Source organism: Macaca nemestrina, chromosome 2 (genome assembly GCF_043159975.1).
Source record: "Macaca nemestrina isolate mMacNem1 chromosome 2, mMacNem.hap1, whole genome shotgun sequence".
NCBI lineage: Eukaryota > Metazoa > Chordata > Mammalia > Primates > Cercopithecidae > Macaca > Macaca nemestrina.
Window position 1 is genome coordinate 72824161 of NC_092126.1, and position 144179 is coordinate 72968339.

Consider the following 144179-nt stretch of genomic DNA (forward strand, 5'->3'; position numbering starts at 1 on the left):
GGATCCCTTTGAAGACTATAGGGCCAAAGGAAATATCCTCCGATAACAATGAGAGAGAAGCTTTCTGAGAAACTTCTTTGTGTTCTGTGAAATCATCTCAAGGAGTTACAACTTTCTCCTCAAGAAGCCTTTCACTAAGACAGTTCTTGTGGAATTGGCAAAGTGATATTTGGAAGCCCATAGAGGGCTATGGTGAAAAAGGAAATATCCTCAGATGAAATCTGGAAAGAAGATTTCTGAGAAACTGCTTAGAGTCCTGTTAATTCATCTCACAGAGTTACATCTGTATTTCGTGGATCTCTTTGCTAGCCTTATTTCTGTGGAATCTGAGAACAGATACTTCAGATCCCTTTGAAGACTAAAGGGCCAAAGGAAATATCCTCCGATAACAAAGAGAAAGAAGCTTTCTGAGAAACTTCTTTGTGTTCTGTGAAATCATCCCACAGAGTTACAGCTTTCACCTCCAGATGCCTTTCGCTAAGACAGTTCTTGTGGAATTGGCAAAGTGATATTTGGAAGCCCTTAGAGGGCAATGGTGAAAAAGGAAATATTCTCAGATGAAATCTGGAAAGAAGCTTTCTGAGAAACTGCTTAGTGTTCTGTGATTTCATCTCACAGAGTTACATGTGTATTTCGTGGATCTCTTTGCTAGCCTTATTTCTGTGGAATCTGAGAACAGATATTTCGGATCCCTTTGAAGACTATAGGGCCAAAGGAAATATCCTCCGATAACAATGAGAGAGAAGGTTTCTGAGAAACTTCTTTGTGTTCTGTGAAATCATCTCACAGAGTTACAGCTTTCTCCTCAAGAAGCCTTCCACTAAGACAGTTCTTGTGGAATTGGCAAAGTTATATTTGGAAGCCCATACAGGGGTAGAGTGAAAAAGGAAATATCCTCAGATGAAATATGGAAAGAAGCTTTCTGAGAAACTGCTCGGTGATGTGTGATTTCCAATCACAGAGTTACATGTGTATTTCGTGGATCTCTTTGCTAGTCTTATTTCTGTGGAATCTGAGAACAGATATTTCGGATCTGTTTGAAGAATATAGGGCCAAAGGAAATATCCTCCGATAACAAAGAGAAAGAAGCTTTCTGAGAAACTTCTTTGTGTTCCATGAAATCATCTCACAGAGTTACAGCTTTCCCCTCAGGAAGCCTTTCGCTAAGACAGTTCTTGTGGAATTGGCAAAGTGATATTTGGAAGCCCATAGAGGGCTATAGTGAAAAAGGAAATATCCTCAGATGAAATCTGGAAAGAAGCTTTCTGAGAAACTGCTTAGTGTTCTGTTAATTCATCTCACAGAGTTACATCTGTATTTCGTGGATCTCTTTGTAGCCTTATTTCTGTGGTATCTGAGAACAGATATTTCGGATCCCTTTGAAGACTATAGGGCCAAAGGAAATATCATCCGATAACAAAGAGAAAGAGGCTTTCTGAGAATCCTCTTTGTGTTCTGTGAAATCATCTCACAGAGTTACAGCTTTCCCCTCCAGAAGTCTTTCGATAAGACAGTTCTTGTGGAATTGGCAAAGTGATATTTGGAAGCCCATAGAATGCAATGGTGAAAAAGGAAATATCCTCAGATGAAATCTGGAAAGAAGCTTTCTGAGGAACTGCTTAGTGTTCTGTTATTTCATCTCACAGAGTTACATCTGTATTTCGTGGATCTCTTTGCTAGCCATATTTCTGTGGAATCTGAGAAGAGATATTTCGGTCCTTTTGAAGACTATAGGGCCAAAGGAAATATCATCCGATAACAAAGGGAAAGAAGATTTCTGAGAAACTTCTTTGTGTTCTGTGAAATCATCTCACAGAGTTACAGCTTTCCCCTCAAGAAGCCTTTCGCTAAGACAGTTCTTGTGGAATTGGCAAAGTGATACTTGGAAGCAAATAGCGGGCTATGGTGAAAAAGGAAATATCCACAGATGAAATCTGGAAAGAAGCTTTCTGAGAAACGGCTTAGTGTTCTCTTAATTCATCTAACAGAGTTACATCTGTATTTCGTGGATCTCTTTGCTAGCGGTATTTCTGTGTAATCTGAGAAGGGATATTTAGGATCCCTTCGAAGACTATAGGGCCAAAGGAAATATCCTCCGATAACAAAGAGAAAGAAACTTTCTGAGAAAATTCTTTGTGTTCTGTGAAATCATCTCACAGAGTTTCAGCTTTTCCCTCAAGAAGCCTTTCGCTAAGACAGTTCTTGTGGAATTGGCAAAGTGATATTTGGAAGCCCATAGAGGGCTATTGTGAGAAAGGAAATATCCTCAGATGAAATCTGGAAAGAAGCTTTCTGAGAAACTGCTCTGTGATGAGTGACATCCACTCCCAGAGTTACATGGGTATTTCGTGGATCTCTTTGCTAGCCTTATTTCTGTGGAATCTGAGAACAGATATTTCGGATCTGTTTGAAGAATATAGGGCCAAAGGAAATATCCTCCGATAACAAAGAGAAAGAAGCTTTCTGATAAACTTCTTTGTGTTCCGTGAAATCATCTCACAGAGTTACAGCTTTCCCCTCAGAAAGCCTTTCGCTAAGACAGTTCTTGTGGAATTGGCAAAGTGATATTTGGAAGCCCATAGAGGGCAATGGTGAAAAAGGAAATATCCTCAGATGAAATCTGGAAAGAAGCTTTCTGAGAAACTGCTTAGTGTTCTCTTAATTCATCTCACAGAGTTACATGTGTATTTGGTGGATCTCTTTGCTAGCCTTATTTCTGTGGAATCTGAGAACAGATATTTCGGATCCCTTTGAAGACTATAGGGCCAAAGGAAATATCCTCCGATAACAAAGAGAAAGAAGCTTTCTGAGAAATTACTTTGTGTTCCGTGAAATCATCTCACAGAGTTACAGCTTTCCCCTCAAGAAGCCTTTCGCTAAGACAGTTTTTGTGGAATTGGCAAAGTGATATTTGGAAGCCCATAGAGGGCTAAGGTGAGAAAGGAAATATCCTCAGATGAAACCTGGAAAGAAGCTTTCTGAGAAACTGCTCTGTGATGTGTGACTTCCACTACCAGAGTTACATCTGTATTTCGTGGATCTCTTTGCTAGCCTTATTTCTGTGGTATCTGAGAACAGATATTTCGGATCCCTTTGAAGACTGTAGGGCCAAAGGAAATATCCTCCGATAACAAAGAGAAAGAAGCTTTCTGAGAAACTTCTTTGTGTTCTGTGAAATCATCTCACAGAGTTACAACTTTCCCCTCAAGAAGTCTTTCACTAAGACAGTTCTTGTGGAATTGGCAAAGTGATATTTGGAAGCCCATGGAGGGCTATGGTGAAAAAGGAAATATCCTCAGATGAAATCTGGAAGGAAGCTTTCTGAGAAACTGCTTAGAGTCCTGTTAATTCATCTCACAGAGTTACATCTGTATTTCGTGGATCTCTTTGCTAGCCTTATTTCTGTGGAATCTGAGAACAGATATTTCGGATCCCTTTGAAGTCTAAAGGGCCAAAGGAAATATCCTCCGATAACAAAGAGAAAGAAGCTTTCTGAGAAACTTCTGTCTTCTGTGAAATCATCCCACAGAGTTACAGCTTTTCCCTCCAGATGCCTTTCGCTAAGACAGTTTTTGTGGAATTGGCAAAGTGATATTTGGAAGCCCATAGAGGGCAATGGTGAAAAAGGAAATATCCTCAGATGAAATCTGGAGAGAAGCTTTCTTGGAAACGGCTTAGTGTTCTCTTAGTTCATCTAACAGTGTTACATCTGTATTTCGCGATTCTCTTTGCTAGCCTTATTTCTGTGTAATCTGAGAACAGGTATTTCGGATCCCTTTGAAGACTATAGGGCCAAAGGAAATATCCTCCGATAACAAAGAGAAAGAAGCTTTCTGAGAAACTTCTTTGTATTCTATGAAATCATCCCACAGAGTTACAGCTTTCCCCTCCAGAAGCCTTTCGCTAAGACAGTTCTTGTGGAATCGGCAAAGTGATATTTGGAAGACCTTAGAGGGCTATGGTGAAAAAGTAAATATCCTCAGATGAAATCTTTAAAGAAGCTTTCTGAGAAACTGCTCTGTGATGTGTGACTTCCACTCACAGAGTTACATCTCTATTTCGTGGATCACTTTGCTAGCCTTCTTTCTGTGGAATCTGAGAACAGATATTTCGGATCCCTTTGAAGACTCTAGGGCCAAAGGAAATATCCTCCGATAACAAAGAGAAAGAAGCTTTCTGAGAAACTTCTTTGTGTTCTGTGAAATCATCTCACATAGTTACAGCTTTCCTCTCAAGAAGCCTTTCCCTAAGACAATCCTTGTGGAATCGGCAAAGTGATATTTGCAAGCCCTAAGAGGGCTACGACGAAAAAGGAATTATCCTCAGATGAAATCTGGAAAGAAGCTTTCTGAGAAACTGCTCTGTGATGTGTTCTTCCACTCACAGAGTTACATCGTTATTTCGAGGGTCTCTTTGTTAGCCTTATTTCTGTGGAATCTGAATACAGATATTTCGGATCCCTTTGAAGACTACAGGGTCAGAGGAAATATCCTCCGATGACAAAGAGAAAGAAACTTTCTGAGAAACTTCTTTATGTTTTGAGAAATCATCTCACAGAGTTACAGCTTTCCCCTCAAGAAGCCTTTCGCAAAGACATTTCTTCTGGAATTGGCAGAGTGATATTTGGAAGCCCATAGAGGGCTATGGTGAAAAAGGAAATATCCTCAGAAGAAATCTGGAAAGAAGTTTTCTGAGAAACTGCTCTGTGATGTTGACTTCCACTCACAGAGTTACATGTGTATTTCGTGGATCTCTTTGCTAGCATTATTTCTGTGGAATCTGAGAACAGATATTTCGGATCCCTATGAAGACTATAGGGCCAAAGGAAATATCCTCCGATAACAAAGAGAAAGAAGGTTTCTGAGAAACTTCTTTGTGTTCTCTGAAATCATCTCAAAGAGTTACAGCTTTCCCCTCAAGAAGCCTTTTGCTAGACAATTCTTGTGGAATCGGCAAAGTGATAATTGGAAGCCCATAGAGGGGTATTGTGAAAAAGGAAATATCCTCAGATGAAATCTGGAAAGAAGCTTTCTGAGAAACTGCTCTGTGATGTGTGACTTCCACTCACAGAGTTACATCTGTATTTCGTGGATCTCTTTGCTACCCTTATCTCTGTGGAATCTGAGAACAGATATTTCGGATCCCTTTGAAGACTATAGTGCCAAAGGAAATATGCTCCGATAACAAAGAGAAAGAAGCTTTCTGAAAAACTTCTTTGTGTTCTGTGAAATCATCTCACAGAGTTACAGCTTTCCCCTAAGGGAACCTTTCGCTAAGACAGTTCTTGTGGAATTGGCAAAGTGATATTTGGAAGCCCATAGAGGACTATGGAGAAATAGGAAATATCCTCAGATGAAATCTGGAAAGAAGCTTTCTGAGAAACTGCTTAGTGTTCTGCTAATTCATCTCACAGAGTTACATCTGTATTCCATGGATCTCTTTGCTAGGCTTATTTCTGTGGAATCTGAGAACAGATATTTCGGATCCCTTTGAAGTCTATAGGGCCAAAGCAAATATCCTCCGATAACAAAGAGAAAGAAGCTTTCTGAGAAACTTCTTTGTGTTCTGTGAAATCATCTCACAGAGTTACAGCTTTCGCCTCAAGAATCCATTCGCTAAGACAATTCTTGTGGAATCGGCAAAGTGATATTTGGAAGCCCATAGAGGGCTATGGTGAAAAAGGAAATATCCTCAGATGAAATCTGGAAAGAAGCTTTCTGAGAAACTCCTCTGTGATATGTTACTTCCACTCACAGAGTTACATCTGTATTTCGTGGATCTCTTTGTTAGCCTTATTTCTGTGGAATCTGAGAACAGATATTTCGGATCCCTTTGAAGTCTATAGGGCCAAAGGAAATATCCTCCGATAACAAAGAGAAAGAAGATTTCTGAGAAACGTCTTTGTGTTCTGTGAAATCATCTCACTGAGTTACAGCTTTCCCCTCAAGAAGCCTTTCGCTAAGACAGTTCTTTTGGAATTGGCAAAGTGATATTTGGAAGTCCATAGAGGGTTATGGTGAAAAAGGAATTATCCTCAGATGAAATCTGGAAAGAAGCTTTCTGAGAAACTGCTTAGTGTTCTGTTAATTCATCTCACAGAGTTACATCTGTATTCCGTGGATCTCTTTGCTAGCCTTATTTCTGTTGAATCTGAGAACAGATATTTCGGATCCCTTTGAAGACTATAGGGCCAAAGAAAATATCCTCCGATAACAAAGAGAAAGAAGCTTTCTGAGAAACTTCTTTGTGTTCTGTGAAATCATCTCACAGAGTTACTGCTTTCCCCTCAAGAAGCCTTTCGCTAACAAAATTCTTGTGGAATCGGCAAAGAGATATTTGGAAGCCCTTAGAGGTCTACGGTGAAAAAGGAAATATCCTCAGATGAAATCTGGAAAGAAGCTATCTGAGAAACTGCACTGTGATGTGTGACTTCCACTCACAGAGTTACATCCGTATTACGTGGATCTCTTTGCTAGCCTTATTTCTGTGGAATCTGAGAACAGATATTTCGGATCCCTTTGAAGACTATAGGGCCAAAGGAAATATCCTCCGATAACAAAGAGAAAGAAGCTTTCTGAGAAAAGTCTTTGTGTTCTGTGAAATCATCTCACAGAGTTACAGCTTTCCCCTCAAGAAGCCTTTCGCTACGACAGTTCTTGTGAAGTTGACAAAGTGATATTTGGAAGCCCATAGAGGGCTATGGTGAAATAGGAATTATCCTCAGATGGAATCTGGAAAGAAGCTTTCTGAGAAACTGCTCTGTGTGTTTTTAATTCCACTCACTGAGTTACATCTCTACCTCCTGGATCTCTTTGCTAGTCTTATTTCTGTGGATACTGAGAATAGATATTTCAGATACCTTTGAAGACTATAGGGCCAAAGGAAATATCCTCCGATAACAAAGAGAAAGAAGCTTTCTGAGAAACTTCTTTGTGTTCTGTGAAATTATCTCACAGAGTTACAGCTTTCCCCTCAGGAAGCCTTTCGGTAAGACAGTTCTTGTGGAATTGGCAAAGTGATATTTGGAAGCCCTTAGAGGGCTATGGAGAAAAAGGAAATATCCTCAGATGAAATCTGGAAAGAAGATTTCTGAGAAACTGCTTAGTGTTCTGTTAATTCATCTCACAGATTTACATCTGTATTTCGTGGATCTCTTTGCTGGCCTTATTTCTGTGGAATCTGAGAACAGATATTTCAGATCCCTTATAAGACTATAGGGCCAAAGGAAATATCCACCGATAACAAAGAGAAAGAAGCTTTCTGAGAAACTTCTTTGTGTTCTGTGAAATCATCTCACAGAGTTACAGCTTTCCCCTCAAGAAGCCTTTCGCTAAGACAATTCTTGTGGAATCGGCAAAGTGATATTTGGAAGCCCTTAGAGGGCTACGGTGAAAAAGGAAATATCCTCAGATGAAATCTGGAAAGAAGCTTTCTTAGAAACTGCTCTGTGATGTGTTACTTCCACTCACAGAGTTACATCTGTATTTCGTGGATCTCTTTGCTAGCCTTATTTCTGTGGAATCTGAGAACAGATATTTCGGATCCCTTTGAAGACTATAGGGCCAAAGGAAATATCCTCCGATAACAAAGAGAACGAAGCTTTCTGAGAAACTTCTTTGTGTTCTGTGAAATCATCTCACAGAGTTACAGCTTTCCCCTCAGGAAGCCTTTCACTAAGACAGTTCTTTTGGAATCGGCAAAGTGATATTTGGAAGCCCTTATAGGGCTCCGGTGAAAAAGGAAATATCCTCAGATGAAATCTGGAAAGAAGCTTTCTGAGAAACTGCTCTTTGATGTGTGACTTCCACTCACAGAATTACATCGGTATTTCGAGGGTCTCTTTGTTAGCCTTCTTTCTGTGGAATCTGAGTACAGATATTTCGGATCCCTTTGAAGCCTTCAGTGCCAGAGGAAATATCCTCCGATAACAAAGAGAAAGAAACTTTCTGAGAAACTTCTTTGTGTTTTTAGAAATCATCTCACAGAGTTACAGCTTTCCCCTCAAGAAGCCTTTCGCTAAGACAGTTCTTGTGGAATTGGCAAAGTGATATTTGGAAGCCCATAGAGGGCTATGGTGAAAAAGGAAATATCCTCTGAAGAAATATGGAAAGAAGTTTTCTGAGAAACTGCTCTGTGATGTGTGACTTCCACTCACAGAGTTACATGTGTATTTCGTGGATCTCTTTGCTAGCCTTATTTCTGTGGAATCTGAGAGCAGATATTTCGGATCCCTTGGAAGACTACAGGGCCAAAGGAAATATCCTCCGATAACAAAGAGAAAGAAGCTTTCTGAGAAAATTCTTTGTGTTCTGTGAAATCATCTCACAGAGTTACAGCTTTCCCCTCAGGAAGCCTTTCACTAAGACAGTTCTTGTGGAATCGGCAAAGTGATATTTGGAAGCCCTTAGAGGGCTACGGTGAAAAAGGAAATATCCTCAGGTGAAATCTGTAAGGAAGCTTTCGGAGAAACTGCTCTGTGATGCGTGACTTCCAATCACAGAGTTACATCTGTATTTCGTGGATCTCATTGCTGGCATTATTTCTGTGGAATCTGAGAAGAGATATTTCGGATCCCTTTGAAGACTACAGGGCCAAAGGAAATATCCTCTGATAACAAAGACAAAGAAGGTTTCTGAGAAACTTCTTTGTGTTCTATGAAGTCATCTCACAGAGTTACAGCTTTCCCCTCAAGAAGCCTTTCGCTAAGACAGTTCTTGTGGAATTGGCAAAGTGATATTTGGAAGCCCATAGAGGGCTATGGTGAAAAAGGAAATATCCTCAGATGAAATCTGTAAAGAAGGTTCCTGAGAAACTGCTCTGTGATGTGTGATTTCCACTCACACAGTTAAATGTGGATTTCGTGGGTCTCTTTGCTAGCCTTATTTCTGTGGAATCTGAGAACAGATATTTCGGATCCCTTTGAAGACTAGAGGGCCAAAGGAAATATCCTCCGATAACAAAGAGAAAGAAGCTTTCTGAGAAACTCCTTTGTGTTCTGTGAAATCATCTCACAGAGTTACAGCATTCCCCTCATGAAGCCTTTCGCTAAGACAATTCTTGTGGAATCGGCAAAGTGATATTTGGAACCCATAGGGGGCTACGGTGAAAAAGGAAATATCCTTAGATGAAATCTGGAAAGAAGCTTTCTGAGAAACTGCTCTGTGATGTGATTTCCACTCACACAGTTACATGTGTATTTTGTGGATCTCTTTGCTAGCCTTATTTCTGTGTAATCTGAGAACAGATATTTCGGATCCCTTTGAAGGCCATAGGGCCAAAGGAAATATCCTCCGATAACAAAGAGAAAGAAGCTTTCTGAGAAACTTCTTTTGGTTCTGTGAAATCATCTCACAGAGTTACAGCTTTCCCCTCAGGAAGCCTTTCGCTAAGACAGTTCTTGTGGAATTGGCAAAGTCATATTTGGAAGCCCATAGAGGGCTATGGAGAAAAAGGAAATATCCTCAGATGAAATCTGGAAAGAAGCTTTCTGAGAAACTGTTTAGTGTTCTGTTAATTCATCTCACAGAGTTACATCTGTATTTCGTGGATCTCTTTGCTGGCCTTATTTCTACGGAATCTGAGAACAGATATTTCGGATCCCTTTGAAGACTACAGGGCCAAAGGAAATATCCTCTGATAACAAAGAGAAAGAAGGTTTCTGAGAAACTTCTTTGTTTTCTCTGAAGTCATCTCACAGAGTTACAGCTTTCCCCTCAAGAAGCCTTTCGCTAAGACAATTCTTGTGGAATTGGCCAAGTAATATGTGGAAACCCATAGAGGGGTATGATGAAAAAGGAAATATCCTCTGATGAAATCTGGAAAGAAGCTTTCTGAGAAACTGCTTATTGTTCTCTTAATTCATCTCACAGAGTTACATCTGTATTTCGTGGATCACTTTGCTAGCCTTATTTGTGTGGAATCTGAGAGCAGATATTTCGGATCCCTTTGAAGACTATAGGGCCAAAGGAAATATCCTCCGATAACAAAGAGATAGAAGCTTTCTGAAAAACTTCTTTGTGTTCTGTGTAATTATCTCACACAGTTACAGCTGTCCCCTCAGGGAACCTTTGGCTAAGACAGTTCTTGTGGAATTGGCAACGTGATATTTGGAAGCCCATAGAGGACTATGGAGAAAAAGGAAATATCCTCAGACGAAATCTGGAAAGAAGCTTTCTGAGAAACTGCTCTGTGATATATTACTTCCACTCACAGAGTTACATCTGTATTTCGTGGATTTCTTTGTTAGCCTTATTTCTGTGGAATCTGAGAACAGATATTTCGTATCCCTTTGAAGACTATAGGGCCAAAGGAAATATCCTCCGATAACAAAGAGAAAGAAGATTTCTGAGAAACGTCTTTGTGTTCTGTGAAATCATCTCACAGAGTTACAGTTTTCCCCTCAAGAAGCCTTTCGCTAAGACAGTTCTTGTGGAATTGGCAAAGTGATATTTGGAAGCCCATAGAGGGCTATGGTGAAAAAGGCAATATCCTCAGATGAAATCTGGAAAGAAGCTTTCTGAGAAACTGCTCTGTGATGTGTTACTTCCACTCAATGGGTTACATCTGTACTTCGTGGATCTCTTTGCTAGACTTATTTCTGTGGAATCTCAGAACAGATATTTCGGATCCCTTTGAAGACTATAGGGCCAAAGGAAATATCCTCCGATAACAAAGAGAAAGAAGCTTTCAGAGAAACTTCTTTGTGTTCTGTGAAATCATCTCACAGAGTTACAGCTTTCCCCTCAGGAAGCCTTTCACTAAGACAGTTCTTGTGGAATCGGCAAAGTGATATTTGGAAGCCCTTAGAGTGCTACGGTGAAAAAGGAAATATCCTCAGGTGAAATCTGGAAGGAAGCTTTCGGAGAAACTGCTCTGTGATGTTTGACTTCCACTCACAGAGTTACATCTGTATTTCGTGGATCTCATTGCTGGCATTATTTCTGTGGAATCTGAGAACAGATATTTCGGATCCCTTTGAAGACTACAGGGCCAAAGTAATTATCCTCTGATAACAAAGAGAAAGAAGGTTTCTGAGAAACTTCTTTGTGTTCTATGAAGTCATCTCACAGAGTTACAGCTTTCCCCTCAAGAAGCCTTTCGCTAAGACAATTCTTGTGGAATTGGCCAAGTGATATGTGGAAGCCCTTAGAGGGGTATGGTGAAAAAGGAAATATCCTCAGATGAAATCTGGAAAGAAGCTTTCTGAGAAACTGCTTATTGTTCTCTTAATTCATCTCACAGAGTTACATCTGTATTTCGTGGATCACATTGCTAGGCTTATTTCTGTGGAATCTGAGAACAGATATTTCGGATCCCTTTGAAGAATATAGGGCCAAAGGAAATATCCTCCGATAACAAAGAGAAAGAAGCTTTCTGAGAAACTTCTTTGTGTTCTATGAAATCATCTCACAGAGTTACAGCTTCCCCCTCAAGAAGCCTTTCGCTAAGACAATTATTGTGGAACTGGTAAAGTGATATTTGGAAGCCCATAGAGGGCTATGGTGAAAAAGGAAATATCCTCAGATGAAATCTGGAAAGAAGGTTCCTGAGAAACTGCTCTGTGATGTGTGATTTCCACTCACACAGTTACATGTGTATTTCGTGGGTCTCTTTGCTAGCCTTATTTCTGTGGAATCTGAGAACAGATATTTCGGATCCCTTTGAAGACTAGAGGTCCAAAGGAAATATCCTCCGATAACAAAGAGAAAGAAGCTTTCTGAGAAACTTCTTTGTGTTCTGTGAAATCATCTCACAGAGTTACAGCATTCCCCTCAAGAAGACTTTCACTAAGACAATTCTTGTGGAATCGGCAAAGTGATATTTGGAACCCATTGGGGGCTACGGTGAAAAAGGAAATATCCTCAGATGAAATCTGGAAAGAAGCTTTCTGAGAAACTGCTCTGTGATGTGATTTCCACTCACACAGTTACATGTGTATTTTGTGGATCTCTTTGCTAGCCTTATTTCTGTGTAATCTGAGAACAGATATTTCGGATCCCTTTGAAGGCCATAGGGCCAAAGGAAATATCCTCCGATAACAAAGAGAAAGAAGCTTTCTGAGAAACTTCTTTTGGTTCTGTAAAATCATCTCACAGAGTTACAGCTTTCCCCTCAGGAAGCCTTTCGCTAAGACAGTTCTTGTGGAATTGGCAAAGTGATATTTGGAAGCCCATAGAGGGCTACGGAGAAAAAGAAAATATCCTCAGATGAAATTTGGAAAGAAGCTTTCTGAGAAACTGTTTAGTGTTCTGTTAATTCATCTCACAGAGTTACATCTGTATTTCGTGGATCTCTTTTCTGGCCTTATTTCTACGGAATCTGAGAACAGATATTTCGGATCCCTTTGAAGACTACAGGGCCAAAGGAAATATCCTCCGATAACAAAGAGAAAGAAGCTTTCCGAGAAACTTCTTTGTGTTTTATAAAATCATCTCACAGAGTTACAGCTTCCCCCTCAAGAAGTCTTTCGCTAAGACAATTATTGTGGAATTGGCAAAGCGATATTTGGATGCCCATAGAGGGCTATGGTAAAAAGGAAATATCCTCAGATGAAATCTGGAAAGAATCTTTCTGAGAAACTGCTCTGTGATGTGTGACTTCCACTCACAGAGTTATATCTGTATATCGGGGATCTCTTTGCTGGCCTTATTTCTGTGGAATCTGAGAACAGATATTTCAGATCCCTTTGAAGACTATAGGGCCAAAGGAAATATCCTCCGTAAACAAAGAGAAAGAAGGTTTCTGAGAAACTTCTTTCTGTTCTGTGAAATCATCTCACAGAGTTACAGCTTTTCCCTCGAGAAGCCTTTCGCTAAGACAGTTCTTGTGGAATTGGCAAAGTAATATTTGGAAGCCCATAGAGGGCTATGGTGAAAAAGGAAATATCCTCAGATGTAATCTGGAAGGAAGGTTCCTGAGAAACTGCTCTGTGATGTGTGATTTCCACTCACACAGTTACATGTGTATTTCGTGGGTCTCTTTGCTAGCCTTATTTCTGTGGAATCTGAGAACAGATATTTCGGATCCCTTTGAAGACTATAGGGCCAAAGGAAATGTCCTCCGATAACAAAGAGAAAGAAGCTTTCTGAGACACTTCTTTGTGTTCTGTGAAATCATCTCACAGAGTTACAGCTTTCCCCTGAAGAAGCCTTTCGCTAAGACAGTTCTTGGGAAATTGGCAAAGTGACATTTGGAAGCCCATAGAGGGCTATGGTGAAAAAGGAAATATCCTCAAATGAAATCTGGAAAGAAGATTTCTGAGAAACTGCTTAGTGTTCTGTTAATTCATCACACAGAGTTACATCTGTATTTCGTGGATGTCTTTGCTAGCCTTATTTCTGAGGAATCTGAGAACAGATATTTCGGATCCCTTTGAAGACTATAGGGCCAAAGGAAATATCCTCCGATAACAAAGAGAAAGAAGCTTTCTGAGAAACTTCTTTGTGTTCTGTGAAATCATCTCACAGAGTTACAGCTTTCCCCTCAAGAAGCCTTTCACTAACACAATTCTTGTGGAATCGGCAAAGTGATATTTGGAAGCCCTTAGAGGGCTACGGTGAAAAAGGAAATATCCTCAGATGAAATCTGGAAAGAAGCATTCTGAGAAACTGCAGTGTGTTGTGCGACTTCCACTCACAGAGTTACATCTGTATTTCCTGGATCTCTTTGTTAGCCTTTTTTCTGTGGAATCTGAGAACATATATTTCGGATCCCTTTGAAGACTATAGGGCCAAAGGAAATATCCTCCGATAACAAAGAGAAAGTAGCTTTCTGAGAAACTTCTTTGTGTTCTTTGAAATCATCTCACAGAGTTACAGCTTTCCCTTCAGGAAGGCTTTCGCTAAGACAGTTTTTGTGGAATTGGCAAAGTGATGTTTGGAAGCCCATAGAGGGCTATGGTGAAAAAGGAAATATCCTCAAATGAAATCTGGAAGGAAGCTTTCTTAGAAACTGCTTAGTGTTCTGTTAATTCATCTCACAGAGTTACATCTGTATTTCGTGGATCTCTTTGCTAGCCTTATTTCTGTGGAATTTGAGAACAGATATTTCGGATCCCTTTGAAGAGCACAGGGCCAAAGGAAATATCTTCCGATAACAAAGAGAAAGAAGCTTTCTGAGAAACTTCTTTGTGTTCTGTGAAGTCATCTCGCAGAATTGCAGCTTTCCCCTCAAGAAGCCTTTCGCTAAGACAGTTCTTGTGGAATTGGTAAAGTGATATTTGGAAGCCCATAGAGGGCTATGGTGAATAAGGAAATATCCTCAGATGTAATCTAGAAAGAAGCTTTCTGAGAAACTGCTCTGTGATGTGCGATTTCCACTCACACAGTTACATGTGTATTTCGTGGATCTCTTTGCTACCCTTATTTCTGTGGAATCTGAGAACAGATATTTCGGATCCCTTTGAAGACTATAGGGCCAAAGGAAATATCCTGCGGTAACAAAGAGAAAGAAACTTACTGAGAAACTTCTTTGTGTTCTGTGATATCATCTCACAGAGTTCCAACTTTCCGCTCAGGAAGCCTTTCGCTAAGACAGTTCTTGTGGAATTGGCAAGTGATATTTGGAAGCCCATAGAGGGGTATGGAGAAAAAGGAAATATCCTCCGATGAAATCTGGAAAGAAGCTTTCTGAGAAACTGCTTAGTGTTCTGTTAGTTCATCTCACAGAGTTACATCTGTATTTCGTGGATCTCTTTGCTAGCCTTATTTCTGTGGAATCTCAGAACAGATATTTCGGATCCCTTTGAAGACTATAGGGCCAAAGGAAATATCGTCCGATAACAAAGAGAAAGAAGCTTTCTGAGAAACTTCTTTGTGTTCTGTGAAATCATCTCACAGAATTACAGCTTTCCCCTCAAGAAGCCTTTCGCTAAGACAATTCTTGTGGAATCGGCAAAGTGATATTTGGAACCCATAGAGGGCTACGGTGAAAAAGGAAATATACTCAGATGAAATCTGGAAAGAAGCTTTCTGAGAAACTGCTCTGTGATGTGTGACTTCCACTCACAGAGTTACATCGGTATTTCGTGGATCTCTTTGTTAGCCTTATTTCTGTGGAATCTGAGAACAGATATTTCGGATCCCTTTGAAGACTATAGGGCCAAGGAAATATCCTCCGATAACAAAGAGAAAGAAACTTTCTGAGAAACTTCTTTGTGTTCTGAGAAATCATCTCACAGAATTACAGCTTTCCCCTCAAGAAGCCTTTCGCTAAGACAGTTCTTGTGGAATTGACAAAGTGATATTTGGAAGTCCATAGAGGGCTATGGTGAAAAAGGAAATATCCTCAGATGAAATCTGGAAAGAAGCTTTCGGAGAAATTGCTCTGTGATGTGTGACTTCCACTCCCAGAGTTACATGTGTATTTCGTGGATCTCTTTGCTAGCCTTATTTCTGTGGAATCTGAGAACAGATATTTCGGATCCCTTTGAAGACTATAGGGCCAAAGGAAATATCCTCCGATAACAAAGAGAAAGAAGCTTTCTGAGACACTTCTTTGTGTTCTGTGAAATCATCTCACAGAGTTACAGCTTTCCCCTGAAGAAGCCTTTCGCTAAGACAGTTCTTGGGAAATTGGCAAAGTGACATTTGGAAGCCCATAGAGGGCTATGGTGAAAAAGGAAATATCCTCAAATGAAATCTGGAAAGAAGATTTCTGAGAAACTGCTTACTGTTCTGTTAATTCATCACACAGAGTTACATCTGTATTTCGTGGATGTCTTTGCTAGCCTTATTTCTGAGGAATCTGAGAACAGATATTTCGGATCCCTTTGAAGACTATAGGGCCAAAGGAAATATCCTCCGATAACAAAGAGAAAGAAGCTTTCTGAGAAACTTCTTTGTGTTCTGTGAAATCATCTCACAGAGTTACAGCTTTCCCCTCAAGAAGCCTTTCACTAACACAATTCTTGTGGAATCGGCAAAGTGATATTTGGAAGCCCTTAGAGGGCTATGGTGAAAAAGGAAATATCCTCAGATGAAATCTGGAAAGAAGCATTCTGAGAAACTGCAGTGTGTTGTGCGACTTCCACTCACAGAGTTACATCTGTATTTCGTGGATCTCTTTGCTACTCTTATTTCTGTGGAATCTGAGAACAGATATTTCGGATCCCTTAGAAGACTATAGGGCCAAAGGAAATATCCTCCGATGAAAAAGAGAAATAAGCTTTCTGAGAAACTTCTTTGTGTTCTGTGAAATCATCTCACAGAGTTACAGCTTTCCTCTCAAGAAGCCTTTCGCTAATACAATTCTTGTGGAATCGGCAAAGTGATATTTGGAAGCCCTTAGAGGGCTAAGGTGAAAAAGGAAATATCCTCAGATGAAATCTGGAAAGCAGCTTTCTGAGAAACTGCTCTGTGATGTGTTACTTCCACTCACTGAGTTACATCTGTACTTCGTGGATCTCTTTGCTAGCCTTATGTCTGTGGAATCTGAGAACAGATATTTCGGATCCCTTTGAAGACTATAGGGCCCAAGGGAATATCCTCCGATAACAAAGAGAAAGAAGCTTTCTGAGAAACTTCTTTGTGTTCTGTGAAATTACTTCACAGAATTACAGCTTTCTCCTCAAGAAGCCTTTTGCTAAGACAGTTCTTGTGGAATTGGCCAAGTGATATTTGGAAGCCCATACATGGCTATGGTGAAAAAGGAAATATCCTCAGATGAAATCTGAAAAGAAGCTTTCAGAGACTGCTCTGTGATGTGTGACTTCCACTCACAGAGTTACATCTGTATTCCGTGGATCTCTTTGCTAGCCTTATTTCTGTGGACTCTGAGAACAGATATTTCGGATCCCTTTGAAGTCTATAGGGCCAAAGGAAATATCCTCCGATAACAAAGAGAAAGAAGCTTTCTGAGAAACTTCTTTGTGTTTTGTGAAATCATCTCAAGGAGTTACAGCTTTCCCCTCAAGAAGCCTTTCACTAAGACAGTTCTTGTGGAATTGGCAAAGTGATATTTGGAAGCCCATACATGGCTATGGTGAAAAAGGAAATATCCTCAGATGAAATCTGGAAAGAAGCTTTCAGAGACTGCTCTGTGATGTGTGACTTCCACTCACAGAGTTACATCTGTATTCCGTGGATCTCTTTGCTAGCCTTATTTCTGTGGACTCTGAGAACAGATATTTCGGATCCCTTTGAAGACTATAGGGCCAAAGGAAGTATCCTCCGATAACAAAGAGAAGCAAGCTTTCTGAGAAACTTCTTTGTGTTCTGTGAAATCATCTGACAGAGTTACAACTTTTCCCTCAAGAAGCCTTTCGCTAAGACAGTTCTTGAGGAATAGACAAAGTGATATTTGGAAGCCCATAGAGGGCTATGGTAAAAAAGGAAATATCCTCAGATGAAATCTGGAAAGAAGCTTTCTGAGAAACTGCTTAGTGTTCTGTTAATTCATCTCACAGAGTCACATCGGTATTTCGTGGATCTCTTTGTTAGCCTTATTTCTGTGGAATCTGAGTACAGATATTTCGGATCCCTTTGAAGACTACAGGGCCAGAGGAAATATCCTCCGATAACAAAGAGAAAGAAACTTTATGAGAAACTACTTTGTGTTCTGAGAAATCATCTCACAGAGTTACGGCTTTCCCCTCAAGAAGCTTTTCGCTAAGACAGTTCTTGTGGAATTGGCAAAGTGATATTTGGAAGCCCATAGAGGGCTATGGTGAAAAAGGAAATATCCTCAGATGAAATCTGGAAAGAAGCTTTCGGAGAAACTGCTCTGTGATGTGTGACTTCCACTCACAGAGTTACATCTGTATTTCTTGGATCTCTTTGCTAGCCTTATTTATGTGGAATCTGAGAACAGATATTTCGGATCCCTTTGAAGACTATAGGGCCAAAGGAAATATCCTCCGATAACAAAGAGAAAGAAGCTTTCTGAGAAACTTCTTTGTGTTCTGTGAAATCATCTCACAGACTTACAGATTTCCCCTCAAGAAGCCTTTTGCTAAGACAATTCTTGTGGAATCGGCAAAGTGATATTTGGAAGCCCATAGAGGGCTATGGTGAAAAAGGAAATATCCTCAGATGAAATCTGGAAAGAAGCTTTCTGAGAAACTGCTCTGTGATGTGTGACTTTCACTCACAGAGTTACATCTGTATTACGTGGATCTCTTTGCTAGCCTTATTTCTATGGAATCTGAGAACAGATATTTGGGATGCCTTTGAAGACTACAGGGCCAAAGGAAATGTCCTCCGATAACAAGGAGAAAGAAGCTTTCTGAGAAACTTCTTTGTGTTCTGAGAAATCATTTCACAGAGTTACAGCTTTCCCTCAAGAAGCCTTTCGCTAAGACACTTCTTGTGGAATGGGCAAAGTGATATTTGGAAGCCCCAAAGGGCTATGGTGAAAAAGGAAATATCCTCAATGAAATCTGGAAAGAAGCTTTCTGAGAAACTGCTTAGTGTTCTGTTAATTCATCTCACAGAGTTGCAACTGTATTTCGTGGATCTCTTTGCTAGCCTTATTTCCGTGGAATCTGAGAACAGATATTTCGGACCCCTTTGAAGACTATAGGGCCAAAGGAAATATCCTCCGATAACAAAGAGAAAGAAGCTTTCTGAGAAACTTCTTTGTGTTCTGTGAAATCATCTCACAGAGTTACAGCTTTCCCCTCAAGAAGCCTTTCGCTAAGACAATTCTTCTGGAATCGGCAAAGTGATATTTGCAAGCCCATAGAGGGCTACGGTGAAAAAGGAAATATCCTCAGATGTATTCTGGAAAGAAGCTTTCTGAGAAACTGCTCTGTGATGTGTGATTTCCACTCACACAGTTACATGTGTATTTCATGGATCTCTTTGCTAGCCTTATTTCTGTGGAATCTGAGAACAGATATTTCGGATCCCTTTGAAGACTATAGGGCCTAAGGAAATATCCTCCGATAACAAAGAGAAAGAAGCTTTCTGAGAAACTTCTTTGTGTTCTGTGAAATCATCTCACAGAGTTACAGCTTTCCCCTCAAGAAGCCTTTCGCTAAGACAATTCTTGTGGAATCGGCAAAGTGATATTTGCAAGCCCATAGAGGGCTACGGTGAAAAAGGAAATATCCTCAGATGTATTCTGGAAAGAAGCTTTCGGAGAAACTGCTCTGTGATGTGTGACTTCCACTCACAGAGTTACTTCTGTATTTCGTGGATCTCTTTCCTAGCCTTATTTCTGTGGAAATGAGAACAGATATTTCGGATCCCTTTGAAGACTATAGGGCCAAAGGAAATAACCTCTGATAACAAAGAGAAAGAAGCTTTCTGAGAAACTTCTTTTGGTTCTGTGAAATCATCTCACAGAGTTACAGCTTTCCCCTCAGGAAGCCTTCCGCTAACACAGTTCTTGTGGAATTGGCAAAGTGATATTTGGAAGCCCATAGAGGGGTATGGTGAAAAAGGAAATATCCTCAGATGAAATCTGGAAAGAAGCCTTCTGAGAAACTGCTTAGTGTTCTGTTAATTCATCTCACAGAGTTACATCTGTATTTCGTGGATCTCTTTGTTAGCCTTATTTCTGTGGAAACTGAGAACAGATATTTCGGATCGCTTTGAAGACTACAGGGCCAGAGGAAATATCCTCCGATAACAAAGAGAAAGAAACTTTCTGAGAAACTTCCTTGTGTTCTGAGAAATCATCTCACAGAATTACAGCTTTCCCCTCAAGAAGCCTTTCACTAAGACAGTTCTTGTGGAATTGACAAAGTGATATTTGGAAGCCCATAGAGGGCTATGGTGAAAAAGGAAATATCCTCAGATGAAATCTGGAAAGAAGCTTTCGGAGAAACTGCTCTGTGATGTGTGACTTCCACTCACAGAGTTACATGTGTATTTCATGGATCTCTTTGCTAGCCTTATTTCTGTGGAATCTGAGAACAGATATTTCAGATCCCTTTGAAGACTACAGGGCCAAAGGAAATAACCTCCGATAACAAAGAGAAAGAAGCTTTCTGAGAAACTTCTTTGTGTTCTGTGAAATCATCTCACAGAATTACAGCTTTCCCCTGGAGAAGCTTTTCGCTAAGACAGTTCTTGTGGAATTGGTTAAGTGATATTTGGAAGCCTATAGAGGGCTATGGTGAAAAAGGAAATATCCTCAGATGTAATCTGGAAAGAAGCCTTCTGAGAAACTGCTCTGTGATGTGTGATTTCCACTCACACAGTTACATGTGTATTTCGTGGATCTCTTTTCTGGCCTTATTTCTGTGGAATCAGAGAACAGATATTTCGAATCCCTTTGAAGACTATAGGGCCAAAGGAAATATCCTCCGATAACAAAGACAAAGAAGCTTTCTGAGAAACTTCTTTGTGTTCTGTGAAATCATCTCACAGAGTTACTGCTTTCCCCTCAAGAAGCCTTTCGCTAAGACAGTTCTTGTGGAATTGGCAAAGTGATATTTGGAAGCCCATAGAGGGCTATAGAGAAAAAGGAAATATCCTCAGATGAATTCTGGAAAGAAGCTCTCTGAGAAACTGCTTAGTGTTCTGTTAATTCATCTCACAGAGTTACATCCGTATTTCGTGGATCTCTTTTCTAGCCTTATTTCTGTGGAATCTGAGAACAAATATTTCGGATCCCTTTGAAGACTATAGGGCCAAAGCAAATATCCTCCGATAACAAAGAGAAAGAAGCTTTCTGAGAAACGTCTTTGTGTTCTGCGAAATCATCTTACAGAGTTACAGCTTTCCCCTCCAGAAGACTTTCGCTAAGACAATTCTTGTGGAATTGGCCAAGTGATATTTGGAAGCCCCTAGAGGGCTATGGTGAAAAAGGAAATATCCTCAGATGAAATCCGGAAAGAAGTTTCTGGGAAACTGCACTGTGATGAGTGACTTCCACTCACAGACTTACATCTGTATTTCGTGGATATCTTTGTTAGCCTTTTTTCTGTGGAACCAGAGAACAGATATTTCTGATCCCTTTGAAGACTATAGGGCCAAAGGAAATATCCTCCGATAACAAAGAGAACGAAGCTTTCTGAGAAACTTCTTTGTGTTCTGTGTAATCATCTCACAGAGTTACAGCTTTCCCCTCAAGAAACCTTTTGCTAAGACAATTCTTGTGGAATCGGCAATGTGATATTTGGAAGCCCATAGAGGGCTATGGTGAAAAAGGAAATATCCTCCGATGAAATCTGGAAAGAAGCTTTCTGAGAAACTGCTTAGTGTTCTGTTAATTCATCTCACAGAGTTACATCTGTATTTCGTGGATCTCTTTGCTAGCCTTATTTCTGTGGAATCTGAGAACAGATATTTCGGATCCCTTTGAAGACTATAGGGCCAAAGGAAATATCCTCCGATAACAAAGAGAAAGAAGCTTTCTGAGAAACTTCTTTGTGTTCTGTGAAATCATCTCACAGAGTTACGGCTTTCCCCTCAAGAAGGCTTTCGCTAACACAATTCTTGTGTTTTCGGCAAAGTGATATTTGGAAGCCCTTAGAGGTCTACGGTGAAAAAGGAAATATCCTCAGATGAAATCTGGAAAGAAGCTTTCTGAGAAACTGCACTGTGATGTGTGACTTCCACTCACAGAGTTACATCTGTATTTCGTGGATCTCTTTGCTAGCCTTATTTCTGTGGAATCTGAGAGCAGATATTTCGGATCCCTTTGAAGACTATAGGGCCAAAGGAAATATCCTCCGATAACAAAGAGAAAGAAGCTTTCTGAGAAACTTCTTTGTGTTCTGTGAAATCATCTCACAGAGTTACAGCTTTCCCCTCAGGAAGCCTTTCGCTAAGACAGTTCTTGTGGAATTGGCAAAGTGATATTTGGAAGCCATTAGAGGGCTATGGAGAAAAAGGAAATATCCTCAGATGAAATCTGGAAAGAAGCTTTCTGAGAAACAGTTTAGTGTTCTGTTAATTCACCTCACAGAGTTACATCTGTATTTCTTGGATCTCTTTGCTAGCCTTATTTCTGTGGAATCTGAGAACAGATATTTCGGATCCCTTTGAAGACTATAGGGCCAAAGGAAATATCCTCCGATAACAAAGAGAAAGAAGCTTTCTGAGAAACGCCTTTGTGTTTGGTGAAATCATCTCACAGAGTTACAGCTTTCCCCTCCAGAAGCCTTTCGCTAAGACTATTCTTGTGGAATTGGCCAAGTGATATTTGGAAGCCCATAGAGGGCTATGGTGAAAAAGGAAATATCCTCAGATGAAATCTGGAAAGAAGCTTTCTGGGAAACTGCACTGTGATGAGTGACTTCCACTCACAGAGTTACATCTGTATTTCGTGGATATCTTTGTTAGCCTTTTTTCTGTGGAACCTGAGAACAGATATTTCGGATCCCTTTGAAGACTATAGGGCCAAAGGAAATGTCCTCCGATAACAAAGAGAAAGAAGGTTTCTGAGAAACTTCTTTGTGTTCTGTGAAATCATCTCACAGAGTTACAGCTTTCCCCTCACGAAGCCTTTCGCTAAGACAATTCTTGTGGAATTGCAAGGTGATATTTGGAAGCCCATAGAGGGCTACCGTGAAAAAGGATATATCCACAGATGAAATCTGCAAAGAAGCTTTCTGAGAAACTGCTCTGTGATGTGTGACTTCCACTCACAGAGTTACATCGGTATTTCGTGGATCTCTTTGCTAGCCTTATTTCTGTGGAATCTGAGAGCAGATATTTCGGATCCCTTTGAAGACTATAGGGCCAAAGGAAATATCCTCCGATAACAAAGAGAAAGAAGCTTTCTGAGAAACTTCTTTGTGTTCTGTGAAATCATCTCACAGAGTTACAGCTTTCCCCTCAGGAAGCCTTTCGCTAAGACAGTTCTTGTGGAATTGGCAAAGTGATATTTGGAAGCCATTAGAGGGCTATGGAGAAAAAGGAAATATCCTCAGATGAAATCTGGAAAGAAGCTTTCTGAGAAACTGCTCTGTGATGTGTGACTTCCACTCACAGAGTTACATCTGTATTTCGTGGATCTCTTTGCTAGCCTTATTTCTGTGGAATCTGAGAACAGATATTTCGGATCCCTTTGAAGAATATATGGCCAAAGGAAATATGCTCCGATAACAAAGAGAAAGAAGCTTTCTGAGAAACTTCTTTTTGTCCTGGAAATCATCTCACAGAGTTACAGCTTTCCCCTCAAGAAGCCTTTCGCTAACACAGTTCTTTTGGAATTGACAAAGTGATATTTGGAAGCCCATAGAGGGCTATGGTGAAAAAGGAAATATCCTCAGATGAAATCTGGAAAGAAGCTTTCGGAGAAACTGCTCTGTGATGTGTGACTTCCACTCCCAGAGTTACATGTGTATTTCATGGATCTCTTTGCTAGCCTTATTTCTGTGGAATCTGAGAACAGATATTTCAGATCCCTTTGAAGACTACAGGGCCAAAGGAAATAACCTCCGATAACAAAGAGAAAGAAGCTTTCTGAGAAACTTCTTTGTGTTCTGTGAAATCATCTCACAGAATTACAGCTTTCCCCTGAAGAAGCTTTTCGCTAAGACAGTTCTTGGGAAATTGGCAAAGTGATATTTGGAAGCCCATAGAGGGCTCTGGTGAAAAAGGAAATATCCTCAAATGAAATCTGGAAAGAAGATTTCTGAGAAACTGCTTAGTGTTTTGTTAATTCATCTCACAGAGTTACATCTGTATTTCGTCGATCTCTTTGCTAGCCTTATTTCTGTGGAATCTGAGAACAGATATTTCTTATCCCTTTGAAGACCATAGGGCCAAAGGAAACAACTTCCGAAAACAAAGAGAAAGAAGCTTTCTGAGAAACTTCTTTGTGTTCTGTGAAATCATCTCACAGAATTACAGCTTTTCCCTCAAGAAGCCTTTCGCTAAGACAGTTCTTGTGGAATTGGTTAAGTGATATTTGGAAGCCTATAGAGGGCTATGGTGAAAAAGGAAATATCCTCAGATGTAATCTGGAAAGAAGCCTTCTGAGAAACTGCTCTGTGATGTGTGATTTCCACTCACACAGTTACATGTGTATTTCGTGGATCTCTTTTCTAGCCTTATTTCTGTGGAATCAGAGAACAGATATTTCGGATCCCTTTGAAGACTATAGGGCCAAAGGAAATATCCTCCGATAACAAAGACAAAGAAGCTTTCTGAGAAACTTCTTTGTGTTCTGTGAAATCATCTCACAGAGTTACTGCTTTCCCCTCAAGAAGCCTTTCGCTAAGACAGTTCTTGTGGAATTGGCAAAGTGATATTTGGAAGCCCATAGAGGGCTATAGAGAAAAAGGAAATATCCTCAGATGAATTCTGGAAAGAAGCTCTCTGAGAAACTGCTTAGTGTTCTGTTAATTCATCTCACAGAGTTACATCCGTATTTCGTGGATCTCTTTTCTAGCCTTATTTCTGTGGAATCTGAGAACAAATATTTCGGATCCCTTTGAAGACTATAGGGCCAAAGCAAATATCCTCCGATAACAAAGAGAAAGAAGCTTTCTGAGAAACGTCTTTGTGTTCTGCGAAATCATCTTACAGAGTTACAGCTTTCCCCTCCAGAAGACTTTCGCCAAGACAATTCTTGTGGAATTGGCCAAGTGATATTTGGAAGCCCCTAGAGGGCTATGGTGAAAAACGAAATATCCTCAGATGAAATCTGGAAAGAAGTTTCTGGGAAACTGCACTGTGATGAGTGACTTTCACTCACAGACTTACATCTGTATTTCGTGGATATCTTTGTTAGCCTTTTTTCTGTGGAACCAGAGAACAGATATTTCTGATCCCTTTGAAGACTATAGGGCCAAAGGAAATATCCTCCGATAACAAAGAGAACGAAGCTTTCTGAGAAACTTCTTTGTGTTCTGTGTAATCATCTCACAGAGTTACAGCTTTCCCCTCAAGAAACCTTTTGCTAAGACAATTCTTGTGGAATCGGCAATGTGATATTTGGAAGCCCATAGAGGGCTATGGTGAAAAAGGAAATATCCTCCGATGAAATCTGGAAAGAAGCTTTCTGAGAAACTGCTTAGTGTTCTGTTAATTCATCTCACAGAGTTACATCTGTATTTCGTGGATCTCTTTGCTAGCCTTATTTCTGTGGAATCTGAGAACAGATATTTCGGATCCCTTTGAAGACTATAGGGCCAAAGGAAATATCCTCCGATAACAAAGAGAAAGAAGCTTTCTGAGAAACTTCTTTGTGTTCTGTGAAATCATCTCACAGAGTTACGGCTTTCCCCTCAAGAAGGCTTTCGCTAACACAATTCTTGTGTTTTCGGCAAAGTGATATTTGGAAGCCCTTAGAGGTCTACGGTGAAAAAGGAAATATCCTCAGATGAAATCTGGAAAGAAGCTTTCTGAGAAACTGCACTGTGATGTGTGACTTCCACTCACAGAGTTACATCTGTATTTCGTGGATCTCTTTGCTAGCCTTATTTCTGTGGAATCTGAGAGCAGATATTTCGGATCCCTTTGAAGACTATAGGGCCAAAGGAAATATCCTCCGATAACAAAGAGAAAGAAGCTTTCTGAGAAACTTCTTTGTGTTCTGTGAAATCATCTCACAGAGTTACAGCTTTCCCCTCAGGAAGCCTTTCGCTAAGACAGTTCTTGTGGAATTGGCAAAGTGATATTTGGAAGCCATTAGAGGGCTATGGAGAAAAAGGAAATATCCTCAGATGAAATCTGGAAAGAAGCTTTCTGAGAAACAGTTTAGTGTTCTGTTAATTCACCTCACAGAGTTACATCTGTATTTCTTGGATCTCTTTGCTAGCCTTATTTCTGTGGAATCTGAGAACAGATATTTCCGATCCCTTTGAAGACTATAGGGCCAAAGGAAATATCCTCCGATAACAAAGAGAAAGAAGCTTTCTGAGAAACTTCTTTTTGTCCTGGAAATCATCTCACAGAGTTACAGCTTTCCCCTCAAGAAGCCTTTCGCTAACACAGATCTTTTGGAATCGGCAAAGTGATATTTGGAAGCCCATAGAGGGATACGGTGAAAAAGGAAATATCCTCAGATGAAATCTGGAAAGAAGATTTCTGAGAAACTGCTCTGTGATGTGTGACTTCCACTCACAGAGTTACGTCCGTATTTCGTGTATCTCTTTGTTAGCCTTATTTCTGTGGAATCTGAGAACAGATATTTCAGATCGCTTTGAAGACTACAGGGCCAGAGGAAATATCCTCCGATAACAAAGAGAAAGAAACTTTCTGAGAAACTTCTTTGTGTTCTGAGAAATTATCTCACAGAGTTACAGCTTTCCCCTCAAGAAGCCTTTCGCTAAGACAGTTCTTGTGGAATTGGCAAAGTGATATTTGGAAGCCCATAGAGGGCTATGGTGAAATAGGAAATATCCTCAGATGAAATCTGGAAAGAAGCCTTCGGAGAAACTGCTCTGTGATGTGTGACTTCCACTCACAGAGTTACATCTGTATTTCGTGGATCTCTTTGCTAGCCTTATTTCTGTGGAATCTGAGAACAGATGTTTCGGATCCCTTTGAAGACTATAGGGCCAAAGGAAATATCCTCCGATAACAAAGAGTTAGAAGCTTTCTGAGAAACTTCTATGTGTTCTGAGAAATCATCTCACAGAGTTACAGCTTTCCCCTAGAAGCCTTTCGCTAAGACAGTTCTTGTAGAATTGGCTAAGTGATATTTGGAAGCCCATAGAGGGCTAGGGTGAAAAAGGAAATATCCTCAGATGAAATCTGGAAAGAAGCTTTCTGAGAAACTGCTCTGTGATGTGTGACATCCACTCACAGAGTTACATCTGTATTTCGTGGATCTCTTTGCTAGCCTTATTTCTGTGGAATCTGAGAACAGATATTTCGGATCCCTTTGAAGACTATAGGGCCAAAGGAAATATCCTCCGATAACAAAGACAAAGAAGCTTTCTGAGAAACTTCTTTGTGTTCTGTGAAATCATCTCACAGAGTTACTGCTTTCCCCTCAAGAAGCCTTTCGCTAAGACAGTTCTTGTGGAATTGGCAAAGTGATATTTGGAAGCCCATAGAGGGCTATAGAGAAAAAGGAAATATCCTCAGATGAATTCTGGAAAGAAGCTCTCTGAGAAACTGCTTAGTGTTCTGTTAATTCATCTCACAGAGTTACATCCGTATTTCGTGGATCTCTTTTCTAGCCTTATTTCTGTGGAATCTGAGAACAAATATTTCGGATCCCTTTGAAGACTATAGGGCCAAAGCAAATATCCTCCGATAACAAAGAGAAAGAAGCTTTCTGAGAAACGTCTTTGTGTTCTGCGAAATCATCTTACAGAGTTACAGCTTTCCCCTCCAGAAGACTTTCGCCAAGACAATTCTTGTGGAATTGGCCAAGTGATATTTGGAAGCCCCTAGAGGGCTATGGTGAAAAACGAAATATCCTCAGATGAAATCTGGAAAGAAGTTTCTGGGAAACTGCACTGTGATGAGTGACTTTCACTCACAGACTTACATCTGTATTTCGTGGATATCTTTGTTAGCCTTTTTTCTGTGGAACCAGAGAACAGATATTTCTGATCCCTTTGAAGACTATAGGGCCAAAGGAAATATCCTCCGATAACAAAGAGAACGAAGCTTTCTGAGAAACTTCTTTGTGTTCTGTGTAATCATCTCACAGAGTTACAGCTTTCCCCTCAAGAAACCTTTTGCTAAGACAATTCTTGTGGAATCGGCAATGTGATATTTGGAAGCCCATAGAGGGCTATGGTGAAAAAGGAAATATCCTCCGATGAAATCTGGAAAGAAGCTTTCTGAGAAACTGCTTAGTGTTCTGTTAATTCATCTCACAGAGTTACATCTGTATTTCGTGGATCTCTTTGCTAGCCTTATTTCTGTGGAATCTGAGAACAGATATTTCGGATCCCTTTGAAGACTATAGGGCCAAAGGAAATATCCTCCGATAACAAAGAGAAAGAAGCTTTCTGAGAAACTTCTTTGTGTTCTGTGAAATCATCTCACAGAGTTACGGCTTTCCCCTCAAGAAGGCTTTCGCTAACACAATTCTTGTGTTTTCGGCAAAGTGATATTTGGAAGCCCTTAGAGGTCTACGGTGAAAAAGGAAATATCCTCAGATGAAATCTGGAAAGAAGCTTTCTGAGAAACTGCACTGTGATGTGTGACTTCCACTCACAGAGTTACATCTGTATTTCGTGGATCTCTTTGCTAGCCTTATTTCTGTGGAATCTGAGAGCAGATATTTCGGATCCCTTTGAAGACTATAGGGCCAAAGGAAATATCCTCCGATAACAAAGAGAAAGAAGCTTTCTGAGAAACTTCTTTGTGTTCTGTGAAATCATCTCACAGAGTTACAGCTTTCCCCTCAGGAAGCCTTTCGCTAAGACAGTTCTTGTGGAATTGGCAAAGTGATATTTGGAAGCCATTAGAGGGCTATGGAGAAAAAGGAAATATCCTCAGATGAAATCTGGAAAGAAGCTTTCTGAGAAACAGTTTAGTGTTCTGTTAATTCACCTCACAGAGTTACATCTGTATTTCTTGGATCTCTTTGCTAGCCTTATTTCTGTGGAATCTGAGAACAGATATTTCCGATCCCTTTGAAGACTATAGGGCCAAAGGAAATATCCTCCGATAACAAAGAGAAAGAAGCTTTCTGAGAAACTTCTTTTTGTCCTGGAAATCATCTCACAGAGTTACAGCTTTCCCCTCAAGAAGCCTTTCGCTAACACAGATCTTTTGGAATCGGCAAAGTGATATTTGGAAGCCCATAGAGGGATACGGTGAAAAAGGAAATATCCTCAGATGAAATCTGGAAAGAAGATTTCTGAGAAACTGCTCTGTGATGTGTGACTTCCACTCACAGAGTTACGTCCGTATTTCGTGTATCTCTTTGTTAGCCTTATTTCTGTGGAATCTGAGAACAGATATTTCAGATCGCTTTGAAGACTACAGGGCCAGAGGAAATATCCTCCGATAACAAAGAGAAAGAAACTTTCTGAGAAACTTCTTTGTGTTCTGAGAAATTATCTCACAGAGTTACAGCTTTCCCCTCAAGAAGCCTTTCGCTAAGACAGTTCTTGTGGAATTGGCAAAGTGATATTTGGAAGCCCATAGAGGGCTATGGTGAAATAGGAAATATCCTCAGATGAAATCTGGAAAGAAGCCTTCGGAGAAACTGCTCTGTGATGTGTGACTTCCACTCACAGAGTTACATCTGTATTTCGTGGATCTCTTTGCTAGCCTTATTTCTGTGGAATCTGAGAACAGATGTTTCGGATCCCTTTGAAGACTATAGGGCCAAAGGAAATATCCTCCGATAACAAAGAGTTAGAAGCTTTCTGAGAAACTTCTATGTGTTCTGAGAAATCATCTCACAGAGTTACAGCTTTCCCCTAGAAGCCTTTCGCTAAGACAGTTCTTGTAGAATTGGCTAAGTGATATTTGGAAGCCCATAGAGGGCTAGGGTGAAAAAGGAAATATCCTCAGATGAAATCTGGAAAGAAGCTTTCTGAGAAACTGCTCTGTGATGTGTGACATCCACTCACAGAGTTACATCTGTATTTCGTGGATCTCTTTGCTAGCCTTATTTCTGTGGAATCTGAGAACAGATATTTCGGATCCCTTTGAAGACTATAGGGCCAAAGGAAATATCCTCCGATAACAAAGAGAAAGAAGCTTTCTGAGAAACTTCTTTGTGTTCTGTGAAATCATCTCACAGAGTTGCAGCTTTCCCCTCAAGAAGCCTTTCGCTAACACAGTTCTTGTGGAATTGGCAAAGTGATATTTGGAAGCCCATAGAGGGCTACGGTGAAAAAGGAAATATCCTCAGATGAAATCTGGAAAGAAGCTTTCTGAGAAACTGCTCTGTGATGTGTGACTTCCACTCCCAGAGTTACATCGGTATTTCGTGGATCTCTTTGTTAGCCTTATTTCTGTGGAATCTGAGAACAGATATTTCGGATCGCTTTGAAGACTACAGGGCCAGAGGAAATATCCTCCGATAACAAAGAGAAAGAAACTTTCTGAGAAACTTCTTTGTGCTCTGAGAAATCATCTCACAGAGTTACAGCTTTCCCCTCAAGACGCCTTTCGCTAAGATAGTTCTTGTGGAATCGGCAAAGTGATATTTGGAAGCCCCTAGAGGGCTATGGTGAAAAAGGAAATATCCTCAGATGAAATCTGGAAAGAAGCCTTCGGAGAAATTGTTCTGTGATGTGTGACTTCCACTCACAGAGTTACATCTCTACTTCATGGATCTCTTTGCTAGCCTTATCTCTGTGGATACTGAGAATAGACATTTCGGATCCCTTTGAAGACTATAGGGCCAAAGGAAATATCCTCCGATAACAAAGAGAAAGAAGCTTTCTGAGAAACTTCTTTGTGTTCTGTGAAATCATCTCACAGAGTTACAGCTTTCCCCTCAGGAAGCCTTTGCCTAAGACAGTTCTTCTGGAATTGGCAAAGTGATAATTGGAAGCCCATAGAGGGATATGGAGAAAAAGGAAATATCCTCAGATGAAATCTGGAAAGAAGCTTTCTGAGAAACAGTTTAGTGTTCTGTTAATTCATCTCACAGAGTTACATCTGTATTTCGAGGATATCTTTGCTAGCCTTATTTCTGTGGAATCTGAGAACAGATATTTCGGATCCCTTTGAAGACTATAGGGCCAAAGGAAATATCCTCCGATAACAAAGAGAAAGAAGCTTTCTGAGAAACGTCTTTGTGTTTGGTGAAATCATCTCACAGAGTTACAGCTTTCCCCTCAAGAAGCCTTTCGCTAAGACAATTATTGTGGAATTGGCCAAGTGATATTTGGAAGCCCATAGAGGGGTATGGTGAAAAAGGAAATATCCTTAGATGAAATCTGGAAAGAAGCTTTCTGGGAAACTGCACTGTGATGAGTGACTTCCACTCACAGAGTTACATCTGTATTTCATGGATATCTTTGTTAGCCTTTTTTCTGTGGAACCTGAGAACAGATATTTCGGATCCCTTTGAAGACTATAGGGCCAAAGGAAATATCCTCCGATAACAAAGAGAAAGAAGGTTTCTGAGAATCTTCTTTGTGTTCTGTGAAATCAACTCACAGACTTACAGCTTTCCCCTAAAGAAGCCTTTCGCTAAGACAGTTCTTGTGTAATTGGCAAAGTGATATTTGGAAGCCATAGAGGGCTATGGTGAAAAAGGAAATATCCTCAGATGAAATCTGGAAAGAAGCTTTCTGAGAAACTGCTCTGTGATGTGTGACTTCCACTCACAGAGTTACATCTGTATTTCGTGGATCTCTTTGCTAGCCTTATTTCTGTGGAATCTGAGAACAGATATTTCGGATCCCTTTGAAGACTATAGGGCCAAAGGAAATATGCTCCGATAACAAAGAGAAAGAAGCTTTCTGAGAAACTTCTTTTTGTCCTGGAAATCATCTCACAGAGTTACAGCTTTCCCCTCAAGAAGCCTTTCGCTAACACAGTTCTTTTGGAATCGGCAAAGTGATATTTGGAAGCCCATAGAGGGATACGGTGAAAAAGGAAATATCCTCAGATGAAATCTGGAAAGAAGATTTCTGAGAAACTGCTCTGTGATGTGTGACTTCCACTCACAGAGTTACGTCCGTATTTCGTGTATCTCTTTGTTAGCCTTATTTCTGTGGAATCTGAGAACAGATATTTCAGATCGCTTTGAAGACTACAGGGCCAGAGGAAATATCCTCCGATAACAAAGAGAAAGAAACTTTCTGAGAAACTTCTTTGTGTTCTGAGAAATTATCTCACAGAGTTACAGCTTTCCCCTCAAGAAGCCTTTCGCTAAGACAGTTCTTGTGGAATTGGCAAAGTGATATTTGGAAGCCCATAGAGGGCTATGGTGAAATAGGAAATATCCTCAGATGAAATCTGGAAAGAAGCCTTCGGAGAAACTGCTCTGTGATGTGTGACTTCCACTCACAGAGTTACATCTGTATTTCGTGGATCTCTTTGCTAGCCTTATTTCTGTGGAATCTGAGAACAGATGTTTCGGATCCCTTTGAAGACTATAGGGCCAAAGGAAATATCCTCCGATAACAAAGAGTTAGAAGCTTTCTGAGAAACTTCTATGTGTTCTGAGAAATCATCTCACAGAGTTACAGCTTTCCCCTAGAAGCCTTTCGCTAAGACAGTTCTTGTAGAATTGGCTAAGTGATATTTGGAAGCCCATAGAGGGCTAGGGTGAAAAAGGAAATATCCTCAGATGAAATCTGGAAAGAAGCTTTCTGAGAAACTGCTCTGTGATGTGTGACATCCACTCACAGAGTTACATCTGTATTTCGTGGATCTCTTTGCTAGCCTTATTTCTGTGGAATCTGAGAACAGATATTTCGGATCCCTTTGAAGACTATAGGGCCAAAGGAAATATCCTCCGATAACAAAGAGAAAGAAGCTTTCTGAGAAACTTCTTTGTGTTCTGTGAAATCATCTCACAGAGTTGCAGCTTTCCCCTCAAGAAGCCTTTCGCTAACACAGTTCTTGTGGAATTGGCAAAGTGATATTTGGAAGCCCATAGAGGGCTACGGTGAAAAAGGAAATATCCTCAGATGAAATCTGGAAAGAAGCATTCTGAGAAACTGCTCTGTGATGTGTGACTTCCACTCCCAGAGTTACATCGGTATTTCGTGGATCTCTTTGTTAGCCTTATTTCTGTGGAATCTGAGAACAGATATTTCGGATCGCTTTGAAGACTACAGGGCCAGAGGAAATATCCTCCGATAACAAAGAGAAAGAAACTTTCTGAGAAACTTCTTTGTGCTCTGAGAAATCATCTCACAGAGTTACAGCTTTCCCCTCAAGACGCCTTTCGCTAAGATAGTTCTTGTGGAATCGGCAAAGTGATATTTGGAAGCCCCTAGAGGGCCATGGAGAAAAAGGAAATATCCTCAGATGAAATCTGGAAAGAAGCTTTCTGAGAAACAGTTTAGTGTTCTGTTAATTCATCTCACAGAGTTACATCTGTATTTCGAGGATATCTTTGCTAGCCTTATTTCTGTGGAATCTGAGAACAGATATTTCGGATCCCTTTGAAGACTATAGGGCCAAAGGAAATATCCTCCGATAACAAAGAGAAAGAAGCTTTCTGAGAAACGTCTTTGTGTTTGGTGAAATCATCTCACAGAGTTACAGCTTTCCCCTCAAGAAGCCTTTCGCTAAGACAATTATTGTGGAATTGGCCAAGTGATATTTGGAAGCCCATAGAGGGGTATGGTGAAAAAGGAAATATCCTTAGATGAAATCTGGAAAGAAGCTTTCTGGGAAACTGCACTGTGATGAGTGACTTCCACTCACAGAGTTACATCTGTATTTCATGGATATCTTTGTTAGCCTTTTTTCTGTGGAACCTGAGAACAGATATTTCGGATCCCTTTGAAGACTATAGGGCCAAAGGAAATATCCTCCGATAACAAAGAGAAAGAAGGTTTCTGAGAATCTTCTTTGTGTTCTGTGAAATCAACTCACAGACTTACAGCTTTCCCCTAAAGAAGCCTTTCGCTAAGACAGTTCTTGTGTAATTGGCAAAGTGATATTTGGAAGCCCATAGAGGGCTATGGTGAAAAAGGAAATATCCTCAGATGAAATCTGGAAAGAAGCTTTCGGAGAAACTGCTCTGTGATGTGTGACTTCCACTCACAGAGTTACATCTGTATTTCATGGATCTCTTTGCTAGCCTTATTTCTGTGGAATCTGAGAACAGATATTTCGGATCCCTTTGAAGACTATAGGGCCAAAGGAAATATCCTCCGATAACAAAGAGGAAGAAGCTTTCTCAGAAACTTCTTTGTTTTTGTGAAATCATCTCACAGAGTTACAGCTTTCCCCTCGGGAAGCCTTTCGCTAAGACAGTTCTTGTGGAATTGGTAAAGTGATATTTGGAAGCCCATAGAGGGCTAGGGTGAAAAAGGAAATATCCTCAGATGAAATCTGGAAAGAAGATTTCTGAGAAACTGCTCTGTGATGTGTGACTTCCACTCAAAGAGTTACATCGGTATTTCGTGTATCTCTTTGTTAGCCTTATTTCTGTGGAATCTGAGAACAGATATTTCAGATCGCTTTGAAGACTACAGGGCCAGAGGAAATATCCTCCGATAACAAAGAGAAAGAAACTTTCTGAGAAACTTCTTTGTGTTCTGAGAAATCATCTCACAGAGTTACAGCTTTCCCCTCAAGAAGCCTTTCGCTAAGACAGTTCTTGTGGAATTGGCAAAGTGATATTTGGAAGCCCATAGAGGGCTATGGTGAAATAGGAAATATCCTCAGATGAAATCTGGAAAGAAGCCTTCGGAGAAACTGCTCTGTGATGTGTGACTTCCACTCACAGAGTTACATCTGTATTTCGTGGATCTCTTTGCTAGCCTTATTTCTGTGGAATCTGAGAACAGATATTTCGGATCACTTTGAAGACCATAGGGAAAAAAGAAATATCTTCCGATAACAAAGAGAAAGAAGCTTTCTGAGAAACGTCTTTGTGTTCTGTGAAATCATCTCACAGAGTTACAGCTTTCCACTCCAGAAGCCTTTCGCTAAGACAATTCTTGTGGAATTGGCCAAGTGATATTTGGAAGCCCATAGAGGGGTATGGTGAAAAAGGAAATATCCTCAGATGAAAGCTGGAAAGAAGTTTCTGGGAAACTGCACTGTGATGAGTGACTTCCACTCACAGAGTTACATCTATATTTCGTGGATATCTTTGTTAGCCTTTTTTCTGTGGAACCTGAGAACAGATATTTCGGATCCCTTTGAAGTCTATAGGGCCAAAGGAAATATCCTCCGATAACAAAGAGAAAGAAGCTTTCTGAGAAACTTCTTTGTGTTCTGTGAAATCATCTCACAGAGTTACAGCTTTCCTCTCAAGAAACCTTTCGCTAAGACAATTCTTGTGGAATCGGCAAAGTGATATTTGGAAGCCCATGGAGGGCTAGGGTGAAAAAGGAAATATCCTCAGATGAAATCTGGAAAGAAGCTTTCTGAGAAACTGCTCTGTGATGTGTGACTTCCACTCACAGAGTTACATCTGTATTTCGTGGATCTCTTTGCTAGCCTTATTTCTTTGGAATCTGAGAACAGATATTTCGGATCCCTTTGAAGTCTATAGGGCCAAAGGAAATATCCTCCGATAACAAAGAGAAAGAAGCTTTCTGAGAAACTTTTTTGTGTTCTGTTAAATCATCTCACAGAGTTACGGCTTTCCCCTCAAGAAGCCTTTCGCTAACACAATTCTTGTGAAATCGGCAAAGTGATATTTGGAAGCCCTTAGAGGTCTACGGTGAAAAAGGAAATATCCTCAGATGAAATCTGGAAAGAAGCTTTCTGAGAAAGTGCACTGTGATGTGTGACTTCCACTCACAGAGTTACATCTGTATTTCGTGGATCTCTTTGCTAGCCTTATTTCTGTTGAATCTGAGAACAGATATTTCGGATCCCTTTGAAGACTATAGGGCCAAAGGAAATATCCTCCGATAACAGAGAGAAAGAAGCTTTCTGAGAAACTTCTTTGTGCTCTGTGAAATCATCTCACAGAGTTACAGCTTTCCCCTCAAGAAGCCTTTCGCTAAGACAGTTCCTGTGGAGTCGGCAAAGTGATATTTGGAAGCCCATAGAGGGCAATGGTGAAAAAGGAAATATCCTCAGATGAAATCTGGAAAGAAGCTTTCTGAGAAACTGCTCTTTGTGTGTTACTTCCACTCACTGAATTACATCTGTACTTCGTGGATCTCTTTGCTAGCCTTATCTCTGTGGATACTGAGAATAGATATTTCGGATCCCTTTGAAGACTATAGGGTAAAAGGAAATATCCTCCGATAACAAAGAGAAAGAAGCTTTCTGAGAAACTTCTTTGTGTTCTGTGAAATCATCTCACAGAGTTACAGCTTTTCCCTCAGGAAGCCTTTCGCTAAGACAGTTCTTGTGGAATTGGCAAAGTGATATTTGGAAGCCCTTAGAGGCCTATGGAGAAAAAGGAAATATCCTCAGATGAAATCTGGAAAGAATCTTTCTGAGAAACAGTTAAGTGTTCTGTTAATTCACTTCACAGAGTTATATCTGTATTTCTTGTATCTCTTTGCTAGCCTTATTTCTGTGGAATCGGAGGACAGATATTTCGGATCCCTTTGAAGAATATAGGGCCAAAGGAAATATCCTCCGATAACAAAGAGAAAGAAGCTTTCTGAGAAACGTCTTTGTGTTTGGTGAAATCATCTCACAGAGTTACAGCTTTCCCCTCCAGAAGCCTTTCGCTAAGACAATTCTTGTGGAATTGGCCAAGTGATATTTGGAAGCCCATAGAGGGGTATGGTGAAAAAGGCAATATCCTTAGATGAAATCTGGAAAGAAGCTTTCTGGGAAACTGCACTGTGATGAGAGACCTCCACTCACATAGTTACATCTGTATTTCGTGGATATCTTTGTTAGCCTTTTTTCTGTGGAACCTGAGAACAGATATTTCGGATCCCTTTGAAGACTAGAGGGCCAAATTAAATATCCTCCGATAACAAAGAGAAAGAAGCTTTCTGAGAAACTTCTTTGTGTTCTGTGAAATCATCTCACAGAGTTACAGCTTTCCCCTCAAGAAGCCTTTCGCTAAGACAATTCTTGTGGAATTGCAAGGTGATATTTGGAAGCCCATAGAGGGCTACGGTGAAAAAGGAAATATCCTCAGATGAAATCTGGAAAGAAGCTTTCTGAGAAACTGCTCTGTGATGTGTGATTTCCACTCACTGAGTTACATCTGTATTTCGTGGATCTCTTTGCTAGCCTTATTTCTGTGGAATCTGAGAACAGATATTTCGGATCACTTTGAAGACCATAGGGAAAAAAGAAATATCTTCCGATAACAAAGAGAAAGAAGCTTTCTGAGAAACTTCTTTGTGTTCTGTGAAATCATCTCACAGAATTACACCTTTCCCCTCAAGAAGCCTTTCGCTAAGACAGTTCTTGTGGAATTGGTAAAGTGATATTTGGAAGCCCATAGAGGGATAGGGTGAGAAAGGAAATATCCTCAGATTAAAACTGGAAAGAAGCTTTCTGAGAAACTGCTTAGGGTTCTCTTAATTCATCTCACAGAGTTACATCTGTATTTCGTGGATCTCTTTGCTAGCCTTATTTCTGTGGAATCTGAGAACAGATATTTCGGATCCCTTTGAACACTATAGGGCCGAAGGAAATATCCTCCGGTAACAAAGAGAAAGAAGCTTTCTGAGAAACTTCTTTGTGTTCTGTGAAATCATCTTACAGAGTTACAGCTTTACCCTCAAGAAGCCTTTCGCTAAGACAGTACTTGTGGAATTGGCAAAGAGATATTTGGAAGCCCATAGAGGGCTATGGTGAGAAAGAAAATATCCTCAGATGAAATCTGGAAAGAAGATTTCTGAGAAACTGCTCTGGGTTGTGTGACTTCCACTCACAGAGTTACATCTGTATTTCGTGGATCTCTTTGCTAGCTTTATTTCTGTGGAATCTGAGAACAGATATTTCGGATCCCTTTGAAGACTATAGGGCCAAAGGAAATATCCTCCAATAACAAAGAGAAAGAAGCTTTCTGAGAAACTTCTTTGTGTTCTGTGAAATCATCTCACAGAGTTACAGCTTTCCCCTCAAGAAGCCTTTCGCTAAGAAAATTCTTGTGGAATTGCAAGGTGATATTTGGAAGCCCATAGAGGGCTACGGTGAAAAAGGAAATATCCTCAGATGAAATCTGGAAAGAAGCTTTCTGAGAAACTGTTCTGTGATGTGTGACTTCCACTCACAGAGTTACATCGCTATTTCTTGGATCTCTTTGCCAGCCTTATTTCTGTGGAATCTGAGAACAGATATTTCGGATCCCTTTGAAGACTATAGGGCCAAAGGAAATATCCTCCGATAACAAAGAGGAAGAAGCTTTCTCAGAAACTTCTTTGTTTTTGTGAAATCATCTCACAGAGTTACAGCTTTCCCCTCGGGAAGCCTTTCGCTAAGACAGTTCTTGTGGAATTGGCAAAGTGATATTTGGAAACCCATAGAGAGCTAGGGTGAAAAAGGAAATATCCTCAGATGAAATCTGGAAAGAAGCTTTCTGAGAAACTGCTCTGTGATGTGTGACTTCCACTCACAGAGTTACATCTGTATTTCGTGGATCTCTTTGCTAGCCTTATTTCTGTGGAATCTGAGAACAGATATTTCGGATCCCTTTGAAGACTATAGGGCCAAAGGAAATATCCTCCAATAACAAAGAAAAAGAAGCTATCTGAGAAACTTCTTTGTGTTCTGTGAAATCATCTCACAGATTTACAGATTTCCCCTCAAGAAGCCTTTCGCTAAGACAGTTCTTGTGGAATTGGCAAAGGGATATTTGGAAGCCCATAGAGGGCTATGGTAAAAAAGGAAATATCCTCAAATGAAATCTGGAAAGAAGATTTCTGAGAAAGTGTTTAGTGTTCTGTTAATTCATCTCTCAGAGTTACATCTGTATTTCGTGGATCTCTTTGCTAGCCTTATTTCTGTGGAATCTGAGAACAGATATTTCGGATCACTTTGAAGACCATAGGGAAAAAAGAAATATCTTCCGATAACAAAGAGAAAGAAGCTTTCTGAGAAACTTCTTTGTGTACTGTGAAATCATCTCACAGAATTACAGCTTTCCCCTCAAGAAGCCTTTCGCTAAGACAGTTCTTGTGGAATTGGTAAAGTGATATTTGGAAGCCCATAGAGGGCTAGGGTGAAAAAGGAAATATCCTCAGAAGAAATCTGGAAAGAAGATTTTTGAGTAACTGCTCTGTGATGTGTGACTTCCACTCACAGAGTTACATCGGTATTTCGTGGATCTCTTTGTTAGCCTTATTTCTGTGGAATCTGAGAACAGATATTTCGGATCGCTTTGAAGACTACAGGGCCAGAGGAAATATCCTCCGATAACAAAGAGAAAGAAGCTTTCTGAGAAACTTCTTTGTGTTCTGTGAAATCATCTCACAGAGTTACAGCTTTCCCCTCAAGAAGTCTTTCGCTAAGACAATTCTTGTGGAATCGGCAAAGTGATATTTGGAAGCCCATAGAGGGGTATGGTGAAAAAGGAAATATCCTCAGATGAAATCTGGAAAGAAGCTTTCTGAGAAACTGCTTAGTGTTCTGAAAATTCAACTCACAGAGTAACATCTGTATTTCGTGGATCTCTTTGCTAGCCTTATTTCTGTGGAATCTGAGAACAGATATGTCGGATCCCTTTGAAGACTACAGGGCCAAAGGAAATATCCTCCGATAACAAAGAGAAAGAAGCTTTCTGAGAAACTTCTTTGTGTTCTGTGAAATCATCTCACAGAATTACACCTTTCCCCTCAAGAAGCCTTTCGCTAAGACAGTTCTTGTGGAATTGGTAAAGTGATATTTGGAAGCCCATAGAGGGCTAGGGTGAAAAAGGAAATATCCTCAGATGAAATCTGGAAAGAAGCTTTCTGAGAAACTGCTCTGTGATGTGTGACTTCCACTCACAGAGTTACATCTGTATTTCGTGGATCTCTTTGCTAGCCTTATTTCTGTGGAATCTGAGAACAGATATTTCGGATCCCTTTGAAGACTATAGGGCCAAAGGAAATATGCTCCGATAACAAAGAGAAAGAAGCTTTCTGAGAAACTTCTTTGTGTTCTGTGAAATCATCTCACAGAATTACAGCTTTCCCCTCAAGAAGCCTTTCGCTAACACAGTTCTTGTGGAATCGGCAAAGTGATATTTGGAAGCCCATAGAGGGCTACGGTGAAAAAGGAAATATCCTCAGAAGAAATCTGGAAAGAAGATTTCTGAATAACTGCTCTGTGATGTGTGACTTCCACTCACAGAGTTACATGGGTATTTCGTGGATCTCTTTGTTAGCCTTATTTCTGTGGAATCTGAGAACAGATATTTCAGATCGCTTTGAAGACTACAGGGTCAGAGGAAATATCCTCCGATAACAAAGAGAAAGAAGCTTTCTGAGAAACTTCTTTGTGTTCTGTGAAATCATCTCACAGAGTTACAGCTTTCCCCTCAAGAAGCCTTTCGCTAAGACAATTCTTGTGGAATCGGCAAAGTGATATTTGGAAGCCCATAGAGGGGTATGGTGAAGAAGGAAATATCCTCAGATGAAATCTGGAAAGAAGCTTTCTGAGAAACTGCTTAGTGTTCTCTTAATTCATCTCACAGAGTTACATCTGTATTTCATAGGTCTCTTTGCTAGCCTTATTTCTGTGGAATCTGAGAACAGATATTTCGGATCCCTTTGAAGACTATAGGGCCAAAGTAAATATCCTCCGATAACAAAGAGAAAGAAGCTTTCTGAGAAACTTCTTTGTGTTCTGTGAAATCATCTCACAGAGTTACAGCTTCCATTCAAGAAGCCTTTCGCTAAGACAGTTCTTGTGGAATTGGCAAAGTGATATTGGAAGCCCATAGAGGGCTATGGTGAATAAGGAAATATCCTCAGATGAAATCTGGAAAGAAGCTTTCTGAGAAACTGCTTAGTGTTCTGTTAATTCATCTCACAGAGTTACATCTGTATCTCGTGTATCTCTTTGCTAGCCTTATTTCTGTGGAATCTGAGAACAGATATTTCGGATCCCTTTCAAGTCTATAGGGCCAAGGGAAATATCCTCAGATAACAAAGAGAAAGAAGCTTTCTGAGAAACTTGTTTGTGTTCTGTGAAATCATCTCACAGAGTTACAGCTTTCCCCTCAAGAAGCCTTTCGCTAAGACAGTTCTTGTGGAATTGGCCAAGTGATATTTGGAAGCCCATAGAGGGCTATGTAGAAAAAGGAAATATCCTCAGATGAAATCTGGAAAGAAGCTTTCTGAGAAACTGCTCTGTGATGTGTGATTTCCACTCACAGAGCTACATGTGTATTTCGTGGATCTCTTTGCTAGCCTTAATTCTGTGGAATCTGAGAACAGATATTTCGGATCCCTTTGAAGACTAGAGGGCCAAGGGAAATATCCTCCGATAACAAAGAGAAAGAAGGTTTCTGAGAAACTTCTTTGTGTTCTATGAAGTCATCTCCCAGAGTTACAGCTTTCCCCTCAAGAAGCCTTTCGCTAAGACAATTCTTGTGGAATTGGCCAAGTGATATTTGGAAGCCCATAGAGGGGTATGGTGAAAAAGGAAATATCCTCAGATGATATCTGGAAAGAAGCTTTCTGAGAAACTGCTTAGTGTTCTGTTAATTCATCTCACAGAGTTACATCTGTATTTCGTGGACCTCTTTGCTAGCCTTATTTCTGTGGAATCTGAGAACAGATATTTCTGATCCCTTTGAAGACTATAGGGCCAAAGGAAATATCCTCCGATAACAAAGAGAAAGAAGCTTTCTGAGAAACTGCTTTGTGTTCTGTGAAATCATCTCACAGAGTTACAGCTGTCCTCTCAAGAAGCCTTTCGCTAACACAGTTCTTATGGAATTGGCAAAGTGATATTTGGAAGCCCTTAGAGGGCTATGGTGAAAAAGGAAATATCCTCAGATGAAATCTGGAAAGAAGCTTTCTGAGAAACTGCTTAGTGTTCTGTTAATTCATCTCACAGAGTTACATCTGTATTTCGTGGTTCTCTTTGCTAGCCTTATTTCTGTGGAATCTGAGAACAGATATTTCGGATTCTTTGAAGACTATAGGGCCAAAGGAAATATCCTCTGATAACAAAGAGAAAGAAGCTTTCTGAGAAACTTCTTTGTGTTCTGTGAAATCATCTCACAGAGTTACAGCATTCCCCTCAAGAAGCCTTTCGCTAGGACAGTTCTTGTGGAATTGGCAAAGTGATATTTGGAAGCCCATAGAGGGCTGTGTTGAAAAAGGAAATATCCTCAGAAGAAATCTGGAAAGAAGCTTTCTGAGAAACTGCTTAGTGTTCTGTTAATTCATCTCACAGAGTTACCTCTGTATTTCATGTATCTCTTTGCTAGCCTTATTTCTGTGGAATCTGAGAACAGGTATTTCGGATCCCTTTGAAGTCTATAGGGCCAAAGGAAATATCCTCCGATAACAAAGAGAAAGAAGCTTCCTGAGAAACTTCTTTGTGTTCTGTGAAATCATCTCACAGAGTTACAGCTTTCCCCTCAAGAAGCCTTTCGCTAAGACAGTTCTTGTGGAATTGGCAAAGTGATATTTGGAATCCCATAGAGGGCTATGGTGAAAAAGGAAATATCCTGAGATGAAATCTGGAAAGAAGCTTTCTGAGAAAGTGCTCTGTGATGTGTGACTTCCACTCACAGAGTTACATCTGTATTTCGTGGATCTCTTTGCTAGCCTTATTTCTGTGGAATCTGAGAACAGATGTTTCGGATCCCTTTGAAGACTATAGGGCCAAAGGAAATATCCTCCGATAACAAAGAGTTAGAAGCTTTCTGAGAAACTTCTATGTGTTCTGAGAAATCATCTCACAGAGTTACAGCTTTCCCCTCAAGAAGCCTTTCGCTAAGACAGTTCTTGTAGAATTGGCTAAGTGATATTTGGAAGCCCATAGAGGGCTAGGGTGAAAAAGGAAATATCCTCAGATGAAATCTGGAAAGAAGCTTTCTGAGAAACTGCTCTGTGATGTGTGACATCCACTCACAGAGTTACATCTGTATTTCGTGGATCTCTTTGCTAGCCTTTTTTCTGTGGAATCTGAGAACAGATATTTCGGATCCCTTTGAAGACTATAGGGCCAAAGGAAATATCCTCCGATAACAAAGAGAAAGAAGCTTTCTGAGAAACTTCTTTGTGTTCTGTGAAATCATCTCACAGAGTTGCAGCTTTCCCCTCAAGAAGCCTTTCGCTAACACAGTTCTTGTGGAATTGGCAAAGTGATATTTGGAAGCCCATAGAGGGCTACGGTGAAAAAGGAAATATCCTCAGATGAAATCTGGAAAGAAGCTTTCTGAGAAACTGCTCTGTGATGTGTGACTTCCACTCCCAGAGTTACATCGGTATTTCGTGGATCTCTTTGTTAGCCTTATTTCTGTGGAATCTGAGAACAGATATTTCGGATCGCTTTGAAGACTACAGGGCCAGAGGAAATATCCTCCGATAACAAAGAGAAAGAAACTTTCTGAGAAACTTCTTTGTGCTCTGAGAAATCATCTCACAGAGTTACAGCTTTCCCCTCAAGACGCCTTTCGCTAAGATAGTTCTTGTGGAATCGGCAAAGTGATATTTGGAAGCCCCTAGAGGGCTATGGTGAAAAAGGAAATATCCTCAGATGAAATCTGGAAAGAAGCCTTCGGAGAAACTGCTCTGTTATGTGTGACTTCCACTCACAGAGTTACATCTCTACTTCATGGATCTCTTTGCTAGCCTTATCTCAGTGGATACTGAGAATAGACATTTCGGATCCCTTTGAAGACTATAGGGCCAAAGGAAATATCCTCCGATAACAAAGAGAAAGAAGCTTTCTGAGAAACTTCTTTGTGTTCTGTGAAATCATCTCACAGAGTTACAGCTTTCCCCTCAGGAAGCCTTTGCCTAAGACAGTTCTTCTGGAATTGGCAAAGTGATATTTGGAAGCCAATAGAGGGCTATGGAGAAAAAGGAAATATCCTCAGATGAAATCTGGAAAGAAGCTTTCTGAGAAACAGTTTAGTGTTCTGTTAATTCATCTCACAGAGTTACATCTGTATTTCGAGGATATCTTTGCTAGCCTTATTTCTGTGGAATCTGAGAACAGATATTTCGGATCCCTTTGAAGACTATAGGGCCAAAGGAAATATCCTCCGATAACAAAGAGAAAGAAGCTTTCTGAGAAACGTCTTTGTGTTTGGTGAAATCATCTCACAGAGTTACAGCTTTCCCCTCCAGAAGCCTTTCGCTAAGACAATTATTGTGGAATTGGCCAATGATATTTGGAAGCCCATAGAGGGGTATGGTGAAAAAGGCAATATCCTTAGATGAAATCTGGAAAGAAGCTTTCTGGGAAACTGCACTGTGATGAGAGACCTCCACTCACAGAGTTACATCTGTATTTCGTGGATATCTTTGTTAGCCTTTTTTCTGTGGAACCTGAGAACAGATATTTCGGATCACTTTGAAGACTAGAGGGCCAAAGGAAATATCCTCCGATAACAAAGAGAAAGAAGCTTTCTGAGAAACTTCTTTGTGTTCTGTGAAATCATCTCACAGAGTTACAGCTTTCCCCTCAAGAAGCCTTTCGCTAAGACAATTCTTGTGGAATTGCAAGGTGATATTTGGAAGCCCATAGAGGGCTACGGTGAAAAAGGAAATATCCTCAGATGAAATCTGGAAAGAAGCTTTCTGAGAAACTGCTCTGTGATGTGTGACTTCCACTCACTGAGTTACATCTGTATTTCGTGGATCTCTTTGCTAGCCTTATTTCTGTGGAATCTAAGAACAGATATTTCGGATCCCTTTGAAAACTATAGGGCCAAAGGAAATATCCTCCAATAACAAAGAAAAAGAAGCTATCTGAGAAACTTCTTTGTGTTCTGTGAAATCATCTCACAGATTTACAGATTTCCCCTCAAGAAGCCTATCGGTAAGACAGTTCTCGTGGAATTGGCAAAGTGATATTTGGAAGCCCATAGAGGGCTATGGTGAAAAAGGAAATATCCTCAAATGAAATCTGGAAAGAAGATTTCTGAGAAACTGCTTAGTGTTCTGTTAATTCATCTCACAGAGTTACATCTGTATTTCGTGGATCTCTTTGCTCGCCTTATTTCTGTGGAATCTGAGAACAGATATTTCGGATCACTTTGAAGACCATAGGGAAAAAAGAAATATCTTCCGATAACAAAGAGAAAGAAGCTTTCTGAGAAACTTCTTTGTGTTCTGTGAAATCATCTCACAGAATTACACCTTTCCCCTCAAGAAGCCTTTCGCTAAGACAGTTCTTGTGGAATTGGTAAAGTGATATTTGGAAGCCCATAGAGGGATAGGGTGAGAAAGGAAATATCCTCAGATTAAAACTGGAAAGAAGCTTTCTGAGAAACTGCTTAGGGTTCTCTTAATTCATCTCACAGAGTTACATCTGTATTTCGTGGATCTCTTTGCTAGCCTTATTTCTGTGGAATCTGAGAACAGATATTTCGGATCCCTTTGAACACTATAGGGCCGAAGGAAATATCCTCCGGTAACAAAGAGAAAGAAGCTTTCTGAGAAACTTCTTTGTGTTCTGTGAAATCATCTTACAGAGTTACAGCTTTACCCTCAAGAAGCCTTTCGCTAAGACAGTACTTGTGGAATTGGCAAAGTGATATTTGGAAGCCCATAGAGGGCTATGGTGAGAAAGAAAATATCCTCAGATGAAATCTGGAAAGAAGATTTCTGAGAAACTGCTCTGGGTTGTGTGACTTCCACTCACAGAGTTACATCTGTATTTCGTGGATCTCTTTGCTAGCTTTATTTCTGTGGAATCTGAGAACAGATATTTCGGATCCCTTTGAAGACTATAGGGCCAAAGGAAATATCCTCCAATAACAAAGAGAAAGAAGCTTTCTGAGAAACTTCTTTGTGTTCTGTGAAATCATCTCACAGAGTTACAGCTTTCCCCTCAAGAAGCCTTTCGCTAAGAAAATTCTTGTGGAATTGCAAGGTGATATTTGGAAGCCCATAGAGGGCTACGGTGAAAAAGGAAATATCCTCAGATGAAATCTGGAAAGAAGCTTTCTGAGAAACTGTTCTGTGATGTGTGACTTCCACTCACAGAGTTACATCGCTATTTCTTGGATCTCTTTGCCAGCCTTATTTCTGTGGAATCTGAGAACAGATATTTCGGATCCCTTTGAAGACTATAGGGCCAAAGGAAATATCCTCCGATAACAAAGAGGAAGAAGCTTTCTCAGAAACTTCTTTGTTTTTGTGAAATCATCTCACAGAGTTACAGCTTTCCCCTCGGGAAGCCTTTCGCTAAGACAGTTCTTGTGGAATTGGCAAAGTGATATTTGGAAGCCCATAGAGAGCTAGGGTGAAAAAGGAAATATCCTCAGATGAAATCTGGAAAGAAGCTTTCTGAGAAACTGCTCTGTGATGTGTGACTTCCACTCACAGAGTTACATCTGTATTTCGTGGATCTCTTTGCTAGCGTTATTTCTGTGGAATCTGAGAACAGATATTTCGGATCCCTTTGAAGACTATAGGGCCAAAGGAAATATCCTCCAATAACAAAGAAAAAGAAGCTATCTGAGAAACTTCTTTGTGTTCTGTGAAATCATCTCACAGATTTACAGATTTCCCCTCAAGAAGCCTTTCGCTAAGACAGTTCTTGTGGAATTGGCAAAGGGATATTTGGAAGCCCATAGAGGGCTATGGTAAAAAAGGAAATATCCTCAAATGAAATCTGGAAAGAAGATTTCTGAGAAAGTGTTTAGTGTTCTGTTAATTCATCTCTCAGAGTTACATCTGTATTTCGTGGATCTCTTTGCTAGCCTTATTTCTGTGGAGTCTGAGAACAGATATTTCGGATCACTTTGAAGACCATAGGGAAAAAAGAAATATCTTCCGATAACAAAGAGAAAGAAGCTTTCTGAGAAACTTCTTTGTGTACTGTGAAATCATCTCACAGAATTACAGCTTTCCCCTCAAGAAGCCTTTCGCTAAGACAGTTCTTGTGGAATTGGTAAAGTGATATTTGGAAGCCCATAGAGGGCTAGGGTGAAAAAGGAAATATCCTCAGAAGAAATCTGGAAAGAAGATTTCTGAATAACTGCTCTGTGATGTGTGACTTCCACTCACAGAGTTACATGGGTATTTCGTGGATCTCTTTGTTAGCCTTATTTCTGTGGAATCTGAGAACAGATATTTCAGATCGCTTTGAAGACTACAGGGTCAGAGGAAATATCCTCCGATAACAAAGAGAAAGAAGCTTTCTGAGAAACTTCTTTGTGTTCTGTGAAATCAACTCACAGAGTTACAGCTTTCCCCTCAAGAAGCCTTTCGCTAAGACAATTCTTGTGGAATCGGCAAAGTGATATTTGGAAGCCCATAGAGGGGTATGGTGAAGAAGGAAATATCCTCAGATGAAATCTGGAAAGAAGCTTTCTGAGAAACTGCTTAGTGTTCTCTTAATTCATCTCACAGAGTTACATCTGTATTTCATAGGTCTCTTTGCTAGCCTTATTTCTGTGGAATCTGAGAACAGATATTTCGGATCCCTTTGAAGACTATAGTGCCAAAGTAAATATCCTCCGATAACAAAGAGAAAGAAGCTTTCTGAGAAACTTCTTTGTGTTCTGTGAAATCATCTCACAGAGTTACAGCTTCCATTCAAGAAGCCTTTCGCTAAGACAGTTCTTGTGGAATTGGCAAAGTGATATTGGAAGCCCATGGAGGGCTATGGTGAATAAGGAAATATCCTCAGATGAAATCTGGAAAGAAGCTTTCTGAGAAACTGCTTAGTGTTCTGTTAATTCATCTCACAGAGTTACATCTGTATCTCGTGTATCTCTTTGCTAGCCTTATTTCTGTGGAATCTGAGAACAGATATTTCGGATCCCTTTCAAGTCTATAGGGCCAAGGGAAATATCCTCAGATAACAAAGAGAAAGAAGCTTTCTGAGAAACTTGTTTGTGTTCTGTGAAATCATCTCACAGAGTTACAGCTTTCCCCTCAAGAAGCCTTTCGCTAAGACAGTTCTTGTGGAATTGGCCAAGTGATATTTGGAAGCCCATAGAGGGCTATGTAGAAAAAGGAAATATCCTCATATGAAATCTAGAAAGAAGCTTTCTGAGAAACTGCTCTGTGATGTGTGATTTCCACTCACTGAGTTACATGTGTATTTCATGGATCTCTTTGCTAACCTTATTTCTGTGGAATCTGAGAACAGATATTTCGGATCCCTTTGAAGACTAAAGGGCCAAAGGAAATATCCTCCGATAACTAAGAGAAATAAGCTTTCTGAGAAACTTCTTTGTGTTCCGTGAAATCATCTCACAGAGTTACAGCTTTCGTCTCAAGAAGCCTTTCGCTAAGACAGTTCTTGTGGAATTGACAAAGTGATATTTGGAAGCCCATAGAGGGTTATGGTGAAAAAGGAAATATCCTCAGATGAAATCTGGAAAGAAGCTTTCTGAGAAACTGCTTAGTGTTCTGTTAATTCATCTCACAGAGTTACATCTGTATTTCGTGGATCTCTTTGCCTGCCTTATTTCTGTGGAATCTGAGAACAGATATTTCGGATCCCTTTGAAGACTATAGGGCGAAAGGAAATATCTTCCGATAACAAAGAGAAAGAAGCTTTCTGAGAAACTTCTTTGTGTTCTGTGAAATCATCTCACAGAGTTACAGCTTTCCCCTCAAGAAGTCTTTCGATAAGACAGTTCTTGTGTAATTGGCAGTGATATTTGGAAGCCCATAGGGGGCTATGGTGAAAAAGGAAATATCCTCAGATGAAATCTGGAAAGAAGCTTTCTGAGAAACTACTCTGTGATGTGTGACTTCCACTCACAGAGTTACATCTGTATTTCGTGGTTCTCTTTGCTAGCCTTATTTCTGTGGAATCTGAGAACAGATATTTTGCATCCCTTTGAAGACTATAGGGCCAAGGGAAATATCCTCCGATAACAAAGTGAAAGAAGCTTTCAGAGAAACTTCTTGGTGTTCTGTGAAATCATCTCACAGAGTTACAGCTTTCCCCTCAAGAAGCCTTTGGCAAAGACATTTCTTGTGGAATTGGCAAAGTGATATTTGAAAGCCCTTAGAGGGCTATGGAGAAAAAGGAAATATCCACAAATGAAATCTGGAAAGAAGCTTTCTGAGAAACTGCTCTGTGATGTGTGATTTCCACTCACAGAGCTACATGTGTATTTCGTGGATCTCTTTGCTAGCCTTAATTCTGTGGAATCTGAGAACAGATATTTCGGATCCCTTTGAAGACTAGAGGGCCAAGGGAAATATCCTCCGATAACAAGGAGAAAGAAGGTTTCTGAGAAACTTCTTTGTGTTCTATGAAGTCATCTCACAGAGTTACAGCTTTCCCCTCAAGAAGCCTTTCGCTAAGACAATTCTTGTGGAATTGGCCAAGTGATATTTGGAAGCCCATAGAGGGGTATGGTGAAAAAGGAAATATCCTCAGATGATATCTGGAAAGAAGCTTTCTGAGAAACTGCTTAGTGTTCTGTTAATTCATCTCACAGAGTTACATCTGTATTTCGTGGATCTCTTTGCTAGCCTTATTTCTGTGGAATCTGAGAACAGATATTTCGGATCCCTTTGAAGACTATAGGGCCAAAGGAAATATCCTCCGATAACAAAGAGAAAGAAGCTTTCTGAGAAACTGCTTTGTGTTCTGTGAAATCATCTCACAGAGTTACAGCTGTCCTCTCAAGAAGCCTTTCGCTAACACAGTTCTTATGGAATTGGCAAAGTGATATTTGGAAGCCCTTAGAGGGCTATGGTGAAAAAGGAAATATCCTCAGATGAAATCTGGAAAGAAGCTTTCTGAGAAACTGCTTAGTGTTCTGTTAATTCATCTCACAGAGTTACATCTGTATTTCGTGGTTCTCTTTGCTAGCCTTATTTCTGTGGAATCTGAGAACAGATATTTCGGATTCTTTGAAGACTATAGGGCCAAAGGAAATATCCTCTGATAACAAAGAGAAAGAAGCTTTCTGAGAAACTTCTTTGTGTTCTGTGAAATCATCTCACAGAGTTACAGCATTCCCCTCAAGAAGCCTTTCGCTAGGACAGTTCTTGTGGAATTGGCAAAGTGATATTTGGAAGCCCATAGAGGGCTGTGTTGAAAAAGGAAATATCCTCAGAAGAAATCTGGAAAGAAGCTTTCTGAGAAACTGCTTAGTGTTCTGTTAATTCATCTCACAGAGTTACCTCTGTATTTCATGTATCTCTTTGCTAGCCTTATTTCTGTGGAATCTGAGAACAGGTATTTCGGATCCCTTTGAAGTCTATAGGGCCAAAGGAAATATCCTCCGATAACAAAGAGAAAGAAGCTTTCTGAGAAACTTCTTTGTGTTCTGTGAAATCATCTCACAGAGTTACAGCTTTCCCCTCAAGAAGCCTTTCGCTAAGACAGGTCTTGTGGAATTGGCAAAGTGATATTTGGAATCCCATAGAGGGCTATGGTGAAAAAGGAAATATCCTGAGATGAAATCTGGAAAGAAGCTTTCTGAGAAAGTGCTCTGTGATGTGTGACTTCCACTCACAGAGTTATATCTGTATTTCGTGGATCTCTTTGCTAGCCTTATTTCCCTGGAATCTGAGAACAGATATTTCGGATCCCTTTGAAGAAAATAGGGCCAAAGGAAATATCCCCCGATAACAAAGAGAAAGAAGCTTTCTGAGAAACTTCTTTGTGTTTTGTGAAATCATCTCACAGAGTTACAGCTTCCACTCAAGAAGCCTTTCGCTAAGACAGTTCTAGTGGAATTGGCAAAGTGATATTTGGAAGTCCATAGAGGGCTATGCTGAATAAGGAAATATCCTGAGATGAAATCTGGAAAGAAGCTTTCTGAGAAACTGCTTAGTGTTCTGAAAATTCAACTCACAGAGTAACATCTGTATTTCGTGGATCTCATTGTTAGCCTTATTTCTGTGGAATCTGAGAACAGATATGTCGGATCCCTTTGAAGACTACAGGGCCAAAGGAAATATCCTCCGATAACAAAGAGAAAGAAGCTTTCTGAGAAACTTCTTTGTGTTCTGTGAAATCATCTCACAGAGTTACAGCTTTCCCCTCAAGGAGCCTTTCGCTAAGACAGTTCTTGTGGAATTGGCAAAGTGATATTTGGAAGCCCATAGAGGGCTATGGTGAAAAAGGAAATACCCTCAGATGAAATCTGGAAAGAAGCTTTCTGAGAAACTGCTTAGTGTTCTGTTAATTCATCTCACAGAGTTACATCTGTATTTCGTGGATCTCTTTGCTAGCCTTATTTCTGTGGAATCTGAGAAAAGATATTTCGGATCCCTTTGAAGTCTATAGGGCCAAAGGAAATATCCTCCGATAACAAAGAGAAAGAAGCTTTCCGGGAAACTTCTTTGTGTTCTGTGAAATCATCTCACAGAGTTACAGCTTTCCCAGAAGAAGCCTTTCGCTAAGACACTTCTTGTGGAATTGGCAAAGTGATATTTGGAAGCCCATAGAGGGCTATGGTGAAAAAGGAAATATTTTCAGTTGAAATCTGGAAAGAAGTTTTCTGAGAAAGTGCTCTGTGATGTGTGACTTCCACTCACAGAGTTACATCTGTATTTCGTGGATATCTTTGCTAGCCTTATTTCTGTGGAATCTCAGAACAGATATTTCGGATCCCTTTGAAGACTATATGGCCAAAGGAAATATTCTCCGATAAAAAAGAGAAAGAAGCTTTCTGAGAAACTTCTTTGTGTTCTGTGAAATCATCTCACAGAGGTACAGCTTTCCCTTCAAGAAGCCTTTCGCTAAGACAGTTCTTGTAAAATTGGCAAAGTGGTATTTGGAAGCCCATAGAGGGCTTTGGTGAAAAAGGAAATATCCTCAGATGAAATCTGGAAAGAAGCTTTCTGAGAAAGTGCTCTGTGATGTGTGACTTCCACTCACAGTGTTACATCTGTATTTCGTGGATCTCTTTGCTACCTTATTTCTGTGGAATCTGAGAACAGATATTTCGGATCCCTTTGAAGACTATAGGGCCAAAGGAAATATCCTCCGATAACAAAGAGAAAGAAGCTTTCTGAGAAACTTCTTTGTGTTCTGTGAAATCATCTCACAGAGTTACAGCTTTCCCCTCAGGAAGCCTTTCGCTAAGACAGTTCTTGGGGAATTGGCAAAGTGATATTTGGAAGCCCTAGAGTACTATGGTGAAAAAGCAAATATCCTCAGATGAAATCTGGAAAGAAGCTTTCTGAGAAACTGCTTAGTGTTCTTTTAATTCCTCTCACAGAGTTACATCTGTATTTCTTGGATCTCTTTGCTAGCCTTATTTCTGTGGAAAGGGAGAACAGATATTTCCGTTCCGTTTGAAGACTATATGGCCAAAGGAAATATCCTCCGATAACAAAGAGAAAGAAGCTTTCTGAGAAACTTCTTTGTGTTCTGTGAAATCATCTCACAGAGTTACAGCTTTCCCCTCCAGATGCCTTTCGCTAAGGTATTTCTTGTAGAATTGGTAGAGTGATATTTGGAAGCCCATAGAGGGCTATGGTGAAAAAGGAAATATCCTCAGATAAAATCTGGAAAGAAGCTTTCTGAGAAGCTGCTTAGTGTTCTCTTAAATCATCTCACAGAGTTACATCTGTATTTCGTGGATCTCTTTGCTAGCCTTATTTCTGTGGAATCTGAGAACAGATATTTCGGATCCCTTTGAAGACTATAGGGCCAAAGGAAATATCCTCCGATAACAAAGAGAAAGAAGCTTTCTGAGAAACTTCTTTGTGTTCTGTGAAATCATCTCACAGAGTTACATCTTTCCCCTCAAGAAGCCTTTCGCTAAGACAATTCTTGTGGAATTGGCAAAGTGATATTTGGAAGCCCATAGAGGGCTATGGTGAAAAAGGAAATATCCTCAGATGAAATCTGGATAGAAGCTTTCTGAGAAACTGCTTAGTGTTCTGTTAATTCATCTCACAGAGTTACATCTGTATTTCGTGGATCTCTTTGCGAGCCTTATTCCTGTGGAATCTGAGAACAGTTATTTCGGATCCCTTTGAAGACTATAGGGCCAAAGGAAATATCCTCCGATAACAAGGAGAAAGAAACTTTCTGAGAAACTTCTTTGTGTTCTGTGAAATCATCTCACAGAGTTACAGCTTTCTCCTCAAGAAGCCTTTCGCTAGAACAGTTCTGTGGAATTGGCAAAGTGATATTTCGAAGCCGATAGAGGGCTATGGTGAAAAAGGAAATATCCTCAGATGAAATCTGGAAAGAAGCTTTCTGAGAAACTGCTTAGTGTTCTGTTAATTCATCTCACAGAGTTACATCTGTATTTCGTGGATCTCTTTGCTAACCTTATTTCTGTGGAATCTGAGAACAGATATTTCGGATCCCTTTGAAGACTATAGGGCCAAAGGAAATATCCTCCGATAGCAAAGAGAAAGAAGCTTTCTGAGAAACTTCTTTGTGTTCTGTGAAATCATCTCACAAAGTTACAGCTTTTCCCTCAAGAAGCCTTTCGCTAAGACAGTTCTTGTGGAATTGGCAAAGTGATATTTCCAAGCTCATAGAGGGCTACGTTGAAAAAGGAAATATCCTCAGATGAAATCTGGAAAGAAGCTCTCTGAGAAACTGCTTAGTGTTCTGTTAATTCATCTCACAGAGTTACATCTGTATTTCGTGGATCTCTTTGTTAGCCTTATTTCTGTGAAATCAGAGAACAGATATTTCGGATCCCTTTGAAAACTATAGGGCCAAAGGAAATATCCTCCGATAACAAAGAGAAAGAAGCCTTCTGAGAAACTTCTTTGTGTTCTGTGAAATCATCTCACAGAGTTACAGCTTTCCCCTCAAGAAGCCTTTCGCTAAGACAGTTCTTGTGGAATGGGCCAAGTGATATTTTGAAGCCCATGGAGGGGTATGGTGAAAAAGGAAATAACCTCAGATGAAATCTGGAAAGAAGCTTTCTGAGAAACTGCTCTGTGATGTGTGATTTACACTCACAGAGTTACATGTGTATTTCGTGGATCTCTTTGGTAGCCTTATTTCTGTGGAATCTGAGAACAGATATTTCGGATCCCTTTGAAGACTATAGGGCCAAAGGAAATATCCTCCGATAACAAAGAGAAAGAAGCTTTCTGAGAAACTTCTTTGTGTTCTGTGAAATCATCTCATAGAGTTACAGCTTTCCCCTCAAGAAGCCTTTCGCTAAGACAGTTCTTGTGGAATTGGCAAAGTGATATTTGGAAGCCCATAGAGGGGTATGGTGAAAAAGGAAATATCCTCAGATGAAATCTGCAAAGAAGCTTTCTGAGAAACGGCTTAGTGTTCTGTTAATTCATCTCAAAGAGTTACATCTGTATTTCGTGTATCTCGTTGCTAGCCTTATTTCTGTGGAATCTGAGAACAGATATTTCGGATCCCTTTGAAGTCTATAGGGCCAAAGGAAATATCCTCCGATAACAAAGAGAAAGAAGCTTTCTGAGAAACTTCTTGGTGTTCTGTGAAATCATCTCACAGAGTTACAGCTTTCCCCTCAAAAAGCCTTTCGGTAAGACAGTTCTTTTGGAATTGGCAAAGTGATATTTGGAAGCCCATAGAGGGCTATGGTGAAAAAGGAAATATCCTCAGATGAAATCTGGAAAGAAGCTTTCTGAGAAACTGCTTAGTGTTCTTTTAATTCCTCTCACAGAGTTACATCTGTATTTCTTGGATCTCTTTGCAAGCCTTATTTCTGTGGAAAGGGAGAACAGATATTTTCGTTCCGTTTGAAGACTATATGGCCAAAGGAAATATCCTCCGATAACAAAGAGAAAGAAGCTTTCTGAGAAACTTCTTTGTGTTCTGTGAAATCATCTCACAGAGTTACAACTTTCCCCTCCAGATGCCTTTCGCTAAGGTGTTTCTTGTAGAATTGGTAGAGTGATATTTGGAAGCCCATAGAGGGCTATGGTGAAAAAGGAAATATCCTCAGGTAAAATTTGGAAAGAAGCTTTCTGAGAAGCTGCTTAGTGTTCTCTTAATTCATCTCACAGAGTTACATCTGTATTTCGTGGATCTCTTTGCTAGCCTTATTTCTGTGGAATCTGAGAACAGATATTTCGGATCCCTTTGAAGACTATACGGCCAAAGGAAATATCCTCCGATAACAAAGAGAAAGAAGCTTTCTGAGAAACTTCTTTGTGTTCTGTGAAATCATCTCACAGAGTTACATCTTTCCCCTCAAGAAGCCTTTCGCTAAGACAATTCTTGTGGAATTGGCAAAGTGATATTTGGAAGCCCATAGAGGGCTATGGTGAATAAGGAAATATCCTCAGATGAAATCTGGATAGAAGCTTTCTGAGAAACTGCTTAGTGTTCTGTTAATTCATCTCACAGAGTTACATCTGTATTTCGTGGATCTCTTTGCGAGCCTTATTCCTGTGGAATCTGAGAACAGTTATTTCGGATCCCTTTGAAGACTATAGGGCCAAAGGAAATATCCTCCGATAACAAGGAGAAAGAAGCTTTCTGAGAAACTTCTTGGTGTTCTGTGAAATCATCTCACAGAGTTACAGCTTTCCCCTCAAAAAGCCTTTCGGTAAGACAGTTCTTTTGGAATTGGCAAAGTGATATTTGGAAGCCCATAGAGGGCTATGGTGAAAAAGGAAATATCCTCAGATGAAATCTGGTAAGAAGCTTTCTGAGAAACTGCTTAGTGTTCTGTTAATTCATCTCACAGAGTTACATCTGTATTTCGTGGATCTCTTTGCTAGCCTTATTTCTGTGGAATCTGAGAACAGATATTTCGGATCCCTTTGAAGACTATAGGGCCAAAGGAAATATCCTCCGATAACAAAGAGAAAGAAGCTTTCTGAGAAACTTCTTTGTGTTCTGTGAAATCATCTCACAGAGTTACAGCTTTCCCCTCAAGAAGCCTTTCGCTAAGACAGTTCTTGTGGAATTGGCAAGGTGATATTTCCAAGCTCATAGAGGGCTATGTTGAAAAAGGAAATATCCTCAGATGAAATCTGGAAAGAAGCTCTCTGAGAAACTGCTTAGTGTTCTGTTAATTCATCTCACAGAGTTACATCTGTATATCGTGGATCTCTTTGTTAGCCTTATTTCTGTGAAATCAGAGAACAGATATTTCGGATCCCTTTGAAAACTATAGGGCCAAAGGAAATATCCTCCGATAACAAAGAGAAAGAAGCTTTCTGAGAAACTTCTTCGTGTTCTGTGAAATCATCTCACAGAGTTACAGCTTTCCCCACAAGAAGCCTTTCGCTAAGACAGTTCTTGTGGAATTGGCAAAGTGATATTTGGAAGCCCATAGAGGGCTATGGTGAAAAAGGAAATATCCTCAGATGAAATCTGGAAAGAAGCTTTCTGAGAAAGTGCTCTGTGATGTGTGACTTCCACTCACAGAGTTACATCTGTATTTCGTGTATCTCGTTGCTAGCCTTATTTCTGTGGAATCTGAGAACAGATATTTTGGATCCCTTTGAAGACTATAGGGCCAAAGGAAATATCCTCCCATAACAAAGAGAAAGAAGATTTCAGAGAAACTTCTTGGTGTTCTGTGAAATCATCTCACAGAGTTACAGCTTTCCCCTCAAGAAGCCTTTCGCAAAGACATTTCTTGTGGAATTGGAAAAGTGATATTTGAAAGCCCATAGAGGGGTATGGTGAAAAAGGAAATATCCTCAGATGAAATCTGCAAAGAAGCTTTCTGAGAAACGGCTTAGTGTTCTGTTAATTCATCTCACAGAGTTACATCTGTATTTCGTGTATCTCGTTGCTAGCCTTATTTCTGTGGAATCTGAGAACAGATATTTCGGATCCCTTTGAAGTCTATAGGGCCAAAGGAAATATCCTCCGATAACAAATAGAAAGAAGCTTTCTGAAAAACATCTTTGTGTTCTGTGAAATCATCTCACAGAGTTACAGCTTTCCCCTCAAAAAGCCTTTCGGTAAGACAGTTCTTTTGGAATTGGCAAAGTGATATTTGGAAGCCCATAGAGGGCTATGGTGAAAAACGAAATATCCTCAGATGAAATCTGGAAAGAAGCTTTCTGAGAAACTGCTTAGTGTTCTTTTAATTCCTCTCACAGAGTTACATCTGTATTTCTTGGATCTCTTTCCTAGCCTTATTTCTGTGGAAAGGGAGAACAGATATTTCCGTTCCGTTTGAAGACTATAGGGCCAAAGGAAATATCCTCCGATAACAAAGAGAAAGAAGCTTTCTGAGAAACTTCTTTGTGTTCTGTGAAATCATCTCACAGAGTTACAGCTTTCCCCTCAAGAAGCCTTTCGCTAAGACAGTTCTTGTGTAATTGGCAAAGTGATATTTGGAAGCCCTTAGAGGGCTATGGTGAAAAAGGAAATATCCTCAGATGAAATCTGGTAAGAAGCTTTCTGAGAAACTGCTTAGTGTTCTGTTAATTCATCTCACAGAGTTACATCTGTATTTCGTGGATCTCTTTGCTAGCCTTATTCCTGTGGAATCTGAGAACAGTTATTTCGGATCCCTTTGAAGACTATAGGGCCAAAGGAAATATCCTCCGATAACAAGGAGAAAGAAGCTTTCTGAGAAACTTCTTTGTGTTCTGTGAAATCATCTCACAGAGTTACAGCTTTCCCCTCAAGAAGCCTTTCGCTAGAACAGTTCTGTGGAATTGGCAAAGTGATATTTGGAAGCCCATCGAGGGCTATGGTGAAAAAGGAAATATCCTCAGATGAAATCTGGAAAGAAGCTTTCTGAGAAACTGCTTAGTGTTCTGTTAATTCATCTCACAGAGTTACATCTGTATTTCGTGTATCTCTTTCCTAGCCTTATTTCGGTGGAATCTGAGAACAGATATTTCGGATCCCTTTGAAGTCTATAGGGCCGAAGGAAATATCCTCCGATAACAAAGAGAAAGAAGCTTTCTGAGAAACTTCTTTGTGTTCTGTGAAATCATCTCACAGAGTTACAGCTTTCCCCTCAAGAAGCCTTTCGCTAAGACAGTTCTTGTGGAATTGGCCAAGTGATATTTGGAAGCCCATAGAGGGCTATGGTGAAAAAGGAAATATCCTCAGATGAAATCTGGAAAGAAGCTTTCTGAGAAACTGCTCTGTGATGTGTGATTTCCACTCACTGAGTTACATGTGTATTTCGTGGATCTCTTTGCTAGCCTTATTTCTGTGGAATCTGAGAACAGATATTTCGGATCCCTTTGAAGACTAAAGGGCCAAAGGAAATATCCTCCGATAACAAAGAGAAAGAAGCTTTCTGAGAAACTTCTTTGTGTTCCGTAAAATCATCTCACAGAGTTACAGCTTTCCCCTCAAGAAGCCTTTCGCTAAGACAGTTCTTTTGGAAATGGCAAAGTGATATTTGGAAGCCCGTAGAGGGCTATGGTGAAAAAGGAAATATCCTCAGATGAAATCTGGAAAGGAGCTTTCTGAGAAAGTGCTCTGTGATGTGTGACTTCCACTCACAGAGTTACATCTGTATTTCGTGGATCTCTTTGCTACCCTTATTTCTGTGGAATCTGAGAACAGATATTTCGGATCCCTTTGAAGAATATAGGGCCAAAGGAAATATCCTCCGATAACAAAGAGAAAGAAGCTTTCTGAGAAACTTCTTTGTGTTTGGTGAAATCATCTCACAGAGTTACAGCTTCCCCTCAAGAAGCCTTTCGCTAAGACAGTTCTTGTGGAATTGGCAAAGTGATATTTGGAAGCCCTTAGAGGGCTATGGTGAATAAGGCAATATCCTCAGATGAAATCTGGAAAGAAGCTTTCTGAGAAACTGCTTAGTGTTCTGAAAATTCAACTCACAGAGTAACATCTGTATTTCGTGGATATCTTTGCTAGCCTTATTTCTGTGGAATCTCAGAACAGATATTTCGGATCCCTTTGAAGACTATAGGGCCAAAGGAAATATCCTCCGATAACAAAGATAAAGAAGCGTTCTGAGAAACTTCTTTGTGTTCTCTGAAATCATCTCACAGAGTTACAGCTTTCCCCTCAAGAAGACTTTCGCTAAGACAGTTCTTGTGGAATTGGCAAAGTGATATTTGGAAGCCCCTAGAGGGCTATGGTGAAAAAGGAAATATCCTCAGATGAAATCTGGAAAGAAGCTTTCTGAGAAAGTGCTCTGTGATGTGTGACTTCCACTCACAGAGTTGCATCTGAATTTCGTGGATATCTTTGCTAGCCTTATTTCTGTGGAATCTGAGAACAGATATTTCGGATCCCTTTGAAGACTATAGGGCCAAAGGAAATATCCTCCGATAACAAAGAGAAAGAAGCTTTCTGAGAAACTGCTTTGTGTTCCGTGAAATCATCTCACAGAGTTACAGCATTCCCCTCAAGAAGCCTTTCGCTAAGACAGTTTTTGTGGAATTGGCAAACTGATATTTGGAAGCCCATAGAGGGCTATGGTGAAAAAGGAAATATCCTCAGATGAAATCTGGAAAGAAGCTTTCAGAGAAACTACTCTGTGATGTGTGATTTCCACTCACAGAGTTACATCTGTATTTAGTGGATCTCTTTGCTAGCCTTATTTCTGTGGAATCTGAGAACAGATATTTCAGATCCCTTTGAAGACTGTAGGTCCAAAGGAAATATCCTCTGATAACAAAGAGAAATAAGCTTTCTGAGAAACTTCTTTCTGTTCCGTGAAATCATCTCACAGAGTTACAGCTTTCCCCTCAGGAAGCCTTTCGCTAAGACAATTCTTGTGGATTTGGCAAAGTGATATTTGGAAGCCCTTAGAGGGCTATGGTGAAAAAGGAAATATCGTCAGATGAAATCTGGAAAGAAGCTTTCTGAGAAACTTTAGTGTTCCGTTAATTCATCTCACAGAGTTACATCTGTATTTCGTGTATCTCTTTGCTGGCCTTATTTCTGTGGAATCTGAGAACAGATATTTCGGATCCCTTTGAAGACTATAGGGCCAAAGGAAATATCCTCCGATAACAAAGAGAAAGAATCTTTCTGAGAAACGTCTTTGTGTTCTCTGAAATCATCTCACAGCGTTACAGCTTTCCCCTCAGGAAGACTTTCGCTAAGACAGTTCTTGTAGAATTGGCAAAGTGATATTTGGAAGCCCATAGAGGGCTATGGTGTAAAAGGAATATCCTCAGATGAAATATGGAAAGAAGCTTTCTGAGAAACTGCTCTGTGATATGTGACTTCCACTCACAGAGTTACATCTGTATTTCGTGGATCTCTTTGCTAGCCTTATATCTGTGGAATCTGAGAACAGATATTTCGGATTCCTTTGAAGTCTACAGGGACAAAGAAAATATCCTCCGATAACAAAGAGAAAGAAGCATTCTGAGAAACTTCTTTGTGTTCTGTGAAATCATCTCACAGAGTTACAGCTTTCCCCTCAAGAAGCCTTTCGCTAAGACAGTTCTTGTGGAATTGGCAAAGTGATATTTGGAAGCTCATAGAGGGCGATGGTGAAAAAGGAAATATCCTCAGATGAAATCTGGAAAGAAGCTTTCTGAGAAACTGCTTAGTGTTCTGAAAATTCATCTCAAAGAGTAACATCTGTGTTTCGTGGATCTCTTTGCTAGCCTTATTTCTGTGGAATCTGAGAACAGACATTTCGGATCCCTTTAAAGACTATAGGGCCAAGGGAAATATACTCCGATAACAAAGAGAAATAAGCTTTCTGGGAAACTTCTTAGTGTTCTATGAAGTCATCTCACAGAGTTACAGCTTTCCCCTCAAGAAGCCTTTCGCTAAGACAATTCTTCTTGAATTGGCAACGTGATATTTGGAAGCCCATAGAGGGGTATGGTGAAAAAGGAAATATCCTCAGATGAAATCTGAAAGAAGCTTTCTGAGAAACTGCTTAGTGTTCTGTTAATTCATCTCACAGAGTTGCATCTGTATTTCGTGGATCTGTTTGCTAGCCTTATTTCTGTGGAATCTGAGAACAGATATTTAGGATCCCTTTGAAGACTATAGGGCCAAAGGAAATATCCTCCGATAACAAAGAGAAAGAAGTTTTCTGAGAAACTTCTTTGTGTTCTGTGCAATCATCCCACAGAGTTACAGCTTTCCCCTCAAGAAGCCTTTCGCTACGACAGTTTTTGTGGAATTGGCAAAGTGATATTTGGAAGCCCATAGAGGGCTATGGTGAAAAAGGAAATATCCTCAGATGAAATCTGGAAAGAAGCTTTCTGAGAAACTGCTTAGTGATCTGTTAATTCATCTCACAGAGTTACATCTGTATTTCGTGGATCTCTTTGCTAGCCTCATTTCTGTGTAATCTGAGAACAAGTATTTCGGATCCCTTTGAAGACTATAGGGCCAAAGGAAATATCCTCCGATAACAAAGAGAAAGAAGCTTTCTGAGAAACTTCTTTGTGTTCTGTGAAATCATCTCACAGAGTTACAGCTTTCCCCTCAAGAAGCCTTTCGCTAAGACAGTTCTTGTGGAATTGGCAAAGTGATATTTGGAAGCCCATAGAGGGCTATGGAATAAAAGGAAATATCCTCAGTTGAAATCTGGAAATAAGCTTTCTGAGAAACTGCTTAGTGTTCTGTTAATTCATCTCACAGAGTTACATCTGTATTTCGTGGATCTCTTTGCTAGCCTTATTTCTGTGGAATCTGAGAACAGATATTTCGGATCCCTTTGAAGACTATAGGGCCAAAGGAAATATCCTCCGATAACAAAGAGAAAGAAGCTTTCTGAGAAACTTCTTCGTGTTCTGTGAAATCATCTCACAGAATTACAGCTTTCCCCACAAGAAGCCTTTCGCTATGACAGTTCTTGTGGAATTGGCAAAGTGATATTTGGAAGCCCATAGAGGGGTATGGTGAAAAAGGAAATATCCTCAGATGAAATCTGGAAAGAAGCTTTCTGAGAAAGTGCTCTGTGATGTGTGACTTCCACTCACAGAGTTACATCTGTATTTCGTGTATCTCGTTGCTAGCCTTATTTCTGTGGAATCTGAGAACAGATATTTTGGATCCCTTTGAAGACTATAGGGCCAAAGGAAATATCCTCCCATAACAAAGAGAAAGAAGATTTCAGAGAAACTTCTTGGTGTTCTGTGAAATCATCTCACAGAGTTACAGCTTTCCCCTCAAGAAGCCTTTCGCAAAGACATTTCTTGTGGAATTGGAAAAGTGATACTTGAAAGCCCATAGAGGGCTATGGAGAAAAAGGAAATATCCACAAATGAAATCTGGAAAGAAGCTTTCTGAGAAACTGCTCTGTGATGTGTGATTTTCACTCACAGAGTTACATCTGTATTTCGTGGATCTCTTTGCTAGCCTTAATTCTGTGGAATCTGAGAACAGATATTTCGGATCCCTTTGAAGACTAGAGGGCCAAGGGAAATATCCTCCGATAACAAAGAGAAAGAAGCCTTCTGAGAAACTTCTTTGTGTTCTTTAAAGTCATCTCACAGAGTTACAGCTTTCCCCTCAAGAAGCCTTTCGCTAAGACAATTCTTGTGGAATTGGCAAAGTGATATTTGGAAGCCCATAGAGGGGTATGGTGAAAAAGGAAATATCCTCAGATGAAATCTGGAAAGAAGCTTTCTGAGAAACTGCTTAGTGTTCTGTTAATTCATCTCACAGAGTTACATCTGTATTTCGTGGATCTCTTTGCTAGCCTTATTTCTGTGGAATCTGAGAACAGATATTTCGGATCCCTTTGAAGACTATAGGGCCAAAGGAAATATCCTCCGATAACAAAGAGAAAGAAGCTTTCTGAGAAACTTCTTTGTGTTCTGTGAAATCATCTCACAGAGTTACAGCTTTCCCCTCAAGAAGCCTTTCGCTAAGACAGTTCTTGTGGAATTGGCAAAGTGATATTTGGAAGCCCATAGAGGGCTATGGTGAAAAAGGAAATATCCTCAGATGAAATCTGGTAAGAAGCTTTCTGAGAAACTGCTTAGTGTTCTGTTAATTCATTTCACAGAGTTAAATCTGTATTTCGTGGATCTCTTTGCTAGCCTTATTCCTGTGGAATCTGAGAACAGTTATTTCGGATCCCTTTGAAGACTATAGGGCCAAAGGAAATATCCTCCGATAACAAGGAGAAAGAAGCTTTCTGAGAAACTTCTTTGTGTTCTGTGAAATCATGTCACAGAGTTACAGCTTTCCCCTCAAGAAGCCTTTCGCTAGAACAGTTCTGTGGAATTGGCAAAGTGATATTTGGAAGCCCATAGAGGGCTATGGTGAAAAAGGAAATATCCTCAGATGAAATCTGGAAAGAAGCTTTCTGAGAAACTGCTTAGTGTTCTGAAAATTCAACTCACAGAGTAACATCTGTATTTCGTGGATATCTTTGCTAGCCTTATTTCTGTGGAATCTGAGAACAGATATTTCGGATCCCTTTGAAGACTATAGGGCCAAAGGAAATATCCTCCGATAACAAAGATAAAGAAGCGTTCTGAAAAACTTCTTTGTTTTCTCTGAAATCATCTCACAGAGTTACAGCTTTCCCCTCAAGAAGACTTTCGCTAAGACAGTTCTTGTGGAATTGGCAAAGTGATATTTAGAAGCCCATAGAGGGCTATGGTGAAAAAGGAAATATCCTCAGATGAAATCTGGAAAGAAGCTTTCTGAGAAAGTGCTCTGTGATGTGTGACTTCCACTCACAGAGTTACATCTGTATTTCGTGTATCTCGTTGCTAGCCTTATTTCTGTGGAATCTGAGAACAGATATTTTGGATCCCTTTGAAGACTATAGGGCCAAAGGAAATATCCTCCCATAACAAAGAGAAAGAAGATTTCAGAGAAACTTCTTGGTGTTCTGTGAAATCATCTCACAGAGTTACAGCTTTCCCCTCAAGAAGCCTTTCGCAAAGACATTTCTTGTGGAATTGGAAAAGTGATATTTGAAAGCCCATAGAGGGGTATGGTGAAAAAGGAAATATCCTCAGATGAAATCTGCAAAGAAGCTTTCTGAGAAACGGCTTAGTGTTCTGTTAATTCATCTCACAGAGTTACATCTGTATTTCGTGTATCTCGTTGCTAGCCTTATTTCTGTGGAATCTGAGAACAGATATTTCGGATCCCTTTGAAGTCTATAGGGCCAAAGGAAATATCCTCCGATAACAAATAGAAAGAAGCTTTCTGAAAAACATCTTTGTGTTCTGTGAAATCATCTCACAGAGTTACAGCTTTCCCCTCAAAAAGCCTTTCGGTAAGACAGTTCTTTTGGAATTGGCAAAGTGATATTTGGAAGCCCATAGAGGGCTATGGTGAAAAACGAAATATCCTCAGATGAAATCTGGAAAGAAGCTTTCTGAGAAACTGCTTAGTGTTCTTTTAATTCCTCTCACAGAGTTACATCTGTATTTCTTGGATCTCTTTCCTAGCCTTATTTCTGTGGAAAGGGAGAACAGATATTTCCGTTCCGTTTGAAGACTATAGGGCCAAAGGAAATATCCTCCGATAACAAAGAGAAAGAAGCTTTCTGAGAAACTTCTTTGTGTTCTGTGAAATCATCTCACAGAGTTACAGCTTTCCCCTCAAGAAGCCTTTCGCTAAGACAGTTCTTGTGTAATTGGCAAAGTGATATTTGGAAGCCCTTAGAGGGCTATGGTGAAAAAGGAAATATCCTCAGATGAAATCTGGTAAGAAGCTTTCTGAGAAACTGCTTAGTGTTCTGTTAATTCATCTCACAGAGTTACATCTGTATTTCGTGGATCTCTTTGCTAGCCTTATTTCTGTGGAATCTGAGAACAGATATTTCGGATCCCTTTGAAGACTATAGGGCCAAAGGAAATATCCTCCGATAACAAAGAGAAAGAAGCTTTCTGAGAAACTTCTTTGTGTTCTGTGAAATCATCTCACAGAGTTACAGCTTTCCCCTCAAGAAGCCTTTCGCTAAGACAGTTCTTGTGGAATTGGCAAGGTGATATTTCCAAGCTCATAGAGGGCTATGTTGAAAAAGGAAATATCCTCAGATGAAATCTGGAAAGAAGCTCTCTGAGAAACTGCTTAGTGTTCTGTTAATTCATCTCACAGAGTTACATCTGTATATCGTGGATCTCTTTGTTAGCCTTATTTCTGTGAAATCAGAGAACAGATATTTCGGATCCCTTTGAAAACTATAGGGCCAAAGGAAATATCCTCCGATAACAAAGAGAAAGAAGCTTTCTGAGAAACTTCTTCGTGTTCTGTGAAATCATCTCACAGAGTTACAGCTTTCCCCACAAGAAGCCTTTCGCTAAGACAGTTCTTGTGGAATTGGCAAAGTGATATTTGGAAGCCCATAGAGGGCTATGGTGAAAAAGGAAATATCCTCAGATGAAATCTGGAAAGAAGCTTTCTGAGAAAGTGCTCTGTGATGTGTGACTTCCACTCACAGAGTTACATCTGTATTTCGTGTATCTCGTTGCTAGCCTTATTTCTGTGGAATCTGAGAACAGATATTTTGGATCCCTTTGAAGACTATAGGGCCAAAGGAAATATCCTCCCATAACAAAGAGAAAGAAGATTTCAGAGAAACTTCTTGGTGTTCTGTGAAATCATCTCACAGAGTTACAGCTTTCCCCTCAAGAAGCCTTTCGCAAAGACATTTCTTGTGGAATTGGAAAAGTGATATTTGAAAGCCCATAGAGGGGTATGGTGAAAAAGGAAATATCCTCAGATGAAATCTGCAAAGAAGCTTTCTGAGAAACGGCTTAGTGTTCTGTTAATTCATCTCACAGAGTTACATCTGTATTTCGTGTATCTCGTTGCTAGCCTTATTTCTGTGGAATCTGAGAACAGATATTTCGGATCCCTTTGAAGTCTATAGGGCCAAAGGAAATATCCTCCGATAACAAATAGAAAGAAGCTTTCTGAAAAACATCTTTGTGTTCTGTGAAATCATCTCACAGAGTTACAGCTTTCCCCTCAAAAAGCCTTTCGGTAAGACAGTTCTTTTGGAATTGGCAAAGTGATATTTGGAAGCCCATAGAGGGCTATGGTGAAAAACGAAATATCCTCAGATGAAATCTGGAAAGAAGCTTTCTGAGAAACTGCTTAGTGTTCTTTTAATTCCTCTCACAGAGTTACATCTGTATTTCTTGGATCTCTTTCCTAGCCTTATTTCTGTGGAAAGGGAGAACAGATATTTCCGTTCCGTTTGAAGACTATAGGGCCAAAGGAAATATCCTCCGATAACAAAGAGAAAGAAGCTTTCTGAGAAACTTCTTTGTGTTCTGTGAAATCATCTCACAGAGTTACAGCTTTCCCCTCAAGAAGCCTTTCGCTAAGACAGTTCTTGTGTAATTGGCAAAGTGATATTTGGAAGCCCTTAGAGGGCTATGGTGAAAAAGGAAATATCCTCAGATGAAATCTGGTAAGAAGCTTTCTGAGAAACTGCTTAGTGTTCTGTTAATTCATCTCACAGAGTTACATCTGTATTTCGTGGATCTCTTTGCTAGCCTTATTCCTGTGGAATCTGAGAACAGTTATTTCGGATCCCTTTGAAGACTATAGGGCCAAAGGAAATATCCTCCGATAACAAGGAGAAAGAAGCTTTCTGAGAAACTTCTTTGTGTTCTGTGAAATCATCTCACAGAGTTACAGCTTTCCCCTCAAGAAGCCTTTCGCTAGAACAGTTCTGTGGAATTGGCAAAGTGATATTTGGAAGCCCATCGATGGCTATGGTGAAAAAGGAAATATCCTCAGATGAAATCTGGAAAGAAGCTTTCTGAGAAACTGCTTAGTGTTCTGTTAATTCATCTCACAGAGTTACATCTGTATTTCGTGTATCTCTTTCCTAGCCTTATTTCGGTGGAATCTGAGAACAGATATTTCGGATCCCTTTGAAGTCTATAGGGCCGAAGGAAATATCCTCCGATAACAAAGAGAAAGAAGCTTTCTGAGAAACTTCTTTGTGTTCTGTGAAATCATCTCACAGAGTTACAGCTTTCCCCTCAAGAAGCCTTTCGCTAAGACAGTTCTTGTGGAATTGGCCAAGTGATATTTGGAAGCCCATAGAGGGCTATGGTGAAAAAGGAAATATCCTCAGATGAAATCTGGAAAGAAGCTTTCTGAGAAACTGCTCTGTGATGTGTGATTTCCACTCACTGAGTTACATGTGTATTTCGTGGATCTCTTTGCTAGCCTTATTTCTGTGGAATCTGAGAACAGATATTTCGGATCCCTTTGAAGACTAAAGGGCCAAAGGAAATATCCTCCGATAACAAAGAGAAAGAAGCTTTCTGAGAAACTTCTTTGTGTTCCGTAAAATCATCTCACAGAGTTACAGCTTTCCCCTCAAGAAGCCTTTCGCTAAGACAGTTCTTTTGGAAATGGCAAAGTGATATTTGGAAGCCCGTAGAGGGCTATGGTGAAAAAGGAAATATCCTCAGATGAAATCTGGAAAGGAGCTTTCTGAGAAAGTGCTCTGTGATGTGTGACTTCCACTCACAGAGTTACATCTGTATTTCGTGGATCTCTTTGCTACCCTTATTTCTGTGGAATCTGAGAACAGATATTTCGGATCCCTTTGAAGAATACAGGGCCAAAGGAAATATCCTCCGATAACAAAGAGAAAGAAGCTTTCTGAGAAACTTCTTTGTGTTTGGTGAAATCATCTCACAGAGTTACAGCTTCCCCTCAAGAAGCCTTTCGCTAAGACAGTTCTTGTGGAATTGGCAAAGTGATATTTGGAAGCCCTTAGAGGGCTATGGTGAATAAGGCAATATCCTCAGATGAAATCTGGAAAGAAGCTTTCTGAGAAACTGCTTAGTGTTCTGAAAATTCAACTCACAGAGTAACATCTGTATTTCGTGGATATCTTTGCTAGCCTTATTTCTGTGGAATCTCAGAACAGATATTTCGGATCCCTTTGAAGACTATAGGGCCAAAGGAAATATCCTCCGATAACAAAGATAAAGAAGCGTTCTGAGAAACTTCTTTGTGTTCTCTGAAATCATCTCACAGAGTTACAGCTTTCCCCTCAAGAAGACTTTCGCTAAGACAGTTCTTGTGGAATTGGCAAAGTGATATTTGGAAGCCCCTAGAGGGCTATGGTGAAAAAGGAAATATCCTCAGATGAAATCTGGAAAGAAGCTTTCTGAGAAAGTGCTCTGTGATGTGTGACTTCCACTCACAGAGTTGCATCTGAATTTCGTGGATATCTTTGCTAGCCTTATTTCTGTGGAATCTGAGAACAGATATTTCGGATCCCTTTGAAGACTATAGGGCCAAAGGAAATATCCTCCGATAACAAAGAGAAAGAAGCTTTCTGAGAAACTGCTTTGTGTTCCGTGAAATCATCTCACAGAGTTACAGCATTCCCCTCAAGAAGCCTTTCGCTAAGACAGTTTTTGTGGAATTGGCAAACTGATATTTGGAAGCCCATAGAGGGCTATGGTGAAAAAGGAAATATCCTCAGATGAAATCTGGAAAGAAGCTTTCAGAGAAACTACTCTGTGATGTGTGATTTCCACTCACAGAGTTACATCTGTATTTAGTGGATCTCTTTGCTAGCCTTATTTCTGTGGAATCTGAGAACAGATATTTCAGATCCCTTTGAAGACTGTAGGTCCAAAGGAAATATCCTCTGATAACAAAGAGAAATAAGCTTTCTGAGAAACTTCTTTCTGTTCCGTGAAATCATCTCACAGAGTTACAGCTTTCCCCTCAGGAAGCCTTTCGCTAAGACAATTCTTGTGGATTTGGCAAAGTGATATTTGGAAGCCCTTAGAGGGCTATGGTGAAAAAGGAAATATCGTCAGATGAAATCTGGAAAGAAGCTTTCTGAGAAACTTTAGTGTTCCGTTAATTCATCTCACAGAGTTACATCTGTATTTCGTGTATCTCTTTGCTGGCCTTATTTCTGTGGAATCTGAGAACAGATATTTCGGATCCCTTTGAAGACTATAGGGCCAAAGGAAATATCCTCCGATAACAAAGAGAAAGAATCTTTCTGAGAAACGTCTTTGTGTTCTCTGAAATCATCTCACAGCGTTACAGCTTTCCCCTCAGGAAGACTTTCGCTAAGACAGTTCTTGTAGAATTGGCAAAGTGATATTTGGAAGCCCATAGAGGGCTATGGTGTAAAAGGAATATCCTCAGATGAAATATGGAAAGAAGCTTTCTGACAAACTGCTCTGTGATATGTGACTTCCACTCACAGAGTTACATCTGTATTTCGTGGATCTCTTTGCTAGCCTTATATCTGTGGAATCTGAGAACAGATATTTCGGATTCCTTTGAAGTCTACAGGGACAAAGAAAATATCCTCCGATAACAAGGAGAAAGAAGCATTCTGAGAAACTTCTTTGTGTTCTGTGAAATCATCTCACAGAGTTACAGCTTTCCCCTCAAGAAGCCTTTCGCTAAGACAGTTCTTGTGGAATTGGCAAAGTGATATTTGGAAGCTCATAGAGGGCGATGGTGAAAAAGGAAATATCCTCAGATGAAATCTGGAAAGAAGCTTTCTGAGAAACTGCTTAGTGTTCTGAAAATTCATCTCAAAGAGTAACATCTGTGTTTCGTGGATCTCTTTGCTAGCCTTATTTCTGTGGAATCTGAGAACAGACATTTCGGATCCCTTTAAAGACTATAGGGCCAAGGGAAATATACTCCGATAACAAAGAGAAATAAGCTTTCTGGGAAACTTCTTAGTGTTCTATGAAGTCATCTCACAGAGTTACAGCTTTCCCCTCAAGAAGCCTTTCGCTAAGACAATTCTTGTTGAATTGGCAACGTGATATTTGGAAGCCCATAGAGGGGTATGGTGAAAAAGGAAATATCCTCAGATGAAATCTGAAAGAAGCTTTCTGAGAAACTGCTTAGTGTTCTGTTAATTCATCTCACAGAGTTGCATCTGTATTTCGTGGATCTGTTTGCTAGCCTTATTTCTGTGGAATCTGAGAACAGATATTTAGGATCCCATTGAAGACTATAGGGCCAAAGGAAATATCCTCCGATAACAAAGAGAAAGAAGTTTTCTGAGAAACTTCTTTGTGTTCTGTGCAATCATCTCACAGAGTTACAGCTTTCCCCTCAAGAAGCCTTTCGCTACGACAGTTTTTGTGGAATTGGCAAAGTGATATTTGGAAGCCCATAGAGGGCTATGGTGAAAAAGGAAATATCCTCAGATGAAATCTGGAAAGAAGCTTTCTGAGAAACTGCTTAGTGATCTGTTAATTCATCTCACAGAGTTACATCTGTATTTCGTGGATCTCTTTGCTAGCCTCATTTCTGTGTAATCTGAGAACAAGTATTTCGGATCCCTTTGAAGACTATAGGGCCAAAGGAAATATCCTCCGATAACAAAGAGAAAGAAGCTTTCTGAGAAACTTCTTTGTGTTCTGTGAAATCATCTCACAGAGTTACAGCTTTCCCCTCAAGAAGCCTTTCGCTAAGACAGTTCTTGTGGAATTGGCAAAGTGATATTTGGAAGCCCATAGAGGGCTATGGAATAAAAGGAAATATCCTCAGTTGAAATCTGGAAATAAGCTTTCTGAGAAACTGCTTAGTGTTCTGTTAATTCATCTCACAGAGTTACATCTGTATTTCGTGGATCTCTTTGCTAGCCTTATTTCTGTGGAATCTGAGAACAGATATTTCGGATCCCTTTGAAGACTATAGGGCCAAAGGAAATATCCTCCGATAACAAAGAGAAAGAAGCTTTCTGAGAAACTTCTTCGTGTTCTGTGAAATCATCTCACAGAATTACAGCTTTCCCCACAAGAAGCCTTTCGCTATGACAGTTCTTGTGGAATTGGCAAAGTGATATTTGGAAGCCCATAGAGGGGTATGGTGAAAAAGGAAATATCCTCAGATGAAATCTGGAAAGAAGCTTTCTGAGAAAGTGCTCTGTGATGTGTGACTTCCACTCACAGAGTTACATCTGTATTTCGTGTATCTCGTTGCTAGCCTTATTTCTGTGGAATCTGAGAACAGATATTTTGGATCCCTTTGAAGACTATAGGGCCAAAGGAAATATCCTCCCATAACAAAGAGAAAGAAGATTTCAGAGAAACTTCTTGGTGTTCTGTGAAATCATCTCACAGAGTTACAGCTTTCCCCTCAAGAAGCCTTTCGCTAAGACAGTTCTTGTGGAATTGGAAAAGTGATACTTGAAAGCCCATAGAGGGCTATGGAGAAAAAGGAAATATCCACAAATGAAATCTGGAAAGAAGCTTTCTGAGAAACTGCTCTGTGATGTGTGATTTTCACTCACAGAGTTACATCTGTATTTCGTGGATCTCTTTGCTAGCCTTAATTCTGTGGAATCTGAGAACAGATATTTCGGATCCCTTTGAAGACTAGAGGGCCAAGGGAAATATCCTCCGATAACAAAGAGAAAGAAGCCTTCTGAGAAACTTCTTTGTGTTCTTTGAAGTCATCTCACAGAGTTACAGCTTTCCCCTCAAGAAGCCTTTCGCTAAGACAATTCTTGTGGAATTGGCAAAGTGATATTTGGAAGCCCATAGAGGGGTATGGTGAAAAAGGAAATATCCTCAGATGAAATCTGGAAAGAAGCTTTCTGAGAAACTGCTTAGTGTTCTGTTAATTCATCTCACAGAGTTACATCTGTATTTCGTGGATCTCTTTGCTAGCCTTATTTCTGTGGAATCTGAGAACAGATATTTCGGATCCCTTTGAAGACTATAGGGCCAAAGGAAATATCCTCCGATAACAAAGAGAAAGAAGCTTTCTGAGAAACTTCTTTGTGTTCTGTGAAATCATCTCACAGAGTTACAGCTTTCCCCTCAAGAAGCCTTTCGCTAAGACAGTTCTTGTGGAATTGGCAAAGTGATATTTGGAAGCCCATAGAGGGCTATGGTGAAAAAGGAAATATCCTCAGATGAAATCTGGTAAGAAGCTTTCTGAGAAACTGCTTAGTGTTCTGTTAATTCATTTCACAGAGTTAAATCTGTATTTCGTGGATCTCTTTGCTAGCCTTATTCCTGTGGAATCTGAGAACAGTTATTTCGGATCCCTTTGAAGACTATAGGGCCAAAGGAAATATCCTCCGATAACAAGGAGAAAGAAGCTTTCTGAGAAACTTCTTTGTGTTCTGTGAAATCATGTCACAGAGTTACAGCTTTCCCCTCAAGAAGCCTTTCGCTAGAACAGTTCTGTGGAATTGGCAAAGTGATATTTGGAAGCCCTTAGAGGGCTATGGTGAAAAAGGAAATATCCTCAGATGAAATCTGGAAAGAAGCTTTCTGAGAAACTGCTTAGTGTTCTGAAAATTCAACTCACAGAGTAACATCTGTATTTCGTGGATATCTTTGCTAGCCTTATTTCTGTGGAATCTGAGAACAGATATTTCGGATCCCTTTGAAGACTATAGGGCCAAAGGAAATATCCTCCGATAACAAAGATAAAGAAGCGTTCTGAAAAACTTCTTTGTTTTCTCTGAAATCATCTCACAGAGTTACAGCTTTCCCCTCAAGAAGACTTTCGCTAAGACAGTTCTTGTGGAATTGGCAAAGTGATATTTAGAAGCCCATAGAGGGCTATGGTGAAAAAGGAAATATCCTCAGATGAAATCTGGAAAGAAGCTTTCTGAGAAAGTGCTCTGTGATGTGTGACTTCCACTCACAGAGTTACATCTGTATTTCGTGTATCTCGTTGCTAGCCTTATTTCTGTGGAATCTGAGAACAGATATTTTGGATCCCTTTGAAGACTATAGGGCCAAAGGAAATATCCTCCCATAACAAAGAGAAAGAAGATTTCAGAGAAACTTCTTGGTGTTTTGTGAAATCATCTAACAGAGTTACAGCTTTCTCCTCAAGAAGCCTTTCGCAAAGACATTTCTTGTGGAATTGAAAAAGTGATATTTGAAAGCCCATAGAGGGCTACGGAGAAAAAGGAAATATCCACAAATGAAATCTGGAAAGAAGCTTTCTGAGAAACTGCTCTGTGATGTGTGATTTTCACTCACAGAGTTACATGTGTATTTCGTGGATCTCTTTGCTAGCCTTAATTCTGTGGAATCTGAGAACAGATATTTCGGATCCCTTTGAAGACTAGAGGGCCAAGGGAAATATCCTCCGATAACAAAGAGAAAGAAGGTTTCTGAGAAACTTCTTTGTGTTCCTTGAAATCATCTCACAGAGTTACAGCTTTCACCTCAGGAAGCCTTTCGCTAAGGCAGTTCTTGTGGAATTGGCAGAGTGATATTTGGAAGCCCATAGAGGGCTTTGGTGAAAAAGGAAATACCCTCAGATAAAATCTGGAAAGAAGCTTTCTGAGAAACTGCTTAGTGTTTTGTTAATTCATCTCACAGAGTTACATCTGTATTTCGTGGATCTCTTTCCTAGACTTATTTCTGTGGAATCTCAGAACAGATATTTCGGATCCCTTTGAAGACTATAGGGCCAAAGGAAATATCCTCCGATACAAAGAGAAAGAAGCTTTCTGAGAAACTTCTTTGTGTTCTGTGAAATCATCTCACAGAGTTACAGCTTTCCCCTCAAGAAGCCTTTCGCTAAGACAGTTCTTGTGTAATTGGCAAAGTGATATTTGGAAGCCCATAGAGGGCTATGGTGAAAAAGGAAATATCCTCAGATGAAATCTGGAAAGAAGCTTTCTGAGAAACTGCTTAGTGTTCTGTTAATTCATCTCACAGAGTTACATGCGTTTTTCGTGTATCTCTTTGCTAGCCTTATTTCTGTGGAATCTGAGAACAGATATTTCGGATCCCTTTGAAGACTGTAGGGCCAAAGGAAATATCCTCTGATAACAAAGAGAAATAAGCTTTCTGAGAAACTTCTTTCTTTTCCGTGAAATCATCTCACAGAGTTACAGCTTTCCCCTCAGGAAGCCTTTCGCTAAGACAATTCTTGTGGATTTGGCAAAGTGATATTTGGAAGCCCATAGAGGGCTATGGTGAAAAAGGAAATATCCTCAGATGAAATCTGGAAAGAAGCTTTCTGAGAAACTGCTTAGTGTTCCGTTAATTCATCTCACAGAGTTACATCTGTATTTCGTGTATCTCTTTGCTGGCCATATTTCTGTGGAATCTGAGAACAGATATTTCGGATCCCTTTGAAGACTATAGGGCCAAAGGAAATATCCTCCGATAACAAAGAGAAAGAATCTTTCTGAGAAACTTCTTTGTGTTCTCTGAAATCATCTCACAGCGTTACAGCTTTCCCCTCAGGAAGACTTTCGCTAAGACAGTTCTTGTAGAATTGATAAAGTGATATTTGGAAGCCCATAGAGGGCTATGGTGTAAAAGGAAATATCCTCAGATGAAATATGGAAAGAAGCTTTCTGAGAAACTGCTCTGTGATATGTGACTTCCACTCACAGAGTTACATCTGTATTTCGTGGATCTCTTTGCTAGCCTTATATCTGTGGAATCTGAGAACAGATATTTCTGATTCCTTTGAAGTCTACAGGGCCAAAGGAAATATCCTCCGATAACAAAGAGAAAGAAGCATTCTGAGAAACTTCTTTGTGTTCTGTGAAATCATCTCACAGAGTTACAGCTTTCCCGTCAAGAAGCCTTTCGCTAAGACAGTTCTTGTGGAATTGGCAAAGTGATATTTGGAATCTCATAGAGGGCGATGGTGAAAAAGGAAATATCCTCAGATGAAATCTGGAAAGAAGCTTTCTGAGAAACTGCTTGGTGTTCTGAAAATTCATCTCAAAGAGTAACATCTGTGTTTCGTGGATCACTTTGCTAGCCTTATTTCTGTGGAATCTGAGAACAGACATTTCGGATCCCTTTGAAGACTATAGGGCCAAGGGAAATATACTCCGATAACAAAGAGAAATAAGCTTTCTGCGAAACTTCTTTGTGTTCTATGAAGTCATCTCACAGAGTTACAGCTTTCCCCTCAAGAAGCCTTTCGCTAAGACAATTCTTGTTGAATTGGCAACGTGATATTTGGAAGCCCATAGAGGGGTATGGTGAAAAAGGAAATATCCTCAGATGAAATCTGAAAGAAGCTTTCTGAGAAACTGCTTAGTGTTCTGTTAATTCATCTCACAGAGTTGCATCTGTATTTCGTGGATCTGTTTGCTAGCCTTATTTCTGTGGAATCTGAGAACAGATATTTAGGATCCCTTTGAAGACTATAGGGCCAAAGGAAATATCCTCCGATAACAAAGAGAAAGAAGTTTTCTGAGAAACTTCTTTGTGTTCTGTGCAATCATCGCACAGAGTTACAGCTTTCCCCTCAAGAAGCCTTTCGCTACGACTGTTTTTGTGGAATTGGCAAAGTGATATTTGGAAGCCCATAGAGGGCTATGGTGAAAAAGGAAATATCCTCAGATGAAATCTGGAAAGAAGCTTTCTGAGAAACTGCTTAGTGATCTGTTAATTCTTCTCACAGAGTTACATCTGTATTTCGTGGATCTCTTTGCTAGCCTCATTTCTGTGTAATCTGAGAACAAGTATTTCGGATCCCTTTGAAGACTATAGGGCCAAAGGAAATATCCTCCGATAACAAAGAGAAAGAAGTTTTCTGAGAAACTTCTTTGTGTTCTGTGAAATCATCTCACAGAGTTACAGCTTTCCCCTCAAGAAGCCTTTCGCTAAGACAGTTCTTGGGGAATTGGCACAGTGATATTTGGAAGCCCATAGAGGGCTAGGGTGAAACGGAAATATCCTCAGATGAAATCTCGAAAGAAGCTTTCTGAGAAACTGCTTAGTGTTCTGTTAATTCATCTCACAGAGTTACATCTGTATTTCGTGGATCTCTTTGCTAGCCTTATTTCTGTGGAATCTGAGAACAGATGTTTCGGATCCCATTGAAGACTATAGGGCCAAAGGAAATATCCTCCGATAACAAAGAGAAAGAAGATTTCAGAGAAACTTCTTGGTGTTCTGTGAAATCATCTCACAGAGTTACAGCTTTCCCAAGAAGCCTTTCGCAAAGACATTTCTTGTGGAATTGGAAAAGTGATATTTGAAAGCCCATAGAGGGCTATGGAGAAAAAGGAAATATCCACAAATGAAATCTGGAAAGAAGCTTTCTGAGAAACTGCTCTGTGATGTGTGATTTTCACTTACAGAGTTACATGTGTATTTCGTGGATCTCTTTGCTAGCCTTAATTCTGTGGAATATGAGAACAGATATTTCGGATCCCTTTGAAGACTAGAGGGCCAAGGGAAATATCCTCCGATAACAAAGAGAAAGAAGGTTTCTGAGAAACTTCTTTGTGTTCTATGAAGTCATCTCACAGAGTTACAGCTTTCCTCTCAAGAAGCCTTTCGCTGAGACAATTCTTGTGGAATTGGCCAAGTGATATTTGGAAGCCCATAGAGGGGTATGGTGAAAAAGGAAATATCCTCAGATGAAATCTGGAAAGAAGCTTTCTGAGAAACTACTTAGTGTTCTGTTAATTCATCTCACAGAGTTACATCTGTATTTCGTAGATCTCTTTGCTAGCCTTATTTCTGTGGAATCTGAGAACAGATATTTCGGATCCCTTTGAAGACTATAGGGCCAAAGGAAATATCCTCTGATAACAAAGAGAAAGAAGCTTTCTGAGAAACTTCTTTGTGTTCTGTGAAATCATCTCACAGAGTTACAGCTTTTCCCTCAAGAAGCCTTTCGCTAAGACAGTTCTTCTGGAATTGGCAAAGTGATATTTCGAAGCCCATAAAGGGCTATGGTGAAAAAGGAAATATCCTCAGATGAAATCTGGAAAGAAGCTCTCTGAGAAACTGATTAGTGTTCTGATAATTTATCTCACAGAGTTACATCTGTATTTCGTGGATCTCTTTGTTAGCCTTATTTCTGTGAAATCAGAGAACAGATATTTCGGATCCCTTTGAGGTCTATAGGGCCAAAGGAAATATCCTCCGATAACAAAGAGAAAGAAGCTTTCTGAGAAACTTCTTTGTGTTCTGTGAAATCATCTCACAGAGTTACAGCTTTTCCCTCAAGAAGCCTTTCGCTAAGACAGTTCTTGTGGAATGGGCCAAGTGATGTTTTGAAGCCCATGGAGGGGTATGGTGAAAAAGGAAATAACCTCAGATGAAATCTGGAAAGAAGCTTTCTGAGAAACTGCTCTGTGATGTGTGATTTCCACTCACAGAGTTACATGTGTATTTCGTGGATCTCTTTGCTAGCCTTATTTCTGTGGAATCTGAGAACAGATATTTCGGATCCCTTTGAAGACTATGGGGCCAAAGGAAATATCCTCCGCTAACAAAGAGAAAGAAGCTTTCTGAGAAACTTCTTTGTGTTCTGTGAAATCATCTCACAGAGTTACAGCTTTCCCCTCAAGAAGCCTTTCGCTAAGACAGTTCTTGTGGAATTGGCAAAGTGATATTTGGAAGCCCATAGAGGGCTATGGTGAAAAAGGAATTATCCTCAGATGAAATCTGGAAAGAAGCTTTCTGAGAAACTGCTTAGTGTTCTGTTAATTCATCTCACAGAGTTACATGCGTTTTTCGTGTATCTCTTTGCTAGCCTTATTTCTGTGGAATCTGAGAACAGATATTTCGGATCCCTTTGAAGACTGTAGGGCCAAAGGAAATATCCTCTGATAACAAAGAGAAATAAGCTTTCTGAGAAACTTCCTTCTTTTCCGTGAAATCATCTCACAGAGTTACAGCTTTCCCCTCAGGAAGCCTTTCGCTAAGACAATTCTTCTGGATTTGGCAAAGTGATATTTGGAAGCCCATAGAGGGCTATGGTGAAAAAGGAAATATCCTCAGATGAAATCTGGAAAGAAGCTTTCTGAGAAACTGCTTAGTGTTCCGTTAATTCATCTCACAGAGTTACATCTGTATTTCGTGTATCTCTTTGCTGGCCATATTTCTGTGGAATCTGAGAACAGATATTTCGGATCCCTTTGAAGACTATAGGGCCAAAGGAAATATCCTCCGATAACAAAGAGAAAGAATCTTTCTGAGAAACTTCTTTGTGTTCTCTGAAATCATCTCACAGCGTTACAGCTTTCCCCTCAGGAAGACTTTCGCTAAGACAGTTCTTGTAGAATTGATAAAGTGATATTTGGAAGCCCATAGAGGGCTATGGTGTAAAAGGAAATATCCTCAGATGAAATATGGAAAGAAGCTTTCTGAGAAACTGCTCTGTGATATGTGACTTCCACTCACAGAGTTACATCTGTATTTCGTGGATCTCTTTGCTAGCCTTATATCTGTGGAATCTGAGAACAGATATTTCTGATTCCTTTGAAGTCTACAGGGCCAAAGGAAATATCCTCCGATAACAAAGAGAAAGAAGCATTCTGAGAAACTTCTTTGTGTTCTGTGAAATCATCTCACAGAGTTACAGCTTTCCCGTCAAGAAGCCTTTCGCTAAGACAGTTCTTGTGGAATTGGCAAAGTGATATTTGGAATCTCATAGAGGGCGATGGTGAAAAAGGAAATATCCTCAGATGAAATCTGGAAAGAAGCTTTCTGAGAAACTGCTTGGTGTTCTGAAAATTCATCTCAAAGAGTAACATCTGTGTTTCGTGGATCACTTTGCTAGCCTTATTTCTGTGGAATCTGAGAACAGACATTTCGGATCCCTTTGAAGACTATAGGGCCAAGGGAAATATACTCCGATAACAAAGAGAAATAAGCTTTCTGCGAAACTTCTTTGTGTTCTATGAAGTCATCTCACAGAGTTACAGCTTTCCCCTCAAGAAGCCTTTCGCTAAGACAATTCTTGTTGAATTGGCAACGTGATATTTGGAAGCCCATAGAGGGGTATGGTGAAAAAGGAAATATCCTCAGATGAAATCTGAAAGAAGCTTTCTGAGAAACTGCTTAGTGTTCTGTTAATTCATCTCACAGAGTTGCATCTGTATTTCGTGGATCTGTTTGCTAGCCTTATTTCTGTGGAATCTGAGAACAGATATTTAGGATCCCTTTGAAGACTATAGGGCCAAAGGAAATATCCTCCGATAACAAAGAGAAAGAAGTTTTCTGAGAAACTTCTTTGTGTTCTGTGCAATCATCGCACAGAGTTACAGCTTTCCCCTCAAGAAGCCTTTCGCTACGACTGTTTTTGTGGAATTGGCAAAGTGATATTTGGAAGCCCATAGAGGGCTATGGTGAAAAAGGAAATATCCTCAGATGAAATCTGGAAAGAAGCTTTCTGAGAAACTGCTTAGTGATCTGTTAATTTTTCTCACAGAGTTACATCTGTATTTCGTGGATCTCTTTGCTAGCCTCATTTCTGTGTAATCTGAGAACAAGTATTTCGGATCCCTTTGAAGACTATAGGGCCAAAGGAAATATCCTCCGATAACAAAGAGAAAGAAGTTTTCTGAGAAACTTCTTTGTGTTCTGTGAAATCATCTCACAGAGTTACAGCTTTCCCCTCAAGAAGCCTTTCGCTAAGACAGTTCTTGTGGAATTGGCAAAGTGATATTTGGAAGCCCATAGAGGGCTATGGAATAAAAGGAAATATCCTCAGATGAAATCTGGAAATAAGCTTTCTGAGAAACTGCTTAGTGTTCTGTTAATTCATCTCACAGAGTTACATCTGTATTTCGTGGATCTCTTTGCTAGCCTTATTTCTTTGGAATCTCAGAACAGATATTTCGGATCCCTTTGAAGACTATAGGGCCAAAGGAAATATCCTCCGATAACAAAGAGAAAGAAGCTTTCTGAGAAACTTCTTTGTGTTCCGTGAAATCATCTCACAGAGTTACAGCTTTCCGCTCAGGAAGCCTTTCGCTAAGACAGTTCTTGGGGAATTGGCACAGTGATATTTGGAAGCCCATAGAGGGCTAGGGTGAAACGGAAATATCCTCAGATGAAATCTCGAAAGAAGCTTTCTGAGAAACTGCTTAGTGTTCTGTTAATTCATCTCACAGAGTTACATCTGTATTTCGTGGATCTCTTTGCTAGCCTTATTTCTGTGGAATCTGAGAACAGATGTTTCGGATCCCATTGAAGACTATAGGGCCAAAGGAAATATCCTCCGATAACAAAGAGAAAGAAGATTTCAGAGAAACTTCTTGGTGTTCTGTGAAATCATCTCACAGAGTTACAGCTTTCCCAAGAAGCCTTTCGCAAAGACATTTCTTGTGGAATTGGAAAAGTGATATTTGAAAGCCCATAGAGGGCTATGGAGAAAAAGGAAATATCCACAAATGAAATCTGGAAAGAAGCTTTCTGAGAAACTGCTCTGTGATGTGTGATTTTCACTTACAGAGTTACATGTGTATTTCGTGGATCTCTTTGCTAGCCTTAATTCTGTGGAATCTGAGAACAGATATTTCGGATCCCTTTGAAGACTAGAGGGCCAAGGGAAATATCCTCCGATAACAAAGAGAAAGAAGGTTTCTGAGAAACTTCTTTGTGTTCTATGAAGTCATCTCACAGAGTTACAGCTTTCCCCTCAAGAAGCCTTTCGCTGAGACAATTCTTGTGGAATTGGCCAAGTGATATTTGGAAGCCCATAGAGGGGTATGGTGAAAAAGGAAATATCCTCAGATGAAATCTGGAAAGAAGCTTTCTGAGAAACTACTTAGTGTTCTGTTAATTCATCTCACAGAGTTACATCTGTATTTCGTAGATCTCTTTGCTAGCCTTATTTCTGTGGAATCTGAGAACAGATATTTCGGATCCCTTTGAAGACTATAGGGCCAAAGGAAATATCCTCTGATAACAAAGAGAAAGAAGCTTTCTGAGAAACTTCTTTGTGTTCTGTGAAATCATCTCACAGAGTTACAGCTTTTCCCTCAAGAAGCCTTTCGCTAAGACAGTTCTTCTGGAATTGGCAAAGTGATATTTCGAAGCCCATAAAGGGCTATGGTGAAAAAGGAAATATCCTCAGATGAAATCTGGAAAGAAGCTCTCTGAGAAACTGATTAGTGTTCTGATAATTTATCTCACAGAGTTACATCTGTATTTCGTGGATCTCTTTGTTAGCCTTATTTCTGTGAAATCAGAGAACAGATATTTCGGATCCCTTTGAGGTCTATAGGGCCAAAGGAAATATCCTCCGATAACAAAGAGAAAGAAGCTTTCTGAGAAACTTCTTTGTGTTCTGTGAAATCATCTCACAGAGTTACAGCTTTTCCCTCAAGAAGCCTTTCGCTAAGACAGTTCTTGTGGAATGGGCCAAGTGATGTTTTGAAGCCCATGGAGGGGTATGGTGAAAAAGGAAATAACCTCAGATGAAATCTGGAAAGAAGCTTTCTGAGAAACTGCTCTGTGATGTGTGATTTCCACTCACAGAGTTACATGTGTATTTCGTGGATCTCTTTGCTAGCCTTATTTCTATGGAATCTGAGAACAGATATTTCGGATCCCTTTGAAGACTATGGGGCCAAAGGAAATATCCTCCGCTAACAAAGAGAAAGAAGCTTTCTGAGAAACTTCTTTGTGTTCTGTGAAATCATCTCACAGAGTTACACCTTTCCCCTCAAGAAGCCTTTAGCTAAGACAGTTCTTGTGGAATTGGCAAAGTGATATTTGGAAGCCCATAGAGGGCTATGGTGAAAAAGGAAATATCCTCAGATGAAATCTGGAAAGAAGCTTTCTGAGAAACGACTTAGTGTTCTGTTAATTCATTTCACAGAGTTACATCTGTATTTCGTGTATCTCGTTGCTAGCCTTATTTCTGTGGAATCTGAGAACAGATATTTCGGATCCCTTTGAAGTCTATAGGGCCAAAGGAAATATCCTCCGATAACAAAGAGAAAGAAGCTTTCTGAGAAACTTCTTTGTGTTCTGTGAAATCATCTCACAGAGATACAGCTTTCCCCTCAAGAAGCCTTTCGCTAAGACAGTTCTTGAGGAATTGTAAAAGTGATATTTGGAAGCCCATAGAGGGGTATGGTGAAAAAGGAAATATCCTCAGATGAAATCTGGAAAGAAGCTCTGAGAAACTGCTTAGTGTTCTGTTAATTCATCTCACAGAGTTATATCTGTATTTCGTGTATCTCGTTGCTAGCCTTATTTCTGTGGAATCTGAGAACAGATGTTTTGGATCCCTTTGAAGTCTGTAGAGCCAAAGGAAATATCCTCCGATAACAAAGAGAAAGAAGCTTTCTGAGAAACTTCTTTGTGTTCTGTGAAATCATCTCACAGAGTTTCAGCTTTCCCCTCAAGAAGCCTTTCGCTAAGACAGTTCTTTTGGACTTGGCAAAGTGATATTTGGAAGCCCCTAGAGGACTATGGTGAAAAAGGAAATATCCTCAGATGAAATCTGGAAAGAAGCTTTCTGAGAAACTGCTTAGTGTTCTGTTAATTCATCTCACAGAGTAACATCTGTATTTCGTGGATCTCTTTGCTAGCCTTATTTCAGTGGAATCTGAGAACAGATATTTCGGATCCCTTTGAAGACTATAGGGCCAAAGGAAATATCCTCCGATAAAAAAGAGAAAGAAGTTTTCTGAGAAACTTCTCTGTGTTCTGTGAAATCATCTCACAGAGTTTCAGCTTTCCCCTCAAGAAGCCTTTCGCTAAGACAGTTCTTTTGGACTTGGCAAAGTGATATTTGGAAGCCCATAGAGGGCTACGGTGAAAAAGGAAATATCCTCAGATGAAATCTGGAAAGAAGCTTTCTGAGAAACTGCTCAGTGGTGTGTGATTTTCACTCACAGAGTTACATGTGTATTTCGTGGATCTCTTTGCTAGCCTTATTTCTGCGGAATCAGAGAACAGATATTTCGGATCCCTTTGAAGTCTATAGGGCCAAAGGAAATATCCTCCGCTAACAAAGAGAAAGAAGCTTTCTGAGAAACTTCTTTGTGTTCTGTGATATCATCTCACAGAGTTACAGCATTCCACTCAGGAAGCCTTTCGCTAAGACAGTTCTTGGGGAATTGGCAAAGTGATATTTGGAAGCCCTAGAGGGCTATGGTGAAAAAGCAAATATCCTCAGATGAAATCTGGAAAGAAGCTTTCTGAGAAACTGCTTAGTGTTCTGAAAATTCATCTCAAAGAGTAACATCTGTGTTTCGTGGATCTCTCTGCTAGCCTTATTTCTGTGGAATCTGAGAACAGACATTTCGGATCCCTTTGAAGACTATAGGGCCAAGGGAAATATACTCCGATAACAAAGAGAAATAAGCTTTCTGGGAAACTTCTTTGTGTTCTATGAAGTCATCTCACAGAGTTACAGCTTTCCCCTCAAGAAGCCTTTCGCTAAGACAATTCTTGTTGAATTGGCAACGTGATATTTGGAAGCCCATAGAGGGGTATGGTGAAAAAGGAAATATCCTCAGATGAAATCTCGAAAGAAGATTTCTGAGAAACTGCTTAGTGTTCTGTTAATTCATCTCACAGAGTTACGTCTGTATTTCGTGGATCTCTTTGCTAGCCTTATTTCTGTGGAATCTGAGAACAGATATTTTGGATCCCTTTGAAGACTATAGGGCCAAAGGAAATATCCTCCAATAACAAAGAGAAAGAAGATTTCAGAGAAACTTCTTGGTGTTCTGTGAAATCACCTCACAGAGTTACAGCTTTCCCCTCAAGAAGCCTTTCGCAAAGACATTTCTTGTGGAATTGGAAAAGTGATATTTGAAAGCCCAGAGAGGGCTATGGAGAAAAAGGAAATATCCACAAATGAAATCTGGAAAGAAGCTTTCTGAGAAACTGCTCTGTGATGTGTGATTTCCACTCACAGAGTTACATGTGTATTTCGTGGATCTCTTTGCTAGCCTTATTTCTGTGGAATCTGAGAACAGATATTTCGGATCCCTTTGAAGACTACAGGGCCAAAGGAAATATCCTCCGATAAAAAAGAGAAAGAAGCTTTCTGAGAAACTTCTTTGTGTTCTGTGAAATCATCTCACAGAGTTACAGCTTTTCCCTCAAGAAGCCTTTCGCTAAGACAGTTCTTGTGGAATTGGTAAAGTGATATTTGGAAGCCCATAGAGGGCTATGGTGAAAAAGGAAATATCCTCAGATGAAATCTGGAAAGAAGCTCTCTGAGAAACTGCTTAGTGTTCTGTTAATTCATCTCACAGAGTTACATCTGTATTTCGTGGATCTCTTTGTTAGCCTTATTTCTGTGAAATCAGAGAACAGATATTTCGGATCCCTTTGAGGTCTATAGGGCCGAAGGAAATATCCTCTGATAACAAAGAGAAAGAAGCCTTCTGAGAAACTTCTTTGTGTTCTGTGAAATCATCTCACAGAGTTACAGCTTTCCCCTCAAGAAGCCTTTCGCTAAGACAGTTCTTGTGGAATGGGCCAAGTGATGTTTTGAAGCCCATGGAGGGTTATGGTGAAAAAGGAAATAACCTCAGATGAAATCTGGAAAGAAGCTTTCTGAGAAACTGCTTAGTGATCTGTTAATTCATCTCACAGAGTTACATCTGTATTTCGTGGATCTCTTTGCTAGCCTCATTTCTGTGTAATCTGAGAACAAGTATTTCGGATCCCTTTGAAGACTATAGGGCCAAAGGAAATATCCTCCGATAACAAAGAGAAAGAAGCTTTCTGAGAAACTTCTTTGTGTTCTGTGAAATCATCTCACAGAGTTACAGCTTTCCCCTGAAAGAGACTTTCGCTAAGACAGTTCTTGTGGAATTGGCAAAGTGATATTTGGAAGCCCATAGAGGGCTATGGAATAAAAGGAAATATCCTCAGTTGAAATCTGGAAATAAGCTTTCTGAGAAACTGCTTAGTGTTCTGTTAATTCTTCTCACAGAGTTACATCTGTATTTCGTGGATCTCTTTGCTAGCCTTATATCTGTGGAATCTGAGAACAGATATTTCGGATCCCTTTGAAGACTATAGGGCCAAAGGAAATATCCTCCGATAACAAAGAGAAAGAAGCTTTCTGAGAAACTTCTTTGTGTTCTGTGAAATCATCTCACAGAGTTACAGATTTTCCCTCAAGAAGCCTTTCGCTAAGACAGTTCTTGTGGAATTGGCAAAGTGATATTTGGAAGCCCATAGAGGGGTATGGTGAAAATGGAAATATCCTCAGATGAAATCTGGAAAGAAGCTCTCTGAGAAACTGCTTAGTGTGCTCTTAATTCATCTCACAGAGTTACATCTGTATTTCGTGGATCTCTTTGTTAGTCTTATTTCTGTGAAATCAGAGAACAGATATTTCGGATCCCTTTGAAGTCTATAGGGCCAAAGGAAATATCCTCTGATAACAAAGAGAAAGAAGCCTTCTGAGAAACTTCTTTGTGTTCTGTGAAATCATCTCACAGAATTACAGCTTTCCCCTCAAGAAGCCTTTCGCTAAGACAGTTCTTGTGGAATGGGCCAAGTGATATTTTGAAGCCCGTGGAGGGGTATGGTGAAAAAGGAAATAACCTCAGATGAAATCTGGAAAGAAGCTTTCTGAGAAACTGCTCTGTGATGTGTGATTTCCACTCACAGAGTTACATGTGTATTTCGTGGATCTCTTTGCTAGCCTTATTTCTGTGCAATCTGAGAACAGATATTTCGGATCCCTTTGAAGACTATAGGGCCAAAGGAAATATCCTCCGATAACAAAGAGAAAGAAGCTTTCTGAGGAACTTCTTTGTGTTCTGTGAAATCATCTCACAGAGTTACAGCTTTCCCCTCAAGAAGCCTTTAGCTAAGACAGTTCTTGTGTAATTGGCATAGTGATATTTGGAAGCCCATAGAGGGCTATAGTGAAAAAGGAAATATCCTCAGATGAAATCTGGAAAGAAGCTTTCTGAGAAACGGCTTAGTGTTCTGTTAATTCATTTCACAGAGTTACATCTGTATTTCGTGTATCTCGTCGCTAGCCTTATTTCTGTGGAATCTGAGAACAGATATTTCGGATCCCTTTGAAGTCTATAGGGCCAAAGGAAATATCCTCCGATAACAAAGAGAAAGAAGTTTTCTGAGAAACTTCTTTGTGTTCTGTGAAATCATCTCACAGAGTTACAGCTTCCCCCTCAAGAAGCCTTTCGCTAAGACAGTACTTGTGGAATTGGCAAAGTGATATTTGGAAGCCCATAGAGGGCTATGGTGAAAAAGGAAATATCCTCAGATGAAATCTGGAAAGAAGCTTTCTGAGAAACTGCTCTGTGGTGTGTGATTTTCACTCACAGAGTTACATGTGTATTTCGTGGATCTCTTTGCTAGTCTTATTTCTGTGGAATCTGAGAACAGATAGTTCGGATCCCTTTGAAGTCTATAGGGCCAAAGGAAATATCCTCCGCTAACAAAGAGAAAGAAGCTTTCTGAGAAACTTCTTTGTGTTCTGTGATATCATCTCACAGAGTTACAGCCTTCCACTCAGGAAGCCTTTCGCTAGGACAGTTCTTGGGGAATTGGAAAAGTGATATTTGGAAGCCCTAGAGGGCTATGGTGAAAAAGCAAATATCCTCAGATGAAATCTGGAAAGAAGCTTTCTGAGAAACTGCTTAGTGTTCTGTTAATTCATCTCACAGAGTTACATGTGTATTTCGTGGATCTCTTTGCTAGCCTTATTTCTGTGGAATCTGAGAACAGATATTTCGGATCCCTTTGAAGACTACAGGGCCAAAGGAAATATCCTCCGATAACAAAGAGAAAGAAGCTTTCTGAGAAACTTCTTTGTGTTCTGTGAAATCATCTCACAGAGTTACAGCTTTCCCGTCAAGAAGCCTTTCGCTAAGACAGTTGTTGTGGAATTTGCAAAGTGATATTTGGAAGCCCATAGAGGGCTATTTTGAAAAAGGAAATATCCTCAGATGAAATCTGGAAAGAAACTTTCTGAGAAAGTGCTCTCTGCTGTGTGACTTCCACTCACAGAGTTACATCTGTATTTCGTGGATCTCTTTGCTAGCCTTATTTCTGTGGAATCTGAGAACAGATATTTCGGATCCCTTTGTACACTACAGGGCCAAACGAAATATCCTCCGATAACAAAGAGAAAGAAGCTTTCTGAGAAACTTCTTTGTGTTCTGTGAAATCATCTCACAGGGTTACAGCTTTCCCCTCAAGAAGCCTTTCGCTAAGACAGTTCTGGTGGAATTGGCAAAGTGATATTTGGAAGCCCATAGAGGGCTATGGTGAAAAAGGAAATATCCTCAGATGAAATCTGGAAAGAAGCTTTCTGAGAAACTGCTTACAATTCTGTTAATTCATCTCACAGCGTTACATCTGTATTTCGTAGATCTCTTTGCTAGCCTTATTTCTGTGGAATCTGAGAACAGATATTTCGGATCCCTTTGAAGACTATAGGGCCAAAGGAAATATCCTCCGATAACAAAGAGAAAGAAGCTTTCTGAGAAACTGCTCTGTGACGTGTGACTTCCACTCAAAGAGTTACATCTGTATTTCGTGGATCTCCTGGCTAGCCTTTTTTCTGTGGAATCTGAGAAGAGATATTTCGGATCCCTTTGAAGACTACAGAGCCAAAGTAAATATCCTCCGATAACAAAAAGAAAGAAGCTTTCTGAGAAACTTCTTTGTGTTCTGTGAAATCATCTCACAGAGTTACAGCTTTCCCCTCCAGAAGCCTTTCGCTAAGACAGTTCTTGTGGAATTGGCAAAGTGATATTTGGAAGCCCATAGAGGGCTATGGTGAAAAAGGAAATATCCTCAGATGAAATCTGGAAAGAAGCTTTCTGAGAAACTGCTTAGTGTTCTGTTAATTCATCTCACAGTGTTACATCTGTATTTCGTGGATCTCTTTGCTAGCCTTATTTCTGAGGAATCTGAGAACAGATATTTCGGATCCCTTGGAAGACTATAGGGCCAAAGGAAATATCCTCCGATATCAAAGAGAAAGAAGGTTTCTGAGAAACTTCTTTTTGTTGTATGAAGTCATCTCACAGAGTTACAGCTTTCCCCTCAAGACGCCTTTCGCTAAGACAATTCTTGTGGAATTGGCCAAGTGATATTTGGAAGCCCATAGAGGTGTATGGTGAAAAATGAAATACCCTTAGATGAAATCTGGAAAGAAGCTTTCTGAGAAACTGCTTAGTGTTCTGAAAATTCATCTCACAGAGTAACATCTGTATTTCGTGGATCTCTTTGCTAGCCTTATTTCTGTGGAATCTGAGAACAGATATTTCGGATCCCTTTGAAGACTATAGGGCCAAAGGAAATTTCCTCCGATAACAAAGAGAAAGAAGCTTTCTGAGAAACTTCTTTGTGTTCTGTGAAATCATCACACAGAGTTACAGCTTTCCGCTCAAGAAGCCTTTCGCTAAGACAGTTCTTGTAGAATTGGCAAAGTGATATTTGGAAGCCCATTGAGGGCTAAGGTGAAAAAGAAAATATCCTCAGATGAAATCTGGAAAGAAGCTTTCTGAGAAACTGCTTAGTATTCTGTTAATTCATCTCACAGCGTTACATCTGTATTTCGTAGATCTCTTTGCTTGCCTTTTTTCTGTGGAATCTGAGAACAGATATTTCGGATCCCGTTGAAGACTATAGGGCCAAAGGAAATATCCTCCGATAACAAAGAGAAAGAAGCTTTCTGAGAAACTGCTCTGTGATGTGTGACTTCCACTCAAAGAGTTACATCTGTATTTCGTGGATCTCTTGGCTAACCTTTTTTTCTGTGGAATCTGAGAAGAGATATTTCGGATCCCTTTGAAGACTACAGGGCCAAAGGAAATATCCTCCGATAACAAAGAGAAAGAAGCTTTCTGAGAAACTTCTTTGTGTTCTGTGAAATCATCTCACAGAGTTACAGCTTTCCCCTCAAGAAGCCTTTCGCTAATACAGTTCTTGTGGAATTGGCAAAGTGATATTTGGAAGCCCATAGAGGGCTATGTTGAAAAAGGAAATATCCTCAGATGAAATCTGGAAAGAAGCTTTCTGAGAAACTGCTTAGTGTTCTGTTAATTCATCTCACAGCGTTACATCTGTATTTCGTAGATCTCTTTGCTAGCCTTATTTCTGTGGAGTCTGAGAACAGATATTTCGTTTCCCTTTGAAGACTATAGTGCCAAAGGAAATATCCTCCGATAACAAAGAGTAAGAAACTTTCTGAGAAAATTCTTTGTGTTCTGTGAAATCATCTCACAGAGTTACAGCTTTCCCCTCAAGAAGCCTTTCGCTAAGACAGTTCTTGTGGAATTGGAAAAGTGATATTTGGAAGCCCATAGAGGGCTATGGTGAAAAAGGAAATATCCTCAGATGAAATCTGGAAAGAAGCTTTGTGAGAAACTGCTTAGTGTTCTGTAAATTCATCTCACATAGTTACATGTGTATTTCGTGGATCTCTTTGCTAGCCTTATTTCTGTGGAATCTGAGAACAGATATTTCGGATCCCTTTGAAGACTATAGGGCCAAAGGAAATATCCTCCGATTACAAAGAGAAAGAAGCTTTCTGAGAAACTGCTTTGTGTTTCGTGAAATTACCTCATAGAGTTACAGCTTTCTCCTAAGGAAGCCTTTCGCTAAGACAGTTCTTGTAGAATTGGCAAAGTGATATTTGGAAGCCCATAGTGGGCTATGGTGAAAAAGGAAATATCCTCAGTTGAAATCTGGAAAGAAGCTTTCTGAGAAACTGCTTAGTGTTCTGTTAATTCATCTCACAGAGTTACATCTGTATTTCGTGGATCTCTTTGCTAGCCTTATTTCTGTGGAATCTGAGAACATATATTTCCGATCCCTGTGAAGACTATAGGGCCAAAGGAAATATCCTCCGATAACAAAGAAAAATTAGCGTTCTGAGAAACTTCTTAGTGTTCTGTGAAATCATCTCACAGAGTTACACCTTTCCCCTCAAGAAGCCTTTCGCTAAGACAGTTCTTGTGGAATTGGCAAACTGATATTTGGAAGCCCATAGAGGGCTATGGTGGAAAAGGAAATATCCTCAGATGAAATATGGAAAGAAGCTTTCTGAGAAAGTGCTCTGTGATGTGTGACTTCCAATCATAGAGTTACATCTGTATTTCGTGGATCTCTTTGCTAGTCTCATTTCTGTGGAATCTGAGAACCGATATTTCGGATCCCTTTGAAGACTATAGGGCCAAAGGAAATATCCTCCGATAACAAAGAGGAAGAAGCTTTCTGAGAAAGTTCTTTGTGTTCTGTCAAATCCTCCTACAGAGTTACAGATTTTCCCTCAAGAAGCCTTTCAATAAGGCAGTTCTTGTGGAATTGGCAAAGTGATATTTGGAAGCGCATAGAGGGCTATGTTGAAAAAGGAAATATCCTCAGATGAAATCTGGAAAGAAGCTTTCTGAGAAACTGCTTAGTGTTTTGTTAATTCATCTCACAGAGTAACATCTGTATTTCGTGGATCTCTTTGCTAGCCTTATTTCTGTGGATTCTGAGAACAGATATTTCGGATCCCTTTGAAGACCATAGGGCCAAAGGAAATATCCTCCGATAACAAAGAGAAAGAAGCTTTCTGAGTAACTTCTTTGTGTTCTGTGAAATCATCTCACAGAGTTACAGCTTTTCCCTGAAGAAGCCTTTCGCTAAGACAGTTCTTGTGGAAATGGCAAAGTGATATTTGGAAGCCCATAGAGGGCTATGGTGAAAAAGGAAATATCCTCAGATGAAATCTGGAAGGAAGCTTTCTGAGAAACTGCTTAGTGTTCTGTTAATTCATCTCACAGAGTTACATCTGTATTTCGTGGATCTCTTTGCTAGCCTTATTTCTGTGGAATCTGAGAACAGATATTTCGGATCCCTTTGAAGACTATAGGGCCAAAGGAAATATCCTCCGATAACAAAGAGAAAGAAGCTTTCTGAGAAACTGCTCTGTGATGTGTGACTTCCACTCAAAGAGTTACATCTGTGTTTCGTGGATCTCTTGGCTAACCTTTTTTTCTGTGGAATCTGAGAAGAGATATTTCGGATCCCTTTGAAGACTACAGGGCCAAAGGAAATATCCTCCGATAACAAAGAGAAAGAAGCTTTCTGAGAAACTTCTTTGTGTTCTGTGAAATCATCTCACAGAGTTACAGCTTTCCCCTCAGGAAGCCTTTCGCTAAGACAGTTCTTGTGGAATTGGCAAAGTGATATTTGGAAGCCCATAGAGGGCTATGTTGAAAAAGGAAATATCCTCAGATGAAATCTGGAAAGAAGCTTTCTGAGAAACTGCTTAGTGTTCTGTTAATTCATCTCACAGCGTTACATCTGTATTTCGTAGATCTCTTTGCTAGCCTTATTTCTGTGGAGTCTGAGAACAGATATTTCGTTTCCCTTTGAAGACTATAGTGCCAAAGGAAATATCCTCCGATAACAAAGAGAAAGAAACTTTCTGAGAAAATTCTTTGTGTTCTGTGAAATCATCTCACAGAGTTACAGCTTTCCCCTCAAGAAGCCTTTCGCTAAGACAGTTCTTGTGGAATTGAAAAAGTGATATTTGGAAGCCCATAGAGGGCTATGGTGAAAAAGGAAATATCCTCAGATGAAATATGGAAAGAAGCTTTGTGAGAAACTGCTTAGTGTTCTGTAAATTCATCTCACAGAGTTACATTAGTATTTCGTGGATCTCTTTGCTAGCCTTATTTCTGTGGAATCTGAGAACAGATATTTCGGATCCCTTTGAAGACTATAGGGCCAAAGGAAATATCCTCCGATTACAAAGAGAAAGAAGCTTTCTGAGAAACTGCTTTGTGTTTCGTGAAATTACCTCATAGAGTTACAGCTTTCTCCTAAGGAAGCCTTTCGCTAAGACAGTTCTTGTAGAATTGGCAAAGTGATATTTGGAAGCCCATAGTGGGCTATGGTGAAAAAGGAAATATCCTCAGATGAAATCTGGAAAGAAGCTTTCTGAGAAACTGCTTAGTGTTCTGTTAATTCATCTCACACAGTTACATCTGTATTTCGTGGATCTCTTTGGTAGCCTTATTTCTGTGGAATCTGAGAACAGATATTTCGGATCCCTTTGAAGACTATAGGGCCAAAGGAAATATCCTCCGACAACGAAGAGAAAGAAGCTTTCTGAGAAACTTCTTTGTGTTCTGTGAAATCATCTCACAGAGTTACAGCTTTCCCCTCAAGAAGCCTTTCGCTAAGACAGTTCTTGTGGAATTGGCAAAGTGATATTTGGAAGCCCATAGAGGGCTATGGTGAAAAAGGAAATATCCTCAGATGAAATCTGGAAAGAAGCTTTCTGAGAAACTGCTTAGTGTTCTGTTAATTCATCTCACAGTGTTACATCTGTATTTCGTGGATCTCTTTGCTAGCCTTATTTCTGAGGAATCTGAGAACAGATATTTCGGATCCCTTGGAAGACTATAGGGCCAAAGGAAATATCCTCCGATATCAAAGAGAAAGAAGGTTTCTGAGAAACTTCTTTGTGTTCTATGAAGTCATCTCACAGAGTTACAGCTTTCCCCTCAAGAAGCCTTTCGCTAAGACAATTCTTGTGGAATTGGCCAAGTGATATTTGGAAGCCCATAGAGGTGTATGGTGAAAAATGAAATACCCTTAGATGAAATCTGGAAAGAAGCTTTCTGAGAAACTGCTTAGTGTTCTGAAAATTCATCTCACAGAGTAACATCTGTATTTCGTGGATCTCTTTGCTAGCCTTATTTCTGTGGAATCTGAGAACAGATATTTCGGATCCCTTTGAAGACTATAGGGCCAAAGGAAATATCCTCCGATAACAAAGAGAAAGAAGCTTTCTGAGAAACTTCTTTGTGTTCTGTGAAATCATCACACGGAGTTACAGCTTTCCCCTCAAGAAGCCTTTCGCTATGACAGTTCTTGTGGAATGGACAAAGTGATATTTAGAAGCCCCTTGAGGGCTATGGTGAAAAAGGAAATATCCTCAGATGAAATCTGGAAAGAAACTTTCTGAGAAACTGCTTAGTGTTCTGTTAATTCATCTCACAGAGTTACATCTGTATTTCGTGGATCTCTTTGCTAGCCTTATTTCTGTGGAATCTGAGAACATATATTTCGGATCCCTGTGAAGACTATAGGGCCAAAGGAAATATCCTCCGATAACAAAGAAAAATTAGCGTTCTGAGAAACTTCTTAGTGTTCTGTGAAATCTTCTCACAGAGTTACACCTTTCCCCTCAAGAAGCCTTTCGCTAAGACAGTTCTTGTGGAATTGGCAAACTGATATTTGGAAGCCCATAGAGGGCTATGGTGGAAAAGGAAATATCCTCAGATGAAATATGGAAAGAAGCTTTCTGAGAAAGTGCTCTGTGATGTGTGACTTCCAATCATAGAGTTACATCTGTATTTCGTGGATCTCTTTGCTAGTCTTATTTCTTTGGAATCTGAGAACCGATATTTCGGATCCCTTTGAAGACTATAGGGCCAAAGGAAATATCCTCCGATAACAAAGAGGAAGAAGCTTTCTGAGAAAATTCTTTGTGTTCTGTCAAATCCTCCTACAGAGTTACAGATTTTCCCTCAAGAAGCCTTTCAATAAGGCAGTTCTTGTGGAATTGGTAAAGTGATATTTGGAAGCGCATAGAGGGCTATGTTGAAAAAGGAAATATCCTCAGATGAAATCTGGAAAGAAGCTTTCTGAGAAACTGCTTAGTGTTTTGTTAATTCATCTCACAGAGTAACATCTGTATTTCGTGGATCTCTTTGCTAGCCTTATTTCTGTGGATTCTGAGAACAGATATTTCGGATCCCTTTGAAGACTATAGGGCCAAAGGAAATATCCTCCGATAACAAAGTGAAAAAAGCTTTCTGAGAAACTTCTTTGTGTTCTGTGAAATCACCTCACAGAGTTACTGCTTTCCCCTCAAGAAGCCTTTCGCTAAGACAGTTCTTGTGGAAATGGGAAAGTGATATTTGGAAGCCCCTAGAGGGCTATGGTGAAAAAGGAAATATCCTCAGATGAAATCTGGAAAGAAGCTTTCTGAGAACCTGCTTTGTGTTCTGTTAATTCATCTCACAGAATAACATCTGTATTTCGTGGATCTCTTTACTAGCCTTATTTCTGTGGAATCTGAGAACAGATATTTCGGATCCCTTTGAAGACTATAGGGCCAAAGGAAATATTCTCCGATAACAAAGAGAAAGAAGCTTTCTGAGAAACTGCTTTGTGTTAGGTGAAATCATCTCACAGAGTTACAGCTTTCCCCTCAGGAAGCCTTTCGCTAAAAGAGTTCTTGTGGAATTGGCAAAGTGATATTTGGAAGCCCATATTGGGCTATGGTGAAAAAGGAAATATCCTCAGATGAAATCTGGAAAGAAGCTTTCTGAGAAACTGCTCTGTGATGTGTGACTTCCACTCACAGAGTTACATCTTTATTTCGTGGATCTCTTTGCTAGCCTTATTTCTGTGGAATCTGAGAACAGATATTTCGGATCCCTTTGAAGACTAAAATGCCAAAGGAAATATCCCCCGATAAAAAAGAGAAAGAAGCTTTCAGAGAAACTTCTTTGTGTTCAGTGAAATCATCTCCCGGAGTTACAGCTTTCCCCTCAAGAAGCCTTTCGATAAGACAGTTCTTGTGGAATTGGCAAAGTGATATTTGGAAGCCCATAGAGGGCCATGGTAAAAAAGGAAATATCCTCAGATGAAATCTGGAAAGAAACTTTCTGAGAAACTGCTCTGTGATGTATGATTTCCACTCACAGAGTTACATGTGTATTTCGTGGGTCTCTTTGCTAGCCTTATTTCTGTGGAATCTGAGAACAGATATTTCGGATCCCTTTGAAGACTATAGGGCCAAAGGAAATATCCTCCGATAACAAAGAGAAAGAAGCTTTCTGAGAAACTTCTTTGTGTTCTGTGAAATCATCTCACAGAGTTACAACTTTCCCCTCAAGAAGCCTTTCGCTAACACAGTTCTTGTGGAATTGGCAAAGTGATATTTGGAAGCCCTTAGAGGGCTATGGTGAAAAAGGAAATATCCTCAGATGAAATCTGGAAAGAAGCTTTCTGAGAAACTGCTTAGTGATCTGTTAATTTATCTCACAGAGTTACATATGTATTTCTTGGATTTCTTTGCTAGCCTTATTTCTGTGGAATCTGAGAACAGATATTTCGGATCCCTTTGAAGTCTATAGGGCCAAAGGAAATATCCTCCGATAACAAAGAGAAAGAAGCTTTCTGAGAAACTTCTTTGTGTTCTGTGAAATCATCTCACAGAGTTACAGGTTTCCCCTCAAGAAGCCTTTCGCTAAGACAGTTCTTGTGGAATTGGCCAAGTGATATTTGGAAGCCCATAGAGGGCTATGGTGAAAAAGGAAATATCCTCAGATGAAATCTGGAAAGAAGCTTTCCGACAAACTGCTTAGTGTTCTGTTAATTCATCTCACAGAGTTACATGTGTTTTTCGTGGATCTCTTTGCTAGCCTTATTTCTGTGGATTCTGAGAACAGATATTTCGGATCCCTTTTGAAGACTATAGGGCCAAAGGAAATATCCTCCGATAACAAAGAGAAAGAAGCTTTCTGAGAAACTTCTTTGTGTTCTGTGAAATCATCTCACAGAGTTACAGCTTTCACCTCAAGAAGCCATTCGCTAAGACAGTTCTTGTGGAATTGGCAAAGTGATATTTGGAAGCCCATAGAGGGCTATGGTGAAAAAGGAAATATCCTCAGATGAAATCTGAAAATAAGCTTTCTGAGAAACTGCTCTGTGATGTGTGATTTCCACTCACAGAGTTACATGTGTATTTCGTGGATCTCTTTACTAACCTTATTTCTGTAGAATCTGAGAACAGATATTTCGGATCCCTTTGAAGACTATAGGGCCAAAGGTAATATCCTCCGATAACAAAGAGAAAGAAGCTTTCTGAGAAACTTCTTTCTGTTCTGTGAAATCATCTCAGAGAGTTACAGCTTTCCCCTCAAGAAGCCTTTCGCTAAGACAGTTCTTGTGGAATTGGCCAAGTGATATTTGGAAGCGCATAGAGGGGTATGGTGAAAAATGAACTATCCTCAGATGAAATCTGCAAAGAAGCTTTCTGAGAAACTGCTTAGTGTTCTGTTAATTCATCTCACAGAGTTACATGTGTATTTCGTGGATCTCTTTGCTAGCCTTATTTCTGTGGAATCTGAGAACAGATATTTCGGATCCCTTTGAATACTATAGGGCCCAAGGAAATATCCTCCGATAACAAAGAGAAAGAAGCTTTCTGAGAAACTTCTTTGTGTTCTGTGAAATCATCTCACAGAGTTACAGCTTTCCCCTCAAGAAGCCTTTCGCTAAGACAGTTCTTCTGGAATTGGCAAGGTGATATACAGAAGCCCAAAGAGGGCTATGGTGAAAAAGGAAATATCCTCAGATGAAATCTGGAAAGAAGCTTTCTGAGAAACTGCTTAGTGTTCTCTTAATTCATCTCACAGAGTTACATCTTTATTTCGTGGAACTCTTTGCTAGCCTTATTTCTGTGGAATCTCAGAACAGATATTTCGGATCCCTTTGAAGACTATAGGGCCAAAGGAAAAATCCTCCGATAACAAAGAGAAAGAAGCTTTCTGAGAAATTTCTTTTCCTTCTGTGAAATCATCTCACAGAGTTACAGCCTCCCCTCAAGAAGTCTTTCCCTAAGACAGTTCTTGTGGAATTGGGAAAGTGATACTTGGAAGCCCATAGAGGGGTATGGTGAAAAAGGAAATATCCTCAGATGAAATCTGGAAAGAAGCTTTCTGAGAAACTGCTTAGTGTTCTTTTAATTCATCTCACAGAGTTACATCTGTATTTCGTGGATCTCTTTGCTAGCCTTATTTCTGTGGAATCTGAGAACAGATATTTCGGATCCCTTTGAAGACTATAGGGCCAAAGGAAATATCCTCCGATAACAAAGAGAAAGAAGCTTTCTGAGAAACTTCTTTGTGTTCTATGAAGTCATCTCACAGAGTTACAGCTTTCTCCTCAAGAAGCCTTTCGCTAAGAAAATTCTTGTGGAATTGGCAAAGTGATATTTGGAAGCCCATAGAGTGCTACGGTGAAAACGGAAATATCCTCAGATGAAATCTGGAAAGAAGCTTTCTGAGAAACTGCTTAGTGTTCTGTTAATTCCTTTCACAGAGTTACATCTGTATTTCTTGGATCTCTTTGCTAGCCTTATTTCTGTGGAAAGGGAGAACAGATATTTCCGTTCCGTTTGAAGACTATAGGGCCAAAGGAAATATCCTCCGATAACAAAGAGAAAGAAGCTTTCTGAGAAACTTCTTTGTGTTCTGTGAAATCATCTCACAGAGTTATAGCTTTCCCCTCAAGAAGCCTTTCGCTAAGACAGTTCTTGTGGAATTGGCAAAGTGATATTTGGAAGCCAATAGAGGGCTATGGTGAAAAAGGAAATATCCTCAGATGAAATCTGGAAAGAAGCTTTCTGAGAAACTGCTCTGTGATGGGTTACTTCCACTCACAGAGTTACATCTGTATTTCGTGGATCTCTTTGCTAGCCTTATTTCTGTGGAATCTGAGAACAGATATTTCAGATCCCTTTGAAGACTATAATGCCAAAGGAAATATCCTCCGATAACAAAGGGAAAGAAGCTTTCTGAGAAACTTCTTTGTGTTCAGTGAAATCATCTCCCAGAGTTACAGCTTTCCCCTCAAGAAGCCTTTCGATAAGACAGTTCTTGTGGAATTGGCAAAGTGATATTTGGAAGCCCATGGAGGGCTATGGTGAAAAAGGAAATATCCTCAGATGAAATCTGGAAAGAAGCTTTCTGAGAAACTGCTCTGTGATGTGTGATTTCCACTCACAGAGTTACATGTGTATTTCGTGGATCTCTTTGCTAGCCTTATTTCTGTGGAATCTGAGAACAGATATTTCGGATCCCTGTGAAGACTATAGGGCCAAAGGAAATATCCTCCGATAACAAAGAAAAATTAGCGTTCTGAGAAACTTCTTAGTGTTCTGTGAAATCTTCTCACAGAGTTACACCTTTCCCCTCAAGAAGCCTTTCGCTAAGACAGTTCTTGTGGAATTGGCAAACTGATATTTGGAAGCCCATAGAGGGCTATGGTGGAAAAGGAAATATCCTCAGATGAAATATGGAAAGAAGCTTTCTGAGAAAGTGCTCTGTGATGTGTGACTTCCAATCATAGAGTTACATCTGTATTTCGTGGATCTCTTTGCTAGTCTTATTTCTTTGGAATCTGAGAACCGATATTTCGGATCCCTTTGAAGACTATAGGGCCAAAGGAAATATCCTCCGATAACAAAGAGGAAGAAGCTTTCTGAGAAAATTCTTTGTGTTCTGTCAAATCCTCCTACAGAGTTACAGATTTTCCCTCAAGAAGCCTTTCAATAAGGCAGTTCTTGTGGAATTGGTAAAGTGATATTTGGAAGCGCATAGAGGGCTATGTTGAAAAAGGAAATATCCTCAGATGAAATCTGGAAAGAAGCTTTCTGAGAAACTGCTTAGTGTTTTGTTAATTCATCTCACAGAGTAACATCTGTATTTCGTGGATCTCTTTGCTAGCCTTATTTCTGTGGATTCTGAGAACAGATATTTCGGATCCCTTTGAAGACTATAGGGCCAAAGGAAATATCCTCCGATAACAAAGTGAAAAAAGCTTTCTGAGAAACTTCTTTGTGTTCTGTGAAATCACCTCACAGAGTTACTGCTTTCCCCTCAAGAAGCCTTTCGCTAAGACAGTTCTTGTGGAAATGGGAAAGTGATATTTGGAAGCCCCTAGAGGGCTATGGTGAAAAAGGAAATATCCTCAGATGAAATCTGGAAAGAAGCTTTCTGAGAACCTGCTTTGTGTTCTGTTAATTCATCTCACAGAATAACATCTGTATTTCGTGGATCTCTTTACTAGCCTTATTTCTGTGGAATCTGAGAACAGATATTTCGGATCCCTTTGAAGACTATAGGGCCAAAGGAAATATTCTCCGATAACAAAGAGAAAGAAGCTTTCTGAGAAACTGCTTTGTGTTAGGTGAAATCATCTCACAGAGTTACAGCTTTCCCCTCAGGAAGCCTTTCGCTAAAAGAGTTCTTGTGGAATTGGCAAAGTGATATTTGGAAGCCCATATTGGGCTATGGTGAAAAAGGAAATATCCTCAGATGAAATCTGGAAAGAAGCTTTCTGAGAAACTGCTCTGTGATGTGTGACTTCCACTCACAGAGTTACATCTTTATTTCGTGGATCTCTTTGCTAGCCTTATTTCTGTGGAATCTGAGAACAGATATTTCGGATCCCTTTGAAGACTAAAATGCCAAAGGAAATATCCCCCGATAAAAAAGAGAAAGAAGCTTTCAGAGAAACTTCTTTGTGTTCAGTGAAATCATCTCCCGGAGTTACAGCTTTCCCCTCAAGAAGCCTTTCGATAAGACAGTTCTTGTGGAATTGGCAAAGTGATATTTGGAAGCCCATAGAGGGCCATGGTAAAAAAGGAAATATCCTCAGATGAAATCTGGAAAGAAACTTTCTGAGAAACTGCTCTGTGATGTATGATTTCCACTCACAGAGTTACATGTGTATTTCGTGGGTCTCTTTGCTAGCCTTATTTCTGTGGAATCTGAGAACAGATATTTCGGATCCCTTTGAAGACTATAGGGCCAAAGGAAATATCCTCCGATAACAAAGAGAAAGAAGCTTTCTGAGAAACTTCTTTGTGTTCTGTGAAATCATCTCACAGAGTTACAACTTTCCCCTCAAGAAGCCTTTCGCTAACACAGTTCTTGTGGAATTGGCAAAGTGATATTTGGAAGCCCTTAGAGGGCTATGGTGAAAAAGGAAATATCCTCAGATGAAATCTGGAAAGAAGCTTTCTGAGAAACTGCTTAGTGATCTGTTAATTTATCTCACAGAGTTACATATGTATTTCTTGGATTTCTTTGCTAGCCTTATTTCTGTGGAATCTGAGAACAGATATTTCGGATCCCTTTGAAGTCTATAGGGCCAAAGGAAATATCCTCCGATAACAAAGAGAAAGAAGCTTTCTGAGAAACTTCTTTGTGTTCTGTGAAATCATCTCACAGAGTTACAGGTTTCCCCTCAAGAAGCCTTTCGCTAAGACAGTTCTTGTGGAATTGGCCAAGTGATATTTGGAAGCCCATAGAGGGCTATGGTGAAAAAGGAAATATCCTCAGATGAAATCTGGAAAGAAGCTTTCCGACAAACTGCTTAGTGTTCTGTTAATTCATCTCACAGAGTTACATGTGTTTTTCGTGGATCTCTTTGCTAGCCTTATTTCTGTGGATTCTGAGAACAGATATTTCGGATCCCTTTTGAAGACTATAGGGCCAAAGGAAATATCCTCCGATAACAAAGAGAAAGAAGCTTTCTGAGAAACTTCTTTGTGTTCTGTGAAATCATCTCACAGAGTTACAGCTTTCACCTCAAGAAGCCATTCGCTAAGACAGTTCTTGTGGAATTGGCAAAGTGATATTTGGAAGCCCATAGAGGGCTATGGTGAAAAAGGAAATATCCTCAGATGAAATCTGAAAATAAGCTTTCTGAGAAACTGCTCTGTGATGTGTGATTTCCACTCACAGAGTTACATGTGTATTTCGTGGATCTCTTTACTAACCTTATTTCTGTAGAATCTGAGAACAGATATTTCGGATCCCTTTGAAGACTATAGGGCCAAAGGTAATATCCTCCGATAACAAAGAGAAAGAAGCTTTCTGAGAAACTTCTTTCTGTTCTGTGAAATCATCTCAGAGAGTTACAGCTTTCCCCTCAAGAAGCCTTTCGCTAAGACAGTTCTTGTGGAATTGGCCAAGTGATATTTGGAAGCGCATAGAGGGGTATGGTGAAAAATGAACTATCCTCAGATGAAATCTGCAAAGAAGCTTTCTGAGAAACTGCTTAGTGTTCTGTTAATTCATCTCACAGAGTTACATGTGTATTTCGTGGATCTCTTTGCTAGCCTTATTTCTGTGGAATCTGAGAACAGATATTTCGGATCCCTTTGAATACTATAGGGCCCAAGGAAATATCCTCCGATAACAAAGAGAAAGAAGCTTTCTGAGAAACTTCTTTGTGTTCTGTGAAATCATCTCACAGAGTTACAGCTTTCCCCTCAAGAAGCCTTTCGCTAAGACAGTTCTTCTGGCATTGGCAAGGTGATATACAGAAGCCCAAAGAGGGCTATAGTGAAAAAGGAAATATCCTCAGATGAAATCTGGAAAGAAGCTTTCTGAGAAACTGCTTAGTGTTCTCTTAATTCATCTCACAGAGTTACATCTTTATTTCGTGGAACTCTTTGCTAGCCTTATTTCTGTGGAATCTCTGAACAGATATTTCGGATCCCTTTGAAGACTATAGGGCCAAAGGAAAAATCCTCCGATAACAAAGAGAAAGAAGCTTTCTGAGAAATTTCTTTTCCTTCTGTGAAATCATCTCACAGAGTTACAGCCTCCCCTCAAGAAGTCTTTCCCTAAGACAGTTCTTGTGGAATTGGGAAAGTGATACTTGGAAGCCCATAGAGGGGTATGGTGAAAAAGGAAATATCCTCAGATGAAATCTGGAAAGAAGCTTTCTGAGAAACTGCTTAGTGTTCTTTTAATTCATCTCACAGAGTTACATCTGTATTTCGTGGATCTCTTTGCTAGCCTTATTTCTGTGGAATCTGAGAACAGATATTTCGGATCCCTTTGAAGACTATAGGGCCAAAGGAAATATCCTCCGATAACAAAGAGAAAGAAGCTTTCTGAGAAACTTCTTTGTGTTCTATGAAGTCATCTCACAGAGTTACAGCTTTCTCCTCAAGAAGCCTTTCGCTAAGAAAATTCTTGTGGAATTGGCAAAGTGATATTTGGAAGCCCATAGAGTGCTACGGTGAAAACGGAAATATCCTCAGATGAAATCTGGAAAGAAGCTTTCTGAGAAACTGCTTAGTGTTCTGTTAATTCCTTTCACAGAGTTACATCTGTATTTCTTGGATCTCTTTGCTAGCCTTATTTCTGTGGAAAGGGAGAACAGATATTTCCGTTCCGTTTGAAGACTATAGGGCCAAAGGAAATATCCTCCGATAACAAAGAGAAAGAAGCTTTCTGAGAAACTTCTTTGTGTTCTGTGAAATCATCTCACAGAGTTATAGCTTTCCCCTCAAGAAGCCTTTCGCTAAGACAGTTCTTGTGGAATTGGCAAAGTGATATTTGGAAGCCAATAGAGGGCTATGGTGAAAAAGGAAATATCCTCAGATGAAATCTGGAAAGAAGCTTTCTGAGAAACTGCTCTGTGATGTGTTACTTCCACTCACAGAGTTACATCTGTATTTCGTGGATCTCTTTGCTAGCCTTATTTCTGTGGAATCTGAGAACAGATATTTCAGATCCCTTTGAAGACTATAATGCCAAAGGAAATATCCTCCGATAACAAAGGGAAAGAAGCTTTCTGAGAAACTTCTTTGTGTTCAGTGAAATCATCTCCCAGAGTTACAGCTTTCCCCTCAAGAAGCCTTTCGATAAGACAGTTCTTGTGGAATTGGCAAAGTGATATTTGGAAGCCCATGGAGGGCTATGGTGAAAAAGGAAATATCCTCAGATGAAATCTGGAAAGAAGCTTTCTGAGAAACTGCTCTGTGATGTGTGATTTCCACTCACAGAGTTACATGTGTATTTCGTGGATCTCTTTGCTAGCCTTATTTCTGTGGAATCTGAGAACAGATATTTCGGATCCCTTTGAAGACTAAAGGGCCAAAGGAAATATCCTCCGATAACAAAGAGAAAGAAGCTTTCTGAGAAACTTCTTTGTTCTGTGAAATCATCTCACAGAGTTACAGCTTTCCCGTCAAGAAGCCTTTCGCTAAGACAGTTCTTGTGGAATTGGCCAAGTGATATTTGGAAGCCCATAGAGGGCTATGGTGAAAAAGGAAATATCCTCAGATGAAATCTGGAAAGAAGCTTTCTGAGAAACTGCTCACTGATGTGTGATTTCCACTCACAGAGTTACATCTGAATTTCGTGGATCTCTTTGATAGCCTTATTTCTGTGGAATCTGAGAACAGATATTTCGGATCCCTTTGAAGGCTATAGGGCCAAAGGAAATATCCTCCGATAACAAAGAGAAAGAAGCTTTCTGAGAAACTTCTTTGTGTTCCGTGAAATCATCTCACAGAGTTACAGCTTTCCCCTCAAGAAGCCTTTCGCTAAGACAGTTCTTGTGGAATTGGCAAAGTGATATTTGGAAGCATATAGAGGGCTATGGTGAAAAAGGAAATATCCTCAGATGAAATCTGGAAAGAAGCTTTCTGAGAAACTGCTTAGTGTTCTGTTAATTCATTTTACAGAGTTACATCTGTAGTTCGTGGATCTCTTTTCTAGCCTTATTTCTGTGGAATCTGAGAACAGATATTTCGGATCCCTTTGAAGACTATAGGGCCAAAGGAAATATCCTCCGATAACAAAGAGAAAGAAGCTTTCTGAGAAACTTCTTTGTGTTCTGTGAAATCATCTCACAGAGTTACAGCTTTCCCCTTAAGAAGCCTTTAGCTAAGACGGTTCTTGTGGAATTGGCAAAGTGATATTTGGAAGCCCATAGAGGGCTATGTTGAAAAAGGAAATATCCTCAGATGAAATCTGGAAAGAAGCTTTCTGAGAAACTGCTTAGTGTTATGTTAATTCATCTCACAGAGTTACATGTGTATTTCGTGGATCTCTTTGCTAGCCTTATTTCTGTGGAATCTGAGAACAGATATTTCGGATCCCTTTGAAGTCTATAAGGCTAAAGGAAATATCCTCCGATAACAAAGAGAAAGAATCTTTCTGAGAAACTTCTTTAGTTCCGTGAAATCTTCTCACAGAGTTACAGCTTTCCCCTCAGGTAGCCTTTCGCTAAGACATTTCTTGTGGAATTGGCAAAGTGATATTTGGAAGCCCATAGAGGGCTATGGTGAAAAAGGAAATATCCTCAGATGAAATCTGGAAAGTAGTTTTCTGAGAAACTGCTTAGTGTTCTGTTAATTCATCTCACAGAGTTTCATCTGTATTTCTTGGATCTCTTTGCTAGCCTTATTTCTGTGGAATCTGAGAACAGATATTTCGGATCCCTTTGAAGACTATAGGGCCAAAGGAAATATCCTCCGATAACAAAGAGAAAGAAGCTTTCTGAGAAATTTCTTTGTGTTCTGTGAAATCATCTCACAGAGTTACAGCTTTCCCCTCCAAAAGCCTTTCGCTAAGACAGTTCTTGTGGAATTGGCAAAGTGATATTTGGAAGCCCTTAGAGGGCTATGGTGAAAAAGGAAATATCCTCAGATGAAATCTGGAAAGAAGCTTTCTGAGAAAGTGCTTTGTTTTCTGTTAATTCATCTCACAGAGTTACATCTGTATTTCGTGGATCTCTTTGCTAGCCTTATTTCTGTGGAATCTGAGAACAGATATTTCGGATCCCTTTGAAGACTATAGGGCCAAAGGAAATATCCTCCGATAACAAAGAGAAGGAAGCTTTCTGAGAAACTTCTTTGTGTTCTGTGAAATCATCTCACAGAGTTACAGCTTTCCCCTCAAAAAGCCTTTCGCTAAGACAATTCTTTTGGAATCGGCAAAGTGATATTTGGAAGCCCATAGAGGGCTAAGGTGAAAAAGGAAATATCCTCAGATGAAATCTGGAAAGAAGCTTTCTGAGAAACTGCTTTGTGTTTTGTTAATTCATCTCACAGAGTTACATCTGTATTTCGTGTATCTCTTTGCTAGCCTTATTTCTGTGGAATCTGAGAACAGATATTTCGGATCCCTTTGAAGTCTATAGGGCCAAAGGAAATATCCTCCGATAACACAGAGAAAGAAGCTTTCTGAGAAACTTCTTTGTGTTCTGTGAAATCATCTCACAGAGTTACAGCTTTCCCCTCAAGAAGCCTTTCGCTAAGACAGTTCTTGTGGAATAGGCAAAGTGATATTTCGAAGCCCTTAGAGGGCTATGTTGAAAAAGGAAATATCCTCAGATGAAATCTGGAAAGAAGCTTTCTGAGAAACTGCTTAGTGTTATGTTAATTCATCTCACAGAGTTACATGTGTATTTCGTGGATCTCTTTGCTAGCCTTATTTCTGTGGAATCTGAGAACAGATATTTCGGATCCCTTTGAAGTCTATAAGGCTAAAGGAAATATCCTCCGATAACAAAGAGAAAGAATCTTTCTGAGAAACTTCTTTAGTTCCGTGAAATCTTCTCACAGAGTTACAGCTTTCCCCTCAGGTAGCCTTTCGCTAAGACATTTCTTGTGGAATTGGCAAAGTGATATTTGGAAGCCCATAGAGGGCTATGGTGAAAAAGGAAATATCCTCAGATGAAATCTGGAAAGTAGTTTTCTGAGAAACTGCTTAGTGTTCTGTTAATTCATCTCACAGAGTTTCATCTGTATTTCTTGGATCTCTTTGCTAGCCTTATTTCTGTGGAATCTGAGAACAGATATTTCGGATCCCTTTGAAGACTATAGGGCCAAAGGAAATATCCTCCGATAACAAAGAGAAAGAAGCTTTCTGAGAAATTTCTTTGTGTTCTGTGAAATCATCTCACAGAGTTACAGCTTTCCCCTCCAAAAGCCTTTCGCTAAGACAGTTCTTGTGGAATTGGCAAAGTGATATTTGGAAGCCCTTAGAGGGCTATGGTGAAAAAGGAAATATCCTCAGATGAAATCTGGAAAGAAGCTTTCTGAGAAAGTGCTTTGTTTTCTGTTAATTCATCTCACAGAGTTACATCTGTATTTCGTGGATCTCTTTGCTAGCCTTATTTCTGTGGAATCTGAGAACAGATATTTCGGATCCCTTTGAAGACTATAGGGCCAAAGGAAATATCCTCCGATAACAAAGAGAAGGAAGCTTTCTGAGAAACTTCTTTGTGTTCTGTGAAATCATCTCACAGAGTTACAGCTTTCCCCTCAAAAAGCCTTTCGCTAAGACAATTCTTTTGGAATCGGCAAAGTGATATTTGGAAGCCCATAGAGGGCTAAGGTGAAAAAGGAAATATCCTCAGATGAAATCTGGAAAGAAGCTTTCTGAGAAACTGCTTTGTGTTTTGTTAATTCATCTCACAGAGTTACATCTGTATTTCGTGTATCTCTTTGCTAGCCTTATTTCTGTGGAATCTGAGAACAGATATTTCGGATCCCTTTGAAGTCTATAGGGCCAAAGGAAATATCCTCCGATAACACAGAGAAAGAAGCTTTCTGAGAAACTTCTTTGTGTTCTGTGAAATCATCTCACAGAGTTACAGCTTTCCCCTCAAGAAGCCTTTCGCTAAGACAGTTCTTGTGGAATAGGCAAAGTGATATTTCGAAGCCCTTAGAGGGCTATGGTGAAAAAGGAAATATCCTCAGATGAAATCTGGAAAGAAGCTTTCTGAGAAACTGCTTAGTGTTCTGTTAATTCATCACACAGTGTTACATCTGTATTTCGTGGATCTCTTTGCTAGCCTTATTTCTTTGGAATCTGAGAACAGATATTTCGGATCCCTTTGAAGACTATAGTGCCAAAGGAAATATCCTCCGATAACAAAGAGAGGGAAGCTTTCTGAGAAACTTCTTTGTGTTCTGTGAAATCATCTCACAGAGTTACAGCTTTCTCCTCAAGAAGCCTTTCGCTAAGACAATTCTTGTGGAATCGGCAAAGTGATATTTGGAAGCCCATAGAGGGCTACGGTGAAAAAGGAAATATTCTCAGATAAAATCTGGAAAGAAGCTTTCTGAGAAACTGCTCTGTGATGTGTGACTTCCACTCACAGAGTTACATCTCTATTTCGTGCATCTCTTTGTTTGCCTTATTTCTGTGGAATCTGAGAAGAGTTATTTCGGATCCCTTTGAAGACTACAGGGCCAAAGGAAATATCCTCCGATAACAAAGAGAAAGAAGCTTTCTGAGAAACTTCTTTGTGTTCTGTGAAATCATCTCCCAGAGTTACAGCTTTCCCTTCAAGAAGCCTTTCGCTAAGACAATTCTTGTGGAATTGGCAAAGTGATATTTGGAATCATATAGTGGGCTATGGTGAAAAAGGAAATATCCTCAGATGAAATCTGGAAAGAAGCTTTCTGAGAAATTGCTAAGTGTTCTGTTAATTCATCTCACAGAGTTACATCTGTATTTCGTGGATCTCTTTTCTAGCCTTATTTCTGTGGAATCTGAGATCAGATATTTCGGATCCCTTTGAAGACTATAGGGCCAAAGGAAATATCCTCCGATAACAAAGAGAAGGAAGCTTTTTGAGAAACTTCTTTGTGTTCTGTGAAATCATCTCACAGAGTTACAGCTTTCCCCTCAAGAAGCCTTTCGCTAAGACAATTCTTGTGGAATCGGCAAAGTGATATTTGGAAGCCCATAGAGGGCTACGGTGAAAAAGGAAATATTCTCAGATGAAATCTGGAAAGAAGCTTTCTGAGAAACTGCTCTGTGATGTGTGACTTCCACTCACAGAGTTACATCTGTATTTCGTGCATCTCTTTGTTTACCTTATTTCTGTGGAATCTGAGAAGAGTTATTTCGGATCCCTTTGAAGACTACAGGGCCAAAGGAAATATCCTCCGATAACAAAGAGAAATAAGCTTTCTGAGAAACATCTTTGTGTTCTGTGAAATCATCTCACAGAGTTACAGCTTTCCCCTCAAGAAGCCTTTCGCTAAGACAATTCTTGTGGAATTGGCAAAGTGATATTTGGAATCATATAGTGGGCTATGGTGAAAAAGGAAATATCCTCAGATGAAATCTGGAAAGAAGCTTTCTGAGAAACTGCTCTGTGATGTGTGATTTCCACTCACAGAGTTACATGTGTATTTCGTGGATCTCTTTGCTAGCCTTATTTCTGTGGAATCTGAGAACAGATATTTCGGATCCCTTTGAAGACTATAGGGCCAAAGGAAATATCCTCCGATAACAAAGAGAAAGAAGCTTTCTGAGAAACTTCTTTGTGTTCTGTGAAATCATCTCACAGAGTTACAGCTTTCCCCTCCAGAAGCCTTTCGCTAAGACAGTTCTTGTGGAATTGGCAAAGTGATATTTGGAAGCCCAAAGAGGGCTATGGTGAAAAAGGAAATATCCTCAGATGAAATCTGGAAAGACGCTTTCTGAGGAACTGCTTAGTATTCTGTTAATTCATCTCACAGAGTTACATCTGTATTTCGTGGATCTCTTTGCTAGCCTTATTTCTGTGGAATCTGAGAACAGATATTTCGGATCCCTTTGAAGTCTATAGGTCTAAAGGAAATATCCTCCGATAACAAAGAGAAAGAATCTTTCTGAGAAACTTCTTTAGTTCCCTGAAATCATCTCACAGAGTTACAGCTTTCCCCTCAGGGAGCCTTTCGCTAAGACATTTCTTGTGGAATTGGCAAAGTGATATTTGGAAGCCCATAGAGGGCTATGGTGAAAAAGGAAATATCCTCAGATGAAATCTGGAAAGTAGTTTTCTGAGAAACTGCTTAGTGTTCTGTTAATTCATCTCACAGAGTTTCATCTGTATTTCGTGGATCTCTTTGCTAGCCTTATTTCTGTGGAATCTGAGAACAGATATTTCGGATCCCTTTGAAGACTATAGGGCCAAAGGAAATATCCTCCGATAACAAAGAGAAAGAAGCTTTCTGAGAAACTTCTTTGTGTTCTGTGAAATCATCTCACAGAGTTACAGCTTTCCCCTCCAGAAGCCTTTCGCTAAGACAGTTCTTGTGGAATTGGAAAAGTGATATTTGGAAGCCCATAGAGGGCTAAGGTGAAAAAGGAAATATCCTCAGATGAAATCTGGAAAGAAGCTTTCTGAGAAACTGCTTTGTGTTTTGTTAATTCATCTCACAGAGTTACATCTGTATTTCGTGTATCCCTTTCCTAGCCTTATTTCTGTGGAATCTGAGAACAGATATTTCGGATCCCTTTGAAGTCTATAGGGCCAAAGGAAATATCCTCCGATAACACAGAGAAAGAGGCTTTCTGAGAAACTTCTTTGTGTTCTGTGAAATCATCTCACAGAGTTACAGCTTTCCCCTCAAGAAGCCTTTCGCTAAGACAGTTCTTGTGGAATAGGCAAAGTGATATTTCGAAGCCCTTAGAGGGCTATGGTGAAAAAGGAAATATGCTCAGATGAAATCTGGAAAGAAGCTTTCTGAGAAACTGCTTAGTGTTCCGTTAATTCATCACACAGTGTTACATCTGTATTTCATGGATCTCTTTGCTATCCTTATTTCTTTGGAATCTGAGAACAGATATTTCGGATCCCTTTGAAGACTATAGTGCCAAAGGAAATATCCTCCGATAACAAAGAGAGGGAAGCTTTCTGAGAAACTTCTTTGTGTTCTGTGAAATCATCTCACAGAGTTACAGCTTTCCCCTCAAGAAGCCTTTCGCTAAGACAATTCTTGTGGAATCGGCAAAGTGATATTTGTAAGCCCATAGAGGGCTACTTTGAAAAAGGAAATATTCTCAGATAAAATCTGGAAAGAAGCTTTCTGAGAAACTGCTCTGTGATGTGTGACTTCCACTCACAGAGTTACATCTCTATTTCGTGCATCTCTTTGTTTGCCTTATTTCTGTGGAATCTGAGAAGAGTTATTTCGGATCCCTTTGAAGACTACAGGGCCAAAGGAAATATCCTCCGATAACAAAGAGAAAGAAGCTTTCTGGGAAACTTCTTTGTGTTCTGTGAAATCATCTCCCAGAGTTACAGCTTTCCCCTCAAGAAGCCTTTCGCTAAGACAATTCTTGTGGAATTGGCAAAGTGATATTTGGAATCATATAGTGGGCTATGGTGAAAAAGGAAATATCCTCAGATGAAATCTGGAAAGAAGCTTTCTGAGAAACTGCTAAGTGTTCTGTTAATTCATCTCACAGAGTTACATCTGTATTTCGTGGATCTCTTTTCTAGCCTTATTTCTGTGGAATCTGAGATCAGATATTTCGGATCCCTTTGAAGACTATAGGGCCAAAGGAAATATCCTCCGATAACAAAGAGAAGGAAGCTTTTTGAGAAACTTCTTTGTGTTCTGTGAAATCATCTCACAGAGTTACAGCTTTCCCCTCAAGAAGCCTTTCGCTAAGACAATTCTTGTGGAATCGGCAAAGTGATATTTGGAAGCCCATAGAGGGCTACGGTGAAAAAGGAAATATTCTCAGATGAAATCTGGAAAGAAGCTTTCTGAGAAACTGCTCTGTGATGTGTGACTTCCACCTACAGAGTTACATCTGTATTTCGTGCATCTCTTTGTTTACCTTATTTCTGTGGAATCTGAGAAGAGTTATTTCGGATCCCTTTGAAGACTACTGGGCCAAAGGAAATATCCTCCGATAACAAAGAGAAATAAGCTTTCTGAGAAACTTCTTTGTGTTCTGTGAAATCATCTCACAGAGTTACAGCTTTCCCCTCAAGAAGCCTTTCGCTAAGACAATTCTTGTGGAATTGGCAAAGTGATATTTGGAATCATATAGTGGGCTATGGAGAAAAAGGAAATATCCTCAGATGAAATCTGGAAAGAAGCTTTCTGAGAAACTGCTTAGTGTTCTGCTAATTCATCTCACAGAGTTACATCTGTATTTCGTGGATCTCTCTGCTAGCCTTATTTCTGTGGAATCTGAGAACAGATACTTCGGATCCCTTTGAAGACTATAGGGCCAAAGGAAATATCCTCCGATAACAAAGAGAAGGAAGCTTTCTGAGAAACTTCTTTGTGTTCTGTGAAATCATCTCACAGAGTTACAGCTTTCCCCTCAAGAAGCATTTCGCTAAGACAATTCTTGTGGAATCGGCAAAGTGATATTTGGAAGCCCATAGAGGGCTACGGTGAAAAAGGAAATATTCTCAGATGAAATCTGGAAAGAAGCTTTCTGAGAAACTGCTCCGTGATGTGTGACTTCCACTCACAGAGTTACATCTGTATTTCGTGCATCTCTTTGTTTGCCTTATTTCTGTGGAATCTGAGAAGAGTTATTTCGGATCCCTTTGAAGACTACAGGGCCAAAGGAAATATCCTCCGATAACAAAGAGAAAGAAGGTTTCTGAGAAAATTCTTTGTGTTCTGTGAAATCATCTCACAGAATTACAGCTTTCCACTCAATAAGCCTTTCGCTAAGACAATTCTTGTGGAATTGGCCAAGTGATATTTGGAAGCCCATAGAGGGGTATGGTGAAAAAGGAAATAACCCCAGATGAAATGTGGAAAGAAGCTTTCTGAGAAACTGCTTAGTGTTCTGTTAATTCATCTCACAGAGTTACATCTGTATTTCGTGCATCTCTTTGTAGCCTTATTTCTGTGGAATCTGAGAAGAGATATTTCTGATCCCTTTGAAGACTATATTGCCAAAGGAAATATCCTCCGATAACAAAGAGAAAGAAGCTTTCTGAGAAACTTCTTTGTGTTCTGTGAAATCATCACACAGAGTTACAGCTTCCCCCTCAAGAAGCCTTTCGCTAAGACAGTTCTTGTGGAATTGGCAAAGTGATATTTGGAAGCATATAGAGGGCTATGGTGAAAAAGGAAATATCCTCAGATGAAATCTGGAAAGAAGCTCTCTGAGAAACTGCTTAGTGTTCTGTTAATTCATCTCACAGAGTTACATCTGTATTTCGTGGATCTCTTTGCTAGCCTTATTTCTGTGGAATCTGAGAACAGATATTTCGGATCCCTTTGAAGTCCATAGGGCTAAAGGAAATATCCTCCGATAACAAAGAGAAAGAAGCTTTCTGAGAAACTTCTTTGTGTTCTGTGAAATCATCTCACAGAGTTACAGCTTTCCCCTCCAGAAGCCTTTCGCTAAGACAGTTCTTGTGGAATTGGCAAAGTGATATTTGGAAGCCCATAGAGGGCTAAGGTGAAAAAGGAAATATCCTCAGATGAAATCTGGAAAGAAGCTTTCTGAGAAACTGCTTAGTGTTCTGTTAATTCATCTCACAGAGTTACATCTGTATTTCGTGGATCTCTTTGCTAGCCTTATTTCTGTGGAATCTGAGAACAGATATTTCGGATCCCTTTGAAGACTATAGGGCCAAAGGAAATATCCTCCGATAACAAAGAGAAGGAAGCTTTCTGAGAAACTTCTTTGTGATCTGTGAAATCATCTCACAGAGTTACAGCTTTCCCCTCAAGAAGCCTTTCGCTAAGACAATTCTTGTGGAATCGGCAAAGTGATATTTGGAAGCCCATAGAGGGCTACGGTGAAAAAGGAAATATTCTCAGATGAAATCTGGAGAGAAGCTTTCTGAGAAACTGCTCTGTGATGTGTGACTTCCACTCACAGAGTTACATCTGTATTTCGTGCATCTCATTGTTTGCCTTATTTCTGTGGAATCTGAGAAGGGTTATTTCGGATCCCTTTGAAGACTACAGGGCCAAAGGAAATATCCTCCGATAACAAAGAGAAAGAAGCTTTCTGAGAAACTTCTTTGTGTTCTGTGAAATCATCTCACAGAGTTACAGCTTTCCCCTCAGGAAGCCTTTCGCTAACACATTTCTTGTGGAATTGGCAAAGTGATATTTGGAAGCCCATAGAGGGCTATGGTGAAAAAGGAAATATCCTCAGATGAAATCTGGAAAGTAGCTTTCTGAGAAACTGCTTAGTGTTCTTTTAATTCATCTCACAGAGTTACATCTGTATTTCGTGGATCTCTCTGCTAGCCTTATTTCTGTGGAATTTGAGAACAGATATTTCGGATGCCTTTGAAGACTATAGGGCCAAAGGAAATATCCTCCGATAACAAAGAGAAAGAAACTTTCTGAGAAACTTCTTTGTGTTCTGTGTAATCATCTCACAGAGCTACAGCTTTCCCCTCCAGAAGCCTTTCGCTAAGACAGTTCTTTTGGAATTGGCAAAGTGATATTTGGAAGCCCATAGAGGGCTATGGTGAAAAAGGAAATATCCTCAGATGAAATCTGGAAAGAAGCTTTCTGAGAAACTGCTTAGTGTTCTGTTAATTCATCTCACAGAGTTACATCTGTATTTCGTGGATCTCTTTGCTAGCCTTATTTCTGTGGAATCTGAGAACAGATATTTCGGATCCCTTTGAAGTCTATAGGGCTAAAGGAAATATCCTCCGATAACAAAGAGAAAGAATCTTTCTGAGAAACTTCTTTCGTTCCGTGAAATCATCTCACAGAGTTACAGCTTTCCCCTCAGGGAGCCTTTCGCTAAGACATTTCTTGTGGAATTGGCAAAGTGATATTTGGAAGCCCATAGAGGCTATGGTGAAAAAGGAAATATCCTCAGATGAAATCTGGAAAGTAGTTTTCTGAGAAACTGCTTAGTGTTCTGCTAATTCATCTCACAGAGTTTCATCTGTATTTCGTGGATCTCTTTGCTAGCCTTATTTCTGTGGAATCTGAGAACAGATATTTCAGATCCCTTTGAAGACTATAGGGCCAAAGGAAATATCCTCCGATATCAAAGAGAAAGAAGCTTTCTGAGAAACTTCTTTGTGTTCTGTGAAATCATCTCACAGAGTTACAGCTTTCCCCTCCAGAAGACTTTCGCTAAGACAGTTCTTGTGGAATTGGCAAAGTGATATTTGGAAGCCCCTAGAGGGCTAAAGTGAAAAAGGAAATATCCTCAGATGAAACCTGGAAAGAAGCTTTCTGAGAAACTGCTTAGTGTTTTTTTAATTCATCTCACAGAGTTACATCTGTATTTCGTGTATCTCTTTGCTAGCTTTATTTCTGTGGAATCTGAGAACAGATATTTCGGATCCCTTTGAAGTCTATAAGGCCAAAGGAAATATCCTCCGATAACACAGAGAAAGAAGCTTTCTGAGAAACTTCTTTGTGTTCTGTGAAATCATCTCACAGAGTTACAGCTTTCCCCTCAAGAAGCCTTTCGCTAAGACAGTTCTTGTGGAATTGGCAAAGTGATATTTGGAAGCCCATAGAGGGCTATGGTGAAAAAGGAAATATCCTCAGATGAAATCTGGAAAAAAGCTTTCTGAGAAACTGCTTAGTGTTCTGTTAATTCATCTCACAGAGTTACATCTGTATTTCGTGGATCTCTTTTCTAGCCTTATTTCTGTGGAAAATGAGATCAGATATTTCGGATCCCTTTGAAGACTATAGGGCCAAAGGAAATATCCTCCGATAACAAAGAGAAGGAAGCTTTCTGAGAAACTTCTTTGTGTTCTGTGAAATCATCTCACAGAGTTACAGCTTTCCCCTCAAGAAGCCTTTCGCTAAGACAATTCTTGTGGAATCGGCAAAGTGATATTTGGAAGCCCATAGAGGGCTACGGTGAAAAAGGAAATATTCTCAGATGAAATCTGGAAAGAAGCTTTCTGAGAAACTGCTCTGTGATGTGTGACTTCCACTCACAGAGTTACATCTGTATTTCGTGCATCTCTTTGTTTGCCTTATTTCTGTGGAATCTGAGAAGAGATATTTCTGATCCCTTTGAAGACTATATTGCCAAAGGAAATATCCTCTGATAACAAAGAGAAAGAAGCTTTCTGAGAAACTTCTTTGTGTTCTGTGAAATCATCACACAGAGTTACAGCTTCCCCCTCAAGAAGCCTTTCGCTAAGACAGTTCTTGTGGAATTGGCAAAGTGATATTTGGAAGCATATAGAGGGCTATGGTGAAAAAGGAAATATTCTCAGATGAAATGTGGAAAGAAGCTTTCTGAGAAACTGCTCTGTGATGTGTGACTTCCACTCACAGAGTTACATCTGTATTTCGTGCATCTCTTTGTTTGCCTTATTTCTGTGGAATCTGAGAAGAGTTATTTCGGATCCCTTTGAAGACTACAGGGCCAAAGGAAATATCCTCCGATAACAAAGAGAAAGAAGCTTTCTGAGAAAATTCTTTGTGTTCTGTGAAATCATCTCACAGAGTTACAGCTTTCCACTCAATAAGCCTTTCGCTAAGACAATTCTTGTGGAATTGGCCAAGTGATATTTGGAAGCCCATAGAGGGGTATGGTGAAAAAGGAAATATCCTCAGATGAAATCTGGAAAGAAGCTTTCTGAGAAACTGCTTAGTGTTCTGTTAATTCATCTCACAGAGTTACATCTGTATTTCGTGCATCTCTTTGCTAGCCTTATTTCTGTGGAATCTGAGAAGAGATATTTCTGATCCCTTTGAAGACTATATTGCCAAAGGAAATATCCTCCGATAACAAAGAGAAAGAAGCTTTCTGAGAAACTTCTTTGTGTTCTATGAAATCATCTCACAGAGTTACAGCTTTCCCCTCAAGAAGCCTTTCACTAAGACAGTTCTTGTGGAATTGGCAAAGTGATATTTGGAAGCCCATAGAGGGCTATGGTGAAAAAGGAAATATCCTCAGATGAAATCTGGAAAGAAGCTTTCTGAAAAACTGCTTAGTGTTCTGTTAATTCATCTCAGAGAGTTACATCTGTATTTCGTGGATCTCTTTGCTAGCCTTATTTCTGTGGAATCTGAGAACAGATATTTCGGATCCCTTTGAAGACTACAGGGCCAAAGGAAATATCCTCCGATAACAAAGAGAAAGAAGCTTTCTGAGAAACTTCTTTGTGTTCTGTGAAATCATCTCACAGAGTTACAGCTTTCCCCTCAAGAAGCCTTTCGCTAAGACAGTTCTTTTGGAATCGGCAAAGTGATATTTGGAAGCCCATAGAGGGCTACGGTGAAAAAGGAAATATTCTCAGATGAAATCTGGAAAGAAGCTTTCTGAGAAACTGCTCTGTGATGTGTGACTTCCACTCACAGAGTTACATCTGTATTTCGTGCATCTCTTTGTTTGCCTTATTTCTGTGGAATCTGAGAAGAGTTATTTCGGATCCCTTTGAAGACTACAGGGCCGAAGGAAATATCCTCCGATAACAAAGAGAAAGAAGCTTTCTGAGAAACTTCTTTGTGTTCTGTGAAATCATCTCACAGAGTTACAGCTTTCCCCTCAGGAAGCCTTTCGCTAACACATTTCTTGTGGAATTGGCAAAGTGATATTTGGAAGCCCATAGAGGGCTATGGTGAAAAAGGAAATATCCTCAGATGAAATCTGGAAAGTAGCTTTCTGAGAAACTGCTTAGTGTTCTTTTAATTCATCTCACAGAGTTACATCTGTATTTCGTGGATCTCTCTGCTAGCCTTATTTCTGTGGAATCTGAGAACAGATATTTCGGATCCCTTTGAAGACTATAGGGCCAAAGGAAATATCCTCCGATAACAAAGAGAAAGAAACTTTCTGAGAAACTTCTTTGTGTTCTGTGAAATCATCTCACAGAGTTACAGCTTTCCCCTCAAGAAGCCTTTCGCTAAGACAGTTCTTGTGGAATTGGCAAAGTGATATTTGGAAGCATATAGAGGGCTATGTTGAAAAAGGAAATATGCTCAGATGAAATCTGGAAAGAAGCTTTCTGAGAAACTGCTTAGTGTTCTGTTAATTCATCTCACAGAGTTACATCTGTATTTCGTGGATGTCTATTCTAGCCTTATCGCTGTGGAACCTGAGAACATATATTTCGGATCCCTTTGAAGACTACAGGGCCAAAGGAAATATCCTCCGATAACAAAGAGAAAGAAGCTTTCTGAGAAACTTCTTTGTGTTCTGTGAAATCATCTCACAGAGTTACAGCTTTCCCCTCAAGAAGCCTTTCGCTAAGACAGTTCTTGTGGAATTGGCCAAGTGATATTTGGAAGCCCATAGAGGGCTATGGTGAAAAAGGAAATATCCTCCGATGAAATCTGGAAAGAAGCTTTCTGAGAAACTGCTTAGTGTTCTGTTAATTCATCTCACAGAATTACATCTGTATTTCGTGGATCTCTTTGCTAGCCTTATTTCTGTGGAATCTGAGAACAGATATTTCGGATCCCTTTGAAGGCTATAGGGCCAAAGGAAATATCCTCCGATAACAAAGAGAAAGAAGCTTTCTGAGAAACTTCTTTGTGTTCTGTGAAATCATCTCACAGAGTTACAGCTTTCCCCTCAAGAAGCCTTTCGCTAAGACAGTCTTGTGGAATTTTCAAAGTGATATATGGAAGCCCGTAGAGGGCTATGGTGAAAAAGGAAATATCCTCAAATGAAATCTGGAAAGAAGCTTTTTGAGAAACTGCTCTGTGATGTGTGACTTCAACTCACAGAGTTACATCTGTATTTCGTGGATCTCTTTGCTAGCCTTATTTCTGTGGAATCTGAGAACAGATATTTCGGATCCCTTTGAAGACTATAGGGCCAAAGGAAATATCCTCCGATAACAAAGAGAAAGAACCTTTCTGAGAAACTTCTTTGTGTTTTGTGAAATCAGCTCACAGAGTTACAGCTTCCTCTCAAGAAGCCTTTCGCTAAGACAGTTCTTTTGGAATTGGCAAAGTGATATTTGGAAGCCCAAAGAGGGCTATGGTGAAAAAGGATATATCCTCAGATGAAATCTGGAAAGATGCTTTCTGAGAAACTGCTCTGTGATGTGTGATTTCCACTCACAGAGTTACATGTGTATTTCGTGGATCTCTTTTCTAGCCTTATTTCTGTGGAATCTGAGATCAGATATTTCGGATCCCTTTGAAGAGTATAGGGCCAAAGGAAATATCCTCCGATAACAAAGAGAAAGAAGCTTTCTGAGAAACTTCTTTGTGTTCTGTGAAATCATCTCACAGAGTTACAGCTTTCCCCTCAGGAAGCCTTTCGCTAAGACAGTTCTTGGGGAATTGGCAAAGTGATATTTGGAAGCCCATAGAGGGCTATGGTGAAAAAGGAAATATCCTCATATGAAATCTGGAAAGAAGCCTTCTGAGAAACTGCTAAGTGTTCTGTTAATTCATCTCACAGAGTTACATTTGTATTTCGTGGATCTCTTTGCTAGCCTTATTTCTGTGGAATCTGAGAACAGATATTTCGGAACCCTTTGAAGACTATAGGGTCAAAGGAAATATCCTCCGATAACAAAGAGAAAGAAGCTTTCCGAGAAACTTCTTTGTGTTCTGTGAAATAATCTCAAAGAGTTACAGCTTTCCCCTCAAGAAGCCGTTCGCTAGGACAGTTCTTTTGGAATTGACAAAGTGATATTTGGAAGCCCATAGAGGGCTATGGTGAAAAAGGAAATATCCTCAGATGAAATCTGGAAAGAAGCTCTCTGAGAAACTTCTATGTGATGTGTGATTTACACTCACAGAGTTACATGTGTATTTCGTGGATCTATTTGCTAGCCTTATTTCTGTGGAATCTGAGAACAGATATTTCGGATCCCTTTGAAGACTATAAGGCCAAAGGAAATATCCTCTGATAACAAAGAGAAAGAAGCTTTCTGAGATACTTCTTTGTGTTCTTTGAAATCATCTCACAGAGTTACAGCTTTCCCGTCAAGAAGCCTTTCGCTAAGACAGTTCTTCTGGAAATGGCAAAGTGATATTTGGAAGCTCATAGAGGGCTATGGTGAAAAAGGAAGTATCCTCAGATGAAATCTGGAAAGAAGCTTTCTGAGAAACTGCTTAGTGTTCTGTTAATTCAACTCACAGATTTACATCTGTATTTCGTAGATCTCTTTGCTAGCCTTATTTCTGTGGAATCTGAGAACAGATATTTCGGATCCCTTTGAAGACTATAGGGCCAAAGGAAATATCCTCCGATAACAAAGAGAAAGAAGCTTTCCGAGAAACTTCTTTGTGTTCTGTGAAATCATCTCACAGAGTTACAGCTTTCCCCTCAAGAAGCCTTTCGCTAAGACAGTTCTTGAGGAATTGGCAAAGTGATATTTAGAAGCCCCTAGAGGACTATGTTGAAAAAGGAAATATCCTCAGATGAAATCTGGAAAGAAGGTTTCTGAGAAACTGCTTAGTGTTCTGTTAATTCTTCTCACAGAGTTACATCTGTATTTCGTGGATCTCTTTGCTAGCCTTATTTCTGTGGAATCTGAAAACAGATATTTGGGATCCCTTTGAAGACTATAGGACCAAAGGAAATATCCTCCGATAACAAAGTTTAAAGAAGCTTTCTGAGAAATTTCTTTGTGTTTTGTGAAATCATCTCACAGAGTTACAGCTTTCCCCTCCCGAAACCTTTCGCTAAGACAGTTCTTGGGGAATTGGCCAAGTGATATTTCAAGCCCATAGAGGGCTATGGTGAAAAAGGAAATATCCTCAGATGAAATCTGGAAAGAAGCTTTCTGAGAAACTGCTTAGTGTTCTGTTAATTAATCTCACAGAATTATGTCTGTATTTCTTGGATCTCTTTGCTAGCCTTATTTCTGTGGAATCTGAGAACAGATATTTCGGATCCCTTTGAAGATTATAGGGCCAAAGGAATTATACTCCGATAACAAAGACAAAGAAGGTTTCTGAGAAACTTCTTTGTGTTCTATGAAGTCATCTCACTGAGTTACAGCTTTCCCCTCAAGAAGCCTTTCGCTAAGACAATTCTTGTGGAATCGGCAAAGTGATATTTGGAAGCCCATAGAGGGCTACGGTGAAAAGGGAAATATTCTCAGATGAAATCTGGAAAGAAGCTTTCTGAGAAACTGCTCTGTGATGTGTGACTTCCACTCACAGAGTTACATCTGTATTTCGTGCATCTCTTTGTTAGCCTTTTTTCTGTGGAATCTGAGAAGAGTTATTTCGGATCCCTTTGAAGACTACAGGGCCAAAGGAAATATCCTCCGATAGCAAAGAGAAAGAAGCTTTCTGAGAAACTTCTTTGTGTTCTGTGAAATCATCTCACAGAGTTACAGCTTTCCCTTCAAGAAGCCTTTCGCTAAGACAATTCTTGTGGAATTGGCAAAGTGATATTTGGAAGTCCATAGAGGGCTATGGTGAAAAAGGAAATATCCTCAGATGAAATCTGGAAAGAAGCTTTCTGAGAAACTGCTTAGTGTTCTGTTAATTCATCTCACAGATTTACATCTGTATTTCGTGGATCTCTTTGCTAGCCTTATTTCTATGGAATCTGAGAACAGATATTTCGGATCCCTGTGAAGACTATAGGGCCAAAGGAAATATCCTCCGATAACAAAGAGAAAGAAGCTTTCTGAGAAACTTCTTTGTGTTCTGTGAAATCATCTCACAGAGTTACAGCTGTCCACTCAAGACGTCTTTCGCTATGACAGTTCTTGTAGAATTGGCCAAGTGATATTTGGAAGCCCATAGAGGGCCATGGTGAAAAAGGAAATATCCTCAGATGAAATCTGGATAGAAGTTTTCTGAGTAACTGCTTAGTGTTCTTTTATTTCATCTCACAGAGTTACATGTGTTTTTCGTGGATCTCTTTGCTAGCCTTATTTCTGTGGAATCTGAGAACAGATATTTCGGATCCCTTTGAAGAGTATAGGGCCAAAGGAAATATCCACCGATAACAAAGAGAAAGAAGCTTTCTGAGAAACTTCTTTGTGTTCTGTGAAATCATCGCACAGACTTACAGCTTTCCCCTCAAGAAGCCTTTCGCTAAGACAGTTCTTGTGGAATTTTCAAAGTGATATTTGGAAGCCCGTAGAGGGCTATGGTGAAAAAGGAAATATCCTGAGATGAAATCTGGAAAGAAGCTTTCTGAGAAACTGCTCTGTGATGTGTGACTTCCACTCACAGAGTTACATCTGTATTTCGTGGATCTCTTTACTAGCCTTATTTCTGTGGAATCTGAGAACAGATATTTCGGATACCATTGAAGACTATAGGGCCAAAGGAAATATCCTCCGATAACAAAGAGAAAGAAGCTTTCTCAGAAACTTCTTTGTGTTCTATGAAGTCATCTCACAGAGTTACAGCTTTCCTCTCAAGAAGCCTTTCGCAAAGACAATTCTTGTGGAATTGGCCAAGTGATATTTGGAAGCCCATTGAGGGGTATGTTGAAAAAGGAAATATCATCAGATGAAATCTGGAAAGAAACTTTCTGAGAAACTGCTTAATGTTCTGTTAATTCATCTCACAGAGTTACATGTGTATTTCGTGGATCTCTTTGCTAGCCTTATTTCTGTGGAATCTGAGAACAGATATTTCGGATCCCTTTGAAGACTATAGGGCCAAAGGAAATATCCTCCGATAACAAAGAGAAAGAAGCTTTCTGAGAAACTTCTTTGTGTTCTGTGAAATCATCTCACAGAGTTACAGCTTTCCCCTCAAGAAGCCATTCGCTAAGACAGTTCTTGTGGAATTGGCAAAGTGATATTTGGAAGCTCATAGAGGGTTATGGTGAAAAAGGAAATATCCTCTGATGAAATCTGAAAAGAAGCTTTCTGAGAAACTACTCTGTGATGTGTTACTTCCACTCACAGAGTTACATCTGTATTTCGTGGATCTCTTTGCTAGCCTTATTTCTGTGGAATCTGAGAACAGATATTTCGGATCCCTTTGAAGACTATAGGGCCAAAGGAAATATCCTCCGATAACAAAGAGAAAGAAGCTTTCTGAGAAACTTCTTTGTGTTCTGTGAAATCATCTCACAGAGTTATAGCTTTCCCCTCAAGAAGCCTTTCGCTAAGACAATTCTTGTGGAATCGGCAAAGTGATATTTGGAAGCCCATAGAGGGCTACGGTGAAAAAGGAAATATTCTCAGATGAAATCTGGAAAGAAGCTTTCTGAGAAACTGCTCTTTGTTGTGTGACTTCCACTCACAGAGTTACATCTGTATTTCGTGCATCTCTTTGTTTGCCTTATTTCTGTGGAATCTGAGAAGAGTTATTTCGGATCCATTTGAAGACTACAGGTCCAAAGGAAATATCCTCTGATAACAAAGAGAAAGAAGCTTTCTGAGAAACTTCTTTGTGTTCTGTGAAATCATCTCACAGAGTTACAGCTTTCCCCTCAAGAAGCCTTTCGCTAAGACAGTTCTTGTGGAATTGGCAAAGTGATATTTGGAATTATATAGTGGGCTATGGTGAAAAAGGAAATATCCTCAGATGAAATCTGGAAAGAAGCTTTCTGAGAAACTGCTTAGTGTTCTGTTAATTCATCTTACAGAGTTACATCTGTATTTCGTGGATCTCTTTTCTAGCCTTATTTCTGTGGAATCTGAGATCAGATATTTCGGATCCCTTTGAAGACTATAGGGCCAAAGGTAATATCCTCCGATAACAAAGAGAAGGAAGCTTTGTGAGAAACTTCTTTGTGTTCTGTGAAATCATCTCACAGAGTTACAGCTTTCCCCTCAGGAAGCCTTTCGCTAAGACAGTTCTTGGGGAATTGGCAAAGTGATATTTGGAAGCCCATAGAGGGCTATGGTGAAAAAGGAAATATCCTCATATGAAATCTGGAAAGAAGCCTTCTGAGAAACTGCTAAGTGTTCTGTTAATTCATCTCACAGAGTTACATTTGTATTTCGTGGATCTCTTTGCTAGCCTTATTTCTGTGGAATCTGAGAACAGATATTTCGGAACCCTTTGAAGACTATAGGGTCAAAGGAAATATCCTCCGATAACAAAGAGAAAGAAGCTTTCCGAGAAACTTCTTTGTGTTCTGTGAAATAATCTCAAAGAGTTACAGCTTTCCCCTCAAGAAGCCGTTCGCTAGGACAGTTCTTTTGGAATTGACAAAGTGATATTTGGAAGCCCATAGAGGGCTATGGTGAAAAAGGAAATATCCTCAGATGAAATCTGGAAAGAAGCTCTCTGAGAAACTTCTATGTGATGTGTGATTTACACTCACAGAGTTACATGTGTATTTCGTGGATCTATTTGCTAGCCTTATTTCTGTGGAATCTGAGAACAGATATTTCGGATCCCTTTGAAGACTATAAGGCCAAAGGAAATATCCTCCGATAACAAAGAGAAAGAAGCTTTCTGAGATACTTCTTTGTGTTCTTTGAAATCATCTCACAGAGTTACAGCTTTCCCGTCAAGAAGCCTTTCGCTAAGACAGTTCTTGTGGAAATGGCAAAGTGATATTTGGAAGCTCATAGAGGGCTATGGTGAAAAAGGAAGTATCCTCAGATGAAATCTGGAAAGAAGCTTTCTGAGAAACTGCTTAGTGTTCTGTTAATTCAACTCACAGATTTACATCTGTATTTCGTAGATCTCTTTGCTAGCCTTATTTCTGTGGAATCTGAGAACAGATATTTCGGATCCCTTTGAAGACTATAGGGCCAAAGGAAATATCCTCCGATAACAAAGAGAAAGAAGCTTTCCGAGAAACTTCTTTGTGTTCTGTGAAATCATCTCACAGAGTTACAGCTTTCCCCTCAAGAAGCCTTTCGCTAAGACAGTTCTTGAGGAATTGGCAAAGTGATATTTAGAAGCCCCTAGAGGACTATGTTGAAAAAGGAAATATCCTCAGATGAAATCTGGAAAGAAGGTTTCTGAGAAACTGCTTAGTGTTCTGTTAATTCTTCTCACAGAGTTACATCTGTATTTCGTGGATCTCTTTGCTAGCCTTATTTCTGTGGAATCTGAAAACAGATATTTGGGATCCCTTTGAAGACTATAGGACCAAAGGAAATATCCTCCGATAACAAAGTTTAAAGAAGCTTTCTGAGAAATTTCTTTGTGTTTTGTGAAATCATCTCACAGAGTTACAGCTTTCCCCTCCCGAAACCTTTCGCTAAGACAGTTCTTGGGGAATTGGCCAAGTGATATTTCAAGCCCATAGAGGGCTATGGTGAAAAAGGAAATATCCTCAGATGAAATCTGGAAAGAAGCTTTCTGAGAAACTGCTTAGTGTTCTGTTAATTAATCTCACAGAATTATGTCTGTATTTCTTGGATCTCTTTGCTAGCCTTATTTCTGTGGAATCTGAGAACAGATATTTCGGATCCCTTTGAAGATTATAGGGCCAAAGGAATTATACTCCGATAACAAAGACAAAGAAGGTTTCTGAGAAACTTCTTTGTGTTCTATGAAGTCATCTCACTGAGTTACAGCTTTCCCCTCAAGAAGCCTTTCGCTAAGACAATTCTTGTGGAATCGGCAAAGTGATATTTGGAAGCCCATAGAGGGCTACGGTGAAAAGGGAAATATTCTCAGATGAAATCTGGAAAGAAGCTTTCTGAGAAACTGCTCTGTGATGTGTGACTTCCACTCACAGAGTTACATCTGTATTTCGTGCATCTCTTTGTTAGCCTTTTTTCTGTGGAATCTGAGAAGAGTTATTTCGGATCCCTTTGAAGACTACAGGGCCAAAGGAAATATCCTCCGATAGCAAAGAGAAAGAAGCTTTCTGAGAAACTTCTTTGTGTTCTGTGAAATCATCTCACAGAGTTACAGCTTTCCCTTCAAGAAGCCTTTCGCTAAGACAATTCTTGTGGAATTGGCAAAGTGATATTTGGAAGTCCATAGAGGGCTATGGTGAAAAAGGAAATATCCTCAGATGAAATCTGGAAAGAAGCTTTCTGAGAAACTGCTTAGTGTTCTGTTAATTCATCTCACAGATTTACATCTGTATTTCGTGGATCTCTTTGCTAGCCTTATTTCTATGGAATCTGAGAACAGATATTTCGGATCCCTGTGAAGACTATAGGGCCAAAGGAAATATCCTCCGATAACAAAGAGAAAGAAGCTTTCTGAGAAACTTCTTTGTGTTCTGTGAAATCATCTCACAGAGTTACAGCTGTCCACTCAAGACGTCTTTCGCTATGACAGTTCTTGTAGAATTGGCCAAGTGATATTTGGAAGCCCATAGAGGGCCATGGTGAAAAAGGAAATATCCTCAGATGAAATCTGGATAGAAGTTTTCTGAGTAACTGCTTAGTGTTCTTTTATTTCATCTCACAGAGTTACATGTGTTTTTCGTGGATCTCTTTGCTAGCCTTATTTCTGTGGAATCTGAGAACAGATATTTCGGATCCCTTTGAAGAGTATAGGGCCAAAGGAAATATCCTCCGATAACAAAGAGAAAGAAGCTTTCTGAGAAACTTCTTTGTGTTCTGTGAAATCATCGCACAGACTTACAGCTTTCCCCTCAAGAAGCCTTTCGCTAAGACAGTTCTTGTGGAATTTTCAAAGTGATATTTGGAAGCCCGTAGAGGGCTATGGTGAAAAAGGAAATATCCTGAGATGAAATCTGGAAAGAAGCTTTCTGAGAAACTGCTCTGTGATGTGTGACTTCCACTCACAGAGTTACATCTGTATTTCGTGGATCTCTTTACTAGCCTTATTTCTGTGGAATCTGAGAACAGATATTTCGGATACCATTGAAGACTATAGGGCCAAAGGAAATATCCTCCGATAACAAAGAGAAAGAAGCTTTCTCAGAAACTTCTTTGTGTTCTATGAAGTCATCTCACAGAGTTACAGCTTTCCTCTCAAGAAGCCTTTCGCAAAGACAATTCTTGTGGAATTGGCCAAGTGATATTTGGAAGCCCATTGAGGGGTATGTTGAAAAAGGAAATATCATCAGATGAAATCTGGAAAGAAACTTTCTGAGAAACTGCTTAATGTTCTGTTAATTCATCTCACAGAGTTACATGTGTATTTCGTGGATCTCTTTGCTAGCCTTATTTCTGTGGAATCTGAGAACAGATATTTCGGATCCCTTTGAAGACTATAGGGCCAAAGGAAATATCCTCCGATAACAAAGAGAAAGAAGCTTTCTGAGAAACTTCTTTGTGTTCTGTGAAATCATCTCACAGAGTTACAGCTTTCCCCTCAAGAAGCCATTCGCTAAGACAGTTCTTGTGGAATTGGCAAAGTGATATTTGGAAGCTCATAGAGGGTTATGGTGAAAAAGGAAATATCCTCTGATGAAATCTGAAAAGAAGCTTTCTGAGAAACTACTCTGTGATGTGTTACTTCCACTCACAGAGTTACATCTGTATTTCGTGGATCTCTTTGCTAGCCTTATTTCTGTGGAATCTGAGAACAGATATTTCGGATCCCTTTGAAGACTATAGGGCCAAAGGAAATATCCTCCGATAACAAAGAGAAAGAAGCTTTCTGAGAAACTTCTTTGTGTTCTGTGAAATCATCTCACAGAGTTATAGCTTTCCCCTCAAGAAGCCTTTCGCTAAGACAATTCTTGTGGAATCGGCAAAGTGATATTTGGAAGCCCATAGAGGGCTACGGTGAAAAAGGAAATATTCTCAGATGAAATCTGGAAAGAAGCTTTCTGAGAAACTGCTCTTTGTTGTGTGACTTCCACTCACAGAGTTACATCTGTATCTCGTGCATCTCTTTGTTTGCCTTATTTCTGTGGAATCTGAGAAGAGTTATTTCGGATCCATTTGAAGACTACAGGTCCAAAGGAAATATCCTCTGATAACAAAGAGAAAGAAGCTTTCTGAGAAACTTCTTTGTGTTCTGTGAAATCATCTCACAGAGTTACAGCTTTCCCCTCAAGAAGCCTTTCGCTAAGACAGTTCTTGTGGAATTGGCAAAGTGATATTTGGAATTATATAGTGGGCTATGGTGAAAAAGGAAATATCCTCAGATGAAATCTGGAAAGAAGCTTTCTGAGAAACTGCTTAGTGTTCTGTTAATTCATCTTACAGAGTTACATCTGTATTTCGTGGATCTCTTTTCTAGCCTTATTTCTGTGGAATCTGAGATCAGATATTTCGGATCCCTTTGAAGACTATAGGGCCAAAGGTAATATCCTCCGATAACAAAGAGAAGGAAGCTTTGTGAGAAACTTCTTTGTGTTCTGTGAAATCATCTCACAGAGTTACAGCTTTCCCCTCAAGAAGCCTTTCGCTAAGACAATTCTTGTGGAATCGGCAAAGTGATATTTGGAAGCCCATAGAGGGCTACGGTGAAAAAGGAAATATTCTCAGATGAAATCTGGAAAGAAGCTTTCTGAGAAACTGCTCTGTGATGGGTGACTTCCACTCACAGAGTTACATCTGTATTTCGTGCATCTCTTTGTTTGCCTTATTTCTGTGGAATCTGAGAAGAGTTATTTCGGATCCCTTTGAAGACTACAGGGCCAAAGGAAATATCCTCCGATAACAAAGAGAAAGAAGCTTTCTGAGAAACTTCTTTGTCTTCTGGGAAATCATCTCACAGAGTTACAGCTTTCCCCTCAAGAAGCCTTTCGCTAAGACAATTCTTGTGGAATTGGCCAAGTGATATTTGGAAGCCCATAGAGGGGTATGGTGAAAAAGGAAATATCCTCAGATGAAATCTGGAAAGAAGCTTTCTGAGAAACTGCTTAGTGTTCTGTTAATTCATCTCACAGAGTTACATCTGTATTTCGTGTATCTCTTTGCTAGCCTTATTTCTGTGGAATCTGAGAAGAGATATTTCGGATCCCTTTGAAGTCTATAGGGCCAAAGGAAATATCCTCCGATTACACAGAGAAAGAAGCTTTCTGAGAAACTTCTTTGTGTTCTGTGAAATCATCTCACAGAGTTACAGCTTTCCCCTCAGGAAGCCTTTCGTTAAGACAGTTCTTGTGGAATTGGCAAAGTGATATTTGGAAGCCCTTCGAGGGCTATGGTGAAAAAGGAAATATGCTCAGATGAAATCTGGAAAGAAGCTTTCTGAGAAACTGAGTAGTGTTCTGTTAATTCATCTCACAGAGTTACATCTGTATTTCGTGGATCCCTTTGCTAGCCTTATTTCTGTGGAATCTGAGAACAGATATTTCGGATCCCTTTGAAGACTATAGGGCCAAAGGAAATATCCTCCGATAACAAAGAGAAGGAAGCTTTCTGAGAAACTTCTTTGTGTTCTGTGAAATCATCTCACAGAGTTACAGCTTTCCCCTCAAGAAGCCTTTCGCTAAGACAATTCTTGTGGAATCGGCAAAGTGATATTTGGAAGCCCATAGAGGGCTACGGTGAAAAAGGAAATATTCTCAGATGAAATCTGGAAAGAAGCTTTCTGAGAAACTGCTCTGTGATGTGTGACTTCCACTCACAGAGTTACATCTGTATTTCGTGCATCTCTTTGTTTGCCTTATTTCTGTGGAATCTGAGAAGAGTTATTTCGGATCCCTTTGAAGACTACAGGGCCGAAGTTAATATCCTCCGATAACAAAGAGAAAGAAGCTTTCTGAGAAACTTCTTTGTGTACTGTGAAATCATCTCACAGAGTTACAGCTTTCCCCTCAGGAAGCCTTTCGCTAACACATTTCTTGTGGAATTGGCAAAGTGATATTTGGAAGCCCATAGAGGGCTATGGTGAAAAAGGAAATATCCTCAGATGAAATCTGGAAAGTAGCTTTCTGAGAAACTGCTTAGTGTTCTTTTAATTCATCTCACAGAGTTACATCTGTATTTCGTGGATCTCTCTGCTAGCCTTATTTCTGTGGAATCTGAGAACAGATATTTCGGATCCCTTTGAAGACTATAGGGCCAAAGGAAATATCCTCCGATAACAAAGAGAAAGAAACTTTCTGAGAAACTTCTTTGTGTTCTGTGAAATCATCTCACAGAGTTACAGCTTTCCCCTCAAGAAGCCTTTCGCTAAGACAGTTCTTGTGGAATTGGCAAAGTGATATTTGGAAGCATATAGAGGGCTATGTTGAAAAAGGAAATATGCTCAGATGAAATCTGGAAAGAATCTTTCTGAGAAACTGCTTAGTGTTCTGTTAATTCATCTCACAGAGTTACATCTGTATTTCGTGGATGTCTATTCTAGCCTTATCGCTGTGGAACCTGAGAACATATATTTCGGATCCCTTTGAAGACTACAGGGCCAAAGGAAATATCCTCCGATAGCAAAGAGAAAGAAGCTTTCTGAGAAACTTCTTTGTGTTCTGTGAAATCATCTCACAGAGTTACAGCTTTCCCCTCAGAAGCCTTTCGCTAAGACAATTCTTGTGGAATCGGCAAAGTGATATTTGGAAGCCCGTAGAGGGCTACGGTGAAAAAGGAAATATCCTCAGATGAAATCTGGAAAGAAGCTTTCTGAGAAACTGCTCTGTGATGAGTGACTTCCACTCACAGAGTTACATCTGTATTTCGTGCATCTCTTTGCTAGACTTATTTCTGTGGAATCTGAGAACAGATATTTGGGATCCCTTTGAAGACTATAGGGCCAAAGGAAATATCCTCCGTTAACAAAGAGAAAGAAGCTTTCTGAGAAACTTCTTTGTGTTCTGTGAAATCATCTCACAGAGTTTCAGCTTTCCCCTTAAGAAGCCTTTCGCTAAGACAATTCTTGTGGAATTGGCAAAGTGATATTTGGGAGCCCATAGAGGGCTATGGTGAAAAAGGAAATATCCTCAGATGAAATCTGGAAAGAAGCTTTCTGAGAAACTGCTCTGTGATGTGGTACTTCCACTCACAGTGTTATATCTGTATTTCGTGGATCTCTTTGTTAGCCTTATTTCTGTGGAATCTGAGAAGAGTTATTTCGGATCCCTTTGAAGACTACAGGGGCAAAGGAAATATCCTCCGATAACAAAGAGAAAGAAGCTTTCTGAGAAAATTCTTGGTGTTCTGTGAAATCATCTCACAGAATTACAGCTTTCCACTCAATAAGCCTTTCGCTAAGACAATTCTTGTGGAATTGGCCAAGTGATATTTGGAAGCCCATAGAGGGGTATGGTGAAAAAGGAAATATCCTCAGATGAAATCTGGAAAGAAGCTTTCTGAGAAACTGCTTAGTGTTCTGTTAATTCATCTCACAGAGTTACATCTGTATTTCGTGCATCTCTTTGTTAGCCTTATTTCTGTGGAATCTGAGAAGAGATATTTCTGATCCCTTTGAAGACTATATTGCCAAAGGAAATATCCTCCGATAACAAAGAGAAAGAAGCTTTCTGAGAAACTTATTTGTGTTCTGTGAAATCATCACACAGAGTTACAGCTTCCCCCTCAAGAAGCCTTTCGCTAAGACAGTTCTTGTGGAATTGGCAAAGTGATATTTGGAAGCATATAGAGGGCTATGGTGAAAAAGGAAATATTCTCAGATGAAATGTGGAAAGAAGCTTTCTGAGAAACTGCTCTGTGATGTGTGACTTCCACTCACAGAGTTACATCTGTATTTCGTGCATCTCTTTGTTTGCCTTATTTCTGTGGAATCTGAGAAGAGTTATTTCGGATCCCTTTGAAGACTACAGGGCCAAAGGAAATATCCTCCGATAACAAAGAGAAAGAAGCTTTCTGAGAAAATTCTTTGTGTTCTGTGAAATCATCTCACAGAGTTACAGCTTTCCACTCAATAAGCCTTTCGCTAAGACAATTCTTGTGGAATTGGCCAAGTGATATTTGGAAGCCCATAGAGGGGTATGGTGAAAAAGGAAATATCCTCAGATGAAATCGGGAAAGAAGCTTTCTGAGAAACTGCTTAGTGTTCTGTTAATTCATCTCACAGAGTTACATCTGTATTTCGTGCATCTCTTTGCTAGCCTTATTTCTGTGGAATCTGAGAAGAGATATTTCTGATCCCTTTGAAGACTATATTGCCAAAGGAAATATCTTCCGATAACAAAGAGAAAGAAGCTTTCTGAGAAACTTCTTTGTGTTCTATGAAATCATCTCACAGAGTTACAGCTTTCCCCTCAAGAAGCCTTTCACTAAGACAGTTCTTGTGGAATTGGCAAAGTGATATTTGGAAGCCCATAGAGGGCTATGGTGAAAAAGGAAATATCCTCAGATGAAATCTGGAAAGAAGCTTTCTGAAAAACTGCTTAGTGTTCTGTTAATTCATCTCAGAGAGTTACATCTGTATTTCGTGGATCTCTTTGCTAGCCTTATTTCTGTGGAATCTGAGAACAGATATTTCGGATCCCTTTGAAGACTACAGGGCCAAAGGAAATATCCTCCGATAACAAAGAGAAAGAAGCTTTCTGAGAAACTTCTTTGTGTTCTGTGAAATCATCTCACAGAGTTACAGCTTTCCCCTCAAGAAGCCTTTCGCTAAGACAGTTCTTTTGGAATCGGCAAAGTGATATTTGGAAGCCCATAGAGGGCTACGGTGAAAAAGGAAATATTCTCAGATGAAATCTGGAAAGAAGCTTTCTGAGAAACTGCTCTGTGATGTGTGACTTTCACTCACAGAGTTACATCTGTATTTCGTGTATCTCTTTGTTTGCCTTATTTCTGTGGAATCTGAGAAGAGTTATTTCGGATCCCTTTGAAGACTACAGGTCCGAAGGAAATATCCTCCGATAACAAAGAGAAAGAAGCTTTCTGAGAAACTTCTTTGTGTTCTGTGAAATCATCTCACAGAGTTACAGCTTTCCCCTCAGGAAGCCTTTCGCTAACACATTTCTTGTGGAATTGGCAAAGTGATATTTGGAAGCCCATAGAGGGCTATGGTGAAAAAGGAAATATCCTCAGATGAAATCTGGAAAGTAGCTTTCTGAGAAACTGCTTAGTGTTCTTTTAATTCATCTCACAGAGTTACATCTGTATTTCGTGGATCTCTCTGCTAGCCTTATTTCTGTGGAATCTGAGAACAGATATTTCGGATCCCTTTGAAGACTATAGGGCCAAAGGAAATATCCTCCGATAACAAAGAGAAAGAAACTTTCTGAGAAACTTCTTTGTGTTCTGTGAAATCATCTCACAGAGTTACAGCTTTCCCCTCAAGAAGCCATTCGCTAAGACAGTTCTTGTGGAATTGGCAAAGTGATATTTGGAAGCATATAGAGGGCTATGTTGAAAAAGGAAATATGCTCAGATGAAATCTGGAAAGAAGCTTTCTGAGAAACTGCTTAGTGTTCTGTTAATTCATCTCACAGAGTTACATCTGTATTTCGTGGATGTCTATTCTAGCCTTATCGCTGTGGAACCTGAGAACATATATTTCGGATCCCTTTGAAGACTACAGGGCCAAAGGAAATATCCTCCGATAACAAAGAGAAAGAAGCTTTCTGAGAAACTTCTTTGTGTTCTGTGAAATCATCTCAAAGAGTTACAGCTTTCCCCTCAAGAAGCCTTTCGCTAAGACAGTTCTTGTGGAATTGGCCAAGTGATATTTGGAAGCCCATAGAGGGCTATGGTGAAAAAGGAAATATCCTCCGATGAAATCTGGAAAGAAGCTTTCTGAGAAACTGCTTAGTGTTCTGTTAATTCATCTCACAGAATTACATCTGTATTTCGTGGATCTCTTTGCTAGCCTTATTTCTGTGGAATCTGAGAACAGATATTTCGGATCCCTTTGAAGGCTATAGGGCCAAAGGAAATATCCTCCGATAACAAAGAGAAAGAAGCTTTCTGAGAAACTTCTTTGTGTTCTGTGAAATCATCTCACAGAGTTACAGCTTTCCCCTCAAGAAGCCTTTCGCTAAGACAGTCTTGTGGAATTTTCAAAGTGATATATGGAAGCCCGTAGAGGGCTATGGTGAAAAAGGAAATATCCTCAAATGAAATCTGGAAAGAAGCTTTTTGAGAAACTGCTCTGTGATGTGTGACTTCAACTCACTGAGTTACATCTGTATTTCGTGGATCTCTTTGCTAGCCTTATTTCTGTGGAATCTGAGAACAGATATTTCGGATCCCTTTGAAGACTATAGGGCCAAAGGAAATATCCTCCGATAACAAAGAGAAAGAACCTTTCTGAGAAACTTCTTTGTGTTTTGTGAAATCAGCTCACAGAGTTACAGCTTCCTCTCAAGAAGCCTTTCGCTAAGACAGTTCTTTTGGAATTGGCAAAGTGATATTTGGAAGCCCAAAGAGGGCTATGGTGAAAAAGGAAATATCCTCAGATGAAATCTGGAAAGATGCTTTCTGAGAAACTGCTCTGTGATGTGTGATTTCCACTCACAGAGTTACATGTGTATTTCGTGGATCTCTTTTCTAGCCTTATTTCTGTGGAATCTGAGATCAGATATTTCGGATCCCTTTGAAGAGTATAGGGCCAAAGGAAATATCCTCCGATAACAAAGAGAAAGAAGCTTTCTGAGAAACTTCTTTGTGTTCTGTGAAATCATCTCACAGAGTTACAGCTTTCCCCTCAGGAAGCCTTTCGCTAAGACAGTTCTTGGGGAATTGGCAAAGTGATATTTGGAAGCCCATAGAGGGCTATGGTGAAAAAGGAAATATCCTCATATGAAATCTGGAAAGAAGCCTTCTGAGAAACTGCTAAGTGTTCTGTTAATTCATCTCACAGAGTTACATTTGTATTTCGTGGATCTCTTTGCTAGCCTTATTTCTGTGGAATCTGAGAACAGATATTTCGGATCCCTTTGAAGACTATAGGGTCAAAGGAAATATCCTCCGATAACAAAGAGAAAGAAGCTTTCCGAGAAACTTCTTTGTGTTCTGTGAAATAATCTCAAAGAGTTACAGCTTTCCCCTCAAGAAGCCGTTCGCTAGGACAGTTCTTTTGGAATTGACAAAGTGATATTTGGAAGCCCATAGAGGGCTATGGTGAAAAAGGAAATATCCTCAGATGAAATCTGGAAAGAAGCTCTCTGAGAAACTTCTATGTGATGTGTGATTTACACTCACAGAGTTACATGTGTATTTCGTGGATCTCTTTGCTAGCCTTATTTCTGTGGAATCTGAGAACAGATATTTCGGATCCCTTTGAAGACTATAAGGCCAAAGGAAATATCCTCCGATAACAAAGAGAAAGAAGCTTTCTGAGATACTTCTTTGTGTTCTTTGAAATCATCTCACAGAGTTACAGCTTTCCCGTCAAGAAGCCTTTCGCTAAGACAGTTCTTGTGGAAATGGCAAAGTGATATTTGGAAGCTCATAGAGGGCTATGGTGAAAAAGGAAATATCCTCAGATGAAATCTGGAAAGAAGCTTTCTGAGAAACTGCTTAGTGTTCTGTTAATTCAACTCACAGATTTACATCTGTATTTCGTAGATCTCTTTGCTAGCCTTATTTCTGTGGAATCTGAGAACAGATATTTCGGATCCCTTTGAAGACTATAGGGCCAAAGGAAATATCCTCCGATAACAAAGAGAAAGAAGCTTTCCGAGAAACTTCTTTGTGTTCTGTGAAATCATCTCACAGAGTTACAGCTTTCCCCTCAAGAAGCCTTTCGCTAAGACAGTTCTTGAGGAATTGGCAAAGTGATATTTAGAAGCCCCTAGAGGACTATGGTGAAAAAGGAAATATCCTCAGATGAAATCTGGAAAGAAGGTTTCTGAGAAACTGCTTAGTGTTCTGTTAATTCTTCTCACAGAGTTACATCTGTATTTCGTGGATCTCTTTGCTAGCCTTATTTCTGTGGAATCTGAAAACAGATATTTGGGATCCCTTTGAAGACTATAGGACCAAAGGAAATATCCTCCGATAACAAAGTTTAAAGAAGCTTTCTGAGAAATTTCTTTGTGTTTTGTGAAATCATCTCACAGAGTTACAGCTTTCCCCTCCCGAAACCTTTCGCTAAGACAGTTCTTGGGGAATTGGCCAAGTGATATTTCAAGCCCATAGAGGGCTATGGTGAAAAAGGAAATATCCTCAGATGAAATCTGGAAAGAAGCTTTCTGAGAAACTGCTTAGTGTTCTGTTAATTAATCTCACAGAGTTACGTCTGTATTTCTTGGATCTCTTTGCTAGCCTTATTTCTGTGGAATCTGAGAACAGATATTTCGGATCCCTTTGAAGATTATAGGGCCAAAGGAATTATACTCCGATAACAAAGACAAAGAAGGTTTCTGAGAAACTTCTTTGTGTTCTATGAAGTCATCTCACTGAGTTACAGCTTTCCCCTCAAGAAGCCTTTCGCTAAGACAATTCTTGTGGAATCGGCAAAGTGATATTTGGAAGCCCATAGAGGGCTACGGTGAAAAGGGAAATATTCTCAGATGAAATCTGGAAAGAAGCTTTCTAAGAAACTGCTCTGTGATGTGTGACTTCCACTCACAGAGTTACATCTGTATTTCGTGCATCTCTTTGTTAGCCTTTTTTCTGTGGAATCTGAGAAGAGTTATTTCGGATCCCTTTGAAGACTACAGGGCCAAAGGAAATATCCTCCGATAGCAAAGAGAAAGAAGCTTTCTGAGAAACTTCTTTGTGTTCTGTGAAATCATCTCACAGAGTTACAGCTTTCCCTTCAAGAAGCCTTTCGCTAAGACAATTCTTGTGGAATTGGCAAAGTGATATTTGGAAGTCCATAGAGGGCTATGGTGAAAAAGGAAATATCCTCAGATGAAATCTGGAAAGAAGCTTTCTGAGAAACTGCTTAGTGTTCTGTTAATTCATCTCACAGATTTACATCTGTATTTCGTGGATCTCTTTGCTAGCCTTATTTCTATGGAATCTGAGAACAGATATTTCGGATCCCTGTGAAGACTATAGGGCCAAAGGAAGTATCCTCCGATAACAAAGAGAAAGAAGCTTTCTGAGAAACTTCTTTGTGTTCTGTGAAATCATCTCACAGAGTTACAGCTGTCCACTCAAGACGTCTTTCGCTATGACAGTTCTTGTAGAATTGGCCAAGTGATATTTGGAAGCCCATAGAGGGCCATGGTGAAAAAGGAAATATCCTCAGATGAAATCTGGATAGAAGTTTTCTGAGTAACTGCTTAGTGTTCTTTTATTTCATCTCACAGAGTTACATGTGTTTTTCGTGGATCTCTTTGCTAGCCTTATTTCTGTGGAATCTGAGAACAGATATTTCGGATCCCTTTGAAGAGTATAGGGCCAAAGGAAATATCCTCCGATAACAAAGAGAAAGAAGCTTTCTGAGAAACTTCTTTGTGTTCTGTGAAATCATCGCACAGACTTACAGCTTTCCCCTCAAGAAGCCTTTCGCTAAGACAGTTCTTGTGGAATTTTCAAAGTGATATTTGGAAGCCCGTAGAGGGCTATGGTGAAAAAGGAAATATCCTGAGATGAAATCTGGAAAGAAGCTTTCTGAGAAACTGCTCTGTGATGTGTGACTTCCACTCACAGAGTTACATCTGTATTTCGTGGATCTCTTTACTAGCCTTATTTCTGTGGAATCTGAGAATGGATATTTCGGATACCATTGAAGACTATAGGGCCAAAGGAAATATCCTCCGATAACAAAGAGAAAGAAGCTTTCTCAGAAACTTCTTTGTGTTCTATGAAGTCATCTCACAGAGTTACAGCTTTCCTCTCAAGAAGCCTTTCGCAAAGACAATTCTTGTGGAATTGGCCAAGTGATATTTGGAAGCCCATTGAGGGGTATGTTGAAAAAGGAAATATCATCAGATGAAATCTGGAAAGAAACTTTCTGAGAAACTGCTTAATGTTCTGTTAATTCATCTCACAGAGTTACATGTGTATTTCGTGGATCTCTTTGCTAGCCTTATTTCTGTGGAATCTGAGAACAGATATTTCGGATCCCTTTGAAGACTATAGGGCCAAAGGAAATATCCTCCGATAACAAAGAGAAAGAAGCTTTCTGAGAAACTTCTTTGTGTTCTGTGAAATCATCTCACAGAGTTACAGCTTTCCCCTCAAGAAGCCATTCGCTAAGACAGTTCTTGTGGAATTGGCAAAGTGATATTTGGAAGCTCATAGAGGGTTATGGTGAAAAAGGAAATATCCTCTGATGAAATCTGAAAAGAAGCTTTCTGAGAAACTACTCTGTGATGTGTTACTTCCACTCACAGAGTTACATCTGTATTTCGTGGATCTCTTTGCTAGCCTTATTTCTGTGGAATCTGAGAACAGATATTTCGGATCCCTTTGAAGACTATAGGGCCAAAGGAAATATCCTCCGATAACAAAGAGAAAGAAGCTTTCTGAGAAACTTCTTTGTGTTCTGTGAAATCATCTCACAGAGTTATAGCTTTCCCCTCAAGAAGCCTTTCGCTAAGACAATTCTTGTGGAATCGGCAAAGTGATATTTGGAAGCCCATAGAGGGCTACGGTGAAAAAGGAAATATTCTCAGATGAAATCTGGAAAGAAGCTTTCTGAGAAACTGCTCTTTGTTGTGTGACTTCCACTCACAGAGTTACATCTGTATTTCGTGCATCTCTTTGTTTGCCTTATTTCTGTGGAATCTGAGAAGAGTTATTTCGGATCCATTTGAAGACTACAGGTCCAAAGGAAATATCCTCTGATAACAAAGAGAAAGAAGCTTTCTGAGAAACTTCTTTGTGTTCTGTGAAATCATCTCACAGAGTTACAGCTTTCCCCTCAAGAAGCCTTTCGCTAAGACAGTTCTTGTGGAATTGGCAAAGTGATATTTGGAATTATATAGTGGGCTATGGTGAAAAAGGAAATATCCTCAGATGAAATCTGGAAAGAAGCTTTCTGAGAAACTGCTTAGTGTTCTGTTAATTCATCTTACAGAGTTACATCTGTATTTCGTGGATCTCTTTTCTAGCCTTATTTCTGTGGAATCTGAGATCAGATATTTCGGATCCCTTTGAAGACTATAGGGCCAAAGGAAATATCCTCCGATAACAAAGAGAAGGAAGCTTTGTGAGAAACTTCTTTGTGTTCTGTGAAATCATCTCACAGAGTTACAGCTTTCCCCTCAAGAAGCCTTTCGCTAAGACAATTCTTGTGGAATCGGCAAAGTGATATTTGGAAGCCCATAGAGGGCTACGGTGAAAAAGGAAATATTCTCAGATGAAATCTGGAAAGAAGCTTTCTGAGAAACTGCTCTGTGATGTGTGACTTCCACTCACAGAGTTACATCTGTATTTCGTGCATCTCTTTGTTTGCCTTATTTCTGTGGAATCTGAGAAGAGTTATTTCGGATCCCTTTGAAGACTACAGGGCCAAAGGAAATATCCTCCGATAACAAAGAGAAAGAAGCTTTCTGAGAAACTTCTTTGTGTTCTGGGAAATCATCTCACAGAGTTACAGCTTTCCCCTCAAGAAGCCTTTCGCTAAGACAATTCTTGTGGAATTGGAAAAGTGATATTTGGAAGCCCATAGAGGGGTATGGTGAAAAAGGAAATATCCTCAGATGAAATCTGGAAAGAAGCTTTCTGAGAAACTGCTTAGTGTTCTGTTAATTCATCTCACAGAGTTACATCTGTATTTCGTGTATCTCTTTGCTAGCCTTATTTCTGTGGAATCTGAGAAGAGATATTTCGGATCCCTTTGAAGTCTATAGGGCCAAAGGCAATATCCTCCGATTACACAGAGAAAGAAGCTTTCTGAGAAACTTCTTTGTGTTCTGTGAAATCATCTCACAGAGTTACAGCTTTCCCCTCAGGAAGCCTTTCGTTAAGACAGTTCTTGTGGAATTGGCAAAGTGATATTTGGAAGCCCTTAGAGGGCTATGGTGAAAAAGGAAATATGCTCAGATGAAATCTGGAAAGAAGCTTTCTGAGAAACTGAGTAGTGTTCTGTTAATTCATCTCACAGAGTTACATCTGTATTTCGTGGATCTCTTTGCTAGCCTTATTTCTGTGGAATCTGAGAACAGATATTTCGGATCCCTTTGAAGACTATAGGGCCAAAGGAAATATACTCCGATAACAAAGAGAAGGAAGCTTTCTGAGAAACTTCTTTGTGTTCTGTGAAATCATCTCACAGAGTTACAGCTTTCCCCTCAAGAAGCCTTTCGCTAAGACAATTCTTGTGGAATCGGCAAAGTGATATTTGGAAGCCCATAGAGGGATACGGTGAAAAAGGAAATATTCTCAGATGAAATCTGGAAAGAAGCCTTCTGAGAAACTGCTCTGTGATGTGTGACTTCCACTCACAGAGTTACATCTGTATTTCGTGCATCTCTTTGTTTGCCTTATTTCTGTGGAATCTGAGAAGAGTTATTTCGGATCCCTTTGACGACTACAGGGCCGAAGGAAATATCCTCCGATAACAAAGAGAAAGAAGCTTTCTGAGAAACTTCTTTGTGTTCTGTGAAATCATCTCACAGAGTTACAGCTTTCCCCTCAGGAATCCTTTCGCTAACACATTTCTTGTGGAATTGGCAAAGTGATATTTGGAAGTCCATAGAGGGCTATGGTGAAAAAGGAAATATCCTCAGATGAAATCTGGAAAGAAGCTTTCTGAGAAACTGCTTAGTGTTCTGTTAATTCATCTCACAGATTTACATCTGTATTTCGTGGATCTCTTTGCTAGCCTTATTTCTATGGAATCTGAGAACAGATATTTCGGATCCCTGTGAAGACTATAGGGCCAAAGGAAATATCCTCCGATAACAAAGAGAAAGAAGCTTTCTGAGAAACTTCTTTGTGTTCTGTGAAATCATCTCACAGAGTTACAGCTGTCCACTCAAGACGTCTTTCGCTATGACAGTTCTTGTAGAATTGGCCAAGTGATATTTGGAAGCCCATAGAGGGCCATGGTGAAAAAGGAAATATCCTCAAATGAAATCTGGATAGAAGTTTTCTGAGTAACTGCTTAGTGTTCTTTTATTTCATCTCACAGAGTTACATGTGTTTTTCGTGGATCTCTTTGCTAGCCTTATTTCTGTGGAATCTGAGAACAGATATTTGGGATCCCTTTGAAGACTATAGGGCCAAAGGAAATATCCTCCGTTAACAAAGAGAAAGAAGCTTTCTGAGAAACTTCTTTGTGTTCTGTGAAATCATCTCACAGAGTTTCAGCTTTCCCCTTAAGAAGCCTTTCGCTAAGACAATTCTTGTGGAATTGGCAAAGTGATATTTGGGAGCCCATAGAGGGCTATGGTGAAAAAGGAAATATCCTCAGATGAAATCTGGAAAGAAGCTTTCTGAGAAACTGCTCTGTGATGTGGTACTTCCACTCACAGTGTTATATCTGTATTTCGTGGATCTCTTTGTTAGCCTTATTTCTGTGGAATCTGAGAACAGATATTTCGGATTCCTTTGAAGAGTATAGGGCCAAAGGAAATATCCTCCGATAACAAAGAGAAAGAAGCTTTCTGAGAAACTTCTTTGTGTTCTGTGAAATCATCGCACAGAGTTACAGCTTTCCCCTCAAGAAGCCTTTCGCTAAGACAGTTCTTGTGGAATTTTCAAAGTGATATATGGAAGCCCGTAGAGGGCTATGGTGAAAAAGGAAATATCCTCAAATGAAATCTGGAAAGAAGCTTTTTGAGAAACTGCTCTGTGATGTGTGTCTTCCACTCACAGAGTTACATCTGTATTTCGTGGATCTCTTTGCTAGCCTTATTTCTGTGGAATCTGAGAACAGATATTTCGGATCCCTTTGAAGACTATAGGGCCAAAGGAAATATCCTCCGATAACAAAGAGAAAGAACCTTTCTGAGAAATTTCTTTGTGTTTTGTGAAATCAGCTCACAGAGTTACAGCTTCCACTCAAGAAGCCTTTCGCTAAGACAGTTCTTTTGGAATTGGCAAAGTGATATTTGGAAGCCCAAAGAGGGTTATGGTGAAAAAGGAAATATCCTCTGATCAAGTCTGGAAAGAAGATTTCTGAGAAACTGCTTAGTGTTCTGTTAATTCATCTCACAGTGTTATATGGGTATTTCGTGGATCACTTTGCTAGCCTTATTTCTGTGGAATCTGAGAACAGATATTTCGGAACCCTTTGAAGACTATAGGGCCAAAGGAAATATCCTCCGATAACAAAGAGAAAGAAGCTTTCTGAGAAACTTCTTTGTGTTCCGTGAAATCATCTCACAGAGTTACAGCTTTCCCCTCAGGAAGCCTTTCGCTAAGACAATTCTTGTGGAATTGGCAAAGTGATATTTGGAAGCCCATAGAGGGCTAGGGTGAAAAAGGAAATATACTCAGATGAAATCTGGAAAGAAGCTTTCTGAGAAACTGCTCTGTGATGTGTGACTTCCCCTCACAGAGTTACATGTGTATTTCGTGGATCTCTTTGTTAGCCTTATTTCTGTGGAATCTGAGAACAGATATTTTGGATCCCTTTGAAGACTATAGGGCCAAAGGAAATATCCTCCGATAGCAAAGAGAAGGAAGCTTTCTGAGAAACTTCTTTGTGTTCTGTGAAATCATCTCACAGAGTTACAGCTTTCTCCTCAAGAAGCCTTTCGCTAAGATAGTTCTTGTGGAATTTTCAAAGTGATATTTGGAAGCCCATAGAGGGCTATGGTGAAAAAGGAAATATCCTCAAATGAAATCTGGAAAGAAGCTTTCTGAGAAACTGCTCTGTGATGAGTGACTTCCACTCACAGAGTTACATGTGTATTTCGTGGATCTCTTTGCTAGCCTTATTTCTGTGGAATCTGAGAACAGATATTTCGGATCCCTTTGAAGACTATAGGGCCAAAGGAAATATCTTCCGATAACAAAGAGAAAGAAGGTTTCTGAGAAACATCTTGGTGTTCTTTGAAATCATCTCACAGAATTACAGCGTTCCCGTCAAGAAGCCTTTCGCTAAGACAGTTCTTGTGGAATTGCAAAGTGATATTTGGAAGCCCATAGAGGGCTAAGGTGAAAAAGGAAATATCCTCAGATGAAATCTGGAAAGAAGCTTTCGGAGAAACTGCTCTGTGATGTGTGATTTCCACTCACAGAGTTACATGTGTATTTCGTGGATCTCATTGCTAGCCTTATTTCTGTGGAATCTGAGAACAGATATTTCGAATCCCTTTGAAGACTATAGGGCCAAAGGAAATATCCTCCGATAAAAAAGAGAAAGAACCTTTCTGAGAAACTTCTTTGTGTTCTGTGAAATGATCTCACAGAGTTACAGCTTTCCCCTCCAGAAGCCTTTAGCTAAGACAGTTCTTGTGGAATTGGCAAAGTGATATTTGGAAGCCCATGGAGGGCTATGGTGAAAAAGGAAATATCCTCAGATGAAATCTGGAAAGATGCTTTCTGAGAAACTGCTCTGTGATGTGTGATTTCCACTCACAGAGTTACATGTGTATTTCGTGGATCTCTTTTCTAGCCTTATTTCTGTGGAATCTGAGATCAGATATTTCGGATCCCTTTGAAGAGTATAGGGCCAAAGGAAATATCCTCCGATAACAAAGAGAAAGAAGCTTTCTGAGAAACTTCTTTGTGTTCTGTGAAATCATCACACAGAGTTACAGCTTTCCCCTCAAGAAGCCGTTCGCTAGGACAGTTCTTTTGGAATTGACAAAGTGATATTTGGAAGCCCATAGAGGGCTATGGTGAAAAAGGAAATATCCTCAGATGAAATCTGGAAAGAAGCTCTCTGAGAAACTTCTATGTGATGTGTGATTTACACTCACTGAGTTACATGTGTATTTCGTGGATCTCTTTGCTAGCCTTATTTCTGTGGAATCTGAGAACAGATATTTCGGATCCCTTTGAAGACTATAGGGCCAAAGGAAATATCCTCCGATAACAAAGAGAAAGAAGCTTTCTGAGATACTTCTTTGTGTTCTTTGAAATCATCTCACAGAGTTACAGCTTTCCCGTCAAGAAGCCTTTCGCTAAGAGAGTTCTTGTGGAAATGGCAAAGTGATATTTGGAAGCTCATAGAGGGCTATGCTGAAAAAGGAAATATCCTTAGATGAAATCTGGAAAGAAGCTTTCTGAGAAACTGCTTAGTGTTCTGTTAATTCTTCTCACAGAGTTACATCTGTATTTCGTGGATCTCTTTGCTAGCCTTATTTCTGTGGAATCTGAAAACAGATATTTGGGATCCCTTTGAAGACTATAGGACCAAAGGAAATATCCTCCGATAACAAAGTTTAAAGAAGCTTTCTGAGAAATTTCTTTGTGTTTTGTGAAATCATCTCACAGAGTTACAGCTTTCCCCTCCCGAAACCTTTCGCTAAGACAGTTCTTGGGGAATTGGCCAAGTGATATTTCAAACCCATAGAGGGCTATGGTGAAAAAGGAAATATCCTCAGATGAAATCTGGAAAGAAGCTTTCTGAGAAACTGCTTAGTGTTCTGTTAATTAATCTCACAGAGTTACGTCTGTATTTCTTGGATCTCTTTGCTAGCCTTATTTCTGTGGAATCTGAGAACAGATATTTCGGATCCCTTTGAAGACTATAGGGCCAAAGGAATTATACTCCGATAACAAAGACAAAGAAGGTTTCTGAGAAACTTCTTTGTGTTCTATGAAGTCATCTCACTGAGTTACAGCTTTCCCCTCAAGAAGCCTTTCACTAAGACAATTCTTGTGGAATCGGCAAAGTGATATTTGGAAGCCCATAGAGGGCTACGGTGAAAAAGGAAATATTCTCAGATGAAATCTGGAAAGAAGCTTTCTGAGAAACTGCTCTGTGATGTGTGACTTCCACTCACAGAGTTACATCTGTATTTCGTGCATCTCTTTGTTAGCCTTTTTTCTGTGGAATCTGAGAAGAGTTATTTCGGATCCCTTTGAAGACTACAGGGCCAAAGGAAATATCCTCCGATAGCAAAGAGAAAGAAGCTTTCTGAGAAACTTCTTTGTGTTCTGTGAAATCATCTCACAGAGTTACAGCTTTCCCCTCAAGAAGCCTTTCGCTAAGACAATTCTTGTGGAATTGGCAAAGTGATATTTGGAAGCCCATAGAGGGCTATGGTGAAAAAGTAAATATCCTCAGATGAAATCTGGAAAGAAGCTTTCTGAGAAACTGCTTAGTGTTCTGTTAATTCATCTCACAGAATTACATCTGTATATCGTGGATCTCTTTGCTAGCCTTATTTCTGTGGAATCTGAGAACAGATATTTCGGATCCCTTTGAAGACTATAGGGCCAAAGGAAATATACTCCGATAACAAAGAGAAGGAAGCTTTCTGAGAAACTTCTTTGTGTTCTGTGAAATCATCTCACAGAGTTACAGCTTTCCCCTCAAGAAGCCTTTCGCTAAGACAATTCTTGTGGAATCGGCAAAGTGATATTTGGAAGCCCATAGAGGGATACGGTGAAAAAGGAAATATTCTCAGATGAAATCTGGAAAGAAGCCTTCTGAGAAACTGCTCTGTGATGTGTGACTTCCACTCACAGAGTTACATCTGTATTTCGTGCATCTCTTTGTTTGCCTTATTTCTGTGGAATCTGAGAAGAGTTATTTCGGATCCCTTTGACGACTACAGGGCCGAAGGAAATATCCTCCGATAACAAAGAGAAAGAAGCTTTCTGAGAAACTTCTTTGTGTTCTGTGAAATCATCTCACAGAGTTACAGCTTTCCCCTCAGGAATCCTTTCGCTAACACATTTCTTGTGGAATTGGCAAAGTGATATTTGGAAGTCCATAGAGGGCTATGGTGAAAAAGGAAATATCCTCAGATGAAATCTGGAAAGAAGCTTTCTGAGAAACTGCTTAGTGTTCTGTTAATTCATCTCACAGATTTACATCTGTATTTCGTGGATCTCTTTGCTAGCCTTATTTCTATGGAATCTGAGAACAGATATTTCGGATCCCTGTGAAGACTATAGGGCCAAAGGAAATATCCTCCGATAACAAAGAGAAAGAAGCTTTCTGAGAAACTTCTTTGTGTTCTGTGAAATCATCTCACAGAGTTACAGCTGTCCACTCAAGACGTCTTTCGCTATGACAGTTCTTGTAGAATTGGCCAAGTGATATTTGGAAGCCCATAGAGGGCCATGGTGAAAAAGGAAATATCCTCAAATGAAATCTGGATAGAAGTTTTCTGAGTAACTGCTTAGTGTTCTTTTATTTCATCTCACAGAGTTACATGTGTTTTTCGTGGATCTCTTTGCTAGCCTTATTTCTGTGGAATCTGAGAACAGATATTTGGGATCCCTTTGAAGACTATAGGGCCAAAGGAAATATCCTCCGTTAACAAAGAGAAAGAAGCTTTCTGAGAAACTTCTTTGTGTTCTGTGAAATCATCTCACAGAGTTTCAGCTTTCCCCTTAAGAAGCCTTTCGCTAAGACAATTCTTGTGGAATTGGCAAAGTGATATTTGGGAGCCCATAGAGGGCTATGGTGAAAAAGGAAATATCCTCAGATGAAATCTGGAAAGAAGCTTTCTGAGAAACTGCTCTGTGATGTGGTACTTCCACTCACAGTGTTATATCTGTATTTCGTGGATCTCTTTGTTAGCCTTATTTCTGTGGAATCTGAGAACAGATATTTCGGATTCCTTTGAAGAGTATAGGGCCAAAGGAAATATCCTCCGATAACAAAGAGAAAGAAGCTTTCTGAGAAACTTCTTTGTGTTCTGTGAAATCATCGCACAGAGTTACAGCTTTCCCCTCAAGAAGCCTTTCGCTAAGACAGTTCTTGTGGAATTTTCAAAGTGATATATGGAAGCCCGTAGAGGGCTATGGTGAAAAAGGAAATATCCTCAAATGAAATCTGGAAAGAAGCTTTTTGAGAAACTGCTCTGTGATGTGTGTCTTCCACTCACAGAGTTACATCTGTATTTCGTGGATCTCTTTGCTAGCCTTATTTCTGTGGAATCTGAGAACAGATATTTCGGATCCCTTTGAAGACTATAGGGCCAAAGGAAATATCCTCCGATAACAAAGAGAAAGAACCTTTCTGAGAAATTTCTTTGTGTTTTGTGAAATCAGCTCACAGAGTTACAGCTTCCACTCAAGAAGCCTTTCGCTAAGACAGTTCTTTTGGAATTGGCAAAGTGATATTTGGAAGCCCAAAGAGGGTTATGGTGAAAAAGGAAATATCCTCTGATCAAGTCTGGAAAGAAGATTTCTGAGAAACTGCTTAGTGTTCTGTTAATTCATCTCACAGTGTTATATGGGTATTTCGTGGATCACTTTGCTAGCCTTATTTCTGTGGAATCTGAGAACAGATATTTCGGAACCCTTTGAAGACTATAGGGCCAAAGGAAATATCCTCCGATAACAAAGAGAA